This window comes from Macrosteles quadrilineatus, unplaced genomic scaffold (assembly GCF_028750875.1).
Source record: "Macrosteles quadrilineatus isolate MER2022 unplaced genomic scaffold, UCM_ALF_1.0 Scaffold_8__2_contigs__length_117827958, whole genome shotgun sequence".
Classification (NCBI taxonomy): Eukaryota; Metazoa; Arthropoda; class Insecta; order Hemiptera; family Cicadellidae; genus Macrosteles; species Macrosteles quadrilineatus.
The window spans coordinates 23981973-24126151 of NW_026542601.1; the positions used below are offsets into that span (position 1 = coordinate 23981973).

The following is a 144179-nucleotide window of genomic DNA, read 5'->3' on the forward strand; positions in this document are numbered from 1 at the left end:
GTCTTAAAAATATCTTCGTAAAATGTCTTCGGTCCATTCAGTTCTTGTTGTTAAATAACGCTCGGGAAGAAGAAATATTTTATTAACAGATCTTATTAACTGTGTAAAATGTGTATACTTTAATTCAATACTAACTTAATTATTCCAAATGTTCAGAACATTGACTTTCTTCCCAACTAATTACAAATCAAGTTGAGTAAGAAACATCAGTTTAAGGAAGGAAGTTCGATCTTGAGATGAGTGTTATAGAAGTTAATTGATGCTGTCAAAATTAATTAGTCTTGATAATGAAGCTCAGCCAATCACCTCTCGCAAGTTCATGGTGATTGCATGGTTAAAATTACTTAAACAATAGCGATATTAACAGGATGAAAAAACCATACATAGAAGGAGGGGAAAAGGTTAACGTTTGTTTTTAAAATAGGTCCTTCACTGATATCATATTTTCATCGTAATTCAGAACAATGATTATACATGTTGCACCAGCTTTTGCCTCACATTTGATTAATGTTGAATCCCACATTACATGTGCGTCATGAGTCCTTATGCATGTCTACGCAATAAATACGACTCAACTGAAATGACAGACAATCGATTGTTGTCACCATTATTGAAGCTGTTGGACGTGTAAAATCTCCGCTCAAACAAAGACTCTTTGTCTACAAACCCAGTGTGTACAAGAAAAACATCCATCTTGTTTGTTTTCTTTCAAAACACTCTTTATTTTCTTAGCACAATGTATGGATTGTTCCTTTCTCCTACAACGACCATTCTGTAGATTTTAATGATCGCCTACTAGGTTGATAAATAACGATTTTTAGGTAAAAATACCCCCGCCGCAGCAAACCTGCCGTCTAAGCGAATTTCCATTTGGCCGAATTGATTTTCAATTGATCTATTTAAATAACAGAAGGTTTAACGAGTACCTAGGTTTGCTGCTACAAGGAAACTAATAAAGTAGTGTGTTTTTAGTAAAATATTGATAGCTTACTATAAAATAAATAAATTTGCCAAGTTTGATCAAAATATATCCATAAACAAGCAAACTACAACATTTTACAATATTCTCCATAAGAATAACATGGGAATTTTAAAATTAAAATTTTTTTAGTTTTCTCCGTAACCAATAACCGTACAAAAACACTTTGATATACTGAATTGTTTGTTTTTTTAAGCTCTTTAAGAAGGTTTAGAGAAAAATTGGGAAATTTTGTGTTTTGAGGGTAAAAAGTGAGAAAAACCAATTTTTACCCCATAAAACCCTCCATAAAACCCTGTTCCCATGGACCGATCATGCTGGATCGCGAACTCATTCAAATTTATCCCGCCTTACACCTTTAAACCAAATTTCATCAAAATCGGATAAAAATTACTCAAGTTATCGTGTTCACGGACACACATATATATATATAAATCTATATATGTATATATATATATATATATATATATATATATATATATATATATATATATATATATATACATATATAAAAATTTGAACGAATGGTGTTTTTGGCCTCTGGGGACATTAAAATGAAAAAGTAAATCGGTCCCGCGCCTAAGTCTTACCATGAGACCTACGGTAATAGCTACTTCCCTATATAGGGAAATTCGCTAAAAGGTAAAACATAGCGTTTTTCTATTGCTGGATAGCTTTTACTGGACGGAATTAAGTACTGTTAGGTTTATATCCAACTGAAGTTTGCTTCTGGACGTCATCTAACATTTACGATAATAGGATAGAGGTATCGAACTCTGTGAACGATAAAAACAAAGATTCTGTGATGAATGTCGCACTTTATATTTAAGCAAAGTAAAGTTTGTTAAAAAGCACATTCTCAATAAACTCATAAATGTTACTGACAAGTTCAAGGCGACATGAATTAACAATATGATTTCATTTAAAGAGCTGATCCCAAATAATGAATTCGTTTTGTATTCAAATTATTAGTTTATTTTTGTAAGCCTACTTAAAGGACTACCATATTCCAAACCTCTTGAGTAAATGTGTGAATTATTTATACTTTATATTTGTATGTTTTATAACACAAAATATACAACCGTCTTGGAGTCTTGTATGAGATTCATACATCTGGGGGCTAGTAAAACATCTTTGTTGATTACTCTAAGGTTGAATGGCTTGTACACTGAACAAAAGTAACAATGTGGGAATCCTCTTGAAAATAATTTACTTTACTAACACATCATGGTAGTTTTTGTACACATTTTAAGTTGAAAATTAGTTCGGGGTTGTGTAGAAAGGTGTAATTGAATTACACACCTCTTTTGCAGACTAATAAGGAATCAGATGTTTCTTAAGTCAGAGGTCCTCTTTAGCTTGCTTTTATTAACCGTAGACCTTATGATTACAAGGCGAGCCCTATGTTCTCCCAGATACATATATGTTACAGTTATATGACCTGGTAACAGTTTTTCATTACAATCCTTACGAACTTTTGAAACCTCTGAGTGATTTATGAAAAAAATATTTTTCCTTAGAAGCTATCACGCATGATCAACCATGTCACCAAAACTTATTTTATGACCCAAGCAATGTCCCAGGGTGTATTTATATTATCCAGCATCAGACTCAATAATTGTATTTACCTTTGTGTGGGACCATAGACCACCTAACACGTAATTTTTACATAAAATAGCTTAAAATGGAAAGGACATTCAATAAAACTAATTTCTTTTAATGATTCTTTGTGAAAAGAAATGAATACACCTTTTTAAAGGAAAGTTTAAAGCTGTTTTGAACAGAAAATTTCAACATCTTATGCAATATCAATGGAAATCGGTGTGCAGCTGAAATCCAGGTAGTTACGTGAGAACAAGGCGATTTAAATGGAAAAGAGTTAAGAACTAATGAATATTAATTGAGATAAATATCAGCTGCATTTAAGTCTTCTGTTCAGGTAATTTAAAGAATTGGTATTCTCTCTCGAGTACGGCTAGTTTCTTTAAGCTTTATTCAAATGAAGTCAAAGCGTTTCCAAACTTTGTTAAGACAATTGGCATTCCTTGATTGCAAACAGAGTAATCTAATTTTAATTTGCACTGAGCTTTGATTTTTTTTCATTGTAGTTTTATAATTCGTCCAGAATATTGTAATTGTTTAGTTTATATGGTGATTGAGTTTATTTTAAAGATAATTGAGTCTATTCTTTAATTGTTTACCATTTTTTATTATATAGTCTTAAAAATATCTTTGTAAACAACATATCCTCCTTTGTGAACAAAATATCCTCCTTCTATTTCATTTAGTTATTTTTCTTAATTATCTCTCAGAAACAAGAAATAATTTATCAACAGTTCTCTTATTAACTGTGTAACATTTATACACTTTATTTAAATATTAACTTAATTATTCCAAATGTCCAGAACATTTACTTTCTTCCCAATTAATTACAAATCAAGTTCAGTAAGAAACTTCAGTTTAAGGAAGGAAATTCGATCTTGAGATGAGTGTTATAGAAGTTAATTGATGCTGTCAAAATTAATTAGTTTTGATAATGAAGCTCGGTTAATTACCTCTCGCAAGTTCATGGTGTTTGCATGGTTAAAGTCACTTAAACAATAGCGATATTCATAGGATGAAAAAAATAAACGCCAAACTCTCACACGTATTCCGAAAACACTTGATCCTGATATTATTTTGTTTGTCATACACATGAAAATCAATAATAATCTTTCTCAACAATTAAAATAAATAACATATGGTAAAACCTTAAGGAATCGTGTGCAATTTACTAACCAGTGTTCATTTATGGTACTAAGAATTAATATAATCAATATATTTATCTTTTAACGTCCACCAAACGAATTCATCAAGCCGAATAGCTTTTAATTTATATTCTTTAAGAAGGTTATACTATTCAATATATATTAAATCGCAAGTATAAAAAATATAACCACGTACTTATTTTGATTTTACCTTTTTCGGTCTGATGGATGAAATAGTGACGCTACACTGGGTTCAGGAGAACAACGTATTGAGCCAATATTCCCGTAGTCAGCCGCCATATTTAAGAAAAGAATACAGAATATCTTATGGTCATTATATTCAATGATACAAAAGAAAACGTCAGAACAAATGAAATTTTTTTAGAATGGATCTGGTATATTTGCTATACAGGGTGGCTGAAAAGTAACTTACACCCCCCCCCCCTTAACTTTTCAACCATTTGAGATATTTGAAATCTGTTTGCGGCAACCTTCTTAGATATGAAGGGCTACAATAATTATGGTCAGTTTTGAAAATTTTACCCTTAGGGTTTGTGGGGGTAGGGGGTATCTCAACATTTGTGGGTAGCTCAACAATGTAGCTAACTCTTTATCAATTATAATTACGTGAAATGATTTATATTCTTAGTATTTATTTATTCATTCATACAAATAAAACTAAACAACCTATTATATCCTAATATATAAAAGATTTCAAGTATAACTGAGGTGTTTTTGAAATAAACTCAAAGTTGTAAATTTTTTTTAACAAAGCTGTTGAACATATTCCCATGGAATGACCCGAGGGTTTGGGTTGAATAATCTCGTAATCCTAGGGTCAAGCGACAGACGTAATTACCCCTAGTTAGTTAAGTCTCAGACGACCTCGGCGAAACAGTTTTTCTTTCATTATTTTTTTTCAAGTAAAACTAATTCACCTCAATCTAGGGAGGTAGTTTTTCGTTTTAAAACATTGATCAATTTAAGACAGTTTGTTAAAGTGATATAAATCTAGTTCAAGCCAGTTTAAAGTTGTTATCTAACTATTTTTACTGTACAATACAAGTATAGGAGGGAATGCGAAATTTATGCATAGCTTGTGGCCGGTTCATCTTATTTTTAAGACCGAGTCGGTCCCAATAAATATGTGTTAAAAGATTTTTCTATAAAACATTTCTATTAAGAATCAGTCCTAAATTAAATTTAATTATTTGGTCAAAATTTAGGTCCAATACGGTAGCTTAAATTTCGAATTTTTGCCCAATTGAAAAATAAGGATTTCCAGACAGTCAATCGCATGAAGTGAGCAAAAGCTTGCAAACCAATTTTCCCGATGTGAGAATACTGTTTCTACCAAAAGATACACTCACTAAGTAATACAAAAGGACAAGTAATACACAATATAGGCCCAATTAGTTCAAACATTATTGAATCGTCAATACCATCTATGATACAAGATTCCTGAACACAACTATCACCCTGATGTTATACCTGTGACAATAGTGCATCTGAATAAACATGGTACTAAAATTTATGAGGATGATTCGTAGAGATTGGAAACTGGTAACGTACAAGAATTGGATAATATACTGGTCCATCTACCCCTTGATTCGTTAACTCAAAATGTGCAATCTTCTGCATATGTCTAGAACAATGTGTAATGTAGATTTAATTGAATTTATAAATGACACTTGGTTTCAAATATTCCAATAACATTCGTTATATTTCGATAAGTACAAATGAAAATGATAGTTAGTTACTCTATACGAATAAAACGTTATATCTGATCCTAACTTAATCCCCCTAGATAGCCCAGGTTTAGCATAACCATGCAATATACATTGTTATTGTGCTTCAATACTGTTGCACCTGCTAAATATTATTACCATAGTATTGGTTCTGCATAGAATGTGCCTCGATTATACAGTATCAATATTCCAAATGCTTGGATAGGACGATTCAGATGTCTGAGCAGGCCATGCAGCATCCCAAGATGTTTTTATTTGTTTTTGTGTTTTGAATTATTAAATTAAGTTTCACAGTTAAAAAAGACATTGGACTACTCTAGTCTACTCTTCTAGAATTATATTTTTTTATTTAGTATTTTTAAACATTGGAATAATTTTTTTACGAAATAATAACGATCACAGCACAGCCAAACTTTAGCGCCAACAACAGTAATGGAGAAAAAAATTAATATCCAATTACCTTTGTTAAGTGCTTTACATGCTAGGTTTTATATAGTGTTTAATTTTTAAGCCCTAGTTCTATGTAAGAACATCAAATAAATAAATTGCCATTATGAACAATAAGAGATGGCCACTGTACACATTTATATTATAAAAAATCGTTATTTAAGGAAAAATTGAAATTTAATTTATGTTTTCATCACTAATTAGTTAATCCCAAGTTTGAAGTGCAAATTACCAAAGTAATTTGCGATCAGTTTTTAATTAACTTTTTAGTGAAAGTTGTTGAGTGAGTCTAGGAATAACAAAAATGGAATCCTTCTTGCGCCAAATACCTTTAATTTGCCAAAAATGTCTTATGTGTTTTGTTTTATATGAAAATTCCTGTTTAAAAACACAATACTGGATTTCAGAGGTAAACATAAAAAGACACGCGCTACAACTAAAATAAAACCTGATAAAACTTTTAATTGGACCTGCTGAATACACGATTCCGGGGAGTAAAGTTTATATTATGATATAATTTAACACCAAGCAAAAGTTACATGTCTACTTTAGTAAAGTTCCAGTTTATAGCAGTCAAATAAAACACAATTTTTATCAAAATATACATAATTCTTTATAAGTACATTTAATTTACTATATGAAGGTAAGAGATTTAGGTACACTTGCTATCTTTATATTCAAAAGGTAACTTAGATTTAACGCTATAGCCACTCTGAAAACGTCACTACGAGGCAACATTTACATCGGTTGCTAGAACAGAATCAAGAACAAAAGGCAACAACCTAATGAAAAGGGAACTAATTGTAAGTTGTTAAAACTTCGTAACACTATAAATAGAATAAACATTTTGAATATGAACGTAGATATAAGGCAAAATGGTGTCAACGTTCCCTCAATTAAAATTTTGATGAATTCTTATGATTTCAAGAAAAGTGGTCATTGCAAATTAAACTTAGTGGTTGGCTTCAGGACGTGAACCCATCACATAACTACCACGGGTTTGTATCGTTACCTATTGATCCACTAACTTACCTTGTTAGTTTTGTTTGTAATATATTACTAGGGTTAAACAGAATTTTAATTCATAAGCTCTTTGAAGGAACATGCAGCCCCACAAAAAACTTCAACCAATCATTGAATTTAGTGACTATTTTTTTTAAGCAATGTATTTGATATCGACGATTTAGTACCATACACTTTTTTATTTCATTTCCAGACAATAAGATTCTTAAACAATTTTTTTTATACGTTATTAAAATATTTTTCACAGTTACACATGTTTTATTTTAATGGGTGACGGGAACAATGTAAAAGACCTAAGGTATAAAAAACTACAACTTTTGTCCCCGAATGATAAAGTAACCCATTTGCGACATAAACAAAGCAATCTTCTTAATGAACTCGTAAATGGTCTGTTTCCGGTTTGTACGGATGACAAACATTTTACAGCATAAAAATTAACGTTTAATGTTTGATGTTGTTGCGGTTTTTCTTAGATTTGTTTATATTTTTATAACTCGTGAATTAATTACTATCTGCTTATCACAAATTAGTTTGAGATCACACAAAGGATTTGTTAAGTCAAAATAGTCAGACTAACTTTTTTTTTTAATCTGTAGAATTAAATCAAAATTATATTCAAGCTTGAACTAAAGAAGTAGTCTCATTGTAAACTATGATGGTTTTCTAGTCTGATGGAGCATTTGCAATGTGTTATTGTCTAATGCAGAAATCTATATTTAGCACACCATAAAAATATTTTTACAAAATAATTCGAAATATTTTAGGTTTTAGGACATTGGTGCGTTGGTGGTTATTTATTGTTTTTGGAAGATTTATTGCCACCATTACGCGACGAAAAGTCAGTTTAAATCCCGTGTAGTAAATAGAGTCCATTGTTTACTCATGTCCATTATGACGTCACCGCTGGATGACGCATCGTCAACCTTTGATTGAAAGGGAGTGACGTAGCTTACAATTATTTTTTGGTTTAGACTCATAACCTAACCACATGATTATGATTACTCCCTTGATAGTCAATATTAACCATTTTATAATTTACGAGATGTTATTTTAACTGTCCAAGGGTAACGTGTGTTAACAAACGTGTATTAAAGTCAGCATTACAAAAAAACAGTTATATCAGTTAACTTGATTTACCTTTTTCGGAGTAAACTTAACAGTCTAAGCTTTTTGCTGGATATACAACAAAGGAAGGTGAATGTCAGATACAATAACCACACGGCCTTTATATTCAACCATGCAAAACCAAAACCTTTACACCAACTCTTTGTGTTACTGTTTTTTTACGAATCCCGCTTACCTACCTAAAACAAATTAAATACTACAGTATAAGATTTTTTGTATTGTTAACTCTTACCAAATAAAACTGAACTTATACATTTGGACTTATGAATTTTAATAAAAATAATGAGTTAAATATATCTATAGAAGCAGATATTTTATTGTGTATCTATTCACAGGGTTCGTTTCTTAGAAATTGTGTTTAAATCATACGATTACATATTCAAAATCTTATTCAAAAGTTTTAGTTGCAGTCAATAAGTCTAGATTATGCTTCAAGTTAAATTTTTGTTTGCTTGGTTTGTATTTAAATGGTGAAGATTTGCCGAAGATCCAATGATTTAAGGGCCATTTGATCAGAATTAATTGAGTTATTTTCATCAACCCAAAATTTTTCATAATGTATGTTGATCATTAATAAATAATGAAACCATACAACCATTTATTTACTTTATCTACGTATATACAGAAATGTAAATGTATTGTTTTCGTAAAAAGTTTGGAAACTCAGTTTTTGGTGACAAATATCAGTTTCTGGTCACACATTGAACCCAAATAAAGTAGTTTTCGAAATGATGATTATGTGTGTGTCTGTGTGTGGATTTGTACAGAGTTACAGACTAAATTGTGGTCCGATTTTGAGGAAATTTGGAATGTGGCTACTTATCCATGGAATCTTCAAACGTTTTTCAAGTTCTTGATTTTTTAAATTTTCAGTATTGGTTTTCTGTGTTCCTCAAACATTATATAATATTATATGTGTTGGTATAGTTATAGGAGTAACATAAAATGTTTCTCTATAAAATAACACTATTATGTTTTACCTCTACCTTCGCTCGGATTCAATTTTTCCACTCACTTTTGGTGGACAACTCCTCTAAACAATCACCTCTTAAATATTTACTTTATGTCACCGATCATTTTCCTCCGTCGTGGTAAAAATGTTAAAACTGACATTGCAGACCCAACAGTCACCCCTTATATTTTCTGCAGCTAGCAGAGTGCGGGTAGAAGACACTGCCAGACAGTGACACAAAGTTGAATTGTTATTACGTTTCACCACGGACATCAACACAACCCTATCTTGTCAAGGGGTTGTCGCAGCAATTTATTCTTTTCATATATTTAATTATATAACTTAGATTTCCCGAAAAATAAAGTACACGCAGCTTAGAAATCGTGTTATATCGTGTTTTAAATGTTACCTTTTACACGTCTAGAGTGGTAATAAGGGAGCTTTTCATTTGTTGATCCTGACATAACAGTGGCTAATAGGTTGGAATTTAACATGTGACAAAGTAAAAAGTTTTGACACACTAGCTAAGTTAACTACACTACGGTATTTGCTTATGTGTGTAACTAACTAATTATTAATAAGTAGTTAGTATTTCATAAAAAAACCATTTCAGTTAAGATGATGATGAATATTCGGATAACCATAATTCAAAATGAAAAATCGATACATATATTGGGGGTTGCCAATACAATGTAAACCATAAATAACTACGCTGTGTATTTTAAATAATATATTTATTTGACAATGATAACATTAGTTGAACTAAGAACTGTTTATGTAAACGATTACGTAATGAAAATGTTTTATCATCTTCAACCTGTTTAATGCAATTTACCAGGGTCACATGATAAACTGGACAATTAGTATGTAAATAGTGTGGATCCAATGCATTGACGATGAGGAGGTGAATAATGTCTTTGTATGTTACTGACACCGACACAGTTACTTCATAGAGTAACTATCATTATACATGCTGTCCTGTATAGTGTAACGTTTGAGTACAACTGACAAGTATATTATTTAATATTTTATGTACTTGACTAGGTGCCATTAACACATGCCGTGAGAATGTAGAAGTGTTTTTACATATGTATTCTGACGTAAAAGAACATACTATGATGTAATTATGATGGATAATGCGGATATCATTGATGGTATATGTTTGTTTTACCCCCTTATGTTTGCAACATTTTGGCCGTTAAAATATTTTGATCTTTTATAAAATATTTATTTGTGTAACTAGTGGTGAAAGTGGCACTTTGCTGCACACGAGAGCAATGTTTACGCACGAGCCGCAGGCGAGTGCGGAATGATCTCGAGTGCAGCAAAGGCCTTTTTCACTCGTGTTACACATTATATTTTTCCTACAGTCACTATAAATCATATAAACAATTAGTCTTTCAAACACTATACAACACGTTTTTAGATTCAGCTGGCAACACAAATGGTGCCCTTAGAGAAAGTAGTACCCGCGGTCCGTATCACTCCGCTATTTTTCCTCGGCAAGAAATGTGCTCCGCGTTTTGAGAATATAGTTCCGTATGTTTTTGTAATTTAAAGTGGTTTCCGTGCCTAAAAAAATGCTTTAAATGTATTTTTTTGTTTATTAAGATCGTAGGAATGTTTTAAAAACGTTTAAAAGAAAAGTCCAGGAAGTTCAGAAATACCGAAACTATAAACACGAAATGACAGGTTAAATCGTAGTTATAATATTCAATCGGCTGCTCATAGTATTATTATCTTTAAGTGTTGCCAACCTATTTCCGAGCATACACGGATTACGTGCATAATAGAACCACGCTGTTTTGTGTTGTTTCGTTGGAATCCTGATGTGCGGCAAAGTATAAACCGTACGGCAAAGTATAAACCGTACGGCAAAGTATAAATATGCAGCAATTAGCAGCTTTCTGTACTATAAACAGTACAAGGAAGCCAACTTTGTCGGGTGACTGTAGGAAAAGTAAATTTCTTACCTTGAACACAATACAATAATTACTAGACGTCATAAAATTCTTGAACAACAAAATTTTATCGATAAAACAACAATCCGTCTTAATGAATCTAAAGTCATCGAGAATTAGAATTCCATAGGCTTTCGGTAAATAGCTCGCGCTCTTTTGCCTGGGCAAAGGCTAAGATAAAGAAATAATTTGCATATTTTAGCGATCTAACATCTGAAGGTGCTCAGGTTATCTATCCAATACATTTCCTTTAGTTATTTTTTTTGTGGGGGGGGGTGCCAATTTCAATTATTATAGGTAAAACATCAAATGTTTTTCTTAATTAGGAGTTTGAATTGAAAATTTAATTCAAGGGATAATCTATTAACATAATAAACTTTAAATTGATACAACCAATCCAAAGAAATACTTATTTTATAGTTTACATTTATTGTTGTAACTTGTTTTGTTTAACAACCTTAGCAGCTGCAGTCCGTGTATCCCCAGCAGTGACGTCATGGAACAACAATGACATCACAACAACACATCCGGGGATAGCGGCAACATTGTCGTGCTGTGCGGTACATCTGCACTCTGCAGTTGTTACACTAACGTTTTCAACACAATATATAATTTTTTTGTACATGTATAGTAATAATAATAGTAATCCGGAATTCATTTATTAACAACTATCATTTAAATTTGTTGATCTAAGTTACATTTTTCTCAGCGTTAAAATGGGGGGACATTTTTCTCAACCATGTTTAAATGGTTAAACAAGCTACCGATTGGATACAATGGTTACAAAATGATACGACAGTTATTAAGGAAATCTGTTATTATTTCTAGGGAGACATGTTTGATCAAGATTACCTAGGTTGACTTCTAAGCAAGGTTTCAATCAATCAATCAATAAGTTATTATCAGTTATTTAAGACGGGAACTTAACTAGGTCCGTATTTTAACCCAAATATGAGTAAAGGATGAGAGTAGGATGAGTGGCACGATCTTGTAGTCTTGTTAGTGACTAAGGCCGACATGTTCCTTAGACACAGCTGTTAAATAATAGCCCAAACAGCCAATGACAACTAAGGGACCTACAGTTTATAGTGGTGTCCAAACCACATTTTTGCCTTGTAATTAACGAATTGGTCTAATGATCAGGATAGCATAGTGAGTCGTTGTACTCACTAGTGTGGACGTTAATCCACACCAGGGAGTATCGCTTCCACAGTGCACGCATATAAATATCCACAATTCATGACCTCCTAGTAGCTGGACTTCAGGACTACACCACCGTCCCAGTCATTGTGTTCTAACCTGGATTAATGCCAAGAAACGGAGTATAAATATTATTTTTTATCTTGCCACTACAAAACACATTGTTCTAAAAATATTACTTAAGAAACAATGCCCTGAATCGTCGTGCACAACCATAAAATACATGTCTAACTGCAGACTATCTAAGGAGGAGCCACTTAAGCCAAACCGTTTGTTCATCTCTAAGCCAAACACACTTCTGCCATGATTCAATGTAGGCTTTTACAACCAAGCTAAATAATGAATGGTTATGTTATTCAGTATTTTACATATTTTTTTAGTCAGTGGCTCAGTCGATAACGCGAGTTTGAATCCAAAGAATTAATTATCTATCAGTCAATTAGTTTCTTTAGATTCAAATAGGTACTACAAGTAATAAATGAAACTGCGTAGTGCGAATGACAGATCGGCTGCTAAATATTGGTCTGAACTACTGTAATGAGTCGATAGCGACTAAACCACAGGCGAATTATGAATGGAGTGATATTATTAAATCAAACCACATGATCCACCAAAGTTAATCAACAGCTCAAAATACAACGCACTACTCTAGTGCGTCATATTGGTTTCTATTACCACATCTAACATTGTCAAAGCAAATTTGATATTAAGTTACTGTTAATATGAATTTGTGTCGGTCATCAGAGTAGAAGATTCAATTAATTGTTAAAACACCGTCAGTGTTTTATGATTAAATGCTAAGTCGTGATTAAGGATTTGTTTAACGTAAACCATGTTTTGGGTTCGGTTTGTATACAATCCAACGGTAAACCCAAAATGGAAGAAGCGAGCTGGTCTAGTGGTATAACACGGGGCTTTGGTGTCCGAGGTCCCGCGTTCAAATTCCGCCAATCACTAATGGTTTTTATCCATGTGATAATGCCACAACCTTCTAGGACTAGCCTGGAGTAATGTGAAAAACAGGTCTGGGCTAGAACTAGCACCCTAGGATGAGAAGGTAGGACATTAAAAACACCTAAAAATTAAAAATAATTAATTATTGGTTATCAAAATAGGTCTAAATAAATCATTAAAAAGGATTAAATCAATCTGTATGGAGGGTCAATGATAAAGAGTGTGTATTTATTATTCAGCAGTAAAAAATTTTTAACCACTTTTTTATGATAACCTCTAATCTTTGTTATAAGTTTTTGAGAGTCAAGAACCTAGATTGCGTTGTAATACAAGTAACTAGGTCATCTTGAACTGACCATGTACAGTTTAAATAAACCGGAACATTTTGTGACAGGTATAGATAGGAATATCAGTATTACAGGCTTTGGAAATATGCATAACTGATTAAAGTTGAGATAATCACAGTTCAAAAGAAAAAATACTATAAAAAACAAAGTGAAATTGCATGAAAGAAAATTACTCAAGCATCAAGCAAGGGAACCGTTTACATTGTCGTCAGTGCGTAGCAAAGATCAGCAGAACAGTTATGTTTTGTAGTGTTGTGAACAGTCAAAAGATCGTTTGTATCAGATACATCAACAATCACACGCGGTGCGACACGCGGTTACAAGGATATCAGGGATATACAGAAACAAGCCATTGATTAGAATTGAATGTTACAAATACTTTATATAATAACTTGTGGTAATGACTGAATGTAAGTACTCAAAAGAAAATCCCAGAAAAGTGTTAATTATAAAGGACCGCTATTGTAAGTACCTGTCAGTATATAAGAAGTGGTCAGAGAGGGGAGGTAGTAATTCGAGTACATGTAATTTTTTCTTTCATCTGTGTTATACGAATCATTAAGGAGATCTTTATATATACCGTTTCAACTCAACTGTTTTAAGTCTAGTGTTAGAATCACGATCTTCTATTCTACCTTTTAACCTGGTGTTTTATTTCTAGCTTTACTTGAATCCAAGTCAAACATAGGTTTCGAAAATCTACAATATAACAGTTCTAGATCTTTTGGAAGGGTACGGAAAAAACCTGTGACGAAAACATTTTTTACTAAATACTGAACATTGTCTGCCTAGTAGTGAATAAAGTATATTGATAGTTTGACAATATATTATACTAGAATATTGAAGGATAACATGGTTTAGATGCACGGCTGCAAAATAGTTACTCCTTAATATTTGAACGATTTCAAATAAAATAATGAATACTTTGTCCAAACAGTTAGATGTGTAAAGTGGATTGTTTTTTAGCAAATTCTCTGCAATGAAGACAAGGGTAATAGGAATACGCATGCACACTTCAAACAGAAAGCGTGATTTATTATTCCGCTTGTTTACAGCATAAGTGTTGTGAAAATTTATTCTGTTAAAGTTTCATCAAGCCCCTGCCGGGTTAGGTGAACTTGGGTGTTTATTTACTTACAAAGTTGTTTAATTTCCTCAACGCACTCAACAAAGTTTGTAAAACACCATTTTCTTGATGAATAATTCTCCATTTCTCCATTTTATACACAGTAGTTGGCATCGTATTACGTTATTTTCAACTATACCATTGACAATTGTACCCTCGAAGGATTGTTACGAATATTTTTTAATAACACATATAAACAAGTATATGAATATTCTTCTGTTTTGTATGGGATATTATGTTATTTGTACTTTAGGATTTAAGCTATAAAAGCTGTTAGGTAAATGTAGATAATGTATTATTTTTTCAGGAAAACATAGTTTTAGGCATAACACTGTCGGACTAATAATCTACCATATTCAAGTTTCCACAATGCTCTATGCACGAGTTAAAATGCTAAAACACACGCGTTCCATTCTAACAACCCTGAATGTAACCACTGGTCTGTATGAAGACATTTTAAACACTATTCTAAGACGTTATGCGAAATCCCTTTATTGCTAAATAGGAAGTATAATATTGAGTGGTTGATTCACTTTAATTTAAGAATCAATGAGGTAGTATCAATTATACAAATTGAAGTTAGTTCAATACTACAGCCCCCTTTTACATTTCACAAATGTAACAATGTATTTATTATCATTTGCAGCTAGGTTAATTTATAATTAGCTTAGCATAGGTTTTGTCACTGCAGTATCAAAGTAAACAAAGCTATGGGAAGCTGGTTGAATACAAACGAATTATTCGACAAACTAATACTTATAAGCAGACCGATGTCAGTCTCACACTAGAACAATCGACTTGCGCAAAGAATTTATTTTATTTATTAATTCCCAACGGCATTATAGACAAGGAATTGTAAAAGTAACATGCAATGTTGCTATGCAGCCAACAGTGACAACATTAAATATATAATGGTTAACTTACAGAGAAGTAATGCTAAATGAATCGGAAATGCACGTAGGCCTTTGTGCATTGAATAAATTAATTTCAAACTAAACAGGTAAATAATTGTCCACCTGACGACGTTGAAATAAATGTTTTACTGGAAGGAACGAAATTAAACTGATTCAGCATTTCACAACTTAGTACGAAAAATGAACCGTTTGGTGTTAATCGGATCCTATACTCCTTTGCCATGTTATAATGTAGGTCACTCAACAGGCTTATTATCAGTCACCACATGACATCAAGCTACATTCCTTTGTGTGACATATCCTGGGCAAGGTGTTTTATTGTCAAGGTAGGGGTCATGGAGGTCAGTCTTCACAATCGATTACCAAAGTGACGTCACGACATGCTATCAAGCTACATTCCTTTGTGTGACATATCCTGGGCAAGGTGTTTTATTGTCAAGGTAGGGGTCATAGAGGTCACTCTATTTAATCAACGACCACTATGACGTCACAACATGCTATCAAGCTACATTCCTTTGCGTTACATATCCTGGGCATGGTGTTTTATTGTCATGGAAGGGGTCATAAAGGTCACGCTGTTTAATCAACGACCACTAGGACGTTACATCATTTTATCAAGCTACATTCCTTTGCGTTGCATATCTTGGGCATGGTGTTTTATTTTCAAGGTAGTGGTCATAGAGGTCACTCTGTTAAATCAACGACCACTATGACGTCACAACATGCTATCAAGCTACATTCCTTTGCGTTACATATCCTGGGCACGGTTTTTATTGTCAATGTAGGGGTCATGGAGGTCAGCCTGTATTACCGACTACCACCGTGACGTCACAACATGCTACCAAGCTACATTCCTTCGAGTTACATATCTCGGACACAGTGTTTTATTGTCAAGTTAGGGGGTCAAGAAGGTCGCTCTGTTTAATCAACGACCACTGCGACGTCACATCATTTTAACAAGCTACATTCCTTTGCGTTACATATCCTGGACATGGTGTTTTATTGTCATGGAAGGGGTCATAAAGGTCACTCTGTTTAATCAACGACCACTGCGACGTCACATCATTTTATCAAGCTACATCCCTTTGTGTTACATATCTTGGGCATAGTGTTTTATTGTCAAGGTAGGAGTCATGGAGGTCAGTCTGTTTAATCAACGACCACTGTGACGTCACAACATGCTATCAAGCTACATTCCTTTGTGTTACATATCCTGGGCACAGTGTTTTATTGTCAATGTAGGGGTCATAGAGGTCACTCTGTTTAATCAACGACCACTGTGACGTCACAACATGCCATTAAGCTACATTCCTTTGTGTTACATAACCTGGGCATGGTGTTTTATTGTCAAGGTATGGGTCATAGAGGTCACTCTGTTTAATCAACGACCACTGTGACGTCACGACATGCTATCAAGCTACATTCCTTTGTGTTACATATCCTAGGCATGGTGTTTTATTGTCAAGGTAGGGGTCAAAGAGGTCACTCTGTTTAATCAACGACCACTGTGACGTCACAACATGCTATCAAGCTACATTCCTTTGTGTTACATATCCTGGGCATGGTGTTTTATTGTCAAGGTAAAAGTCATAACGGTCACTCTGTTTAATCAACGACCACTGTGACGTCACAACATGCTATCAAGCTACATTCCTTTGTGTTACATATCCTGGGAACAGTGTTTTATTGTCAAGGTAGGGGTCATAGATGTCACTCTGTATAATCGATTACCACCATGACGTCACAACATGGTATTAAGCTACATTCCTTTGTGTGACATATCATGGGCATAGTGTTTATTGTCAAGGTAGGGGTAATAGAGGTCACTCTGTATAATCGATTACCACCGTGACGTCACAACATGCTATCAAGCTACATCCCTTTGTGTTACATATCTTAGGCATAGTGTTTTATTGTCAAGGTAGGGGTCATAGAGGTCACTCTGTATAATCAATTACCACTGTTACGTCAAGACATGAAATCAAGCTACATTCCTTTGTGTTACATTTCCTGGGCATGGTGTTTTATTGTCAAGGTAAGGGGTCATAGAGGTCAGCCTGTATAATAGATATCTACTGTGACGTCACAACATGCTATCAAGCTACATCCCTTTGTGTTACATTTCCTGGGCATGGTGTTTTATTGTCAAGGTAGGGGTCATAGAGGCCAGTCTGTATAATCGATGACCACTTTGACGTCACAACATTTTATCAAGCTACATCCCTTTGTGTGACATATCCTGGGCACGGTGTTTTATTGTCAATGTAGGGGTCATGGAGGTCAGCCTGTATTACCGACTACCACCGTGACGTCACAACATGCTACCAAGCTACATTCCTTTGAGTTACATATCTTGTACACAGTGTTTTATTGTCATGTTAGGGGGTCAAGAAGGTCGCTCTGTTTAATCAACGACCACTGCGACGTCACATCATTTTAACAAGCTACATTCCTTTGCGTTACATATCCTGGACATGGTGTTTTATTGTCATGGAAGGGGTCATAAAGGTCACTCTGTTTAATCAACGACCACTGCGACGTCACATCATTTTATCAAGCTACATCCCTTTGTGTGACATATCCTGGGCAAGGGGTTTTATTGTCAAGGTAAGGGGTCATAGAGGTCAGTCTGTATAATCGATGACCAATTTGACGTCACAACATGCTATCAAGCTACATTCCTTTGTGTTACATATCCTGGGCATGGTGTTTTATTGTCAAGGTAAAAGTAATAAAGGTCACTCTGTTTAATCAACGACCACTGTGACGTCACAACATGCTATCAAGCTACATTCCTTTGTGTTACATTTCCTGGGCATGGTGTTTTATTGTCAAGGTAGAGGTCATAGAGGTCAGTCTGTATAATCGATATCTACTGTGACGTCACAACATGCTATCAAGCTACATCCCTTTGTGTTACATTTCCTGGGCATGGTGTTTTATTGTCAAGGTAGGGGTCATAGAGGTCAGTCTGTATAATCGATGACCACTTTGACGTCACAACATTTTATCAAGCTACATCCCTTTGTGTGACATATCCTGGGCAAGGTGTTTTATTGTCAAGGTAAGGGGTCATAGAGGTCAGTCTGTATAATCGATGACCAATTTGACGTCACAACATTTTATCAAGCTACATCCCTTTGTGTGACATATCCTGGACAAGGTATTTTATTGTCAAAGTAGGGGTCATACAGGTCAGTCTGTATAATCGATGACCACTTTGATGTCACAACATTTTATCAAGCTACATCCCTTTGTGTGACATATCCTGGGCAAGGTGTTTTATTGTCAAGGTAGGGGTCATAGAGGTCAGTCTGTATAATCGATGACCACTTTGACGTCACAACATTTTATAAAACTACATCCCTTTGTGTGACATATCCTGGGCAAGGTGTTTTATTGTCAAGGTAGGGGTCATAGAGGTCAGTCTGTATAATCGATGACCACTTTGACGTCACAACATTTTATCAAACTACATCCCTTTGTGTGACATATCCTGGGCAAGGTGTTTTATTGTCAAGGTAGGGGTCATAGAGGTCAGTCTGTATAATCGATGACCACTTTGACGTCACAACATTTTATCAAGCTACATCCCTTTGTGTGACATATCCTGGACAAGGTGTTTTATTGTCAAGGTAGGGGTCATAGGGGTCAGTCTGTATTATCGATTACCTCTTTGACGTCACAACATTTTATCAAGCTACATCCCTTTGTGTGACATATCCTGGGCAAGGTGTTTTATTGTCAAGGTAGGGGTCATAGAGGTCAGTCTGTATAATCGATGACCACTTTGACGTCACAACATTTTATCAAGCTACATCCCTTTGTGTGATATATCCTGGACAGGGTGTTTTATTGTCAAGGTAGGGGTCATAGAGGTCAATCTGTATAATCGATTACCACCGTGACGTACAACATGGTACTAAGCTACATTCCTTTGTGTGGCATATCATGGGCACAGTGTTTTATTGTCAAGGTAGGGGTCATAGAGGTCACTCTGTATAATCGATTACCACCATGACGTCACAACATGGTACTAAGCTACATTCCTTTGTGTGGCATATCATAGGCACAGTGTTTTATTGTCAAGGTAGGGGTCATAGAGGTCACTCTGTATAATCGATTACCACCATGACGTCACAACATGGTACTAAGCTACATTCCTTTGTGTGGCATATCATAGGCACAGTGTTTTATTGTCAAGGTAGGGGTCATAGAGGTCACTATGTATAATCGATTACCACCGTGACGTCACAATATGCTACATTCCTTTGTGTTACATATCTTAGGCACTGTGTGTTATCTTCAAGGTAGGGGTCATAGAGGTCACTCTGTATAATCGATATCCACTGTGACGTCACCACAGTTATTCTGGTAAACTCTATATAACCACGATTGCCGTTTTTCAGTTCTTGCAAATTTAGTTATGTTTTTGTACAATGTTAACTTTGATATTGATATAATGCACAGGAATAGCCAGATTTATGCAATTGTTTGCAAAGGAATTAAGCACAACCTGAAGTTATAAATAATATCTTTGTACAAAATTTTTAATATTTGTAAAAGGTAAGCTAAAGATTAATACATCACACACGCTCTACTAAATAAAGGGATTACAGTTACAGCTGACTAGCTGTCAGTTCGTCAGATGATATTGTTAGAATCGGATGCCTTTGACGTATACTGAGTTCACGTTGCTGTTCTATAATTCTTGCTATGGTTGCAATTCATTCTCATTTAAGTATTCAAAAAAAATATTACAAACACCACAAAAATACAAACCTTTTGAGTTTTACAGCGATTTAATTAAGTGTTTTTATTAACACCATATCAATAATGCCTGAAGGTTTTGGGAAAACGTGTATGCAAATCACCAGACAACAATTTTATTATGACACGTATATAGAAATAACTCAAAAATGATGAATATGATGGTATTTATATTTACTTATCGAGAGAAGTGTCAAGGAATAATTAATAATGCGACGTTGCCATCACTGCAGAAACCTCTCTTACGAGTAAAAGCCTATTTAACTTCCCACGATAACTAAAACTACCTTATTAGCTCGTCCTAACAATATATCTTCCGTCAAAACGTATGCACGGCCATAGTGCATTCAAATTGCACGTTTATATTTTACAATTAAAAATAATACTATTCATAAGCTGCAAGTGAAAGATGAAGTTTGTGGATAAACAGCAAAGATCATAAATCACCTAAATGTCAGCCCAAACTCTTGGTAAACATTCGCCGCAAACATTCCTAGCTGATTATGTCGATGTTGATGCATCATATTCAATAATGGGTAAAATATATTATACCAAAGAGATTGCACTACCTATATTACACTACCTCACAAAATTGCGATCAAAATAAACACTTTCATATTATTTCTCTCATCATTTCCTCCAAATACCTAAGCCTTGCTGATATAGCAATTTTAAAACGGTTAATGCCTTTTTGTATAATTTTAAACAATGATAAGTCTTAATGAGATAAACATTTTTGAAAAATCTCAACACTGTATCTCAAACCATTTAGGAGTTATTATTATTATTATTTATTTTTTTTAACACATAAATACAGACAGACGGAAACCAGGCACCACAGACCCATGTTCCTATGGTGAAATGTGTTTGTCTTGACCTAAGCAATAACGCTATATATACATTTGTCCAGAGAGTAACTGGACACCCTGTAGGGATTTTTCAATCTAGTTACTCTGTTACAATACCAAACTTCAGATGTTCTTTACTTTTGTTGGCAATTATTATTGTGTTAAAGAAATATTGAGTGTTTTTGAAATGGAAATAAATTGAATTCTCTACGATTTCTGTAGCTCTTTTAAAACATTACGATTGCGTAGTTGTTAAAAGGACCTGGTCCCGAGTGATAGTAAAGTTTATTAAAAGTTTAAGTCTTAAATAACACATAAAGGCTGCAAAGCATCGCTTTAGTGGTAAATTGTATAGTCTTGAATAAGATAATTTACACCAAACGCAAACCTCAAATGGTTGTTTGGAGTTTACCCATAACATAAAGTTGTCTCCTAGCATTGCTGAGAATGCTAAATCGAAGCTCAAATCTTGTGTTATTTGTTACAGAGAAGTACTAAATGCCCACAAACTGCGTAACATGATGATAATTGAAAAAAAAAATCAAATAAAAGTTAATTAATAACAACTGGATAACAAAAGTACTCTCACACGAAAAGTAGTAAAAATCATAGTCAATGATTTTTCTTATAGTTGCTTCTGTCTTTCCAAACATTACCATAAGACACATATATTTATACCTTAATAGTAATCAAATTTTAATCTAAAGTTGTAACGACTCTTGCGATCCAACTAATATTAACTGAACCACAAGAATAATTACTGGACTTTAAACCAGGTATGAATGCCTGTGAGACGCCAGAACTTCGGGTCATAACAAAATAAAAGCATCTTATTCCAGAAAAGATTTATTACAACAATAAAATTTAAAATCAAATAAATGACAATTCTCAACCAAAACAACCTTTTCTCTCTGTCAAACCTAACCAAATAAATATCTTCCTATAAACAGTATCTACTTTAAATGTGCAGTATTATCCTTAAAAATGTTAAATTACACACAATCTTTATAAAAACCAATGTGTTCTTTGATATCTAAGTATCCAGGGGCCCCAACTAAACAATATCCACTATCCACTATGTGGTACTCATCCGAAGTGTTCCGAAGAGAGCTCGGTCCTTGAGTCTGAGGTAACGTCCAGGTTGTAGACATCAGCCACTCCAGTCGTCGATACAGGACCAGAACTGCTGGAACCAGCGACACCACGACTCCCCAGCTGGCAGACCACCTTCCAAGGTATCCTTCGCCTCGGGCTGTATCGTCTAGGTCCAAGGACAGTCTAGGCAGCGGTCGATGTTACCAAAGACAGACGAGCAAAGGTGCACTTCCGGAAGAAATCCATATTCCACAAGATTGAACCCTGTGAACACTCCCCTTGCTTAGCCTTCCGATTTTATTTAAATATTTAACTCCCTGGTCCCTAACTCCTTAGTATGTTCCCCATAAAGAAACTAAATAATACATTTTTTTATTTTCATTGGTTTACACTTATTTAAAATTGATCTTCATTGCCAATGGCGTAAATTCAAAATTATTTAACCTCAATACTGCACATAAGATATGACCATACAATTTTTCAAAATAATAACTAGCCTCAAACTGATTGACAATCACAGTTACTTCTTTCCTTTTACTGAAATAAATTATTCTTTCCAACAAGGTTGAATTTACTGTTCATGACCCTAGGTGACAATTCAATATAGCCACATAGTTACTTCAGCATGCTGCACACATTTCAATATAATTGATTTATTACTGTGGTTAATATTTCTTTACAAACTAATTGCTCAACATCTTAAACGTGTATACATCTTTAAACACAATATCCTCAATAAAATAAGCAGTTTTTTAATGAAAATAGACCTGAAAGAACAAGTTTGCAACCATGCGCTCACATATTTACAACTCAAATTACTATTATTTACACATTTTCATCTGGTCAATCTGGTTCAAACTTTTTAAATTCATTCCTGGAATAACTTTTTGTTTTAAATACCTCAACTTGAGGGTTAAACACTTGTAGATATACTTCTTAATAGGATCAAGAGCACAAGATAAAAGACTTTGCATTGGCTAGGGACCCATATATATAACCACTGTTCCCAAGGCACTCAGCAAAAAAAAACTAACATCTGCCAACCAACAAATTTAAGTCTAACACACCCTCTGTCTTAGCAAGAACTACATTGGCCCACAGTTATCATAGCAAGTTATCCCTCTCCCTCACACTCACTCTCTGTCTTTCTCACTCACTTACTATCTCCAAACCCCAATAATAACCTGTCCTGCTAGCACTGAACTAGCTTAATTGAAATTAAAACAAAACTTTACTTTAAATAATATTTTAAGCATTTTCTTAAACAGTAAAAAAAAAACTTGTAACAAACCAATTGTTACAAATCTCCCCTTTCAAAAATAAAACTTTGTTCTCCAACACATAAACAACTTTTTATTTTTCATAAAGACCCTTTTTTAATGTAAACAAGGAAATCAAACACTACTCCCTTTATTCATTGATAAGTCACCTAGTAAAGGATACCTTTCCCAAAAGATAGCCCCATACCTCAGGCTGATAACAGCTTACCACACCAACTGTCTGTCCTTATCTTTCATTCATTGCCATTATCATACCTATGTTTATTTGTTCTAAATTGAGACTTCTTTCTCATTTCATACAAAGAAAGTTAGTTTTAGAAATCATTTGACCTCCAAAATAATGTTTAAACTCCTAGTCCAAACTCTGTTGACACATTATGTTTACATAATGACCTTTCATTTCTCTCCCCTTTCATAATCATAACATTGTTACATCACAAATCCATATTATTTAAAACAACTATATACAACATCATTACATCTTCAATCATCAACTAAATAATCATCACTTTATAAATAATGAAGGTGTTATTTCTTTCCTTTGTTTAATAGAATCCTTAAGACATTTAATTTATTTTTTTATATCAGAAGTGTAGACACATTACAAGATAGTCCACTCCCTTCTTGTATCTCAGATAAGTCCCTGGCCATGAACTTATCCTTTACAAGGCAAAGTAGATAGTTGAAGACAAAATAGATGTTTAAGTATTATGCTCAAAGTCCCTGTGCACCGAACATCCAAACATACTCCTCATAACGTTCCTAACTCCTAATTACCACCTTTATTTCCAGATTAATTGTATTTTGGAATTACAGAATAAAACCTTCCTTATTTACCATTTCATCCTTATAACCTAACTTGACTATAACTACTATTTACAACCCGGGTAAAACCCTTTTACGCTTTTTTCAGCTGATCCACATGAGCTCTCTGGATAGATTTATAATCATCCACCTTCTGAAGTAACACTGTTACAGGAGTCAAGAAATGAATAATTCTAAATTTCTCAGACCACTTGTACGCTAACTTCGCTTGAAACTTGGCAGCTTTATTACTTATGTGATGGAGCTTTACATACACACAATCAAATAAGTTAAAGGGATGCTTTGCTCTCTCCTTCAACATCCTTCGCTCCTTAGTTTTTGCATGGGCTAACTTCAGATTTTTAAGCGCATTATTGAATTTACTTTTAACGCCTTCCTTATCTGATGAATTTCCCACAAGATCCTTAATACCCCACACGGTAGATAGACCACAATTAGGCTCAAAATTATACATCAATTGGAATGCTGTATGTTTAGTGACATCATTGACTGCAGTGTTCAGTGCAAGCTGAATGTAATGTAGATTAGTGTCCCACTTATCATGACAATCATGGTGCAGAGCTACCATACTTTGTTTCACTGTCTTGATGTATCTCTCACTCTTATTTGATTTAGCATTATATGCTACAATTCTATGCAATTTAATCCCATATTTAAAACAGAAGTCCTTAAACCCAATACCTCTAAAATAACTTGCATTATCAGTTATCAGCATTTCCGCTGTACCTACATGTTTAAACACCTGAGTCTCGAGCGCTTTGACAATACTGGAGGTTTTTGCATCCCTCAGGGGAACCAACCACACATATTTTGAAAAATCATCTACTGCTACCAATAACATGCTGTTTCCATTCTGGCTCCTAGGGAAACTGCCTGCTAGATCCACATATAACTTCCCCATAGGTTTATCGCACTGATAATCAACTATTTCCCCTTGATAAATCTTTTGGGCTTGTTTTGATCGAGCGCAAACCTCACACTGGCGGACATACTTTCTAACGTCCTCACTAAGTTTCTCCCACTAGTATGTGCTTCTTATTTTATTTGTAGTTTTAGACATGCCAAGATGACACCCACTGCTCACACTATCATGATTATTATATTATATTATATTATATTATTATTAAATCATTTTCTGCAAATTTGTAGGTACAACAATCCGTCCCTTTTGTTTATTTGGCGGTTTAAACATCAGAACTCCTTGCTGAATTACAAAATGAGATATGTTCTCTCCCCTTTTTATCCTAGTCACAATATCTGTAATCTGATCATCATTCTTTTGATGTTCCTGTAGATCAGTGAAAGCCAACGGGTAATCGGTCAACACATTGACGTCCTCCTTCTCGAGCACATTATTTAAGTTATTTACCAACTGAGTCATTTCCATTACTTTCTCTTCTGACACCTCCTCCTCCACTTCAATGCTAGGGTAACCTTCATACATCCTAGATAAACAGTCTGCAATCTTGTTTTCCTTCCCCTTTATATGCTTTACCTTAAAAGGGAGTCCTAATATTAGTTCAGTCCATCGCCCTAATTTTCCCAACTTATTATGATGTGATAGCACCCAGGATAAACTCTGATTATCAGTTTCTAGGTAAAAAGGCATGACTTCCAAATAACTTCTGAATTTCTGTATAGACAAGACAACACCTAGAGCCTCCTTTTCATAGACTGACAGATTTAACTCTTGCTTAGTGAACTTCTTGGAGTAATAGTGGACAGGGAACCTCACTCCGTCAATCTCCTGTAATAGGACACTTGCACAACCAACCTGACTTGCATCTGTTTGTAAGATAAAGGGTAGTTCATAATTTGGGAGCCTTAAAACTGGAGGATTACTAATACACTCCTTTAGTTTTTGGAAATTGGTTTCACACTCATCCGTCCATTTAAATTTGGCGTTTTTCTTGCGTAGTTCATTTAATGGAGCACATAACAGGGCAAAATTCTCAATAAATCTTGAATAAAAGTTTATCATTCCTATGAACCTACTTAAGCTCTTAGAGTTAGTTGGACTTTTGTACTCTTTAATTGCCTTAGTTCTGTCACTATCAATCTTCAATGAGTTGTGCGATACTCGATGACCTAAGAAACTTATTTCCCTAGCTGCAAATAACACCTTCGAGGGGTTGACTGTAAGATGAGCGTTTGACAACCGCTTGATAACTTCAGTGAGATGTTGCATATGCTCTTCTGGATTTTTGGAAAATATAACCACATCATCAACAAAGGAAATTACACTGATGAACTTCATGTCGGAGAATACTCTGTCTAAATAGCTCGATAACAATCCGGATCCTAAATGTAATCCATACGGGCACCGAGTGTATTGGTACAGGGAATATGGCGTGCTGAAAGCTGTCAAATGTCTACTCTTAGGGTCCAAAGGTACCTGGTAATAAGAATTGTTCAGGTCGAGTACTGTATAAATTGAAGCCCCACTCAAGTAATTAAAGGATCCTTGCAACTCTCCGATCGGATGTACAATAGGTTCAATCTTTGAGTTTAATTCTTTGTAGTTAGTAACCAATCGATGACCTTTGCCCTCCCCTTTACTCACTAAAAAACTTGGAGAAGAATAACTAGAAAGACTTGGCTCTATAATGCCTTGTTTTAACAGTGAATCGGTTATTTCCCGCATTATCTTCATATTTGGAGGTGACACAGGATACGGTCTTATTTTAACAGGTGTGGTATCCTTTAACTTAATTTCACATTGGAAATCAATTGCTTTCCCTATCTCATTTGTGAAGACCCCTGGATTTTCGTTAATTAATTCTACTATACGTTCCTTTAACTCCTCACAGCCTATCTTAAGTTCTTGTACCCCATCCTTAGTTGGTATTACAACTGGATCCACGCTTACATTTAACTGAAATATATGTTCTGGATCGAAGGTAAAATAACCCTTGTTTTCCCTTAAATTCAGTACTAAACCAGCTTTCTCCATAAAACCCATTCCTAATATCACATCCATATTTAATCTCTCAGCAATCACAAACCTTAGCACCCATGCCTTATCTTGGATTTTTATCTTAAGATTACAGACCCCTAATATTTCAACTGACTCATTTGTAGCAGTTAAACAACTGATCTTATCTTGAGCATAACTCTTTATCAGTTTCTGACCTACTAATTTGTCATATAACTTCCTACTTAACATATTTACAGAGCATCCTGTATCCAATAATGCACATTGTTTTACACCTTTACCGAAATCTATATCCAACATAGGCAAGTTATATACACCTCTCTTTGTCTTAAACCAATGTTTGTTCCTTTCTTTTCTAGCTTTCTTTTTTAATTTGATTTTTTCTACTTTAACGTGCTCCTTCACACCTATGTTGTTCAAATAACCTGGGGAGTTACGTAATCTGGTTTTAACCTTCTTCATATTTACATTTACTGTTTTAGGGAAGGCACTCTTCCTACAACCTAGTTTCCCTGTACCTGACTTCCAGAGGTGTCAACAGACTCTTTATTTAGGTTTTCCCCTTGACCCCCTCTATTAAAACTTTGTCTATGATTTCCAGATTGGATTTCACTCTGTCGTTTCCAACAGTTCCAAATAAAGTGACCCGGTCTAGAACAATAATGACAAACTCTATTATTTAGTTGACTACTCTGTTCCCTGCGCTCTGTGATATTATTTACACCATTTCTTATCTGAAAACCTCCCCTTGGTTGTATTCTACCCCTCCTCAACTCTTCTCTCTCTTGGTCATGATAATCAATATTTTGTACAAACATACACATCCTCTCTAGATCTTGAAAGGTTTTCGGAATTCCCTGAAAAACTAGCTTACTCCTATCATTTTGATTAATACCCATTATAATAATGTCAATCAGCTCAGATTCAGAATAGTCACACAATAAAAGCTCTACATTATTTTTTATTTCACCTACATACATTGAGAGTGGTTCATTTATCTGTTGTGGTCTGTGGACCATGTCCCTCTTTAGCTTCTCATACATTCCACGTGGTATAAAATACCTTAGTAAGGCATCTTGAGCAAGTCTGAGACTTAATCCAGATTCAATTAAATGATTAATTCTCCCAAGCAAAGGTTCACTTACATAACTAGCTACCACTTCAAGTATCTGTACATCTCTCAATTTACCGTGTCGTTTGATTTTATTAACAACATTTATTAAAATTAGGAGTTTCTTGTGATCAAGACCATTTGTGTTTGGCGGAATTTCCTTTAAATTTTTTTCTAAAGGATTAGCTAGTTTTGTAAACAACTCTTGACAATGACTGACAGTAGTTGGAGTTAGGCAACTGTTATCAGTGTTTACATTACCCACAATGTTATCTACCCTTTGACTCTCCCTTGACTCTAATGCTACAGAAACAACTTTATCCCTGGGATTCCCTGATCTAACATCTGGGTCAAAAACATCACCCCCCATTTCACTAACATCTACCTCAACCTTTTCTTCCTCCTCCTCATGACTCTGACTTAATTTCCTTAAACTTTCCTGCACTACTTCTACATCAACTTCACTTAATCTCTTACCTAGCAAAGATTCCCACTCTCCCGTTTCTGTCACCCACTGATCTACTATTTTTCTCAACTCTAAACCTAATCTCGACTCCCCATTCTCTAGCAAGTTTTGTAGCCTACGCCTAAGGTGACTTACTCTCTCTTTCAATCTGTGCAACTGCACAGCTTCCTTTACCCCCTCTACACCCTCTAACACACTCTTAAGCTCACCTATCTTCTCCTTACAATTGTCAAACTCAATAGAAACCCTTAGCACTGTAAGATTTTGCCAGTCAGTAGGCACCCCAGTCTTTAAAGCTTTCCTTAATTTCTTTCTCAAAATGGGAACTGTATTATTTACTGTTACGGGGAACCCTCGCCACTGCAATTCATATATCAGCTCATCCTTGAGCAGTAGATCTACATTGAACGACATGACTGATTGATTTGCAACTGCACTCATTAAAATTTATTTTGCTCTAACCCAAGCCTCATAGCTAACCCACATACATTCATCCTGATTAGCAGAGTGGCGCAACTTGTAACGACTCTTGCGATCCAACTAATATTAACTGAACCACAAGAATAATTACTGGACTTTAAACCAGGTATAAATGCCTGTGAGACGCCAGAACTTCGGGTCATAACAAAATAAAAGCATCTAATTCCAGAAAAGATTTATTACAACAATAAAAATTAAAATCAAATAAAATGACAATTCTCAACCAAAACAACTTTTTCTCTCTGTCAAACCCAACCAAATAAATATCTTCCTATAAACAGTATCTACTTTAAATGTGCAGTATTATCCTTAAAAATGTTAAATTACACACAATCTTTATAAAACCAATGTGTTCTTTGATATCTAAGTATCTAGGGGCCCCAACTAAACAATATCCACTATCCACTATGTGGTACTCATCCGAAGTGTTCCGAAGAGAGCTCGATCCTTGAGTCAGAGGTAACGTCCAGGTTGTAGACATCAGCCACTCCAGTCGTCGATACAGGACCAGAACTGCTGGAACCAGCGACACCACGACTCCCCAGCTGGCAGACCACCTTCCAAGGTATCCTTCGCCTCGGGCTGTATCGTCTAGGTCCAAGGACAGTCTAGGCAGCGGTCGATGTTACCAAAGACAGACGAGCAAAGGTGCACTTCCGGAAGAAATCCATATTCCACAAGATTGAACCCTGTGAACACTCCCCTTGCTTAGCCTTCCGATTTTATTTAAATATTTAACTCCCTGGTCCCTAACTCCTTAGTATGTTCCCCATAAAGAAACTAAATAATACATTTTTTTATTTTCATTGGTTTACACTTATTTAAAATTGATCTTCATTGCCAATGGCGTAAATTCAAAATTATTTAACCTCAATACTGCACATAAGATATGACCATACAATTTTTCAAAATAATAACTAGCCTCAAACTGATTGACAATCACAGTTACTTCTTTCCTTTTACTGAAATAAATTATTCTTTCCAACAAGGTTGAATTTACTGTTCATGACCCTAGGTGACAATGCAATATAGCCACATAGTTACTTCAGCATACTGCACACATTTCAATATAATTGATTTATTACTGTGGTTAATATTTCTTTACAAACTAATTGCTCAACATCTTAAACGTGTATACATCTTTAAACACAATATCCTCAATAAAATAAGCAGTTTTTTAATGAAAATGGACCTGAAAGAACAAGTTTGCAACCATGCGCTCACATATTTACAACTCAAATTACTATTATTTACACATTTTCATCTGGTCAATCTGGTTCAAACTTTTAAAATTCATTCCTGGAATAACTTTTGTTTTAAAATATTATCCTACTAAAATAACACAAAAATTCTTACCTCAACTTGAGGGTTCAATCTTGTGGAATATGGATTTCTTCCGGAAGTGCACCTTTGCTCGTCTGTCTTTGGTAACATCGACCGCTGCCTAGACTGTCCTCGGACCTAGACGATACAGCCCGAGGCGAAGGATACCTTGGAAGGTGGTCCATCAGCTGGGGAGTCGTGGTGTCACTGGTTCCAGCAGTTCTGGTCCTGTATCGACGACTGGAGTGGCTGATGTCTACAACCTGGACGTTACCTCTGACTCAAGGATCGAGCTCTCTTCGGAACACTTCGGATGAGTACCACATAGTGGATAGTGGATATTGTTTAGTTGGGGCCCCTAGATACTTAGATATCAAAGAACACATTGGTTTTATAAAGATTGTGTGTAATTTAACATTTTTAAGGATAATACTGCACATTTAAAGTAGATACTGTTTATAGGAAGATATTTATTTGGTTGGGTTTGACAGAGAGAAAAAGTTGTTTTGGTTGAAAATTGTCATTTTATTTGATTTTAATTTTTATTATTGTAATAAATCTTTTCTGGAATAAGATGCTTTTATTTTGTTATGACCCGAAGTTCTGGCGTCACACAGGCATTCATACCTGGTTTAAAGTCCAGTAATTATTCTTGTGGTTCAGTTAATATTAGTTGGATCGCAAGAGTAGTTACAACATGGAACTAGTAGTTTCGATATGGTTTTGTAAATGGTTTTTTTATGCGAAAACATTTGTCGTTCATGTTCTTTAAAACGACGAACGTGTTGAAATTTATAATGGAATGCCTTTTTAGCTTACAAAAGGCTCATATCGGAAACTTATATTACAGGGTTAAAGGGAAGTATTCAAAAGTAAAATCTGGACTTCTCTTTGTTGTCAGATCACTAAACTATGCGAATGGTTTTCTTTATCCTTGGATTCTTTTCATACAAAATATAGAGTGTTTGTAGCATTTCCAAGAATGTATTAAATTGAATAGTTTAAGGTTTATATATGACAGTTAAAATATGGGGATTTCTTAACACGTACAAAGAAGATTTGGCTTATAAAATATATTTTTCAGAGAAATAAAAAATATATTTTTCAGCAAAGTGCCATTTTTTGTACTATCCTACTGCGCCTTACCGCCTATTTATTTTTTCCTAAAACTGTCTAGTCAATAGATTGTTGATTTACTCGGCGCTGCAATCACATCTGGAGATTTAGTTTTAAGCCTTTAAATCGATGCTTTACGTATTCGATGATTTAAACGTTGTTTTTTACAAAGAAATGTTTGAATTTAAGTTTCCAGGTGTATTCTAGTACCAATTGAACCTACATTTTATAGATAAATGTGCAACAATGCATAAAATTTGATCGGCAATTCCGTCAAACAGTTTCTCACAGTGCTTCTAATTTGGTTGCGTAACAAAGCAAAACATTAAATTAATGAAACACCCGAATAGAGGAAATACAATAAAGATGTACAGAGAGAAACTTGAAAATAACATTTGAGGAATCTCTCGGACAAGTCTTTTCTCATCAAGTTCCATCAAGGATGGCAAACTTAGTTTAAAGCACAGAATGAACTTTTAAACACAATTTGCCCGTAAAACTGCTTCTAAACTTGTTTACATTGAATATGTTGAAGTTAGTTAGATTCCGTCATCTGTATACAATGAAGTGTATAAAGTGAAGTGAAGTAGAAGCAATTGAACTTTTGCTAAAACCGTAAGCTGCACACCTAGCAACCACATAATTGAATGATAGGTCTTTATGTGAAACTTCCCCGAAAATCTGTTTTTCGATAAACCCACTCCTACGGACAGGACCTATATTAAAGGGCTGCATTTAGTCACATTTAAAATATTGAAGATATTTCAGATGTTAGGTTTTTTGTTTCAGTTTGTTTGTTTACTTTACCTTGAGTTAACCTTTTGATTCTACCATGGATTTCTATTATGCATCAAGTGAAGTGATGGTATGTTTTTCTTATAATGTGCGATAGTGTTCAAATCTTTAAATTATGTTTCAATTGTTTACTTATTATTTCAATATTATATATTTTTAAAATACGGCAGTTGATATCGCAGACAAATATTGTATATATAATTAAGTAACACAGAGCCATAGAGTTTGGAAGAAGCCGTATGTGTTCCAAATGGGAAAAACCCCGTTTTCTCTTGATACATGGACATTGATCAAATTGATTTGAATTGAACAAGCGACCAATCATCCAGAGCTTGCATTGAACGAGGCAGTGAAGAATCAACATATCCTCTCTTCTTTCTATCCCCGTGGCTCAGGCAAGAGCAGAACAACTAGTTTCTTGTAGTTGTTGTTTAGTTGAGTGAGTGTGTCCGTGAACTTAATAAATATAGTCATTTTTGTCCAATTTGATTAAACTTGACATGAACGATTAGAGTTGGATACACTTAAATTTTGAAACCAGATGACCAGTGTATTGTTAAATTAGCCTCCATTCACAGCCATAATGTTGTACCGCTGGCAGCCTGTACGATTGCTTTGTACAGGCTATGGTGGTCTGGCGTCGTTACCTCTAACTAACTTTGAATCCTGGGTAAGGTTGATTTGTTTGGGAATAGCAATAATTATAGTTTTTTTTCAAAAGGAGGAAACAGTTTATACGCATAGCCGGCGAACATTCTCCCTCAAATTGTCACACAATCACTTCCCTATGACATTAATTTAATTTTTGTATATATTTTGAGTTTAAATTGAACGTAAAGTAAGCGTATTATGTCTGTGAAGCTTTGTTATCGACCAAAATCCGATTATTACCTAACCAGGAACACTTAATGACTGGTATGAAGGATTTCAGGGTCGTGTTTCTAACCATGAAAAAACCACTAAACATTTCTCAGGGAAACAGTCTGAATGTTATGTGAGCAGAATAACCACTATGCTATCTCTACTAATATGTGCTACAGTCTTATGATTCCGAATTACCCGTCACAATCTCTAACAACACCTGATCAGTTTAGATCAGTTTATAAACAAGCCTTCTAGTGTTTGTGTTCACACAAATATAGTTCGTGACAAGAGGTGACTGATTCAGGTAATGTTTCGGGATGCATTGACAATCTTTGTAATAATTATTTTAGAATCAAAATTATGTATAATGGTGTGCAATAGTACTACTATAGGTTAAGACTATGACATTTAAAGTTGGTAGCCTACAGATATTATTAAATAATGAAAAGATATACCCGAGTATGAGAAATGTATAGTATATATAACGTATTACGTATTTGACACAATCAATCAATATCTGATAAAATAAATTAAATTAAATTTTGTAAGAAATAAGGGTTTAAGTGATTTCACAAAGAACATTGCACGTCGTATAAAATAAGGACAGTGAGAAGCTGTATGCAATTCAAAACTCATGTCGTTACGGGAAATTAAAGTGATTTAAAATAAAAAAGATAAAATATTGAATAATAATTTAGATTAATACCGAATGCTTTTGGTCTTCTGATCAGGTAATAATAGAATTGGCATTTCATCTCGAGTCCCGCTAGTTGTCATGAGAACAAGGCGATTTAAGTGGAAATGAGTTAATAAGTAATGAATATTAATTGAGTTTAATGCTGCATTTGAGTTTTTTGTTCAGGTAATTTAAAGAATGGGTATTCTCTCTAGTCCGGCTAGTGTCTCTAAGCTTTAATCAAATGAAATCAAGGCATATCAAAACCTTTTTAAGACAATTGGCATTCCTTGATTGCAATCATGGTCAATTATTTTTGTTTGAACTTAACTTTTAATCTTTTCATCGGGCCTTTTTATAATTTTTTCACCATAATGATACTTCCTAATTTACATTTGAATCAGTTGGGATTTAATTCAGTTTTAAAGGTGAATTGAGTACATCCAACAGTTTTTTTCATGGGTCATTTTGAAGTTTAAAAAACATATCATCTTAATTTAACCGTTAAACTTTACATAATTTAACGCATTAACAAATACTGGTTGGAAAAATACGTGCAAAAACTATGTACAATCAGGGGAATACGTTTCCTTATTATTTAAGATGATCCAAAAATTCTCCTTATTCTTCTCTAAAATACAAATCTTACTAAATTTAACAATAATAATTATTTTAACTTTTTTTTTATGAACAATACCAACCACATTGGCTGCTATCCATTGGTTGGATAGCAGACCTTCACTCCTCAAGTCACACATAACGATGTAAAGAACTACATAAACTGAGTTGTTTATATAGTTAGTCACATCATGTACGTGTTCGATTCTCAGACTAGGCTTGGTGACTATCCTCAGTTAAATAAAACCATAGATAAAAAGAATTAAATATAAGCTGACGGTCTATATTTAATTCTTTTTGTCTATGATAAAACCTACGAGAACCTAGTGCTCGCTAGAAAGGTCAAATAATATAAAATTCTAGCTTTCCTTTCTAAAAAAGTGTTTTCAACTTTTATTGCTGTTGGCTAGTTCTTCATCAATTATATCATATATCACGTCAAATAATTTATATCCTTAAGAGTTTATGACATAAAAAAGGAAACACATTGATGTTTTATATGAAGGGTTTTTGTATAAAAAAATATATAAATATAAATAAACTCAAATCGCCCCGAGGGTCTGGGTTGAATAATTTCGTAATCCAAGGGTCAAGCGTCAGAGGTAATTACCCCCAGTTAGTTAAGTCTCCGACGGCCTCTTCCAAACTGTTTTTCTCCCTTCCAAATTGTTTTGAAGTAAAATTACTTCAACTTAACAACAGCGAGTAATAATGCTTCATTATAAAACTTTGATGAGTTTTTCACAGTTTTTTAAGGTGAGACTAGTTTAGTATGATAAATAATTTTGGGCATCACTCACCTTATTGAAACATGAGAACGCAGTCCTTGTCATATCAAAGTTCATATGTCATATCAACAATATGTCATTTCCATTTTTCATAAAAATTAGTTGTCAACTCCTACGTCTGTGATTTTATATTCAGTTTTATTTTTATTTTTGTATTTTTATCAGTGTGTACGTGTAATGAACTTTGATATGACAAGGACTGCGTTCTCCTGATTTCAATAAAGTGAGAGATGCTCAAACATATTTATCATACTGAAGTATTGACCTCACCTAAAACACCATGACGTTTAGAAATAGAGACTAGTTTATCCAGAACAACACCATTGACTGTACAATTGTCACACATTCAACCTTTTAAGATTGTATTTTCTTAGAAAAGTTATTATCTGAATAGCACTATATACTTGCAATTAATCTGTTGATTTTAGATCTAAACTTTAAAGAGTTATTTGCCTACCTCAATCATGTAACAGTTGTCAAAAAGTAGTGTATAAAAAATACTTATACATAAACTGTTTTTTTAGACTCTCATATAAAATCTTGTTGTGGTTAAACATTTTAACTGAAGGAACAACTGGTAAATTACAATTTACATTTAAACCGTTACAAAGAAAAATAACCTCCATAACTGAATCTTTAAAAAGGAGTCTAGATATAAATTAAACGTGAGGGGTTAAAGGCCTAAGAGAAGTTACCTTTTTGATTACCATTCGCAGGTTAACTGGATTATAAGCCTTAAAATGGCACCTCAATCAGGACGGCTGGACAAGAGATGTAATAGGGGATGTAAATTGTATTAAGTAAATCAATTTCATAACAAAAGTCAAATGATTTGCAGGCTCTAGTTTATTTTAAAAGATCAAGGAGCTTGGTAAATACTTTCAATTGATTACTTTCACCCCACCATAATAAAAGCTAAGTCATAAAAGAAAAAAATTAAAAAACACAATCTATAAAGTAAACATGGTCATCAAAAACATATCTTTGACAAGATAATCACCCCGACTTTAGATAAAAGTGTATGTTAATGAGCTGTCCCCACTTATAGAATGGTTTTGTTTTCACGTTGATTTTTAATACGACTTGGCTGTATTACACACACCAAAGAATTGTAAACTGTTTTTCTATTTCCTGGACCTAACACGAATGGAAAGTGTATGAGAAAACTCATATGTTAATTGAGGCGAGTCATTCAAATAATGTAATAAATTTGGTGCGGGTTTTTGGTAAAGCTGTGTCCTGGTACTTTTTAAGTACATTAATAATATATTTTACCGATTTAGGATCGCAAAATAATTATATCCACTCTTCAACCCCCATATCTCAAAAATTGTAAATTAAAGGCTTGAATACAACATTACTTGTACAATTTATGTAATTTCAAAAGATACTTGATTATAAATATTTTCAATAACTTTATTTGATCGAATTATTTCAAGCAATACAAAAGGACAAAGTTAATCCAACTAAATATTATGTTGAAGCTGTCTTCAACTGCAACCCTCTAGATAGCCCAGGTTTAGCATAACCATGCAATATACATTGCCATTATGATTCGATGCTGTTGTACCTGCGAAACATTACCATAGTATTGGTCTTGCATTGAATGTTACTCGTTTATACAATATCAAAGGTCAATTCAGTTGTCTAAGCAGACCATTTACCAGGACAAATTACCTGTTTTTATGTAACCTTTCAGCATTTTTTTATTTATTTTTTATTTTCTATGTTACAATCATGTTATATAGCCTTTACCATCAAACATGATAGATTGTGGATGTTTTGGTTTATATTTTCGTTCTTTGTTGAGTATAATTAAAACAAATATTGAAAATATTTGTTGTCATTGCCCTTCTCGTAACCAAATTTTTTTTCGAACGACATACTAAAATTGTTAGCGTTGATGTGAATATGTACTAAACGATATCTACATAATAATTAATTGTATAAATCCGCACTTAAAATTATTTCTTGCATCCATTTCAGTGGCATATTTAGTCAATGAATACATATTTTGGAAAAAAAATTTAAATTTAACATTAAGTGTTTAGCTAATTGCTAAAATCTGCAAAGTGTAAACCAATAAAAATATCATACTTTTTTGAGATAATAATCCTTGACCACAAAGGACATATGAAAATATCTCGTTTAATTTGGTAATTCCTCACCAATGTACAAGACCAAGTACAACATGGCAGTGACTACCACAACGGAGCGAAAGTTGGATCGTCAACAACAGTAATGGAGAAAAACAATGTCCGAGAGTGAGTTTGGCAAATTGTAATGTACGTTCCGCCGCCGCTCATAATTGGAATGGCTCTGTTTTCGGTTTGTGTGAAATACGACTCTGCTGTGTGGGTCAGTGTTATACACTCGAGGGATTTCAATATTTACCTTAAACTCTCTCTGAATTGAGGACTCAGAATTTAAAAAAAAAATCTAGAGAAGAATCACTAAACATTGAAGATCACTCTAAAACGTCTTAAATATTTTCTTGAGGACGCCCTCTTTTGCACTAGTAATGATCTAGGATTAAAAACGTATTCGTTAATATGAATAACTGCATTTTTAATAATTGCTTGATATTAATTTTTCAAATCTTGTTTAGTGAATCTAGAAATAATCAAGGAAAAACTAAACTGTTGTGCACCAAAAAATATAATTTGGTGAAACATTTCGGTTATATTATTTAGCAAAACCTATCTTTGTAAATACATCTATGTATAGATTGTTTTGTCAAAGTTGTTTGTTTAACTCATAGTTTAGCAGTTTTAACTACTTAGGAGAGCTTTTACAAAAATAAGAAATAAGACCAGATTAATTATTTACATTTTACCACTGTACAAATAATTTAAAATTGTTGTCTGTATTTAATTTTGAAATCTACTTTGAATTCGGAGGTAAGTAAATAAAATACACATGCTTTGGTCAACATAAAATCGGATAAAAGTTTTAATTGGATCTGCTGAATACTCGGTTCTGCTGAGTAAAGTTAATACCATTAAATAAGGAAATGTCACCCAAACGTTACGTGACCTTCTTGTTGAATACGCCTCATTTTTATGACGGAAAATCCTTATAGAAACGCTGAATATAAACAGAATATTTAATTATAATAACTTAGTACAATCTGATGGGTAGAATAAAACACATCTAGAAAGATTTTCAAGATTATAGATGGTTGTATATAGTTATATATATAACTATGTATATCTAGTTATAATTATCTATATATAGTTATATATGTATAACAATGTATATCTAGTTATAATTATCTATATATAGTTATAAACAATTATATACAGATAAGTATATTACTGTTAATATTGTTTCTGTATTATGGGTATTTTTGATAAAGGGGCCGCCACCATCTTTTTATAGTGCACAGTGCTGTTGAGGTTGGGATTGGTCATCTTATTTTAATTATTTAGTATGTATAATTATGGAAATGACAATCTGGGTGAATACCATTCATAAGATTTACAGATTACTAAACTCATAATAAATACACGATTTGTAATTTTTTCTCCTTAGACATTTTATACAAGTTATACACTCTGGTGTTACCATAATTGTCAATAACTAAACTAAGCTCAACGGAACTGAAATTGCCTAGTTTTACCACTAGAGTGTGAACGAATTCTTGAAAATAGTCTTTGGCTTAAAATATGCATTCTCTGCAGAAATGTTTACTTATATCTTGTAAAAATTACATCCAATATGCTTTATTTAACAAAACTTATAGTTTCTCCAAAAATACAGGTACTCTTCAGAACTGTACCCTTATCGTGTAATGTGAGAAAAAAATATGTTTTATAAACAATATTATTAAATGACCCAAATTAATACCAACATAATCACAAAGTGGTTTTAAAATTGTATTCAATTCTGCAGATTGTAAGTTTTGAGAGCACGTTTCTGAAGACATCTTCAATCAACATGATATTTGATCTTTGATTTGATTTGATTCAACGTTAACCCTGTTAGAGAGGGAAGGGTCTTCACCAGGGACTTTCCTGTCTTTTCATTTCCTTTTTCCCTGTACATCCATCCCTTCACATTCTACTGCAATGTATGACGAATTTCCAGTATGAAGTACACAACATTTAAACAACCATATAAAAATATAAAGTTATAGGCTCTAACTTTTGTTCTGAAAAGATTACAAATCTAACGTATGTCACAGCTGATACCGTGCATATCAATTTTTAATTAGATGTATAATGTAATATAACCCTAATATTTGTATTTGCTGGACACAAGGGGAACAGGCTTCAGGAACAGAAGGTTAAACCATGAATATATGTGATAAAATAGAGCAAACATATGAGTCTTTCAGTTTTGACAAAGTCAATATTAACTTTAAAATATCTAAAGGATATACACACAGTTTGTAATTGTCTTAGAGTATTGTACGATTTTGTTAATTCTCGTCCATTTAAATTAATTTATGAAACTACAAGTTTTCAAAAAATAATTGCAAATTGATATCCTGATTTTAAAAACACTGCAATACTGTAGAAAAATGTATGAAAACATATACCTTCATATGCCTAAATACTTATTACAATAAGTTTTTTTTTAAATATACACCCCTTTTCTTACGGCCTTACTTAAACAGATTTTTACGATTGCTATTTTAAAGCATATGGGCTACTTAAAGAAATAGCCAATATATTGGCTTCGCCACCTCAGTTTTGGTGTATTTATCGCCCGCATTTATTTATTCCAATGCTTCAGAATAACTACCTTTAACATTTTCAATGTTAACCGTAATCCAATGGTTGCTTACATTCAAGTTTAAATTTAACCACAGCCAGATTGTACACACTAGACGAAAGGGTTTAAGATGAAAATGGATAAGATGAAAGTTTAGTGTAGAAGAAAATGGATTTTATGGCTTCTGCTTTTATCGATAATCGTCACATGATTGAGGTAGGTTATTGCAGATTCATGTAATTAATATCTTTAAAAAATCATTATATTTATAAGACGTTGCTTTTCAATGTTAAATTTGTTCAAGTACGAAGTGGTCTTTAAAAGATAGAAAGGTATTGCATGATTGGTTATGGATTGGAGACGAGTCTTGCACCCTTCGAAAATGCGTATTTTGTGCACGAGTTTAACTCGAAGTCAAGATGTTTTTATTTTACTTTTTATTTTAGAAGTCAGACTCATTCAAATCCAATTAAAGTATTGTAAACATGGTATTTGGTTATAAAAATTATTCTTTTCGATAATAAATTGAAATTTAATACAATTAACAAACACACCAAAGAACAAAACCAATCCCTGATTTTGTTTCACGGACAAGCGAAATGCAATTTGTATGTTGATGAATCGTTGTTGCTTTTCCTCGGTTTGTATTTCTGCATGCAGGGTGTCTGTTTCATAAAATGTTAAATCAAATTATCTGTGAAACTATATTTCACGCTAACTCGTTTAATCCTCTTAAGTAATTTAAGAATCATAAATCCACGAGAACATCTACTCATACTTTTGAAAAACCCAACGTTGACAAGGTAAATTGAGAAGAATCACGTACAAATGTCAGGAAGGGTCAGAATTATATTTGGCCCTAACTGAATGTAACGTAAATAGATTTACAAGCCGATATCGTGCTCTGCTTCCACTTGTGAGCGAGTTTTTGTGTCAGATTGTCGCAAGGTTGTTGGATTGTTTTATTTCATATTTTATTTTATCTATAAATTCGATCAGATCAATTTATCTCGCGTATGTAGAAGGTGTAAAAATATATGAATAGTGATTGTCCATACACTAATGATTTTGAAAACGTTTATAAAAACAATTAGTACCAACAGATCGGAATTAAATATTTGTTTGGGAAATTTAACACCTTGGGTTTCAGTAAATCAACATTTTTTTCTAAGCATTGTTGTTAAATAATGTAAAATGCACTGTTAAAACATACTTCATATGTATATTTTAGTATTTTAAAATTTTAAGTGAGCGAAATCACACGATTAATTGATTGTAACTACAAGTACATATTGTCTATACAAATGTTTAGATATTTGTAAGGAAAGAACAATGAAAAGTGCTGAGGTAAAAAAATACCACTTTTGTCCCAGTAATGATAAATTAAGCCATTTGTGACGTAAAACACAGCAAATCTTCTTAATAAACTCCAAAATGGTTCGTTCCGGCTAGGGTGGATGACAAACATATTTTTAAAGAATAAGATATAAACGTTGCATATGTGTTTTATTATTTATATTTACAAAATGAATTAACCATAAACAGTTTAACATAGATGAATTGGAAATTACTCAAATTATATTGGTCTTAAAAACAAATTTACAAACAACAAGTATAGTGTTTGTTTTTAAATTGTTTTAAATTTGATATTGTGTTTCCGATCACAGTAAACGTGATTTATCCAAGGTTTATAATCCCTCGCGGCCGTGTAGACCTCGTAATCGTCTCCCGCGATTGCGGCAAGACTTTCACTTTGATTTAGTGGCTGGTTATCATGAATTTTTACTTTAATTAAATAGTCACTGTTTTGAAATTTGGATAGCTAAAAATCACTGTAACGTTTTTGTTTCTTGACTAATTCTAACACGCAAAAACTGTGAATGAAAACTATATCTGACCGTAAAAAAACTTTGAAATACTTTTAATACACGTTAAATGGGACAGCGCGAAGGACGGCCGCGAACGGTGGCGCAAACATACAGTATAATGTCCTGTGTGGACAAGTGCGCGAAAACGTTTACATTTACTGTAGTTTCATCCAAATGAGAGGCATATACTGCGTGGACGTAGTTTTACACGAACCCAACAGATAACAGCACTAAAAAATACTGCTAGCCGGTCCTCATGTTATATGACTACGATACGTTTTAATCAATTTTATTATCTACAAGTTTTATCAAAATGAACTCTTTTTTTCCAAAAACAATCTATGATGTAAACAAGACGAATAATATGCTAATAGTTTTTGCAGTGTTGTGTAAATTACAAGCAAATGTGCATACTTGGCCTGTGGGAAAAACAAACACTAATATCCCAACTAATGAAAATTATGTTTATACTATCACTGCTAACAAAGGAATTCTTCATTACATTCCTAACCAAACTGAGTAAATTTAGAAGGCCATAAAGAAGATAGCAAATATGAAGCCAGCAAATGGACGTATTTGTCATCGCTTTGAACAAAGGCGGAGTTAAACTTGCTTTCTTTTACTGGCTTTATTTGTGTTCAGAGAAAAACTTATTTTTCACACTTAACGTGAATGGTGTGTGTTATACTCATAACTTGACTTGGAAAACTAATTAATAAACATTTGTCATCATATCATAATCATATTTAGGAATAAAAGACTAAGGAAACATCTTAAGATGTATAGCGATTAAAAGTAGATTTCGTGTTTTTCGCATTTTTTAACAGGAAAATTTAATAAAAAAAGTCGCTCGCTGCAATGAATACAGAAGCAAGCCTTAGGGGATAAACAGGCGTATAAGGTTAAGTTCTGCTTGGACCAACGATTCTAATTAGTTTAACCAAGTCTTAAACATGAATAGATATTATAACGCATTATTCAATCATTTAAGCAACACTTTACTCTTTTACCATCAAATATCCAAACTGTTCGGCAAATTCATAAATAATTGGTGTTCTATGGTAAAAATATGTTGTTAAATATAATTTGAACCATGGTTTTAAAATTAATGAGATCGGACTATGAGTATATTTTTCTTTTCTGTTTTATGTAAAATACTAAATAAAAGTTATTTCACAGACTAACGACTTAAATATCAATATTTCTAGATCCAAAAGTAGTCAAAACCGAACTCGGAACCAAATAATAAGTGATTTGAAACGTCTCTGGTCAAATAGTCGGTTCAAAGCAAAACATGGTATAAAATAAAAATTATACCAAACCCCAATCTTTCTTTCTCTTTTCTATAATACAAACTTTATGCTTTAAAGAGCTAGGTGCTCGGCACGCGTTTCGCATTGGGCTAACATCGTTTGAACTTTGGCTATGAAACTCGTAAAATAACGTTAAAAGCATAATATGTAAATAATGTAATTATGAATTTATGTAAATAAGTATGTAATATGCAAATATTATTTGCAATATTTTTTCTACATTGCTCCCCTTCTTTTTAAAAACCTCCCGTTTAAAGTATTAAATACAGAGGATGGCGTATGGCCGCCTACATGCTAAAATTTTAGGAGTAGCTGCTCGGTTAAGAAGCCGTGAATGCCGTAATCCCCATACATTTGACCATAGATTAAACAAGTCTCTTCAAATACTAGTTAACGCACACACAAGCATTCACGAACGTGATTTATAGGCTCCACTAACACGTACACCACTCACTTAACTATCCAAAATCATATTTATATTCTGATGTAGGCCTACTTTCTTTGTTGCAGTCAGATGTATTTAGGACCTTGAAGTTTACGAACAGATAGATAGAGATTTCGTTCAGACTTTTAGCGCCTGAGGACTCTTCCTTACGTTCAGACTTCCGTCTTTTAGGAAAGAGGTCCACAATATTATTCTTTATTCAGTGTATGCAAAAACTAACTTCAGTGTATGTTAAACAAATGTGTAGTAAAAATATTAAATTGAATTGAATTTGCCTTCAAATACCTTAAACTGCCGCACTATATCGTTTCAACCGGTAAAAACCCATAATTATGAAAGTAATTTTATGTCAATATTGGTTATTTATAAACAAACACTTTAAAGTTTTTTGTTTGCATTTTAGTTTCATCAGTCTCAAACTCGTAAAATATTTTACAAAATTAAGTGTTTAATTGCTCAATCCTTCTATTAGGTGACTTAAAATCAGTTTACTTCTACTTAAAACTTATCACGAACTATGTACACAAACTTTCTATCACCAAACGTATCACTTGATTTCCAAAACTAAATATTTTTATTTAAGAACTTTATATATGCGGTGTTAAATCCAAATCATATCTTATAGTTAGGGGAATCATTGTTATAACAATTGATACAAGAGGATGCCTCGTTATCATATCATTGTCCTATTCTCGGACGGAAAATCTAATTAAAACTTATAATAAGCCGCTTTTCGTGTTACCAACATTACAACGAGTGTAAACACTTCAAAGAACTTGCAGATAAAAACCTCAGCAACTTTAGCTGATAATTGTTACAAAAAATATTTAGACGTGTTTGAAAATTTATTCAAGACCACCCAACATAGACCACAACACAAGGCCACCCAACATTATGTAATCTTAAATAGAGATTTTTTGGTATAATAGGCCAAATACAAGGTTTATTTATGTTTAAAATAACATTTTATTTACATTATCTTAATCGCAAATGAAAAAAAAAAACATAAAGTAGTCATAAGCAGTGCAAAAATGTATTTTCAGAACTAACTATTACTGACTTAACATGTTCATCAAAAAAAATAAAAAAATGTAATATAATAATGATATATATGAATTCAAGTAGACTGGTATTTCTCTACACCATAGAACCTCCCTCCAACTAGATATCTAATACAAATTAGCTGTTCCAAATACACATTTATAACATTATCAATCACTGCACGTTTTTAATCCAGTAGGCAGACTTTTCTTGTACTCTATTTAAAGTGTATTTTTCTTAGATACAAAACTAATGCTACTATATAGTTGCGATACAAACTCGATCTTATATTTTGTACATTAATCTTTAGACACGCAAATCTTGTTAGGTTGTGTTGTTTACAATATACAATATATAAAACTTTGTGTAGCCCAGGATGAAGAATATTTAATTATCTTTACTGCTATTATTATAAATGTAAACATTTATTTTTTAGCGCCTTTGCACCCACAGACCATGCTTTTTGCTCGACATACAACAAAGAAAGGTAAAACGTCAGATACAATAATCACACGGCCTTTAGACCTTACCATACAAACCCACCCTTGCACCAACTATTTTTTTTACTGATTTATTTATTTAAAATCCAGTTATCTACTACAAATAATTGAAATAGCATAAGAAATATTGCGATTGATTTTTTTATATGAAAAAAGCCAGTCCTACAGTCGGAGACCTCTTGTCAGTTAAAACCTTATTTATTTTAGAACAGCAGAGATTACGCTGTTAAAAAGGTATATGCACTAAGAATAGTTTGAAAAAACTAGGTCATACATAAAATGGTCCTAAAAAACTCATAACTTAATGCAGTCTACAACAAGTAGAATCAAGACGAACTTTTAACATGCAAACAACATTAAACAATTTAGTGATGGTTTGCTCCCACAAATATGTCGTCGAAATGTCTTTTAATTTGCATTGGATGAATATTACATTCAACGAAGTTGTAAATAGTGATGTTTAAGTACCTTACACCGGTTTTCGGTACCACCGTTCTTGGGAAAAGTATTGATGCTGAGAACGAACGTCGTATACCGTTATGGGTAATTCGGTACCAATTGGGGATAGGTGTGTTTAGTTCTTTCACCTAATAGTTTTCTTTAGCCTTTACTTAGAACAGCTGATGATTTAAAAAATGATTCATCATACTGTACAAATAAATACCATTGATTTCTGTTCTTCTTGAAAACATGACTTATTTTTTTTTATCTCTTAATATTTCATTTTTATTCACAAACACTCCACATTATTTAATGGTCCTTCGATCCAAGATATTACTTAAGCGATTTGGAAATACTTTCCTCCACTAAAACTCTTCATACATCAATATTTCTTCATTTTACCCATTGTTTTCTGTGCTTTTGAACTCTTACCTAACTGATCTCTTATTTCCATATTGAAACTGTTAACTCTCTCATTTACACTTTGTGATTTTTTTACATTTATCTCATCATCTTTGTACAATTGCATCTCCAAATAGTGATTTTAAAATTGATACCTATACACGACTCACATCTTTTATTAAAACTCGTCTCAACGAAATAAGAAACATCGTAGATCAACATGTTGAACAAGAAGAAATATTAACAGTTGTGCAACACGAAGCCTTAAAGACTCTCATGCGAGAAACCCAGAAGAAGAAAGAAGACTTTGATTCTTATTTTTATCGAATTGTAAGTACATCAAGTGAAGATGATTTGAACATTGAAACTTTAGCTGCAGATGAAGACCAAATCAGTGAACTATTCATCCACATCACCAGCTATAATAAAGTGTTGCTTTCAAAAATTGGTTCTAACCCTTATTTGGCCAAGGTTAATTGCAGTTCAGCTCAACCTCATAAAACTACTGCAGTGCATGTAATCAACCCGAACTCATCAAGTCCAGCTCAACCTCAGAGAACAACTGCAATGAATGAAACCAACTCAAACTCATCAAGTCCAGCTCAACCTCCGAGAACAACTGCAATGAATGTAACCAACCCGAACTCATCAAGTCCAGCTCAACCTCCGAGAACTACTGCAATGAATGTAACCAAACCGAACCATCAAGTGAGTTTCAAATCAAAGGCACCCAGCTTAAACAACCTGAAACAAAACTCAACACAATAAAGAGGTTGGTGGCAAACACTATGCCTAAGTTCGCAAATTCGAAAATTAGAAATACCACAGTGACAGTAACAAAACCTCAACCGACAGATACAACAGTGAGCTCAACTACCTTGAAAAGTGACAGTGCTGATCAACCAACAAATACAGATACAACAGTGTGAGCTCAACTACCTTGACAAGTGATAGTGCTGCCATCCAACCTACCAACATTTCTGTCATCCCAAGAGACAGTACTGTTATCCATCCTACCGATAATGATATCACCCATCCTACTGGTCGTGTTGCTGTTAAACCAACAGACAGTGCCGCCGCTAACACAACCGAGAGTGAAACCACTACAGTAAAGACAGTCAAGCAATCCAGTCAAGTGGTTGTATCTTCCGATGAAGCTCTAGACAAAGGCTACTCTTCATCACAAACTACAGAGGAAGCGGTCATCCTCCAATCTCAGCTTGGTGAATTATTGAAACAAGAGTGCTTTGAATTGAAGAAATGTGTTATGAACTGTCAAGACTTGTTCACTTCTGTTATTCAATCTCATCATAAAACACCAAAGTTCCTTCAAAATTCTGATGCTCAACATTTCAAAGAGCTAGGACTTCGGTGGTCTCCAGCAACAGTTTTTAAGGTATTTCACAGCAAAGATGGTGTAGGTTGAAAAGGAGAAGTAGAAAAATGCAAACAGCTGCAATGGCCGGCCTACAACAAACTTTTGTGTTAGGTAATGTGTTTTGTTCCAAACTAACTGTTGAAGTGAGGACACTTCAAGGCCGGGAGTATGTTCAGTTCTTTCACCTAATAATTTTCTTTAGCCTTTACTTAGAACAGCTGATGACTTAAAAAATGATTCATCATACTGTACAAATAAATATCATTGATTTCTGTTCTTCTTGAAAACATGACTTATTTTTTTTATCTCTTAATATTAAATTTTTATTCACAAACACTTCACAAGGTGTATTGGCAGCATGTTCTACTATGACTGTGCATTAGTTGTGAGAATAAAATGAAAATCGAATAATATGAAAAGTTAAACAAAAGAATTAACGGGTTCAGCAGCACCCGTAAATATATTTTGCAATCATAACATCTTAAAATCTCCTACGATTGCAGCAACATCAGTTATCACCTACCACAATCGTGATTTTTACTAAAGGTGACGAAGTGAAAACAGCAAAGAAATTACATCATGAATGGACTCTCAATTGTAGGTTAATGGTGGTAATTTTTAAAATCTAAATTTCTCAGACTCGCACAAAACTGATGTTCTAAATCACAACTTTATTTATCTCGCTTTGGTGGTATATGCTTTACGACGGGATCGACAAAAATTCACCATTTGTAAATAACTCACATAAGCATATCCGTGGCAGAGATAAAGATCATAAAGATCATAAAGAATCTTCGTCGTTACAGCTTATATCTATTTTGTCGATGATGTAGTAGAGAACAAAAATGTGTCCAATTTTGCCCAAAATAAAAATTTGAAACGGTCTTTATTTTATTTTTAGGCTTTTTAGTCCATGTACATTCTCTTCTAATTTAGTGAATACAGGATAATGTATGAATCCTTATCAATACTCTATCTTTTTTTAGTAGGCCAAGTTCATTTGTATTAGTGATACAGACCTCAATGCCAGACACAAATATAAACGGACAAAGAGAGTCTCGACTTTCAGGGTATGATCCATAAAAATTACAAAAGTTTGGAATTCTACATAATTTGCAAACAAAACTGTAATTTTATTTAGATATATGTGTCCAATATGCTTTTTATATTTGTAATGTTTTTCTTTCGCCGTATATTCCTTAGAGATTGCCATGTTTTAATATACGCACCATCATAATAATCTAATAATTACCTATACTAATTATACGAGTCAAACTCTTAGTTACTAATTGAAACCTAAGTCTAAATTACTTGCAGAGGTAACAGTTTGTTTGCTTAATTGGTAATTAAAAGACGAAGCTTGATCTAACAATGAGAAGATGATCACTTGCATTATATTGATTAAAGGTTCTTCACCAAACTTAAAAACAACTTTTTCCTACAGTCACTCGACAAAGTTGGCTTCCTTGTACTGTTTATAGTACAGAAAGCTGCTAATTTCTGCATATTTATACTTTGCCGTACGGTTTATACTTTGTCGTACGGTTTATACTTTGCCGCACATCAGGATTCCAACGAAACAACACAAAACAGCGTGGTTCTATTATGCACGTAATCCGTGTACGCTTGGAAATAGGTTGGCAACAATTAAAGATTATAATACTATGAGCAGCTGATTGACTATTATAACTACGATTTAACCTGTCATTTCGTGTTTATAGTTTCGGTATTTCTGAACTTTCTGGACTTTTCTTTTTAACGTTTTTAAAACATTCCTACGATCTTAATAAACAAGAAAATACCTTTAAAGCATTTTTTTAGGCGCGGAAACCCCTTCAAATTACAAAAACATACGGAACTATATTCTCAAAACGCGGAGCACATTTCTTGCCGAGGAAGAATAGCGGAGTGATACGGACCGCGGGTACTACTTTCTCTAGGGCACCATTTTTTTTGCCAGCTGAACCTAAACACGTGTTGTATAGTGTTTGAAAGACTAATTATTTATGCTTTATAGTGATTGTAGGGAAAATATAATGTGTAACACGAGTGAAAAAGGCCTTTGCTGCACTCGAGATCCTGCACTCGTAAACATTGCTCTCGTGTGCAGCAAAGTGCCACTTTCACCACTAGTTACACAAATAACTATACGCATACTTAAAATTAGTCACTAAACATAAGTAGTTAACTACAAGTCTAGCATTTACAACTACTGAAAAAAGAAATTACTAAACCCGTATACGTTCAACAATCAGACATTCAATTTGCAGTTATTTTTTTGTAATTTCCTAACTAATGACCACGATTACTAGAAAAATACCGGTATGGATCATAAACATCAACAAATGACGTTTTTGGCCCGAAAATAAACATTATTTAACATTGGTTAAATGGAACTGCTAAAACATATGTTCGATGCTATTAGTATAGGATTCGGGCCAACAACGTCATTTTGTTTATGTTTATGATCCATACCGGGTATTTTTCTAGTAATCGTGCTAATGACCTATAACATTAAAACTTCATAGTCTACTTTATATCTTAGGTGACGAAAAACGTTTCTAAAACAATACAATGTACTATGATCGCGAATTAAGAATTTAAGTAGTAATTTATGGACCAAAGAATAGCATTGGACAACTCAACTTTCGGTCAATTTCTTTTTGTGGAGTGTTACTTCGGACCACAGTTACACAAGTATGTTGGTTATTGCCATCAGATATTATTCGTGTGTTGTAGCGTTTACCTTCATCACGGTTAAACATTTAAAAAGTAGTTGGAAACCACTTTTCAAATGCAAAGAGCACTGATAAGGTAACTTATATTTTACCATAACCTTTAGATGATATTTAGGAAACATTGACGGGAAGTGGCTTAGTAAAAAATATGCTACAATAACTTAGTCGCCAAATAGCTGTGAGTACCTAATTGTGAATAATAGTTTCAGAGCAAATTATATTCAACAAAATTAACAATGGATATGATATAAAATATAGTGTTTTCTATAATCATTTAACCACTGATGACTATTAACCAATGATGACTTTTACTACGTGTTAAAAAAAATGATCATGATACCATTAGTTGGTAACAGAAGAAGGATTTCGCTAACGAAATGAAAATTTTTTGTTCAACCAGTTTGAAGCGATTTACCAGGACCACATGATAAACTGGACAATTAGTATGTAAATAGTGTAGCTTCAATGCATTCACGATGAGGAGGTGAATAATTAGTCTTTGTATGTTACAGACATCGACACAATGTTACTTCACAGAGTAACTATCATTATTATTATTTATTTTATTTTATTTTTACCTTCCAACGGTCAAGAACCAATTTACAATAATATGTTGTATAAGATGACTTATTCTAACTTAAACATATACATACAAAAGTATTTTTGACAAAATGACATGCAGTAAGTTTAGTAAATAATACAATTTCAGCAGTATCAAAATGGACGTACACAAAGCAAAACTTTAAACAACAACCAATGAACAAGAACAAAAAACAAGAATAGTAAGTGAAAATATAAATGAACAACAAACAATAAATATATGAGTTTTGACAATAACAATAAATATATGAATTTCAACAATAACAGTAAATATAATTTCAACAATAACAAAGAAAACAAGATTTGTAAAAAGAGAGAAAACATTCATTGGTTTGAAACAAATATAATAACCGTGATTTTGGGTGGTACTATGATGAGCGGTGGAAGTCAGCCAGTACCCTCTTCCGGATTGTCTTTTGGCTGTCTGTGAAGATGTCGAAAGTGGCACAGAAGACATTCCCATTTCGAAGCATCCTTGCAAGGGGTCCATGGTACTGGTATCCACGTGCATAGTGCCTCCTTCCGAATAGATCCTGGGATCTTGTACCAGATGGAACACGAATGTCTACTTCAGACAGCAAGGCAGGACAAATAATCAACCCGGTTACGAGCTTGGAGAGGAAGACCATATCAGATGCACAGCGCCTCGCCCGAAGATCATGGAGATTTAGGTTTTCCTGCATTTGAGCCACAGGCACATCCCGATACTGTAGACCCTGGCGAACTCCAACCAGTCTCAAAAATTTCCTCTGGATGCTCTCAAGCTGGCTTATCTGGCCGATTAAATGAGGAGACCAAACTGGGCAGGCATACTCGAGCAGCTGGCGAACAAGAGAGCAGAACAGAGTCCTAAGCGCCCAAGTGTTGCTCAGTCCACGGGTCGATCGAAAGAGAAATCCCAGAAGCCGGTTTGCTCTGCTACATATATCGTCAATGTGGTTGTCGAAGGTAAGATCCGCCACAAAAGTAACACCCAAATCTTTGACCACTGAGACTCGTTTCAACAACTAACCATCTATCGCATACTGAAAGTGGTACGGTTCTCGTAATCTGCCGAATGTCATGATTGAGCACTTGGCAATATTCAGGGACATGTTGTTGGAAATGCACCACTCATTAATGGATGTAAGGCCAGTCTGCAAGCGCATAGCATCCTCATAGCTTGACACCTCTGTAAAGATCTTAACGTCATCGGCAAAGTACATCCCCCAGTACATCGACAAGGTCATTGATGAACGCAATGAATAAGTATGGACCAAGTAGAGAGCCTTGTGGGACCCCTGAAGTCTGGACAAATTCTAGCGACTTGGAGTGAGGCAGTTTAACACACAGGCGGCGTCCTGTAAGGTAGTCCCTCATCCAGTTAAGGAGTGGCCCAACAACTCCATAGGCTTCGAGTTTAGCAATGAGTATACCATGGTCCACTTTATCAAATGCTTTCGCAAAATCAACGAAGGCGACATCCATTTGTCTACCATTTTTCATGGCTGATAGGATATAATTTTCAAAAAGTAGGAGGTTGGTAACTGTAGACTTTAAAGTAGTGAACCCATGCTGACTGTGGCTAATAAGCGGCCTTAGAAATGGCTTGAATCTTGACAAAACCAGCATCTCAAACAACTTTCCAATTGACGGCAGTATACTGATTGGCCTGTAGTTGATCACTTCTGAGGGGTTTCCACTCTTAAGGATCGGGACTATATGACCAACTTTTAGTACGTGTGGGAAAATTCCTTTTTGGATAGAGGAGTTGAAGAGATAGGTCAATGGATTCGCAAGAGTAGTTCGACAGTACTTTAGAAATGAAGGGGGGATGTTATCAGGGCCTGCTCCTTTATCAATATTCAAGTTTTTGAGGGCTTCCATGACTTCAGGTGGTGTGAAGTTCACACCATTATGCTCCATTATGCATGCTGTCCTGTACAGTGTAACTTTAAGTACAACTGACAAGTCTCAAATTTTTTTATTTGACTAGTTAATACTGGCCCTTTGAGGTATATAGAGTATTTGAACACAATAAACTTTATATTTTATTACATCATTCTTGTAAGGAATTTGGGTCTTTTTGGTGGTGCAAGATAAATTTACTCCATAGTGTGCAGTATTTTCCTAAGTGTTCCCTTTATTATTAGCTAGAGAAAATATAATTTATATATTTAGAAAAGAAATTTTAACAAAAAACTACACAGCTCATTATGAGAATAAAGTTACCTTTTTTATATACAATAAAGTAAGCCTTTTTTATCCAGCCCATCTCAAAAACGTGAAATCTCACTTAAAGTCCTTAACTATGTACCAAAAAGATTTTTGAGGTCCTCAACTGACCGTGGGCCAATTTTAGGCAATTACGGAAAAGGTGAAAGATTTTTCACCCCGATTTCTTTACCACAACACAAATTTACCATTACCCGATACCTTTAGGGCATGTGATTGCTGTAAACTATCATAATGCTAAATAAAAAATTAATTTAAATTATAAACTTTGGAATGCTGTTTGACTATCGTTTCTCGACTGTATGTCTGGTGTTATAGAAAAAAACTTTGATATCCTTCGTCTGTTGTCGATATCCTTTCGGCAATCTTGGGTGGTGCTTCCAACCATATGTGTTTATGAACATATTAACACTATAATTTCTGTTACATTCTCTCGTGAAGCCTTCTCAGCCTTTCCGTTTCTTCCACCACGACGTCATCAAACTCGTCCAGACGTTTTCTCGGAGGCGGATTCTTGTTTTTCTTTGGCTGTTTCCTTCTCACCATCTTTGGTTTTCTCGGTAAGTTGCTTATCTCTCCGGTTCTTTTTCTTTGGATCTCCAATATTTCTGGCAGCGTGAATCTTCTGACTGGAAATGTTTGAAATAGATTTAGAGACAGCTTATAGAAATATTCAAGTGGTTAAGGTTAATATCTAAATGTATAAGTTTATTCTCTGCTTTGTAATGAAGTTCGACTATGACTTTACTACATTGCAAGCTACGTACCTCCACCATCTGCATTCTTCGGCAGTCCACGTTTGTCGTACAACAAAATAGGTTTACCGTCCGCACCTATGCCACTGAACTCTGAAATCAAAAACACTCTAATCAACGATTAGTTTTCAAACTATACGTGGATGGATGAACAGTGTTTCAATTCGTTAAACGTCATTCGTGGATATGGTTGGGCATTTTCCTTCATGAAAAACAAAATGTATAGTTTAGTATACAATTATTATTAGATGTTAGAGTGTTACAATTCTAAGTCCTACGATTCAGGCAATATATAAACGCAATCTAGATTAGACAACAACTAAGTATGCTTTTCCTTGGAGTAACGGAAAACAAATGTTTAACTAGTACAGTACAACATGTAAGGCATGTACAACAACAGTTTAAATGGAAACAGTACTACACTTTCAATGAATGTCAACCAAAGTTATCACAGTAACCTAGTTCTATTGTGAATTTCTCTACGAAACATTAATTCTTGGTTAAACGATCCTAAGCACAGTTTGTACAAAGTTTTACTTATTACTTACCCCCTTGCCCCACGACATGCATAAGCACGCCATCTTTGTTGTACAACTCTTTGGTAATGTAACACGGCCCCTCTGGCATCTTCACTGAAACACAATGTATAAATTAGTATCTATTTTATTATAGCGTGAAATACTAAGGAAGGTATTCATTTGAAAATGGCTATTTTAAAGTAATCCAATATTTCATCAGTCTATACCAGGAATAAATTAATGAGAGTCACATTTTTTCTGGAACAGAGTTTTAAATTGATTTGTATTACGGGTGTAAACTACAGTGCCATAGAATGTTAAATTTATTTTTTCTGGAAAAGTGTTTTAAATTTATTTGTAGTTAAATAACTAAGCTAACTTGGCGTAATCTATAGTGCAATGTTTGTATCTTAACCAAGCCCAACTCGGTGTGTGTTATTTCCCTTTCCTGTGTGTCATTGTTAAGGATTGCTGTAAACTAAAAACCTAAAAAAATACAACTTATAATAGAAACTAGAAGAAAAACTTGTAAGTGCTTTAGTATGTATTGTCTTGTAGGGTTACCTTTATCAAAACTACATTTATGAGAGTCCTTCCCATTGACCCTATAACGCATGAATAATCAATAATCAATAACGCATGAATTGATTATACACGATGCTTTTTTTATTTGTCTCAATCAGCCTTGTGGTAGCTCAGAATGAAACACATAAGCAAACACTAAGTAGGCACATTTATTTGGTCACCCCTATTCAAAAAGGTATACATTTTTCATAAACATTCATAAGATACTTAGATCTTAACGTGGTAGCTTAGGAGTCCGAAAGGCATTACCATTAGAACCATTAGAGATTTTATGATCGGGAATGCGACAAGACTTTACATGCATGTAGCCTTAAGGCGAGACGATTTGTAATAAATCAAGAACATACATTATGTTTTAAATTTACCCTCCCTCAACTCCCACGTTCCTAAAATTTACATAAACATATTCAGCGATATAAATACATACCTAAAGTGTTTGGTTACATTGGCAGTTTATGTTATTGTTTAGCAAACTCTTAATAGCACTCCAGACCTTAATTTGAAAGTGGATGTATTTGTCGCCAAAGGTTTTATGCAGGTTCTTACTGTTTAATGATTATTGGTAATATGGTTAAAAGTTAATACTCACATTCCTCTTCCATTTTCTTTCTCATCCGTAAGTAGTCATCATTGTACTGGCTATAATCCTTGACATATCTGTCCAATTCCTGTATGATTTCATGTTCTTTTAAAGGTGGTTTCTTTAAAATTACTGAAATTATTCCAATTTCAATTAGAAAATGCACACTAAAATTGATATATGAAAAGGTCTTGTTTCAGGGCTAAGAAAATTCGGTAACTTTATATCAACTATGATACTTTTTCATATTAAAGGTTGGCATTAGATGTTGGCTACTTAAAAAAATTTGTTTTTATACATAGCGAAGGTTAATTAATATCTCTGAATATATGATGATCCACCACTGGCCCTTTAAACTATTCAGTTTTGTTCTTAATGAAAATATATTGCTCTTGTTTACAAAATTAACCACCCTTTATCATAACTAAGATCGTTGTTTTCTGATATACTGTAAGCCAAGAACACAAAGAATCGATTTAAGGCTTGGTATTTTTTAGCTTTTAATGAAATTTGCAAAATAGCTTGAAATGTAATTTGATGTAAAAATACTCAATGCATCAAAATATTTACACAAGAAGTATGTTATTTAGGTGTTTAATTTACTAGCTTAGTTTATGGATGGAAATATTTTGTTACGTTACATACAATGCTTTACAAAGCTTTATGTTGCATGTCTTTCTTTATCTATTTACGTTAGCAGCTTACAACTGCTGATGTCAGCTAACATCTGCTAACGGAAATCAATAACTTTTAAGCTCCTTTGTTAGGAATGTTTGTTGAAAGGTAACCTTCCATCGAATATGCATTGTTTTTCATCTTCGTTAGTTATATTCTAACTTCAAATGTCTTCAGTATCAGGACATCCTCGATAATAAGTGCTCAATTATATAAAAATATAAATTTATTTATTTATATATATATATATATAAATATATATATATACATTTAGTAATGCTTACATGAGTCCTCCAATGTGACAGGCAGTGTATTAGTGGTTGAGCCTGACTCCATATTTTCACTTTTACTTCATAACATAAAGACCAAAGTATTAAATATTTAATAAATTGATCGAAAACGAGAAGACATTTTAAAGGGTTAACATGACTTTACAAACATTCACAAAATTATATTTTCTTAAATGAAACTTGGATGTCGATATCTTACAATATCAGCTGATAACTACCATCACTAGTCGTATCTGTTATTTTACAATGATTGAACATTCATTCCAGATAACAGTTGTAAATTGGTAACCCACATAAGGTTACTTTGTATTGTTATTATTACTGTTCTTGTATTCATAGGACAATAAGTATAAGTAATTATAGTTTATTCAGTGCTATTTGTCAGTATTTTGGTACAAAGCATAAATTCATTCATAAAATTGCCAATATTATAAACATATGTAGTGATAAATATGATACTTCTACAGCAAAAAAACTATCAATTTTGTAAGGACGTTAGTATTAAAAGTACTTTTAAAAATAGGGTGATGGGTACCAAGTGTGACAAAAATCTGTTGAAGTAAGTACAAAGTAGACATAAAGCTCAACATGGCAAATGGTTAGAAAGCTTATAAAATGGCGCAGTTTTTAACATATTTGGCCACCTTCTTGTATACAGGCTGTAGAAAAATGCAATAAACCAATGTTTTTTATTATTTTTTTTATCAATCCCCTTATTTTTTATCTTTGAATGTATTTACAATGGAGTTTTTATAATTGATCCTCCGTCATTTTCTATTATTCTTATTTTTAAATTTAATGCAGAACACGAAAATGACATTATCTACTCAAATCAATTTACAGGTAAGTGACAAATTGCTGTATTATGTTTAAAAACATGGTTATTTTTTAAGCCTTTAAATAATTCTTTGGGAAGCTAATTTATAGACTTGGGTACTTTTTACTTACACCAAAAGAAATTTTGTCACACTGAGTACCAATCACCCTGTAGAGATTAAGGGCAGTAGTATAAAGAAGCGAAAATAATTTTAACAACTGATTTAATCAACGATTGTTTCATACTGTTCTAAACTATGTTTAACCTTTATTTAACTGGACGCACTGCTAATGTAGAAGCCCATAAAGTTTTGGTGAATTTGGAATCATCACGAAATCGTTTGAAATGTTTTTACGTACCATGTCCAAATGGTATTTACATAATATACGATTGGCAAAAAAAATTTTCAAAGTACTTTTTTATGTTTATAGTCTTAATATTGTTTGTTAAATGATCTTTTCACCCTTTCACCCAAATGTCCAACCGCTCGTTAAGAAAGTCGGTGTATCCAACTAAAACAGTCATAAAGTCTCGTTAACTAGATGGGGAATGGGGAAATGGACCATAAATGTTTGAAACGTGGAACTCGGGAAATTAAACCGTTAATAATAAATAACAGTGGAACGTGAAGATTGGAACGCCGTAGTTTCTGATGGTTGTTGTTTTATGTCCTCATAGTTTGTTGTGGTGTTGTCTAAAATACGCGGAACTTGGGCCATATATATTTGATACTTTTCCTGCTGTGCTCACCATCATAAAGGTGTTTTCGTTATCAATTATTTGTATAAACTATATTTTAGGACTATATTATTTCATGTACACTATTGTTAGAATTGTGAGAGTAACTAAACTGTTGTATGCTTGTGCATTAGCATGATGTGACCATATTTGGCAAATGCAATTGCTTTATACCAAGCGATAAATAGTTTAACGACAAATACACTGTATTACCTTTCTGTGGCATTTAATTTAATTTTATGTAAATTATAAATCAATCTGATGATGTAAAAATATATTGAGATAAAATCAAATTGCGCAAATTGGATCTTTCAAACTCAAAGCCTCACGCTGCTTTGGGGGTTTTTTAATTTACAATATACAAACAATGAATTTCGATCTAATTAAAAATTATAGAAGTTCATTTTGTTAATTTGTTACATCAAGGAATAAAATGGCTGAGAATTACACAAGGGATCAGAGGTTAAAGTAGATTTTAGCAGGACATTATACAAATTTTACTAAATGTGACACAGATTTAAAGTTGGCGATCATCCAGACTGGAGAGGTTCCAAAAATGGAAATATTGAGTTGAGCACTCGGCTTGATTTATGTTAATTTTTGCTTGAGAAAACTCGGCATTAGGAACCGTATTATGTTACAATATTCTATATTATATACTTTGTTGATTGAAGATTATTTAATATGAGTGACCCAATATGTAAGCTTTAAACAATAAAAGGTAATGAACGTTATGCGCAGTGATTATCGCTATAGTTTTATTAATTTAAGTATGATTGGCTTGGTTAATATTGCTAATCTATAACCGATCATTTTACTACATCAATTATTAGCCAAAATATTTTATGAATTAGAGGTTGAGGTATTAGTGTTAATTAGAGTGCATTAAAAAAATGCAACTAAACAATAGTAATCATAATAAATTATCCAGAAAAAGGCCTACATGCTGTTGGCTAGGTTGCTGTATCTACATATCCTATATATAAAGTATAATAAATATTTTTTCTAATAAATCCTGTTAGGAAGGAAGAAAATCTGTTCATGTTTCTCGCTCTCTAACGATCCATTACGAGTAAACTACACATGTTGTCACGATTCGTTCATTATTTTTCTTTAACAACATCCGTAACAAACGTGTGTGACATAAAGTACAATTGGTTCATTTGATCTATTTTAGTTTTATTAAACAAACGGGCTGGTGAAAATACAGCGTGTCCCACGAAGAGGTTGCTATGTTTTATTATTATACCAGACGTATCTAGCTCCCTGCTATAATAAATAAATATGCGAAACAATTCCAATGAGTCTCATTTTATTCATAATCAGAACGAAATAGCAGGACAACCAAATAACAAATTGGTAAAAAAATCTTGAGGATAAAACCTCAGTACTTTATATAGCGATTGTCGTACATAAGTGTTATTGAAGGGTTATTATGAATCAAATGTTTTCAATTTATGATGATCAATAGTTCATTTCTTTCTAAAAGGTATTCACTGAAGGGAACATCACAACGAAATAAGTATTGTTTCCATTTAATTTGCGAGAGAAAATAATTTGTATTTTGTTAGGCTTTTTGTGTTTAATCAAGACTAAAGATATTTGTTCAGACTAACAAGTAGCGAATAACCGAGGAACAAGACCGAAGGGTACATTATCTTCTAACTTTTTGTGATAGACAAGTAAACTAACTACTGTACCACCATTGTTTAAAAATGCTAATTCGATTTCAATTAATTAAGTGTCATTGCTGAAGAATGTAATTGCTGTTCGTGAAATAGTAAGCTTTGTCCCACCCTCCACCATTATCCACTGTGTATACATTGGCAAAATCATCATTTAAGATTTTTTATAATACTGATACCTAAAATGGAAATAACTAAACTGACCGCAAAGTTTTGTTGGATAAATTAATAGAAACAATCATGAACTTTTCCCACATCAATAAAATATAAGTATATTAAAATACTATTTCTTGGATTCTTAACTATTATCATTGTGCAAGTTTTTATTTTTACATGGATAACTAAGTAATACGATCATTTAATTCAGCAGATATTTATAAAATACATAAAATGAGATTTGGAAGTATTTTGAAATATGTATTTTCAGCTGATATTGATTGTTGTTTATAAAAGAAATAAAGAAATCATAAATTCGATAAACGCATATCTTACGCCTTTCACTTATTACATGCCTGCCCTTGTTCCATTTTATTCCATTGTGTATTTATATTATGAGCCAATATAAAGGAATATTTTATCATCTAAATGAAATTCTTTTTGGACTAAAAAATTATCAATGAATAATAATTGTTTTTTTTTAAGTAAACAATTAAAGAACAGTCACTTTACACTAACAAAAATAAGTTTCATAAAATATATCAAGGAAAAAATAATCTTATACGATAACGTCGCAAATAGTGTACTTCGTAACATTATCAATAGTCTGATGTGTGTTGTTTTATTGTTAAGGCCTGACGAACTGTAATCTTAGGTAGCATTCAGTAGTAAATGTATTTTATAACGACTATAAATCAGTTACTTGAATATTTATTAGAACTTACACTAAGCAATTGGTGTTTGTGGTAAATTTATTGAGACACATGTTATCTTCAAGACTAAATAAATGTATTACGATTAAACAAGACATATGTTGGAATGAGTGAAAAATATGATATTGGGAATAGCAAAATAAAAAAGAAAAAACCCAAGAATACAGAACCTTGGTTTGATGATCCTGACGACAACGAACTACCATGGGGAGGTAAGAAGCTTAAAAGTAAAAAAATATATGTAAATATATTTACGAGAAATATAAAATCTATAAACTTTCTCTAGTAAATTAAAAATTCTTCAAAAGGAACAGTCTAATCTCTATAACATTTTAATGGTTTCCAATGGAAATGAAAATCATTCATTCCCTGTCAGTGAAAGTTGTTTTCCCTATTGCTTTTTAGACTACTATATCATTCTAGCATTTAAAAAATTATTAGTACAGTTTAAAGAGATTAGACATCTATATCTAAATTTGTATCCAAACGTCAGTAAAATCAATGATATTCTCGTATTAATGGTATGTTTCTCAAATTGAATCTTGCTTCTGTTCCTGCCTAGTTTAAATTAAAATTCATTGATATCTGGCCATCCTTCGTGTTTCCATTAAGTGATTATATTGACTTCCATAGTGTATTTTTAAGTAAAAAAAAAACGTGTACGTACCTAAATACAGGTAATTAAAGCTTATTTAAAGCTGCACTACTCTGTAATAAAAACATTGCAGATTATTAATTATATATTTTTCTAGACTACACTTTTGCTTTCAGCTCCGAGTGTAAGTGCGAGGGAAATCGCTGAAGCGCTTGACAAAGCTCCACCGTTGAGTTATTTTAAAGAGAATCGTAAGGATTTGCCAAAACCTAAGAGGAAAAGGAGGGAAAAGGATGAATGGGATGATTTATTAAAGGATCCCTTAGTTCCTTTAAGAAAAGGTTTAACCTTATTGAAACAAGGTGAAAAAACTACCCCAGAACCAAATAGAGTAAATATGGAAGAGGAGCTTGAAAAGTGTATTGAAGAGGAAACAGGGAAGCCTTATAAAACAGATAGGAACATAGGTTCTGAAAATTCCACGATGGTTGGCCAAAACGAGTCTCCCCCAAATGAAGAAGTTAAAAAAGACGAAGCTGAAACACCCCAAAATAAAGTTGGTTCGTCTTCTTCGGCAACAAATAATACAAATAATAAAAAAATTAAGAAGAAATCAAAAGATAAGTACATATCACGTATTACGGATTTAAGTAAAGAGCTTGAGGAATTGAAACTTCAGATACAAACTTTAACTGACGCCATAACAGCTTCTTCAGCACCAAAGAAAGAAGATAAAGACAATACTGGTATTTCAAATACCAGAGAAACAACCAATTGTTTGGAAATGGAGAATTCACAAGCCAATTCAGCAAGCCCTTCAGAAACAACACCACCCATGTCGACACAAGACGGCTTCTCAAAACAATTCTCTGGAATGACTGATGATAAAGCAATAAAAATACTGACTAATCAACCAAAACCCAAGAATTCACAAACTAAGAAAGATGTGTCACCGTCTTCGCCTAGAACCGAAAGGAGAAATAAAATCAAAGCCATGAAGAAGAAAAAGCGCAGAGCCAAAGAAAGGAAGGACATGAAAGAGTTCTTTGATGATCCGTATTTAAAAAGTAAAATAGATCCCGATCTGAGACATATACCTCACTATCATACAGACCATAAATTCGGTGCGAGTTCTGGAATGTATTCCATGAGTGATACCAACAACATGTATGGAATTAGTCCCGTGCCCTTGGACGACGAGCCAATGATGTATGATTCTGACCATTCGTTAAAACAGTTACACAGTAAAAACGTAGAAAAGTTCGTCAACTCAACGCTTAGACCGTGATCTAGACTTTTTTAATGAACCCACTGTAATGCCCAATACAGTTATACAACATAACGTGTAATAATGACTATAAATTAGTTTCTCAAGCATTCATACGACTTACTGTTAAAGGTGATTACTGTTTGTGGCGAACTGACTGATACACATGTCACCTTGAATTCTAAATAAATGTGCTACGATAAAACAAAATTATAGTTTGGAATAAGTGAGAAACAAGATATTCGAATAGCGAAATAAAATAAAAACCAGGAACACTCAACCTCCGTTTGAAGATCCCGACAAAAACTAACTACAAATGAGTGTAAAACAGGTCATATCAGGTTATAGCTTAAGCTTATAAAGGCATCAACAAACAAAACAAAAGAGATCAGAGAAAATTATACCGTTTCATCTTCTCATAAACATTCCTTGTCAAAGGAGAGCTTAAAATAGAATGGTAAGTATAATAACTAAATTTGAATTTTTTTAAAGTTTTTTTGGGGATTTGATATGATTTCAAAAAAGTAATAAATCAGCTATGATTTTTCTATGCTTCTATCCACGCCAGGAAACCGTCCAAATCCTGGTCTTGTTACTATCTAACGTTGATCTAATGTCAGAAATCATTATCAATTGATAACACAGTGAAAAATCGTAGTTGGGTCGTAGTTTATCGATATGATTCATTAAATTATGATTACCCTGTTGAAAACCAAAAACAGAACACCAAAAAACGGAATAGGCTACATAATATTTTCTTTCTTAAAGTTTTAAAATAATTATTGGCCATTTAAAGTAAAAACCTAAATGACAAGTTAAGTACAAGTATTATTATATTACCATGCAAAGTATAGGTCCTAAATTACGACACTGATAACTAAAAGTCTACTTAGCTGTATTTCAAGATAACACTTCAAATAGTGGGTACCAAGATAGAATTATAAAATCAAATAACTTTTTATGTTGTGAAAATGCATTGGGAGGAGTTTAAACGTTGTTGAAGCAGGCTAGTTTAACGTACACATTATCAAACCGTAAATACATAGTTCCAACTATTATTCTAATGTCTCTCTTAGAAACCGGCAATTCGATGGACTATTCGGGTCAGTTGGGCTTAGAAATTAAGAATCCAAAACCTCAGGAGAAAGGTCCAATGTTTTATTATAAATTTGAAGGAAGTGGGAAAGCAAGAAACAGACAACCTTTTTTACCTAGCCATATGTTCGAAGATGAACACGCAGGGCTCGAAGATCTCCCTTCGGACTACATGAGTGACACTTGTGAGGACGTGCGACTAAGACAAGACGCAAGAGGAAAACAGATTGTGAATTGGAAACCGAAGAAACCCAAAACAGGAATGCGAATGACAAAAATAAACGAATTGAAGCAGAGAGGAATACGGTACGGCAGGAATGGTAAACAAAGAAGAACCTTCAAAACCAGAGTGTCTTTGAAAAATGTTTATGCTGGAGGTTTTGATGACACTTCAGATTTTGTCGATGACGCTCAAGAAGAACACTATGATGAGCATTCGCACGAGAAGACAGTGGAGGACTATGTCCCGGAGCATCTGTTTGGGAGGTTCACGTCATCTGAATGGATGAAATAATATTGTAAGGCTTTAACCTTACAACTAGAACTGTATACTTTACCATGAACCTTGTACTATTTGTACTGCATTCCCTTCTTAAGGGTTGCTCAACCAGTTGTTCAGTGTAATCTGACTTTTGTGTTGAAATGAGTAGAAACAGTTTCTGGCCCTCACGTGTTTCATGTATTTAGAAGCTTTGAGAAAAGGGGAAAGTACAGCACTGTGTTGTCAACTTTTTTAAGCAAGTACAAAGTCTGTTATTTTACTTTGATATTTTCGTAGCTATATGCAAACATTTAGATAGTATTGTAAAAGCTATTTTAAGTTAACTAACATCATGAAAGTACGTAAAAAATGTTTAGAAAAAAGAAAAATACCGGAGGGTGTACGGGGGGGACAGGCCCGGCTAGAAAGGGTGGATAGAGGCAAAAAGGTCTGCTTAAAAGGTAAAAATTAGCGACTACGGACATCACGTCGGACAGATCACGCTGGCATGATCTTGGAAACCCTAGCTTAATGTGGTAACCCATCACACATACTTGCGTTTGTTTGTTCAATAATGCAATAATTTTATAAAACAACAATAACATGATACGACAAAACCTTTAGCAATGGTAATCACAACGTGTATAGGGTAAAGAGAACAATAAACAATAACAACAACTTTTGACACAATACATTTTGGGTAAGAAGAAGAAAATAAATGTATATAATTGCTTTAAAAGAAAAGATGTGTAAAAAACCTGAACTTTTGAGAATAGCTTGTTACGTATTAGGTGTATAGATTTTAAATAATCCATTTAAGTATGCCTATTTGTATGTCATGATTAAAGTAATGTACAACATTTTACTTTAGATCGGCTTTCATTTCGTAAAAGACACCATTATGTAGTAAGTTAGGGAATTGTGAAATCAACTATTAGTTCCTAAATTCACTTAACAGAGGAAATCATTGTTGTTAAATACATTAAATAAATTATAAAAAAACTCACACATTATTTGAAATTATTGTGTTCCTTGCTGCTCCTTAACTAGAATAATTATTTTGATGTGATTACAAAGACCTTTGAACTTGTTCTGTACTTAGTTGATAGTATAAATTATTCATATTTTTTAAACACTTTTCAAATACTTTTATAGTTGTTTATTCAATCCAAATTCAGACTAGAGAACAATTGAAAGAAGGAAAAATAAATCACCATACAAAGAAAATAATATCCACATACCAAGCATTTCATATTTATGTAGAATTAAAATCATTAGTATTTAAAAATAGTTCAACAAAACAAATAATGATCGTATTATCACACTTAAATTTGTAAAACATTACATTTATCCACTTGTGTAGTAATAAATATTTCTTCAACAAGCCAAAATGGAAACATTCAACTTTACTTGTGTTTTTTTTTTCAAAGAAGGCATTAAAGAAAAAATCTATAGAAAAAGGTTTCTAAGATATAAATGTTTCATGACCTTAATTTTCAAACCTGGTTTAAATGCGGTTGTATTTAAACTTCACTTTTTAGACTGCATGATTTTTACTGACATTTTACCTTATCGTGCAGGAAAAACGGGTCATCATTGTTATAGTTTTAAATACATTTAACTGGAGTGTGTGGATAAACGGGCATCTACGCTTCTGAGTACCTTTGTCCGGTCTCTGCAGCTCCAATGTTGGCAATTATTCCTCGTCCAGGTTGGTCTTGGAGTAGAACTCCGAAAAAATGGAGCAGAAGGAGTGATAAAAATGGTTCAGTTTTTTGCCACCCCTCATATTTTAAGCTTACAGTCTTCCTTATCCTCGTATTTCATCCTTCGGGTCCAACATTTCAGAAGACCGTTATCTGACAGTACCCAAGGTGAAAGAATTTATGTTTTCTGATATACGTACGTTTAAATCTAAGAAATATACCCTAAACGTCTGCTTGGCTGCTAAAATTCTTTTCTCAGCCTCGGCTATTGGATATATTGATCTTGCTTTACCTGTAGGTCTCAAGAGGATTCCAGTAGGCCGAATGGCGTTGTGTATTACATGTTCAATACAACCTTATTTTGCTTTCGACAAAAATTATCATCTGTATGACATTGTGTTTTTGATGTTCATAATTTCGAAGTATAACTATTTAAATTTTAGGTTAGGGAATGATTGACGTGGTTTGGACTCACGCGTTCCTTTTAATTCATCTCCAGCGACTTTGCTTCTTTCGACCTCAACAACACGCTCTTGGTGGTCAGTTGGTGGTGAGTCGGTGGCTCAGTCGGTAGCGTCGCGGACTTTGGGACCAAGGCAGTAGTGTAGTGGGTTTGGATCCTGGTCACTGCCACTAACTTTTATCAGTACAGTTCACCTTTGTATTGTTTCGGCTCACACCTTGCTTTGCTGGATCTGTAGTCTATGTGGACGGGCAAATGAAAGGTTAAAAGAAGCCGCCAACCTCTTTTAAAAAAAGTTATGTAATACATCAGAACTGGCTCTTGTTAACGTGTGGGAATTAAATGTTTTCAATCATCCGGCTCCATAATATTTGTATAATTCACGTATTTGTATATTGTTGTAAAGGGTCTTCATCGCCAGACTTCAAGTCCGCAACAGTAATGACTTGTTTCGGGGGCAAGGACCCCTGCGGCCGTAGTGGTCTACTACACAAAAACATTGGTATAATGTGGAGAGCTGTCTATTTGTTTTGAATATATTCCTACGTATAAATACGATAACAAATTAGTTTAATAGATAAGAAAATATCAACGGATGTTTACAAACATTATAGCCAGTAATCAAATTCCAATTTTACGCTTTGCAGGCGTTCTGTTAGTCTCCCATTTTGAATTATCCACTGAGTAAAAATGTCAACCTACGAGGAAATTATGAAATATTACGGGAAAAAAGACGCACTTGGAAATCCCATGGTTCCTCCAGCTAAATTAAAAAGACCTCCCGATGAATTCCCTGATAGCGGATCCAACATACCGTGGGAGCTGCCGGATTGGCCTTACAGCCGTGAGAGATATGAAGAACAGTGGAAGAGGTACCAGATGTGTTTGGAGTTTGAGAAAAAGAGCAACTTTGATTCACAGTCTATGATGTTCCTCTCGGACTATCCTGAAATTGTGCATAATTATTATAAAAATACAAGTGACAATGAGGACGAACCTGAGCCTGAGCCTGAGAAAAAAGAAGAGGAGGAAAAAGAGGATGACTCAGGAGGGATTATTCAACTGAGTAAGTATAACTTATTCTAGGTCACTCCTCGCGTAGGCAATTCACCTTTACATCTTTGGCTGTTCCTGTCTACATCCTCTTCTTATCACATGAGACATAATAGTTTAATGTTTAGGATTATTCAGTAGTTAGAATCAGAGAACACAGCAAATTGTAATTATAATTAACAGTACTGTTCTCTGCATTATAAAAAGCTAACACTAATAGTCCCACTAAAGTCGGCACTATCATATTCTTAGGATCCTGAAGATATGCATAACAGATGGTACAGCAGAAGGCAATCTCTGTTTGACGTTGTAACGCTGCAACAGATCGGATGTAACTGTACCAGCATAATCACATTGCTTCTCTGATCTTATATTATGTTTTATATTTCAGCTCGCCCTCCTGACTTTGATGACCTGATGTACGTTATAAACAACTATGATTATGATCCTGACGATGATGTTGTCAACAACTACAATGACGATCAGGCGGAAAACTTCATCAGAAGTAAGATCATCGAGTACAGGAAATCTATTGGGAAACAAATATAAGATTCAATAGATATTTGTAAATGGAACGACTGATTCAGTACAGTGTCCGTTGAAACTGTTAGTTTCATTAGTTCACATTATGTTTAGTTACATCAATATGGTATTATTAATACTAAGTTAAGGTAGTTTTTAAAACTACAGCCGGCGTTTTGGTACCGTTACATAACCCAGAAGTTTTTGGAAAATACTGTACATATCAGAGCTGCGTAAGAAGTAATTTACCAAAAAAATGTAGCCTACATATTAAAAAAAATTTTTGTTGCTATAAATTGTAAATATATATTATATTTGTTTTTTGCTTAAATAATGGAGCAATATGACGAAAAATATTGTTCATTACACGAGTAAAAAGTGTCTTTTTAATCCTCGCTCATCGACAAAATTGTAAAACTTGAACTCGGGTGGGAAAGAGTCACTTTACGATGAAATATACTAATTATTTTTAAAAATATATTCTCATTTGTTTTTGTCATCTCCATTTTCAATCCATCCAGGCGGTAAATTCCATTTTTAGGTTGTCCAGTGTAGTAATCTGCAGAGTAACCCTGTACCCACGGTGCGCAGACTCTCTATTCACATTACACTTATTGGTGTGAACAGAATGGACCAGTAGCCTGAACCAGGACTACTAACATAGATAGCCAAGACTACTAACATAGATAGCCAGGACTACTAACACAGATCTACAGTATGTTAGTAGTCCTGAACGTGAGCACCAATTTAAAAACTCTTTTCCCAGCTGACATGATCTAGGCGATAACAGGTAGGGCTGACATCCGAGAAATGGCTATCCTGCTACTATTATAAGTGAGGAAGTTTGGATGTATGGATGGATGGATGGATGAATGGATAGGATGTTTGTGACAAGTAAACGCAAAAAATACTAAACCAACAGGGTTGAAATTTGGTATGATGATAGCTCATATTCCCGATTAACATATATGCATATTCTTATTAAAAATAATCTTTCGGGCTCCACCCTAGTGGCTCTTGAGTTTGCCAAGTTAACCTCATGAGTTCATATTGAAAAGGAATTAAAGAATTTTGACACCTGCTGTAACTGCACAAGTTGGCTCTATGATTTTAAATAGCAATTAAACGTTATAGTTATAAGGTTTACCAACAGGGTGCAGCACTATTATTTTTTATTTTTTTATGTATGACAACATCTAATTTGAACCAACTAGCAACAGAAAGCTGAGTGATACACAACGAGAACTTTACTTTTTTCTATGGTTAAGGTGCAGTGGTAGAACATTATGGATATGGTAGATGTGCTATAGCATACCGTATAAATTAAAAGAATCACAGTTTCTTAAACCTTGTCCTCTCCCATAACTGTTATGTGTTTTTTTTTATGTGTCTGATGATGCTAGATAACAGGCAAAAAGCCTCATAAAATTAAATGTTCATTATTATCGGTGGTGTTTTTATTTTAAATTGTATTCATTTCATATTGCCAGTTCTTCTTAAAGATTGAATATTGAAAATGGTTCAGGAAGAAATAGAAGAACAATACTTCATGGATCGACATTGAGAAAAAACACTTTCACCCCGTAAAACTTCGGTCCCATAATCCGATTAAACTGAATCGTGAACTCGTTCAAATAAACATAGGCTTACACGTTTGTACCAAGTTTCAATAAAATTGGATGATTTACTAGAGATATCGTGATAACAGACACAAACACACACGCATGTGGCCGCCAGCACTCCCATATGAGTGTACGTACATGAAGTACATAAATGACTATCCATGAGTGTATATGAATTTAAACGTATGGGGTTTTTTAACGCTGGGGACATCAAAAAGTAAATCAGTCCCGGGTAAAGGTCTTACCATGAGGCCTGCAGTAATAGCTTATAACTTATATGGGAAATCCCTAAAATAATCTATACAAATAAAGATGAACTGCTGCATTGCTTCAAACAATTAAGCTTACTCTCTAACAATACTGTGATTTATTGTAAAAAACTAAGACATTGATAATTAATTATCAAGCCTCCTCTTGTTCAAGAATGAATGAAACATGTACACTGAATGTGTTACTAACTGAACCAGCACTTCAGGAAAGCAAGCAAATAAATGAGCAAACTAAATAAAAAAAAAACACAACAACTAATCTCCTCTAAACACCGTAGTTGTTATAGCGGCCAGGATTACTATAGTAATCCGCTTCCATCTCGGCTGGAGTGCGAAAGTCATTGAACAGTATTCTTTTCTTCTTCCTCATTTTCCTTCTCTCCAACCATTCTCGGAGGTCTTCGTCAGGTGGGTCAACTGGCAGCTCCTCCTCTGTCGAGAACTCGTCTTCATCCTTGCCTTCTCCAGTTGTCTTAATCTTATTCTTCTTGTAGAATTTACTCCTGTACTTTTGTGGTGGGGGGTGTATCTCCCACTTATTTGGTGGAAACCTCTTTAGTAGGTCTTGTGACTCTTTGGTGTATTTCCTCTTACCACAGACAATCTTCAGGTGGTTCCTTGATGAATCTGAAATCATTTGTCTATTTTCAAACGATAAACTGACAGATATATTAAGTCAATCTAAACATAAAGGTTTTGCTAGGTGAAACGAAATATGTATTTAGAATTTTTAAAGATGAATTTGTAACAGATATTACTGAATATGTTTATACTTCAAATAACTTGCAACAAAATAGATTGCTGAGTCACAACATACTCAGTATAAGTTACATGTCTTGTATGTATTCCGTTTCTAGGCATCAGTTTCTAGACACGGTGATTAAAATGACATTTTTAATTTCCATACGAATGGTTTAAATAATATTTCACTATATGTAAGAAAGTTTTTTATACATGATTAAAAGTACATACGAGGTATCATATAAACTATGGTAACCAAGTTTTTCGTTTCTAGTTGCAAGTAATTCGTCAAAAAAATCAATATTTGTATGTAGAAATTATTATTTATAATGTATGAGGGCCACTTAATTTATAAATATCTATTCAACTTTTGTTTTATATGGTAATCGTAAGTTAGAAAATCAGATTAACGTTGTTAAAGATTTTTTTACTTAACACTTTTTCCAATTCAGTTCCTTAAAAGTATTTTAATTTTTAGCATACCTTGTTTATATTGCTGAAGAAATGCTGGGTCAAATTGAATAGAGTTTATAAGATTATCTGAAAAATAAAAATAAAAGTTTCTGGTTATAACACCTTAAAATATACTGATGTACAATAATTACAAGAAGGTATAAACATATATACAAAATTATAAAAAAATTATATATACAAAAATAAAATTATTAGTTATTTATTTGTTAAAGAATCAAGATGATAAACACTCTTTAACTATTATGTTTCATTTATATTTTATACTACATTTTGGTTATACCATCTGTTAAGCATAATTGATTAAAAATAAATAGTAGAATAGCAACATTCAAGCAAATAATTGAAATGTAAAAAAATATCCCTTAACATATCTACCCCCTATTTCTGAAGCCTCATGCTGCTTGGTATTGATCATTGATAGCATTTAGATGTAGCTAATAGATCAGCTGTTCAATTCACGTTTACAAATAGTACTACAGAACTGTCAGTATGAGTCACGTCAGTGATTAGGCTACACGATTAATAATGCATTACGTGTGTTACATACTACATACACTTTTTAACCATTTATAGTTTTCTGTTGATAGATTAACCAGTCAAGATTGATGATGGTTGAGTAATTAATCAAATAATACAGTATTTACAAAATATATTTTTGAACTTATCAAATCTGCTCTACTGTTTATCAGATAAATTTGTAAATGAAATTAAATTGTAAAACCAACAAAGGTTTGTCTCGGTTAGTGTTTTCGTGTTAAATTGTATATTCGAAATATAAATTCAAGGATATTATAGCTGAATTAAACCTTAAGCTATCAAAAAACTAGACTTTTGTGAAATTACTACCTAAGGTGTGTGTCATTATTGAGTTGGGTTTGTGAACTAGCCTAATGTATATTCTAACAATATCATGTTTGATTTTAGTAAAATCGAGCAATCTTTGAGTTTAAAAATTATAATTGTTCACATTCAGCTCTACTTAAAAAGCTAATTGTTTAATAATTTAATTCGTAATATCCTCCGCATATAAGTTAAAAAGTATAATAAAGACTCAAAAGAGTTTACCATAAATAGAACATACACGTTGTCTCCCAATTTATCCTAATGGATAAAAATGGATTTCCCTATGTTGCTTGACTGTGTATATAACCTTACTGCTTTGAAAGTTTTCTTTTATTTTTCACTGTTCGATTTTACATTTTTTTTATAAGTGACTTTATAACCTTACATTCGAAGTATCAACAATCAATTATTTAAGATAGGGATACCACTATGTGCGTATTTCAACCCAAATATCAGTGAAGGAGTTTAGAATGATCTAGGATGAAGTACCTTCTGAGCCAATGTTATTTATGGCAAAGTTAATGACTTTTTCTTGAATATATATATAAACATACAAACCTTCCACCAGCTTATCAGTTTATGCTTGTGTTGTAGATAATAATCCAGCGTATAGGACAGAGGAGGTGAAATATATTTGTAGTTTATTATTAATTTTCTAAATTTATTCTTCGTTCCTTCCCGTACTCATGTGATATTCATGTACTCCAAACACATAGATATAATTAATTTGCACACGCGTAGACTTACAAAAAACACTTTAATCAAACAGAAATGAGACCTAAAGGGAGGAACAATTAAGGTCCCTGTATAATAAAAATAACAACTGTGAAAGAATAAATATTTATTTAAACACCTAAACACCAAAGAACATAAATATCGGCAAAACCTGTGTGACAATGGTCACTCTCTAGACAAACATGACGACATACTCGAGCAAGTTCTTGACGGTTCCTACCATGATGTAGATTAGCCTGAAGGTTAGGACTACTGCCATGACTAATCCTCCGGAGAGAAGAGCGGAAAGGGCCAGATTCACCGGTGTCATCATCGATTCCTGCTCGGAGTCGCTTTCTTCCTCCCTATGTGGAGGGGTCTGGCGGTCGACCTCTGTTCAAGGGTAGTACAAATAACATCAACGGTTACACTCTTAGACTACTGATACAAGCAAACATCTCATTCCCATGTTAAGTTTTTACTAGTATATAAATTAAAAGTAATAAAATCGAGTTGAACCACTGACATCAGATTGAGTTGGTGTCAATAACTAACTCTTGTCAAAATCACCGACTTTGTAACCAGCCCAAACTGAAATGACAACTAATTATTAGGGATAGTATTTGTTATGTCACATCGAAAATCAAGGGTGAAGTGAAACTTTGACACACTCTGTAAGTAGTACATTTCGCAATGGTCTGTTTGAAAAAAAATATTGCTACATTTTGGATATATATTAGAATATTTACTTTAGCAAACAAAATGATTCAATGCTTAAAATGTGCCCTTTTCTGTCGCTAGCTAATCTAAAAATGATAACGTCTGTTTAATGTCTTAGCCATAATTAATTATAGTTAGCAGTATAAGCATTTAGCAGTTGACTGTTTTAAACATTTGATGATACATTTTCCATAACTCTAAATTTTTAGAGCACCATGTAAAAGCCATGTCAAAATCTGAGAATAGCTTGATATTTATTCGGGTTAAGGGCCTTTACGAGCAGGAGATTTTTATTTAGCAGTAATGCTTTCACCTAATGCACATCACACATCAGATTATTGATATAGCTCAACACGTATCAGATGTAAGCTCAATGGGTACCATTACATCCTAAAGCATAATTGAACTCTGTATCTTAAATGCTTTATAATGTAAACTAACAAGCTAATAACATAAGCCTACATAAAGCATTATTTTTTTATAAATTTTGTATTATAAAAATAATCAAAAATATATCTTGAGTTACAGTTTACTAGTAAAGCTGTTAAATGCATAGAAAATGGCCTAGCACCTAGTGTCTCAGAAAATTACCTTCTTCTTTCTCGTATTTGTTCCTGATGTCAGTTTCTTCAGCAATCCTCTTGTCGTTTGACAATGACTCGTCTTCTTCACTCCCCGATAAGTTTAGTTCAATAGGTTCCAACTCATCGCTTGATCCGAATGCTTCAATGTCTTCAAATGTTTTCAACATTTTTGTTACATCAAACTCTACTTTTCCATTTTGAGTTTCTTCGGTTGATCTTTTATTGGCATTCATGTCGATGGTTTTATTGAAGTCGTTGTCGAAGGACCTGGTCGTTCGCTCATCTTTTACCGAATTGCTTGTATAACTCTGCTGATCATTTTTGTTTTTAGGGCTTTCTCCATTTAAGTAAGACCAAAATTTGTCGATCTCATCTAGACAAATTGACAAAGGATAAAATTTTAAATATGATTTTGATGTTTGACTAATACATCAATTTCGTACACAAACTAGTTTAGGTTAAAAAATAATCAGTGCACAAATATATTGCTTCTAGCTTACTCTAAATGTATGCAACACATTTACAACAAACCAACCTAACTTACTTACACCATAATAAAAAAAAAAACTATTGTGGCTCTAGTTTTATGCAAACTGTCTAGCTTAGGTAAACTTACCTTCTTTATTTATGTCTGATGACATTGCAGACTTATGAATGCGTCCAACCTTTAACTTCGAGTGTTTAGCTCTACAATACTTGATAACAATACTGCGCAGTGTGAACAAATTTTTATCTGTAAGACTAACGGTCACCCCAATTATTTCTCTTAATATTTAAACTGAATTTATGTGTCTGATAAGGTGTACGTTGATCAACAATATATTTATAACACAAATATCAGTACAAACAATGCTTGGTCATGTAGATAGAGTTTTTACTGGAATACCAAAAATGAAGCAGTTACGTTTTTTACTTTGTTAGGTTATTTTGGCTGTAAGCTGTCAGCAAACAATGCATTGGTGATGGTTTTTAAATTTAACAAATCTACATTTGTTTTTGCTGATTTATAAAATCCAACATTGTTTTAAAAGGTTTTATTTTAGAGTATGATGCCTAGGAATGATTAAAAAATATCGTTGATTAATGCACACAACATTTTACACCTTGAGCTACATTAGCTGATGACCATGTCGCATATACATTTAGTTTAAACTAAACGTTTTTTTGTTTCGCTTAATCTGCATAAATCCCCAAAGTAATATTTTCAAAACTACACTTTTCAAGCTGAAAAACTGTTTCTCCTCTCTACAAAACCACTAAGCAACAACCATTTCAAGTTAGATTAAATGGGCTTTTAATAATGCACACTGCGAAAATTTAATGGCGAATGTTCCACTTTGCAACTTGTTTTTATGAAATCACGCCCTTAATTTGGTTGAGCATCCATTTACAAAATGAGCTCTTCAACATGAAACTGTCTTTCGACGAAAGAGGATCACATCACGCAAATTATTATTACTTCTAAGTTAATGATTCTTGTAATTTTATACATACAGTTTTCCCCGCAAGCTATGAAATGGTTGTTATAGTTAAGTACATCTTCAGTAAATACTTTGTTTGTCATAAAGAGGAGTCCTCGTAGTCTAAACATAATCAAATAGGATTCCCACAATATGTTACTCTATTCTGATTGCATTTTTGAAATATAAGTATGAATATTTATACCCTAACAATGCACGTAACTGGTGAGTCGGTGGCTCAGTCGGTGGCTTAGTCGGTAGCGTCACGGACTTCGGGCCCAAGGCAGCGATGTCGTGGGTGGTTCCTGGTCACTGCCACTACAAACATATTGTTACCATATCAGTACAAATATCAGTACAGTTCACTTTTGGACTGAACCGGCTCACCCATTGATTCGTTCCACGCACGGGCCCATAGTCTATGTGGACGGACAAATGAAAAGAGGCCTCTTAAAAAAAATTCTCAATATAAAGAAGCATTGCCTATATCTTGTTCCCAGTATTACAATCTCTTGCATACATGATCCTTACTTAAAACGTTTTAGACGGTTAAGATTTCGTTTATGGCAAACGAATAAAATTCAAACTCGTATAACAGTCTTTGATAAGAATGTCGTTTCTTTGGTTTTGGTTGGTGGTTTAAACCTCAACCACTCCTTCGAACCTAATTAGTAGATATAGATGCTACAGAATTAAACTCCTTGAAAACATACCTATAAATAAAGTTTATTCATAAATATTATGTTACAATTAGGTATTTACTCATCTTATTTTATATGAGGAATAACCATAAAATAACATGCATTATAATAACCAATAACCGTACAACACGGCACAAAGCATTACCATCTATGTTTATTCAAACGTAATCCTTTGTGTATAATTATGACACATATTTAGCTCGAAAAAACATCGGAAGTTGCTTATGCTTATATTAAACCTGGTTGGATTCAGAATGTTACCAAAACCCTCAACGTTAGATAATTATATTGGCATGTACTTGTAGCATTGCCGATCAGTAATTATGGAGAAGAAAAGTCACCAAAGCCCAGAGGCATCTAAGTAAATAATAAAATATTTAATTGGAAACAAGAAAAATGTGCAAAATGTGCGAATAAAAGTATGTTTTATAAAAAGTGTATAACAAAATAAAATTATTCGGATGAGGAATAACAGAAAATTTGGATTGCAAAAGCACTTTAACCACCGATGATAATTTATCCATACTTATTTCCATAATCAGCCGGTTAATAGTCAATAATGATAAAAAACGCCCACTGTTACCGACCATACCATTTATTTACTGCGTGGAATAACAATCGTTAATAAATTGTGTTAAATAAATGTTCTAAATTTGTTGAATTAATTCATAATTAATAGAATAAACCAGGAAACACTTAACGGTCAATTACATTTGCACGAACTCATAATATATTGGCATAGAATACACATGGTAAACTTTAATTTATTATTTAAACTAAATGGATATAATTTTTACTAAACAGCTTTAACAATCACTCAACTTATAGCAATTGTGTAACCACTCTTTACGTTGTATTTACATGGTAAAGGCTTGAGTGTGGTTCTGGTCTTTGCAGTGTTAACATTGTCAACAGTTCTACAGTGGTGACTAGTGAGTGGTTTACGTTCGTTTGTTCGTACTTTAAATACATTTTGAAAGATTTTTCGGTCGTTTTTAAGCTTTAAGTGCAATTTGTTTTGATCAATTTTTCACGATTAAATAAAATATGCCTAAGATCAGTTATTTTAGAATTGGTAATTTAATGCGTTTCGATTTAGTTTAATATTAATTGAGCATATAGATGCAGAGTGAAGTGTATGCATTAAGTAATTTTTCAATGAGTTATACAGTATGAATCAAGTAATTTTAATCTTGTGATATGAATCATAAAGATGTCCAAAGCTCCTAAATATTTCACAGCTCCTAAATATGGTCAAAGTTCCAAAATATTTAATTTCCGATTTTTATCATGTAAACGAGTTGGTGTTAGTAGTAGAGCACCAGAGCTTGGGCTTTCGGCTCCATAGTCCCGGGTTCAAATCCCGCTAATAACCATTACGATAATGTCTTCAATGTGATAATGCAGTGACTCTAGTCTAGCCTTAATTATACGTATGAAAAATGAAAAGTACGTCCGGGATAGCGTCCAAGGATGTGAAAAAACTGTTGTTATGTTGCTCTAGATGGCTGCCATTCCGTCATTTGTGGCTTATATGTACACAGGTTTTGTTTTACTAACTCATAAAACTGCTTGTAATGCAACTGTCAATATTAATTTACGTAAACATAATTTGAAAAAAATGTAACTAAACTATTTTTTAATATGAAAAATACACCTGTAAATACAATTCAAAGGCGTATAGATTATTCAAAAGTATTAGATTCAACCTACTAGTGGCAATTTCATCCATGATGCAAATTGTTTTAAAAAATTTATAAAAAAACTCGTTATAAAATGCTAAACAGAGATTTCATCAAGCTTTCAACGTTGCATCACACGTGCAATGCTATTGAAATCCACGGTATGAATTTCTGAATAAAGTTTAAATGAAAAACGTGTCCATATTAAGCCTACAGGGTGAGTGCTGGCGGCTGCCTGTTTCGTTATATGTTCTGCACATAATTCCACATTCTAAAATGTATGTGTGTTATTTGAAGATTAGTTATGAGTTTATTTAATTTTTATATTTCCACATTATTATAGAGTGATCAGTATTCCAGTGTAAGGTTAGTGTATAAATAAATAAATAAGTAAATAAAATGTCTATTTAAAAACTAACAATGCAACTTTAAGGTTATTTTATTGGTGAGTGATGAAATTTTCCATTACGATTTGTTAAAATCTAATAATATCTTAACTTTCAAATTGTCTTTAGATGATAAATGCCCTAGACATTACAATATTACTACAAAAACACGGGAAAAGGTGGACAATTACTTGTGGAAATGCAAAATTAATCAGAAAAAGACTTCCTTAATAGTATGATTTCATAACAAGAGTAGAAAGTGAGTCATTACATATTTGAGACCGTGTTTGAAGTGCGAGATTTATCAAGCACTTTTAATGGTCGAGGATATGACGTATAGACCCACTTTCACTCGTGTTTTGAACGCTTCTCTTCGCTACACTACCAAGAATAATTATTTTCTTCATAACAAAACTCGTAGAAATGTTTTTAGGTTATGCCCTCAATTTGCAGGTCATATTTACTTTAGTAGTTGGAAATTGAAACAGTTGATAAAACAATAACAAATATTTGTTTGTTTACGTCGGTAAAATCGAAAAAATAGTAAACACTACTTTCACATAGCATATATTCTTTTGCCGTAGGAGTACATGTTTAATGCCTCAAATGAGTTTTCGCAGGTGATAAACTTGTAACAAAAACAGGTTATCTTATAGCAGTGTAGCGAAAATAATATTAACTGGCCACCACCAAAGAATAATTTCATGAATAGAGAAATCACGAATCACGAATCATGAATCATGAACTATTATTGATTGGTATTTATACAAGATGGGTTCTCAAAATTTAGTAGAATTTTTCAAAGTAACACTAGACACTACAAAAGTTAGGGTTCTGTTTACTCTTTTAAATCTGGTAAATACTGCCCTAATCCCTGAAAAAAAATCAGCAGTGTTAACAGTTAAACTGGCTAAAAATTTGCCTGTGAAACAATAGCGATATCTCATTGGGTAAACCACCCTGATAATCAACGTGTACAGGTCCCTTGTGCCTACTTGTGGTTGGGCACGCGTATAGTGTCTGGTGGTACAGCATTTGACAACTCATAATCAACAAAAAAATTGTTACTTTTTAATTGCTTACCCCTTTTTAATCATTATCCCATCAAAATCATTGTTCGTTCTTTTTTTAGTTAGTTTTATAATCACCTTTGACGCCTTTAATATTCTTACAATAGGTAAGATCTTACTTACTTTTTCCTGAAGGTGTCAATGTAGTTAATGCTGTACATGTTTGGAGCTACTTACTTTGATATTTTAATTCTTCTAAGCTTGTTTTAGTGATTTAAACCCTTATAGCATCATGAGCCGTGATTCAATTACGATTGGTAATACAGAATAAATTATAAGAATCAGTTTTCAATACCCCACTGCCTTCAAGACTAATTGCCTTGTTATAGTTGGTGTTTTATCCATAGCACTGACATGGTTGTTTTCTCCCTTTCCCATTGAGTAAAAAAGTAGTATTTGAGCATAAACGTACTGCACGACACGTCAATGCACATCTATGGCATATGTTTTGCCGTCTGTGTTTCAATCATACAAACGAGTTTTATGTTACAAATAGGTAAGAAATAGTTTTAAATACTTTAAGTAGACAGCGCGCCTAAAGATCGTTTCGAGCTCGTTCTTTGACGTTTTTAGAGGTAGGTTTTAAAAGGTATAGTATTTCTAAAAAATGTATTCAATTGATTTATACTAATCAAGCTAGTATACAGTATTAAATGAACAAGTCCTCGTTGTCTTGCCTATTCACTTGGGCTAGTATGTGAAATATTTTACAGTAGCTAGGGAGGAATTTTAAAATCCCAATCCCAAAATAAATAGCAGCATTTCTATAACTGGAGGTGTTGTTAAATAAAAATTAGTCATTTGGCAACAGTCTTTAATTTGCTGCGGTAAAATGATAAGGTTTCGGACATTTGAAAACTTTTTTTGTAACAGAAGTTTTTATAAATGTTTTATTTTTTGTAAAAATAACCTAAAAATTTTAATTATAAATTTGTATTTTTCCAAACTAATTTATCGAAAAACAACATGGGAAGCAATTAATGTTGCGACGCATTAGTAGTTTATAAAGCTATGACAAATTATGTAAATTAAATTTCACAGCTAGCTATGCATTTACATTAACAGAACACCTATTTTGTTATTCCCATGACAGATTTTAATGATTGTTTTGCTAAGCAGTTTAAATTTTTTTTATAGTTTGATTATTGATAAATTAGTGTCATACATCCTTATAATAATAATTATTATTATTATTATACTAAACTTGATTAATGCGGGGACAACACGTCTCAACACAATTACACCTCAAGCACGCATATATATTTGGCAGGAAATTGAATTACAAGTTGGGTCTTCGGGGACTAAGTTGGGCTTATCCAATAATCCAATTACACAAAGTTTGGATTTACTTGGCCACGATTAGATCTGAGTCAATGCTCAATGCTGAGTAACGTGCATACATGTTATACAAAGTAAATCATATATTCAGATCAACAATACCCTATGCATAATACAGTGATTAATTCTATGTAGATGTATTGCTTTAGTTATTCGGTAATCGAACACTGCTAAAGCTCTCGTCTCTTTTGCTATACCAAATTCTTCTAGGGGTAAAATGTACAGTTTTTTTTTCATGTTTCATGGTTTTGATTCAGATTATAAACTTTTTTCACAATATGTGTGGTTAAATTAAATATATAATTGAACACAAATAAAATGAGTTATTAACTTACCTTGAAACTTGGAAGAACTACTTGATTTATAGCACGCAGTTGTATAACCAATCCTAACGTTGTATTTACATGGTTAAAGCAAGAGTGTGGTTCTGGTCTTTGCATTGTTAACATTGTCAACAGTCCTTTAGTGGTGACTAGTGAGTGGCTCACATTCGTGTATTTATTTTTATTTAATGCACTTTTCACTACTTTGAATTTGTCTGTTTAAGTTTTAATCAAGGGCAGTTATAAATGATAAATGATCTACGATTTTAAGAACTGCTTAAAAATACTTTGGAACACATATTTTTTTCTTTTTGTAGTTTAAGTGGAACCCAGTTTCCCTATGGATCGAGTTAACTTTGATTTCGGTGCAAATTCGAACAGAATATACTGTAAATATTGAGAGCCTTTTTTCTTACTTTTTTAAATAAGGATATAAATCAGGGTATATTTGGATTTTTTCGTTTCCTCTTATGTGAAAAAATATAGTTAATAGTACATTTCGAACCTAGGGCCGAAAAGAAGTTTTGCCTTTGTATCAATTAATTTCAGCACAAAACATAACAGTTAGCTATGTAGTTAGTTATATAGTTTTAGGTGAGTTGACATCTGGACATCTTTGATAGTTGCATGAAAGGCTTATATATGCTGCTCAAGATGGTTGAAATTACCTCATTTTCAACTAAAATCTTGAGGGCTATGTTATGTTAAATTATTCAGCATAAAAAAATATTATTGTTATTCACATGCTTTGTAACGTAAAATTTAAAAAGAGAAGATTACAATTTTAAAGATTTCCATGATTTCATTAAACAAACTTTGTTAATCCTACTTAGATTGATTTAATTTACCACATTTTTATGAAAAGTATTTAATTGAAAATACGAGTAACAGTTTTATCCATTATATACATAGTTTCAATCACAGTTAAAACATTTAGTGTAGTAAATAGAGATTCTCATTAAGCTTTGAACAGTTCATGACTCGTAGAATACTATTGAAATCCCGGTCTGAATTTCCGAATAAAGTTTAAATGAAAATCACATGTATATTAAACCTACAGGGATCGTGTTGCTGGCTTCATGTCTGGATATATTATCCTCCAAATAATACTTCATACTTAACAAATCAATTATCAATTATCAATCAAAGGGGAGTCATCTCATTTTTTTAATTCGATTTATCTTTTATATTAATAATAACTGACTTTAAGGTGAGTGAAAGTATTATAAGTAGAATAAAAGGGTGAATAAATTATACGTGTACTAACTAACAATTGTTACTAACCTCATGCTATCTTCAAGCATAGAGGATTTATGTTTACTTGTATACTCATTGAAATATTAAAACTTGACAATAGGGGGGTTTTTAAACATCAGTCCTAGATGATTGGATGTATTGAAAAAAAAACAGTAGCTAGACACATTAGAAGTAAGTAGTTTTTGTTGATATAGAACAGACTAATTCACGGATAAAAAACAGTAAATCAGCGGTGTTAACTGTTAAACTGGCTTAAAATTTGCCTGTGCAACAATAGCGATATTTCATTGGGTAAACCGCCCTGATAATCAACGTGTATAGGTCCCTTGTGCCTACTTGTGGTTGGGCACGCGTGTAGTATCTGGTGGTACAGCATTTTACAACTCAAAATCAACAAAATGTTCTTTTTTCACACCTTTTTTATTTATTTTCATACATCAATATTTTCTGAGGACTCTAAAATATTGCTACGAATAAGTGATTACTCCAAATAGAAAGCAATTGTAGAAAAACTATTTAGTTAAGTGTTTCTGAGACCTTCAAGTCGAACTGTTGACTTTACATTTAGTCCAAAAGTGTAAGGGAAGATGACTAAGATTTAGTGGAAATACATAGAAAATATGTGAAAAGAAGTTTTTTTTGTCAATCGCCGTGATTGAAACACCAATTTTTCCTATACTTAAATTGGAAATAAAGGCACTTTTCAGTAATTAAATCTATTCAACCTTCAAAAGAAGTCAAAATAAATTAAATTATCACTTTAATGCTTTGTACAGTGAAAAACCTTCGGTATGAAAGCCTGAAACTAGCCTAGTCGGGTGTGAAAGAGTGAAAGGCAGCATTAGTTGCAGCTTAGAAGGTATCGGTATCTCTAATGGTTTCCTTCTATGAAAGGGTTGATTTACTTTATTGAAGGCTGAGAAATTACGAGCAGTGAAGCTGTTTCAGCGGCTAAACCAAGGCTCTCAAAAGCGAGTTGTACCTCTCACACTTTACAACCGACAGCTTTACGTTCCTAGATAAAAAATATAGAAGTACTTCCTACCAATAAAGTGTTTGGATCTAGTCGTTTTAAAAGCCATTAAAACACTTAACTTAGGTTAATTAATTATTTTGGCAGTGTCAAAAGATTTTATATTGGTGCCATTAATCACTCACAAACAAATGTTTTAAGGAATGATGAAAGTTTTACTAGCTCCCTTCTAATAAATTTATTAACTATTATGTTTTAATTTTTTACTATTTTACCTTTGACCTACCTATGTTAAATGTTTTAATGTGGGTAAAAAATCTCCGTAAAGGCCCGATATTAAAATAAATAAACAAAGTTGTTTAGAACGGAGGGATTGTAATATAAATGATTGACTTGTTTATACTTGACTGTTTTTTACCTGCATGGTTTATTTCACTAGGTTTTGTATTTGATGAAAATAATCATTACGATGAAATTAATATTTCCAAACTTCTAAAATGCGATTTTTTACAGTAAAAATTTTTAAAGATAAAACGGATCAAACGTTTGAATTTGGTTAGAGAAATAGATAAAAATGCGATTAATTTCAAAACACAAGTGTATTCTGATATTAGTTTTGACAATTAATGTAAATTAGATTTTTTAGCTGGCTATGCTTTTACATTGACAAAACCCTTTTTTCTGTCACAGATTTAATTAGGCGTTAGTTGTCCAAAGCAGTATACAAATTATGATTAGTCGTCCTAATAATAATAGTAATACTGTCAATTCTTTCATTACCAAGTAATTTCTTGATAATATATGAACATCTCAAAACAATTACACCTCCTACATAAGCCCACAGATACTTGAGAGGAAATTGAATTACAAGTTGGGTCTTCGGGGACTAAGTTGGGCTTATCCAATAATCCAACTACACCAAGTTTGGATTTACTTGGCTGCGATTAGATCTGAGACCATGCTCAACGCGGAGTAACAACCATATCCTCCAAAGTAGGAGGATTCACATAAATCAATAACATGGAATATATTATGTTTATCATTGCTATAGAGTTAGTTGTTTAGGTTATTGGGAAACAACAATAATTGCTTAAGTTCTCCTCCTCCGTAGTATATACAATTTTTCATTAACTAAACATCCCAGGTTAAGTATTTTATGGTCTTATTATGATAATAAAAAATATATATGGAAACTTAATAATCTAAAACAAACCAAAATATTTAAAAATCTCTGTATGTAAGACAACTTATTATTTAAACACGCCAAAACACTAATGAACAAAAAACCTATTTTCTTTCCCTGTTGTCTATCTAATCCACCTAAACTTCATAATACTAGACAATCATAGACAATTCTATAAAAAAAACATTAATCATTTCACAATTTAATGTGTGTCTATTATGTGAACACTGAATATAAAATAAACAAGCGTACTCTAAAAAAAAAATTATATTGGCCTTCCAATTTTACGAAACAAACTGGCACTACAAAAATACTATTAAACTCCAACTGGCACTCCGATAAATACTATCATAATCCAACTGCTACTCCAACAAATACCTTTATATCCCAAGTGACACCCCAACTTATATCAAATATTTAATCAGATATATTTGAATTTAAACAGTATAATGATTGATGCAGTTATCACACACGGTTTGTGTATCACATGATAAAATAGTATTTGCCTTAGATAACGACGCCTTCAGACCAGCTTAATATGGTGCATAACCAGTAAGAAATAAGTACTTTACTGGTACATTGTTTTGCAGATGTTGGTAGTTTTACAAAAACCATGGACAACAAGATTCCGCCACATTTAAACCCTAAGGAGCTACATTTGGACCCTGAAGTCGCGGCCTGGTTTTCAAAATGGTATGGAAAGGTAAGAGAAATTAAATACGTTTAATTATCTTTCTAATATTAAATTACTCAATAATTTTGTAAAATCTTCTACCATAAGGTTCTCGTAGTTAGCGAACGTCAAAATTGTCGTTTGAAATATCAAATATTTATATTAGTAGCTATCAAAATAGTAAAAAAATATTTCAGGTAAAATAAGCTACTACAAATTCCTTTCAAATTTCCGACACCAATGGACAAAATACTGCAACTCTAGAAATACTAAATGGTGACAGTAAAAGGCCTCAAATATAAGTACAATATTTAATATTTACAAGAAACTTAGTTTTCAGCCAACGGACTTTAAGAATGCGTAGGTAAAATTATAATATAAGTCGCATTATTAACAGTTGTAGACAATGCTATATTGTGATTTTAAAAACGAAAGTCTATAATTTATTATATTTCAACAGTGAGTCTTCATATTGTGTTTAGGCCTACAAATTATGAACATCAAATGATTAATGGTCTCTTTCTATTAGTGTTTAAGAGTGATTTTGGTCTGAAGGTTTGTGCGATAGAGACGGTATTGACCAAAATGCAATGTACCTCAAACTGTTTACGTCAAAAATAACTAAAAGACTCTTCTGTTACAGCCCTTTGTTAGTTTAATAATGAAAATTGTCTGTTGTGGGATATACGCCGCATGTCTTGTATTTGTATACCGTAAAACCAAAAGAAGAATAGACACTTCAATAAGCAAAACTCTGATAGGAAGGGAAAGAGAAAAGGATGCTATAAAGAAATATGAAGAAACAGGAAAGAAATATGATATTCAAATAAATATAAAACGTTGGTTTTAATAGGTAAAGGCTATATCAAATTATATACTTATCGTTTAGTATTTCTCTGTGTTTTATTTCAAATTAAAATTCTGGTTTCCTTTATATCATTTTAATTATTGGTTTTTAAACTATTGTTACAAACCTAACTTTAACTTTAACCTTACGATTTACTCAAAACTGTTATATACCTAAATTTCGTGCAAAACAAAATATGAATAGAAATATGTAAAACATTGGTACCACACAATTATACATTATCAACATTCAATATTACCACAACATCTTTTAACATATCAGTAACAATTTAATTACAATTTAACAACAAGTCTTTCCAGCTTAGAGTGTCTGTTTCAAAACGAATTAACTTAAAACATATACGTTATGGCCTAACATTGAGTGTGGTTGTTAATTGATTTACAGACGAAGTAGGCTACTTCTGGAGAGCCTAACACTCATTTTGGTTGTTAATTATTACAGACAAAGTACGTGTGGTGAACATAACACTAATTTTTGTTGTTGATTGTTACAGACAAATTATGTGTGGTGAATATAACACTCATTTTGGTTGTTGATTGTTTCAGACAAAGTATGTGTGGTGAACATTACACTCATTATGATTGTTGATTGTTTCAGACAAAGTATGTGTGGTGAATATAACACTCATTTTGGTTGTTGATTGTTTCAGACAAAGTACGTGTGGTGAACATAACACTAATTTTTGTTGTTGATTGTTACAGACAAATTACGCGTGGTGAACATAACACTCATTATGGTTGTTGATTGTTTTAGACAAAGTACGTGTGGTGAACATTACACTCATTATGGTTGTTATTGTTACAGATAAATTACGCGTGGTGAACATAACACTCATTATGGTTGTTGATTGTTTTAGACAAAGTACGTGTGGTGAGCATAACACTCATTATGGTCGTTGATTGTTACAGACAAAGTACGTGTGGTGAGCATAACACTCATTATGGTTGTTGATTGTTACAGACAAAGTACGTGTGGTGAACATAACACTCATTATGGTTGTTGATTGTTACAGACAAAGTACGTGTGGTGAACATAACACTCATTATGGTCGTTGATTGTTACAGACAAAGTACGTGTGGTGAACATAACACTCATTATGGTTGTTGATTGTTACAGACAAAGTACGTGTGGTGAACATAACACTCATTATGGTTGTTGATTGTTTCAGACAAAGTACGTGTGGTGAACATAACACTCATTATGGTTGTTGATTGTTACAGACAAAGTACGTGTGGTGAACATAACACTCATTATGGTTGTTGATTGTTTCAGACAAAGTATGTGTGGTGAACATAACACTCATTATGGTTGTTGATTGTTTCAGACAAAGTACGTGTGGTGGGTTCTCATACCAATCGTTGTGTTCAAGTGTGTGAAGGCGTTTATAGAGGTGGAGCTGTACTTATTGAACATGGCGTCAGAGTCATGGGATGAAGGTATTATCATGGGACAAAAGTACTTCGAGAGAAAGGCTCTTGCTGAAAAAATGGAAAAGGAAGCTCAAATGGATGAGGAAAATAAGAAAAATGAGGAGGAGGACAGGAAAGTCGAATAACAAGAAATAACGATTCAGGCGAAGTTAAATTTGAACTATTTAAACTGCAGACTAACGAGTGTGGTATTATTTAAATTCATATTTTGTTTCTATTTAGATAATGTGGCAGTGGACAAAAACTTGTGTGCGGTAGAGTGGTTACTGGTTATGTTGAAAACACCCTACATTTAATTAGGAAATATATTATAAATATATACATTTTTTTGTAATATGATTATTGATTATTGCAATTTGATGAGGATTGTGTAAAGAAATTATATTGTAAATATTGTATCAAAGTTTCGCAAAAATATAGATAGGGTTAGTATAATTTGGTTTGGCATCAATAATCTGTAGTGTTTATTTCTGATGACTGAAACTAACTAAGACCATTGCGCTTAATATATTTATTTAATGTATAACTTCATTTATACAATTTCTTATAGATAGAAAAGGAAAAACTATAAATAGTTCGTCAACTCTTCTTCAATTTTATATAAATTGGACAAATGTTTTATAATCGGGCGAAAACTATTCACAATGTTAGATAAACGACTAGTAAATAATATTTTATCAAATCCCAATAAAATGTGTGTTACTGTTAACATTAAATTACAACAGAGCTCCGTATACTATATTCCCAAAAGGTTCGTACAATTGTACAACAGTAGCAGTCAGACCGAATGCTGAATGAATATACATATTAAGTTGAGACTTGAGTTAATAATGCCAGGTCAATTTATCATTGTTTACTTTACCTTACTCAAACATATCTAAAAAACATTCAAGTATATTAAATGTTTTAATTTGATCTAATCTACTACATGACGTATCATTTCAACTGTTATCTCAATAACTTTGTTCTGCGGCGTGGAAAGACCTTAAACAAATGTTCATTGAATTGACAGTCAATCACTGAACGACACAGTGAAATGAACACGTTCGTCTCTTCAGTTTGCAGTGTTTTCGCTCATGTAATACAAAATACTTCAAACATTTGACGTGAAGAATCTCTGCTGCTTAGTATCAGTTAATTATTAAACTCAAATCATTTTTCCTCAAAACTAAAATGAATGATATCGAAATATGTACATTATTCATCCAGTGATGTGAAACTAACCAAACGAATCATCGAAATGGGACTGTTAAATTGGTTTGAATCGGTAAGTTTGCTTTAGCCACAACAACAATAAAACTGTGTAAATATATACATGATAGCTTATTATATAAAGAACTGATTTGGATTATGATTTTAGCAAATCACCATTCAAGAAAGTTAAAATATAATGTCTCAATCATTAGTTAAAACTCGTGACCATTTTTTGTAAATCCATGTTGGTTTGAGTTAAAGTATAGTTCGAACAAACACATTCCTTTTATAAAACCTACCTGCGTTATATCCACGTAAGGCATTTTATTCTGTTTTCTAACATTTCATTAGCTGTTTTCTAACATTCCACAATGTTTTCCTTCCATTTTTTTATGAAAAGGTTAGTTTTCCAACACAAACCTTTATATGAACCATAGCTCAAAAAGTGTGTGGAAAGTTAAGATTTGGATAAGTAAAATTAACAATCCTCAATCATTGTAGTTGTAAAACAAACCTTTCCTACAGGAGAATTGGTTTTCTTTTTGGTCTAGCTACTTTGGAATTGGTCTAGCTAGATCGGACAGTACACATTTGCCAGATAATACCTATTTTACAAGAATCTCATATTTTGCAGCTAAGTCCAGACGAAACCCTGTTTTACGGTGGCGCTTACACTTTATTTATGTGCCTTGGATATAGATGGATGAAAAAAGCTATGAGGAATGCTGTAGAAACCCAAAAGGGAAAAATTGAAGCAAGAAAGAGAGACGAAGAAAACAGAAGTAAACTATCATAAACAGTAATTGTTTAAGCAATGGAAAAGTAAGCCAAAAGCTTTATCGTTATAATTTGATTTCATTGGATCTTATGTGTAAAAATACAAAGATTTTCGTTTTGGATAAACGATGAAATCGTTCTTGTCGTTAGTGTAGGATTCTGCTTAAGCTATAATGAGATTACAGACCTTAAAATCACAATACTATTTAATGCAATAGCTTATAGTAGGGGCAGATTCGTGGCAACCATTTTTGAGTCATAATGTAAAATGAATAAGAGGTATAAACTCTCTTGTATAAAAGACTTAAAAGTCTTCCGCAACAGGGTACAAAAATAAACCACAGAATTCAAGTTTTCAAGGTACTTAAGAAAACCGTTTCTGATATGTTCACACTGATTTATTTTTGAACTTAAGACGTCAACGCAATTTATATTTCTTAATTTTTGTATCATCTGTTTTAAATTTTAAAATGGTCTTTGAGAAAAGGAATTAAAGTGCTGTAAATTATAGATTTTCTTTTAGTAGTAATTGACACCAATGTATATTTACTTCCAAAAGTTCCATGCACATCAGTGAATGATCCTGTAAACTTAAAGTTCAGGTGGCAAGGTAGTGCAGCCTCATAGACGAGTCAATTTAGCCCAAAAAAGCCTCTAAGATAGAACAAATTCCAACAAATGGTTTTTCGATGGTTTTTGGTAGTAACAGGTGTAGAAAGTACCAGGAAAAAAGTCTACCAAAATCGGACAACCGGAAGTCGGGTTTTTCCAAGATGGCCGCCGTGAGGCCCTCAAATCGACAAGATGACTGCAAATTCGTCGATTCATAGTTCCAGGATTGGCCGATTTCCACGAAAATCGGTAAACACATGTAGAACTATATTTCCAACCTCAAATATGAAAACTAGGCAGACAAAGTAACCCAAAGATGAATTTTCAGGGTAATATGTGCTTAAAAAATAAGATTTTGTACCTCAAATATATGTTTTTCTAATATTTTGTACAAAGTTTGTTATAATTTCAAATTAATTTTTTTACCATTAGATTCAACACAAAAAACCTAACAATTTAGTATATTGAATCTTTGTTCTGCTTCAATTCGTTACAGAGATATTGAAAGTAATAACTTTAGTATGTTTTCTTGCCGAGATAGCTCAATGTTAATCTTATGGAGAATAATCATAAATATTAATATTATTTTTCTTTAAACCTATATAGATAAGACTTTTTTTCTGCTTCATATTATCTGTTTTAATATTTATTTTACTAAAAATTCCTTTTTTGGCAGTTATCATTGCAGCAAACCTACGTATTCGGTTCCTCAGTTTTGATCATAAAGAGAATAAGCAAAAATCAATTTCTTATTAGTCCGAGAAGTATAGAATATAACCTAAAAACAATACAAGAAAACGTTTTATGGTTTTATGTTGTAGTGTTGGGTATGCAGAGTAACATAGTAAAAATTTCCAAAAATCGGTCTACTGGAAAACCCCTAGAATCAAGATTTAATATGACGGATTTTCTCAACATTGGAAAAATTATAAAAAAATCCTCATGCATTTTCATTGATATTGACTTCAGACCACCACCGATAATTATTGGGTGGTAATTTCTTAATTTCGATAGGGAACGTGTTTTCGGCCGTCATTTTGGATCCCCCTATTGGATATAATTTTTTTTTTTTTATGTAATGACAGTGTCATTTCAATAGGGGACGTGTTTTTGGCCGTCATCTTGGATCGGCCATATTGGATATAAATAATTTGTTTAATGTAATGGCAATGTTGTGACACATTATTTTAAACTAGATTTTCACGCCCATTCCATTGCCAAAATGAGTTTTTAAATATCTTTTTTTTCGTTTTAAAGATATATTCAAACTAAAATTCTCCTGCATACATTTCTTAAGGACGTTTCGTATTTTAAACATTTTTTAAGATTATTTTTTCTTATATCTCCAGTACATATTAACGCTTGCAGTTCGTTCTAGCCTTAAACATTTAGTGATGTAAGGGCTTTCATTTGAGCTATTGATCATTAAAATCTGACGAGTTAGAGACTAGTTACCAACCCCAACAAAATATTAAACTTCCCTTTTTAGAAATAAATTTTTATTAAAATATTTATATCTCGGGTTCTTAATACGCCACCAAGTTCTTTCTGGTTTCATATTACTCAGTAAATGTTTGGGTTATTTTTTTAATCACTAAATAAAATGTGACAAATTTAATATGGGTACTTAAGTTATGTACTTAACTAAAGACAAATTTCAAACGCCAATAATTTAATATTAAATTAAGGTGCATGACTCATTTTTTATTAGTTAGTCAGATATTATTTAGTGACTAATAAAATAAAAAAACCTAATTCTCTACTGAGTAATTTGAGACCAGAAAGAACTTGGTGACGTATTAAAAACCCGAGATATAAATCATTTAATATAAACTGGTTTATAAAAAGTTAAATTTAATATTTTGTTGGGATTGGTAGCTCGTCTCTAACTCGTCCAATTTTAATGATCAATAGCTAACTGAAGATAAGGAAAATAATCGTTACAAAATTTCAAAGAACAAAACGTTTAAAAGAAAAAAATGTATTTCAAAACGGATTTTGGCAATGGAATATGCGAGAAAATCTAGTTTATATAGTAATAATTTGTCACAACGCTGTCGTTACAACAACAAAAAATTATATCCAATAAGGTGGATCCAAAATGGCGGCCAAAATACGTTTCCCGTCGAAATGAAGTACTGACCACCCAATAAATATCGATGTTGGTCCCAAGTCAATATTTGGAAAATTGTGCATAGAAAATGCTTATGGTATCTTTTTTTTAAAATTTCCAATGTTGGGAAAATCCGACTCTGTACACCCAAAACTACAACATAAAACCATAAAACGTTTTCTTGTATTGTTTTTAAGGTTATATTCTATACTTCTCGGACTAATAAGAAATTGATTTTTGCTTATTCTCTTTATGATTAAACTGAGGAACCGAATACGTAGGTTTGCTGCAATGGTAACTGCCAAAAAAAGAATGTTTAGTAAAAAAAATATTAAAACAGATAATATGAAGCAGAAAAAAAGTCTTATCTATATAGGTTTAAAGAAAAATAATATTAATATTTATGCTTATTCTCCATAAGATTAACATTGAGCTATCTCGGCAAGAAAACATACTAAAGTTATTACTTTCAATATCTCTGTAACAAATTGAAGCAGAACAAAGATTCAATATACTAAATTGTTAGGTTTTTTGTGTTGAATCTAATGGTGAAAAAATTAATTTGAAATTATAACAAACTTTGTACAAAATATTAGAAAAATATATATTTGAGGTACAAAATCTTATTTTTTAATCACATATTACCCTGAAAATTCATCTTTGGGTTACTTTGTCTGCCTAGTTTTCATATTTGAGGTTGGAAATATAGTTCTACATGTGTTTGCCAATTTTCATGGAAATCTGCTAATCCTGGAACCATGAATCGACGAATTTGCAGTCATCTTGTCGATTTGAGGGCCTCACGGCGGCCATCTTTTGGAAAAACCCGACTTCCGGTTGTCCGATTTTGGTAGACTTTTTTCCTGGCACTTTCTACACCTATTACTACCAAAAACCGTCGAAAAACCATTTGTTGGAATTTGTTCTATCTCAAGTGCCTATATTGACTCGACTATCAGGTTGATATTAAAAGAATATTATACCTATAGTAACCCTTAGTGCAGCAGCTTTCTTTAAGTGGTGTTTGACCTTAGCTTGTACAGTTTGGTTGAAAATACAGGCAGTTAGAAAAAAGCCACATTTGAATACAATAGTACAGCATGCACAGATAACGATTTCAAAGGCAATCAACAAAACGGTAAAACGGAACACTGTAATCTGAGTAGATTGCAGTACATTTTAATCTACTCGGTGATTTAAAAAACATTTTTCACTTTATCAAGGTCTCAACTTACAGTAATTTGTGTTCAATGTGATAAAGTCCTGTAGAAAATGGTAATTCTATATATTTTGTAAGTAGAGGTTAAGGAATTATAAAGTGGTTTTAAATTTTGTGAAGTAATTGTATGTTATGCGTTTACCTAACGTATTATAGTTTACCTATTGTACTTATAGAGGATATTGTACTGTACATACATATTTATAAGTGTGCTATTTATTGGAGTTTTTGTTTATCTCGAGTAAGTATTGTAGTATGTACAGTATGGTTCATTACAGATATCCTACCAGACGATCGTACTAGCTAGTCTATCGTATGTGGTGTGTTGTGGCCTTCTGTTCAGATGGTTGTATCTCGGCTTTAAAAAAGATCTGGTGATAAGAAGACATCAGATGTGGAAAGAGGAGGGTATTCACAGTATACGGAACAATCAAACATATGATGAGCAATGACTCAATGATTAACGACAACTCGGAGTAAACATACATAGGTAATGTTGTAGGTAATAGCATAGATAATAGGTAACGTTTATACATATACGATTTTATATACTGCTTTGTCAGTATCTAAACAATCATTAATGTGTGGATCAGGGGTTAACAAGTCATTTAAACATCCTTGGATCAAAGTTTCAACGTTTTGACACTATCTGTTTATTTTTATCAATTATTGTAGCATATTGACAAATAAACGTATTAAAATAAACAAAATTTGTTAATTTGTTAACAGAAAACAAAATTCGTTATCAAGAAAAATGTATTATTGTGTTTATAGTAATAACAAAAGCTAATAATATTAAACATATATTGTTTTTCCAATATAGTTCCAGGTATCTAACTTGAGCATGCTGTACTAGAAATCTGTCGGGAACCCCTATAAATAGTGCTGATATATGAATACAAGATGGTTGACGGTTTCTTACAATCACAGAGTATCTGAGAAAACCTTTATAAATAACAGCTTCAAAACTGTAAGACAGTAAATAATACTATAAAAAACAATATGACTCGAATCCACTTAGGAATATATAAGGATTTAAAGTATTATTCCTTTTCAGCAGAAAAAATTTGAAAATATGGTCGTTCTAGAGTTTCTCAAGTCGGTAAGTAGACCGATGTATAGCTTTCTAGAAAATAGGATTTACTCGTAATGATAACCTGCATTTCTAAAACCCATGTTTAAATATTTATCGTTTAATATATTATATAAAAATATCAACTTTTTAGCTTGTTTATTAATAGTTTGAAAATTAATGTTTTTATTTTGTAATTACGTATTGTTTGGTTTATCATATACACCTAGGTTTAACTTTCAAAGCACGAATAATTTAGACATTGAATGCTATGAGTATTGAAATTATCAATAATATATAACTCATTGTAAAATCAGTCAAAATAGACAAATTAAAAGTCACCAACCTGTTGTAAATTATGTATCAAGTAGACTTAATAATTTAATAAAAATTACGTGTAAACATTGATAGTGTTGCAAGACCCACTGCTGTTTGCTATTACGTTTGAATCGGTCTAGATATTCAGCTGATCCTCAGTTATACTAAATAGTCTAATACTGTTTGTAATTTTAGCGAATTTCCCATATAGGGAATAAGCTATTACCGTAGTACTCATGGTAAGACCTGGACGCGGGACCGATTTACTTTTTCATTTTGAGGTCCCTAGAGGCCAAAAACACCATCCGTTCAAAATGGGGGGTTTTATGGGGTAAAAATGTGTTTTCCCCATTTTTTACCCGATTTTACCCCGCAATTTTTTTGTAAACCGTTTTGTAGAGCTTAAAAAAAGAAATAATTTAGTATATTGAAGCGCTGTTGTATGCCTAACGGTCACGGAGAAAATTCAAAAATAGTTTAATTTTAAATTCCCATGTTATTCTTATGGAGAAAATAAAAATTGTTGTAGTTTACTTGTTTATGGATATATATTGATAAAATTTGGCAAATTTATTTATTTCATCCCATAGTATTCACGTATGGTCAAAAAACACTTTTTACCTTCCCCGTAGCAGCAAACCTAAGCACTTGTTAAATTTAATGTTATTTAAATAGGGAATAAATAATATGTCTTATTTATGGAAATATTTGAGTAAAAATGTAATCAGAAAAGTTGAAATTCGCTTAGTCTGCAGGTTTGCTGCGGCGGGGGTATTTTGTTATATAATCATATTTACGTTATGGAGTTGCTAAGTATCCTTTTTGAGATCAAACTCATCAACTACGTGATGTCCAGTTTTTACTCTCTAAATGATTTATGTAACAAATCCTCCACAGGTATTCTAGGATATTCGTCTCTCTAAAATGAGTCTAACCATAAACGTTTGTTTTTTTCAATATTTTATCATTTCAGTGCAACCCAGTCGTGGCATCTGTTGTAATCACAACGTATCTGTTCTTACTTTACAAATGGTACTTGATGGTCAAGGAGTATATTTGGAACTTGAGAAGAATGTATAAAAAAACTAAGAGGAATGAGCGGAATAGAGATCTTCGGGACCAAAGGATGCAGAGAGAGTTCGACGAAGCTTTTCGACACGTTACCTTTGAACCTGAAGAAGACTAGAAGATAAAAGTGAGACAACGTCGGGTGAAACATATCATCTAATCTGTGCCCTCACAGTTCGTTTAGGAGCTATTGACTCAATCTGAACTATGCTTTGTCGATTTAAGTTTTGAAGAAATTCTTTCATGGAACAGCTTTGATTTAGAATAGCTAGATAGTGAACATGAGTTCTAATGTCACCATAATTTAGTCAGTATACTGTACTAGTATGTGTAATACTTAAATTAAAGTATTTTTTTGTAGAAAACAGTACTGTATAAGCGAATTTGTTTTTTATCGAGCGTATTTTGAAAATAATTACTTCTTAAACTATGAACCTAGTCTGAATTCCGTTGACGTAAGCCACGAGAGAACTTTTTGTTTGCTTAAAATTCAGTAATCCACTAAATGCTTGGAAGTAGTATCCATAAACAAACTTTAACCATATAGCTGATCTCTAGTAACTATTCCATCAAGACAGGTTGGAGATAATGTACTGTGTTCATCCCTTTAGGATTTTGTCTTACCAACCAAAATGTAATAACCATATTGAGTTTAAATTATATGTGTTTGAAAAAAATTAAATAAAACTGGGTAAATTGTCAAAACTTCGTAAGTCTTTCACAGAAAATCCCACTTATAATGACTAGGTTAAGTTGAGCGTGAAGTTTAATCAGATATGTACAATTATTTTAAATCACTGTGCTGTTTGATTTCCTGTGACTATATAACATGGAATCTCAGATCATGGTAAATTAGACCAAGGTGATAAAGATTAAGACAGAGGAATAGCTCCTTCCTTGTAGTAAAATCCGTAAGGAATGAAGATCTTATGAAGACTTCCAAACAATTTAAAAATGTGTATTTTATTTAAATATTTTAATTCAAACATGTAGGACAAACACATTTAGTGCATGTTTTACTATTTTGTAGCATTCATGTATTTTATTATTCAATTATAGATGCTCGAGTTTACTCGTATTTTTCTAATTCGGCACATAACCTCTCCGTATCCTTTTTCGATCCTCTGTACATAAACGTAGTGATCAACATGAAGAAGATGAAAGCTCCAGCCACGTGCCAGACTCCAAACCCTACTAGCCGCTTGGGTGACGAGAGTTCCTGAAAAAGGTATAGTTTATATTAATTGTTTTTGGCCATTTTGGTATTTTACACAAAACATTGTTTCATACATTCTACAGTTTATGACAATTGGTTTACATCGGATTCAAGTGTAAATCAATCACAGGATTGTCCTTTCTAAAATTTAAGTTTAAGCCAAGTATCTTATACCCCTTAGTTTTATAACCACCACTGTTGTAAACTCTATGTCACAAGAAAGTGTAATTTTAGCTTACAGAAAAAATTAGCTTAAGATCTAACGAAACTCTATTTTCAAATATAAACAACAACAAAGAGTGAGAGCAGTTTTTTTTCTTGGAGTACAAAGTCTCTTAACATGGTATGATTTTAATGGTTTAAATATATTATGATTTACAGATATTATCCCTGGAAATATCGGCTTATGGACAAACTTATGTAGTCTGAACAAACATTTGTTTGGTTTATTTACGTTTAAGTAACCTTTGTAATCTGTATAGCAGTAACTTGTTACTTAAATCCCATTACTAAAGTCCTTACTTTAAAAAGTCAAGTTCAGTATTTGACGTATTATGATTATAAAAACAATCGGTAAACTAATACTGCCAATTGTTATAAGCATTAAATACAAGTAAATCAACAGACTATGACATTAACCATGACATTTAAAGGTCTGTTATCCTTAAGTTTTATATGAACCTTATAAGGCTAAAATCCATTACTAGTAATTGAAAACAAACATCTTCATACGGGATTTTGCTTGAATTGGCCATTTATTTAAGTTTAACAGGAAGATTTTTATGGACGGACACTTTAATTATTGTGCCAAAAATAGGTCCGTTACGTGTTTTATCTAGTTTATTCATGAGTTAAGAATTTTATATTCAAATATTGAACTAAATCTACACGTATCTTTTGTTTACACTTTTACCAAGATTATTTTTTTAATACAAGCTAAAAATCATAAAGAAGTCTATCTCATCTTACAGTACATTTATTAACTAAACATTGTATGGACAGTTTAACGTGTTTCACTGACTATAAGGTCAACTTCACTGCTCTTAGAATAGCTTTACGACAAGTGAAATGTTTTTATTATATTATCAGAATCTTCTAAAGGTGTAACGTAGTACTACTTTTTAGTTTTTCTGTTAATTCTCTAAATTACAAATAATTGATGCGTAATGTACCATAAAACTATACTGTTAATAAACACTCTATGTGCACTGGTGTACTTGGTGCGTTGTTTGTGTATCAGGGTTTCTATTGTCCGCCTATTGTTTCTACTGTTCCTACAGTTCATCTGTTACATTTCACTGTTCCAACCGTTCATATGTTACATGTCACTGTTCCTACAGTTCATCTGTTACATTTCACTGTTCCTACAGTTCATCTGTTACCTTTCACTGTTACATTTCACTGTTCCTACAGTTCATCTGTTACATGTCACTGTTCCTACAGTTCTTCTGTTACATGTCACTGTTCCTACAGTTCATCTGTTACATGTCACTGTTCCTACAGTTCTTCTGTTACATGTCTCTGTTCCTACAGTTCATCTGTTACATTTCACTGTTCCTACAGTTCATCTGTTACATTTAACTGTTCCTACAATTAATTCACTTGTTCCATCCAGTTCGTACAGTTAATCAGTTTCACTTCACTGTTGCATTCTATTAAAACATTCTACTCGTCATTAGACTGGCTCCTTCAGCCTCCGTAGTTAACGTGTTCTTCAACTGCCTCTTGTGGTACCATTCCGCTACATACTTGTGGATATCCGCAAACATACCATTCAGCCCCACAAGGCCTATCACATATCCTACAGCCATACAGGCTGTCCACAGTATAGGGTGCATTGGGGGTGTTGTCACTTCCTTTCCTTAATTATCTTGTGTTAAATGTTGATTTTGTTTGAGTTCTTCGAATTGGCCTTGGTGTTGGGAATGAATCACTTTCTTCAGGTACCTTTAATCACGCCATTACTCAACTCAAGAATGATTATCAACCTCTAGAACGGTTAATAATGATTCCTTATACAGGGTGGCAATTAAGTCTTAGGACGACTTCATAACTTTACAACGAAAAGAGATATCACAACCAAATTTGGCACGTCATTACTGGTAATAGTAAGCTACTTTTCTGTGTACGGTGATCAGATGTCACGTATAGGGGACGGCTCACAGGGAGTAAGTTAAATATTTTAATGGTAAGCATATATTGATATGTGCATCAAATTTAAGGTTTTAATGAACTAAAGAATGCCGCAAACCAGATCTCAAATAGACAACAGAGTCAAAAATGGCATCCGTTCAAAGATTTCTAGAATCTGCCATTTTGAATCTTTAAATGGCTGCAATTTTTTTACTCAGTTGTTCTTTTAAGCTCAAATTTGTGGCATTGTATTCTACAAATAAAGCCTTTAATTTTATATGAATATCGACTTATGCTTACGTTTATGATTTTCTGTCGTCTTCTGGCAAGCGCCCCCTGACGAGGTAGCGTAAAATATATTTGCAAATTCAATGCATCTTTGAGCAGCTGTAATTTTTGGCTTGATTGTACATTTGAGGTCCGGTTTGCACCATTGTTTTCAGTTTAACAGGTTCTTTAATTTTATGAACATATCAACCTATGCTTACCTTTAAGATTGTCAACTTACTCCCTATGGGCAATCCCCTATAGATGACATCCGATCACCATGTACAAATAAGTAGCTTACTACTACCAGTAATTTATTACAAATTTGGTTGTGATATATTTTTTTGTGTTAAGGTTATAAAATTGTCCTAAGACTTAATTGTCACAATGTACATCAAAATAATTAGTATACTATTACTTTTTACTTAAGTATTTCGATACGCATAAAAATATAGGACAATTTATATTCTATCAAGTAGTGAGAAAGAAACCATAGAGATTATGATAGCCCGACATGTTTTGCCGGACTACCACTACATCCTTTAGCACTTTCATCAAATATTTGTTGGTTACATTAATAGGTTATTTTCATTGTTAAATAAACAATTATAAAACATTAAACACCCCCTCTCTCCCTATGATTTTTAGAATTGGTCATCAAAGTAAAATAATGAAATTTCAAATTTTTTTATGTTTTAGATTTAGATGACTTCTGTTTTAACTTTTCTTTGACTTTAGAGAAAGCCATAAAAACAAACTCCAAACGTATTGCCAAATTTGAACTTAAACTGCTGTTCCTAATCATCATCATGATCATGATTATTTGCTCATTTTTGTCATTTTAGTATTTGGATCTCTTTTTTGTCATTTTAAGTCTTTCTAGGGGAATCCCGAACTGTGTATTAAGGTGTTATTGTTTCAAAAAATGCATTATGGTTTTGATCTTCATTTTTTAATAGTTTTTTTCTTGTTATTGCTATTGTTATTTTTATTTTTTTAGTCATATCCTTTATTTGTTGGTAATTGTTTTAGTTTGATATAGCTTATTTACTGTAACTTTTTGTAAAATGGACCATGGAAATAATTGAATTGAATTCAATTGTTCTAGGTTGAATTTTAAACTAAATAATCTCAATTTGATAGTTAAGAATAATATCAAATTTAAATCTTACCATTTTCTCCTACTCGACAACCACCGGACCTATAGGTGTAGGGTCCCAGTATTTAGCTTTCACTTTCTTCACCAAGTACAAGCCCAGCAGATGGGCGCATATAAGACATGCGATGTACTTCACCCTGTCGATCCAGACCTGTAAAGCGGTTCAGTTGAGAATTCCGATATATTGTGCATACAATTATTTACTTAAGCATATGTACGTATGAATTATAATGGACTACAAGGAGTTCATGTGCTTTACAGTTGATTCTAACAGTCTATAAAATGTTAACACTCTATTGAATGGTTATAGAAGTAATTAACAATATTTTGCTCAACCTAGCGTACTATACTAGAAATAGTATACTAGAGTTATTTATCGGTTCAATATTATTCCACTTACACTGCTATCCACAGCGAAGAACTCAGACACGCCCATTGGTCTCGATTTTAAGTTCAACTGTTGTTGATGTTGTTATCGCTAGCGGATGTAACTTTGGAATTGATAACTTAAGTTCATCCATAAATCTTTAATACCTTCTCGGCAAGTTTCATTTTATATAGGCCTATTGAAATCTACATTTTTATTTCATTTTGGGTCTACTCTTTTAACATTTTGAATGGGAACGGTCCAAACCCTCAGACTTGAAGGCCAGCTCGGTTACTTATTTAGTTCAGATTTGTTGTTGGCTATTATTTCCTATGAATATTTATATAAAATAAGTTACAAAAACTGTATCAAGTTGTCATCGTTGTTCCCTTGTGTGAAATTTAATATCATAAATTCTTCATCTTGCAAATTAAATTTTAAATAGTTCCTCCTACATTCTCACCATTCTAAAATATCTTGGTTCAAACTAAAGTGGTGCTTCCAAAAATTACCTGTCTGAAAACCTATGTCCATTTAAACTAAATTCAGAAAAAACAAATTGTTAACAAATTAATTATTTTTACACGAACAAGTCCTTTACTTAGGGAAACCTATATTCATTTATCAAGCATAACAACTATGAAACGAGTCGATATCTCAAGGGGAAGTTCACACAAATGTTCATATTCTGTAAATATACCTATAACACAGTTTAAGGGAGCTGTTATGGAGAAGTTGTACCGTATTTCACCCTGAACGGTTGAACAAAATAAAAGCCAGTAACGGCCAGACTGCTCCACAATATGGTCGCTTTGTTGCAGTATTTCAACTTTATTGGCTGCGATTTTTATGGAAACTGTAAACTATTTTACCTGTTGCCTTTGTGGCGGCGCTTAAACTGGAATAAAAGTCATCCGAGGCCGTTCTTTATAACTGCTTGCACTTTATTTAACGTTGACTTTTATCGTAATTACATCTATTTGTCTAGTTTTTAATAAGCTTTTAGGTCAAAATTATGTCTATGTGTATGCTGGGAAACGTGGTTAAAATCCATACAGTAGTAGTACAAAAGTTAAAAGGGACTTAATAAAAAAAAAAAACAATTTCATCTCTTTACTCGAGAAAAGATTGAGATTCGATTTTAAACTGAGCCTCAATCAGGAACTTAGACTTATCATTTTTTTGTTAGTATTTAGTCAAAGTATTTCAAAGACGTCATGTTCTTATTATAATGAGTGAAAATATAAATTTAAATAAATAAAGTGATAATTCTTTTCTTAGTCCAAAAGTGTAAGAAATATTAAGAGCTTGGGATACGCTATTAGAAACGGTAATTTTCTTAAACAGCTCAACCAATTTTTATATATTTGAGCAAAGTAGAGTCAACTCGTAATAAATACATTAATTCTTTCAATCAAGGAGCCTAACAATAAATCTGTATTGCTAAAATGGAGGAGTCTGTGATTAAGTAGCAGTGCCTGACACCTGCTCTGAGAGGCAGAATAGTGAGCTCTCAGTTCTAAGTTTATATCTTTGACGCGATAGAACCTTAAAGACGAACTGACCAAGTGTATAGTGTTAGTTAATGACTCAATATATGTTTTACCATTTAGACCAATTTGATATTGTAAATAAGAAAACAATTCTATGGAAACTATGTAAAATATTATTACCCTTACATTTTACAAGGACGCTAAAAACTATACTCGATAGAAGGACATATAATATAGACACTAAAGTGGCAATGTTAGTAGACTATCATAAAAAAATATGTTTGTGTCATCAACAAGAGTCGTAAATATCCCATTGTGGATCCAACTATGTTTAAACTTTTATCAGTTTCCAAAAATATAACCAGATAGTGAAAAATAAATTGTATTGTTCACATAATTAGTCCATTTTGTAATTGGAGATATTACAAGTTCCGTTAAAGATATTCAAACTAGTTTACCAAAATTAAATATAGGTAGAGTCTGACATTAGCACGACTGTATTTTCAACAGCTCATCGACGATGACGTTCGATATTTGACATTTTATAATATTTGACAGCACTCGCGGGAGATGTAAACATCTGGACACGTCCCAGGGGCTTAATAAATATGCATTTTCATCCAACATTCATACAAATATTTGGTTGAACGAGTTCAATCCTTTCTGTGCTATGCAAATGTTCGCTTGGATCTGCATCAGTATGTTTATGTTATATCCAAAATATAAAAAATAAGTTAAATACTAGTTTTAATGGTATTTATTATGCTTAGTCTATTTTAATTAATTTCTATTTTGTTCCCTGGTGAAAAATGGAATAGTAGATAACAGGTCAATGTAATGCACTCGTAAGGAATTTTGAGTGTACACGTGAATTCGAAATCTCTTTTGACGTGTTAGCTATAGCATTTTTTCATTATGAAATGCTATATCATGCATTTCTAACACAATATAATTGGTTGTATTATCATTTAAAATTAATGCCAGGGAAAAACGTTTCGGGTATTTTCACAGCTTCACAAATTAGGTATACGTTGAGCTGTGCTTGTTGAAAGTACATGTTTATGTATGTTGAATGCTTGGAAAATTCAAACCCTCCACCGAACAGACTCGTCGCTGTAGTCTTAGTCTTGTATAGCTGTTTTTATAGTTATAAATATAATAATTAGGCCTAAGTGGTACAGTATGATATTTTTATTGTTATTGAGCTAAAAAGAACAAATTAAGAGTATCTTTTTTGAAGTATGTTAGCCTAACTTCTGAGACAGCAATGATGAGGTGATTTATTTCGGTTACTGTATACTGTGTAATGAGGCCCCTAATAGTTACGCACAATAATAAAGTCTCCCTACTGCCACAGAAAACATACTGGTATGTTTTCTGTGCTGCTGCATATTAAAGCCGCTACTCTCACAATTTGGTCGCTCTGATACAATGAAGTTTCTTTCCTTCACAACTTGTTGTTCTGTTTTACAATGCAGATATTATTCTACACTATCTACTTGCTATAATGAAATATGTAGCTGCCTTACTGCACAATGTATATTCTCTCATAATTAATAAGTAAGTGTGGTTTAATTTTGTCAATATATTTAATTGATTTGGGCAGTTTAAGTAACTTTTGGTATGACCTGTATTGCCTGTAACTTTTACATCTTAGTACTACAATAATCAAATAAAATCAAATCAATCAATCTTTATTCCAAGACAACAATGTACAAAAATCATACAATGCTGTATCAATGTAGGCTGTGTCAATATGTAAACAGTGAATTAATAAAACATTTCAAAGGTCAAAGCAATTGTCAAAATATTCTTCTAAGTCATAAAAACAGTATTTCAATAACAAATTCTTAACAGCTATTTTAAATTTATTTAATGGTAACTCATGAATATAATGTGGTAGGTGATTGAATAACTTAATCGAGGAATATTTAAAGCTTTTTTGAGTAATACTATAAGTACAGTAATAATTTCTCAGTTTAGCACAGTTTCTGGTCTTATAACTATGGATATCACAGTGGGAAGACAAAGTGTTTAAGTTCTTTTTACAATACATAAGACAGTGAAAAATATATATATATACAAATAAAAGGCATGACAGATAAACAACTAAAAAATGGGCTTACAATGAGTTTTCGGTAGAACACCAGCAATTAATCTAAGAGCTCTCTTCTGCAACACAAATAAAGATTTTACATAACCACAATTAGCCCAAAGAATGGTACCATACAAAGCACAATTATTACTGTGAAAGGTACCCTTGTGGTAGCTTAAACTGTAAAAATATTTGATCATCAAGAATTGGGAACAACATTTGGCATAACGCGTAGTGATTTGAAATAGTAAATTTAAATGTATAATGCTGTATTGTTCACTACAATCTCCACTGCCTCTTTTTACACCAATCACTGATCTTTCGTTTTGTTTCTTCCTTCTGTTTCTTGTTTTCTTTGAACTCTTTCCAATACGCATGCGATCGCCATAAATACCTCCACCACCACGAATAAAACACAGCGTACAATAATGCAAAGCTAACGAACACAAAACCTTCGAAATTCTTCACAAACTCCATCAATTATGTCTTGGCTCAATTGTCGTTACCAAAACAGTCGGTTGGTTTTGTAGGTAAAATAGGTAAAAATGTATGAGGTACCTTTGAAATCAAAATGTACATAGTTGGGCTACGCGTTAAGTCAATTTCAGGTTTAATGGTTGACTATTGTCATTCCTTATAAATGAGTGTTCCTGCATTGATTTCTTCCTATTATTTTAATATTGCATTGCTTCAAATGAATCTGATAGTTGCTCAATTTGCTTGATTTGGTAAAGGAAATAGATTTTATATACAATTATTCTAAAATTGAATATGTATTTTTCTCTAAAATTGTACAACACAAAGCAATATGGCTTGTTTAATTTTGTAATAAACAGTTTAACAACTACATTAACACAAACGCGTAACTAAACACTGGTCAATTCACTTTACATTGTTCATGTAGTAGTTTAAACTAACTTTAACTCGTTGAATTATCAAAAAATCTATTTAAACTATTTTATTCTTGACAGTACTATCTTCTCGGAGACTAGATAAGACTGACATTTATTTTATTACATCAATCACATGAATGAATATCTTTGTCAGCTTTTAGGTTGTATTCGTCTCTCGCTAAAGTAAATACAATTGTCGTATTCACCGATCAGGTTCGTTTATTAAAATCATGACTAACTGTGGTGCGTGTAAAAAATTGATCGTTGGAGAGAACGAAACGATTAAATGTGGGAAATGTATCAAAACGTTTCACTTGGGCTGTACTCCAATACAGTCTGAGGCCAACATAGCCCAGCTGGGAGTGAGAACGGAAACGTGGGAATGTCCAAAATGTACCTCGCAGTCAGAAGAAACCGTAGAGAGTTTCGTGGACGAAGTGGTCACAAGAAGTGTTATTGAAGATATTTTGGGAGAGATGAAGACGAGTTCCACACAGAAAATAGAAGCTGTGACGAAAGAGTTGGACGTGATGAAAAAGTCTGTTATGTACTTGTCAAGGCAAGTGGATGAGTACAAGAATACCGTACAACTGGTAGAGGAGGAAATGGGTCGCCTACAGACGGAAAACTCCAGGTTGCAGACCAAGAACGGGAACATGTGGAGAACCGTGATACGTCTGGGAGATGACGTCACTGAGCTGCAGCAGCTGAGGTGGAGAGAGGCAAGTGGAGGAGTTCAGGCAGCTAGAGAGGTGGTAGACGTAAGTAAAACTACTTACCACTTCTAAAATTTCCGTGAATGTCCATCCGTAAATTGAGGCTCCAACGATCCTCCGGCATCAAGCTCAAATCTGATAGCAATGTTACTACTATTCTAGCTGACTCTTACTCCTTTGGGATGGGGGAGTGAGCTGGCCTAATGGTTAGAGTGTGGGACTTTTGTCCAAGAGGTCCCGGGTTCAAATCCCACCAAATCACCGATAGATTTTATCTAAGTGATAATGCTGCAACCAGGGCTGGGGATAGTAGCTAGTAGATAGTAGATAGTAGCTGTACGTATGTATGTACTAGCTACTATCCCCGGCCCTGGTTGCAACCCCTAGGTCTAGCATGAAGTTATGTGAAACACAATCCCAGGCTCGTTCCTAGCGAGCTAGGACAAAAAACCTTTTGGATGACAAGTGTCGTCTTAACAGTAGTCGACAACGATTGGTGAGAAAATCTCTGCTCCCGCCCAGTGATTTTAAGTAGCTCGCTTGGCCACTATACGAGGTCTATAGCAACCGCTCTATATCTATAGGTATGCTCTATAGATTGTAGGGTATTTATAACCTTATCGGACAGTCTTAACTGTTTGTGGTATTTGTATTTGCCATATTTGTATCAACTTTTCACTTGTTATCCTCGTGTTTCAGGAGGTTGGTTCACCTAAAGCGGCTTTGGCACTGTGTCTCAGCTTTCTCTCAGTAGCTGGTATTTTGGGCTTCATCGCTTCAAGAGTGTTTAAAAGAGCAATGAAAATCATCACGAATGAGCAAGAGAAGCAGAACTCAACTTTCCTCTTTTGAAAATACAATTATCTTTTTTAGAAAATTTATAAAAAATTTAAAATAATATTTGAATTAGATCTAGCCGAAAAGTTAAGGAGCTCGTCAATCGTAGTGACGGCTAAAATTATGCGTTTCAAACTAATAACTTAAAGTAACCGCCGTTTATTGTGTTTCTAGTACAGTACATTAGCTTTTCATTGTTATTAATGGTCTACAGTCTATATTTTCTTCATAATCACGAACTAAAACTCACATAAGCCCCATACAACAGTGTTTTACCTGTCTTTCTGTTTATGTGTTAGCAATGCAACTTAGTCTGGTTAACGATATTCAAATTCATATGTTTAGACATTTTAAAGATGTGAATCGATGTTAGTAAAGGTTTAAATCACTAATATCATCCTGTTTGAAATTAGTTGAACAGCTTGGATATAATATGTAAGTATACAAAGTACCTTTTAGTGATTATATTTGCACTTTAAAAGCCGGATTTGAAGCAGTAAATCTTCCCCGACATAAGGGTAAATCCTACGTAACGAGATCGTTAAAAGTTGTTTAAAAGCCGAGAGAAAACGTGCAAACATCGCTTGTTATGAAAAGGTAGGCCAACTCAGAACTGCAGGTTTTACATAGGCATAAGCTCATACAATAAAAAATATCTCACTAGCTTATGCATACGACTAGTTTCCAAAAACAATTTTTCCTATCCCTTCTAAAAGTTAGGTGTAAAAATTGTGGTCAGCACTTAAAATATTTTGTTGACAACATTTAATCCAATAACAGTTACTAAAATCTACGCATTCCTGATTTGCACTTGATAACCATTGTTATACGTAAAAACTATTTTTAAAGTAAAAATGTTAAATAATTATTTTAAGAACATGTTAACGTACCTAAACTAACGACAACTTAGGACAACACGTATACGAGGCAAAGTTAAGACCGTATTTGTCTTAAAGAAAGTTTCCCGACTGAAGACGCTCAACTCATAAATAATCAGTTGTCTAATAGTCTGTAACCTCAAATGATTTTAAATTTTAGTTTATGGACGTTTCCTACGCTAAGTATTTTAACTACATTACATTAAGGAAGGTAATGAAGCTGTTCCACTTTTAAAGTTATTAACTATAAAACTTCGTTTACCTAACTACTCTATCTAACCTCATTGACATAACTTTTTTCTCCTCTTTGATAACATTTATTACATTACATAACCTATTAACGTAAAAAAAGAAGGAAATGTAGGCATGTTAGGTTAGATAGCGTACTTAGGTAAATGTTTATTTATAGCTAGTAACTTTAAAACGGAAGGAATTTCATTACCTCCCGAATCTTTGTGTAGTTAAAACACTTTGCGTAGGAAACCTCAAATAACTAAATAGGTAGTTTACCTTCTCAAATATGAACTTTTCAACACTTAAAAATATATATATTTCGGAGCCGAGTGTCCCCTAGTGGCTGGTTTACCTCTGCACAACACACGACAATGACGTCATGAATCTAGCAAACAACGCCACAGGGTCCAATAACAGATTATTTTCTTGCCTGATTTACAACGGGTATTCTGTCTCCATTTTGTCTATAATTTACTCCAAGTATGTTGAATTTTATGTTTCAAGAAATCTCTTCCCGAGAGACACAAAAACAAGAAAACCTAAAGTAATGATTGTACCAATGAGTAAAATTCAGCAAGATAATGAACAACAACAGATATAATGTTTGAAACCTCTTATTCATTTAACTACACAGTGTAGGTAATGCAATTAAGAGAAGGGTGTAGTAGGAGTAATAATTATTAGTGGGGTGGTTGTTTACACTGTGTATAACTCGACATTGTCGCAATATTACCTGAATACTTGTGGTAAGGAAATTATTCAAACATTAATCACTGGCGCTTAGAACCAACAGAGTAGAGTTTAGGACTTTATTTAAATATTACAGTGCTTTAGACCATTCCCACATAACGGTAGTAGTTTTTCCCCCAAACTACTTTATTAAATAAATCCACCGATAAAGAGTGCTGTAAAAAGAAAGTGTAATGTTCATTCTTTTTCAACAACTTCGTAACCATGCAAAATTTAAAATCGTTTATTGTAAGCAGTTTATTGTCTGCATTAACTATTATTGTATAAAAGTAAAAGGTAATATAAGTTGATGGTAACATCCACTTAGCGTGGTCCATCAAATAGCGTATGTTTTCTTCGAGGAAAAAAATAGCTCATCCTGTTTTATGTGGATTTTAAACTTGAATGTACATCTGTAAGTAGAGTATATTTTTAACTTTATGTTATACATTTATTTTATATACATTGATTAAACAAACAAATTCATAAATTTATGATTGAAAAATACTCTGCCTTAGCCTAAGTTTTTTGTCTTAGGACATTAGGCACGAGACCAGGATTGTTTTTCACATTACTGTAGGCTAGACCTAAGTGAGGCATTATCAATTGGATGGAATCCATTTGAAATCCATTGGAAGGATTTGAACCCGGGGATTCGGGGAACCGAAGTCCCGTGCACTGACCACTAGACCAGCTTTCTCCCCCATTAGCCTACGTATTAAATACTGTAAAATTTCAAATGATCGTATGACCACTAGACCAGCTTTCTCCCCCATTAGCCTACGTATTAAATACTGTAAAATTTCAAATGATCGTATGATTCATTTTCCAAACCAACCCTTATAACCCCAACCTAAATAAAATAAAAATAATATTAATATAAACATGTATAATATCTACTTAATAAAGTAACAGTAAGGACCCGGCCTCTCTATAGTTAACATAAAATACTATACTACACCAAGCCAAACCAATAAGCAGGTATTTGCCCAAAATCTGTTTCCAATAATCGAAAACAGCCTCAACCAAATACCAGTTCATGTTTATATATTGCTTTGGAAATAAAAGCGAAGGTTGTAAATGAAACCCAGCGCAAGGGCACAATAGTGGGACCGAAATTGTTTTTGAAATCGCGATTGGTTTTATAGGTTTGAGGTACGTGTTTTTGACGTTTGATTTTAGATTTTAAGAGATAAAGTGCATTTCAACATACCAAACTAAAAACTGAATCTCTTGTTTTTTCTTGAAAATTAAAAAATAACATTAAGTGATCATGTATAAGATATTTTCAACACGTTCTTATTTTTAGGAATGAACTTTAAGACTTAAAATGTAGTCAGCGGAATATCTTTTTTTAGAAGTGGAGGAAATACATTTCTTTACCCATGACTATAGTTTATATTTGTATTGCCACTATTATTAATCAACAAGCCTTATTACAAACCAACAACGTTCTGAAATTACAGGATAATTACAATTAATTATGAACTGATCTACTTCAGTTACAGTTACACCCTACACGATTATTTATTAATATTTCTCGTAAAAGAATCTCCTATTGAAAAAAAAAAAAAAACTAGAATAATCCACATTGAATCTAACCGATAGTTGATATTTTACACTCTACATTTAACAAACAAATAAACCTCCACGTCACTTACTTTCAAATATGTGTATCTTCTCCTGTCAACTTGTTACCTTTATTCGCTAAATCCTTGCAACCCTCGCCTTGTACAGCCTTAAATGTCTTCCTTTTAAGACTGGAATCCAAGTAGGTTATGTTATACAGCTAAATCCTACTCATATTTCGTCCATCATGGTTCACCACAATCAATACAAAACCATAGCCTCATTTAACACCAGCCACATGCCTTACGCACACCACTCATAGTTGTACATCCTTCCCTATAAACCAAACTCACTGTACACAACTCCTGCTTTTCAATCACTCATCACGCTCGGGCCTCTACTCTCTAACCACCACGTCCCTACTTCTTGTTCTTCTTTCTCTCGCTTCTAGTGTCTCCCAGCATCCTCCGCGCATCCTCCATGCTGTAGTTGAACTTGTTGAACCTAGGGTCGTCCTCGTCGTCAATGTCGCCGACCTGGGGGATGTCCTCTGTGGCCCAGCGATAGAGAGTCGGAGCCATCAGAGACACTAGCGTAATGTAGATACCGATGCCGATTTTCTGCGACCATCAGAATGTATATTTTAATATTGTAATTTTAATAGAATAGAGGTAATATGTTTTGTATTGGATTAAATGATATTTTTAAAATTATAGTTGTGGAATTGTGCCTAATTTTGAACAAGAGTAAGACCTAAGATATTTGATCTTTAGCACATAAATTATATTTATATAAAGGAGTCCCTACCACACTTATGCTAAATAGTTCCATTTTTTCTCGATGGGTGTAGGTACGCCTAATAGGTTTCCTAATAAAGTGTTGAATCCTGGACTCTATGAGATTAGTTTTGTCCTCTATTTAGTAGTACAATTTATTTGTTTCGTTATTGTTAAAGAATATGACAGTGAACATCTTAATACTCAGTTACAATCTTATTAAAACAAATTTACTTTTTAATGGAAAGAGTTATATTTACAGCAAACTGATCAACTACTAAAACCATAGAAAATATATTTTGAAATGAATATATATTTTAAATTCAAATTATATATGATAGCGAGCACTAAACTATTTAGTAAGTAAAACATTAAATTTCCCTATCATTTATCAATTTTGCAGGACAACCCAAAAAAGAGGAACACTAACATTTCCATCATTTTCCTAGAGCTTATCATTTAATACTGGCTTCCCTCATCTTAAAAAGACCCCTTTTGTTCTCGTTAATAATCAAGAAGGTACATTACACTCTCATTACAAAATAAATAAGTATATTTACCACGTCGTGGGGCGCGAGTTTCTTAAGCAGCTTCCAGATCCAGTGCCACTCCGGATCAATGTAGGTACCTCTGTTGACTCCCGGAGGGACCGCCTCTTCCTCGGTAATCTCCAGGAAGTACCTCTCACCATGGGGAGGGTACCACTGGCCGTTGTCGAGCTGGGACGGGTCTGGAGGCTCGTCTCCCCACACCATTGCCAGAGGAGGCTAAGTCCTAATTTGGTGGTGTGCGAATGAAGCTTATCAACTATGAGTCTCGATGAGTCATGAAAGGTTTTCGATAACAATTTAAATCATATATCGTAGGTTATCAAATGTTTGCATGGACGTTGATGTCTATAGTTATTTGTCATATTAATTTAGATATTAACAAGTTGAATTCATGCATATTTTGGATTGTAATTATTCATAATACAACTAGCAGTTACCCAGCACGCAAACACCCCTAGATTACTTATCACACACTTTTAAAACAAACATTTGTTTAGGAATTAACAAATGATATTCACCTTAACAACCTTCATTGAATTCCCATGTATCATATATTCCTAACCCAAATATCTAACGTAATGAAATATTAAGTTTATCGATTAAATTATATATTTACACAAATATTTACAATAACATAAATACGGTACAACCATTCACCATTCTTCTTTACAGGGATCTCAATCATTTTGTATTTTCCATAACTAAAGTGGTCTTAATTATCACAGTTTTAGTAAAATCCTTCAATAAGTTAATATATTTTTCTCTCTTCGCTCTTTACTTTTAAAACTCTTCATTTTCTCGGTTTGCCCTTCATCACGTTCCTTTTAACATCTCTACCTATTGACAGATCTTCTCTCTCCTCATCTTTTTCTCGTGCTTTGATTTCTTCTCTTTTAGTTCTTAAGTACGAACCAATCCCCGAAGCAATCACAAGATACACGTAGGCCCCAATTACGTCGAGGATCTAAAAAAGATTATAGCCATTAAACGTAAAAATGTGATAAATTAGAAGTGTGTTTTTTTTTTTGTTTTTTACGTATAAAAATTTAATTCTTAGGTCTACTAGTATTTTTAAGGATTATTAAGGTATATGGACGGATTTAATAGGACATGGTTGTCTTTTTTTTTCTTTGCTCAACACAATGGCCTAGTAAAACTAGAAGACTATTAACGGGTAAGCTAAAATCTGGTATTTTCGTTGATGACAAAGGTACTTCACATATCTGCACCGAAAATAATCCATTGGAGTGTGATGCATGCTAGTCATTTGTTCCTAATCGTGAAATTATGCAATCATTGAATGTTCCAAATCAATAAAACTGAAAACTGGCAGCTGCATGGTGCTGTGGTGCGTTTTAAGATAGCATTGATTACCCAAAAGTCAAAATCCCGTAGTGATGCGTGTTTCCTTCAAATTACGCTTTATTCGAGCCACCCACGGTACCTATTTCAAAAGCAACTGGATTGTATCACGCAACATATACTCAAACAAGGTATATTCTATGGTTTTCAACTAACATGTGTTTATATGTATTTTTTTAATCCCATTACTAAAACAACATTGATAATTTTTTACCGAGTGTATGAGAACAACCAAGTCAATGGAACAACACACTACACGGGTTGTACGAGTTGTTGACTGTAAATTGACAGCAATGGTTCTTATGGTAGATTAGAAAAGAATAATCCTTATAACTGAACCTATATGGTTTTTAAAGAAACTATCTATTTTAAGCCTTTGAAATACAATGGTGTTTATAGAACTCCCCTATTAATAGTAGAAAAATTAAAAATAGGTAACTCGCATCTACAAAAAATCGAATTTTGTTGTATAAGATACATAAAATATTCTTGAGCTCGGAGATGAGATTTCTTTTTGAAACTTACGTTGAAATCTTCTCCGATAACGTTCCACCATTGAATTTGGCTCATCACTGTACATTCAGCGGCAAACACCACAACTTCTGTAGAGTCAATCAACTGTATTATTACGTAACGTTTATCTGTAACTTGATTTAATAATGAATGTTGAGATAGTTATCAGATAGTAGCGTAAGTTATGCTCCCTTACATTCAAGTGCTATCATAACACCGCCCCTCATATCCGCAATGTTTTTGGTTCGATTCACGATTAACACTAATACATTATCGCTCTGATAGTTACCACTTTTAGTGTTGCATTTTTAACTCCATTTTAGAGTACAAGTAAATTAGATTAAAAATAAATACATCATTGGGAGCGAGCTGTCTAGTGGTAGAGCACTGGGTTTATCCTAGTATGTAAAGAGATTGATAACAATTGCAAAAACTTAATAATTCTATGACGTAAACATTTTTCCTCCGAAAGGGAGACTATCGTTACAAAGATGATGTATTAAAGTGCATATATTACCATGATGTTTTACAATTGTTGTTTTATGTATTTGGGTACGTAATCTAATAAAATGGGTGCACTCTGTTAAACACAGCATTAATAAAAACACCGTTTACAACATTTTCCTTAATAATTATTTTGTAGATTTTACCGAAAATGAAACATCGAGAGAGTAACGTAAATTGTTTTCTAATTATTAAGTAACAGAGGCACAAGTTGTTACTTGTAACAATCCATTAAGGCTCGGTGTACATTACAGCGTAATGGAGCCTTGCAGTAAATGATCAAAGCTTGGGTTGAACGTTAATTGGTTCATTTTTTTATTTAGAAACCCTTTAGACTAGTGATAAAAGGTTAAGGCTAGTGATAAAATGGTTGGTATCATAAGTTAAGACCTAGAAACTCATACAATTACATTAAAATTGTATATACAAGAAAACGAAATGTATAGGCCTCTCCGAAAAAAACGTTCTTGTTGATAATTTTGTATTTAATAATTGGCAATATAGCCTATCTGGTTTATAAATATTTAATCACAGGTGTTATACAAATAATCAAAGTTATACTAGACTGGAGGAGTCGTCTGTTTAAATGATTAAACATAGCTATAGTTCGGCCGCTTAGAAAACGACCTGCGCGCTAATGCTAAACCAATGCTTGAGGAGGTCGCTTTCTAAGCGGCCGAACTATAGTTGAAGCATTTCACATGACGAGATCTTAATAACCATTGTTTAACTTGTGTTTAGGGGTTTGTTCATTCATCCTTCCTTACTTTTAACAGTCACTTATTTGTTCGTGTGCTTTCACATCCCAGGGAGATAGGAAATACCACCGGAAATACCACGCGGCCAAGATCAGTCATTAGCACACAGCTAAGTCATTTACTGGTCATTGGCGGGTTTTGAACCCTGTAACTTTTGGAACTGATGCACCGCTCTCTACAACTTGACCAGATCACTCCCAAACATACCGTTACGAAAATGTTTATGCTTTATGCAATGGCTGTGCATTGAGGTTTGAATGAGTAGCTCTTTATTTAGTTATAGAAATCATTTTTAACATAAACGTAGGCCTCATATGAAAAAAACTCTGACATTTAAAAAGTCTGAAAGTGTTTAGTAAAAAATCACAAATTCGCAACATTAGTTTGTAATTAAAAAGCCACAACAACGACACACACATGTTCACTACCTTACTTGTTCTACTCCTATCGTAAAGCTAAAACTTATTATAAATATAATGAATGTATTAAATAAAATATAAAATCATAATCTGGAATGCCGTTATAAGGTGGAATCCAATGTTTAATCGTCCGCAGTTTCAAGATCGCCGCAAGGTATTTATTGTAGCAGACAGTTGTGTAACAAGTTTAGAATACAGTTTTGCTAAGTGGCTAATCATGTTTCCACTCGGGTTGTTTTCAAACTTTGATTTTGTTATTGCGAAGATTGCGCATTTGTGCTTAAACAATTAGAAGAACTGTAAAACTTGTTGCAACACTTTGTATAACACTTTCTGAGTAGCTATTCACAGTTACTTTGTTTGTTTTATACCTTATTTCTTTACAATAAGTGTTTTATTAACGCTAGTGAATTTTATGGGTTTATTCGACCTGTTATAAATTATAGATTTCTTTCAAAAGAGTTAGTTTTTAAACTCAGTTTTTAAACACACAAAATTATTTTGGCCACGTTTTACTTCTTTCACATTAAAGAAATTAATATATACTTGACGCTTTGTTAGCTAATATAAAACTCCTTATTCATTGCAAGTTTTATTTTTTAATATCGGTTTTTATTAGCGAATTTCCCATATAGTGCATAATCATTTTTTTTTCTTTTTGCATGGTTATTTTACTATGTGGGCTCATGTGTTGAGTTACGTAGTATACCCTTTGTAAAAAGGAGAGTTGCACGTAATAATACTACTGCCTGTTAACGAAATCAAAACTAAATCACAACACAAAACTATCACACGGTCTTCCAGTTTGTTGCCTATAAAACATAACTTTAACAATAAAAAAATATTTGAAATAAATTTTTTTTTGTTAAAAACTCATCAACAACTTATCTTCTTATTAGTACACAAGATCATCGTGAGCGTGTTAAATAAATAATATTAAATAATACCTCTATTGTAGGAAAAGTTTATTAAATGCTCTTACTGGAAAACTCTACGAGGTGGTAAGTATTCTGTCTTACAGGGATTAACGTTACTGGGGTGTGGTTGGTATGTATTCTGATAATACACCGTTCAGATATCTCTGAATGTATTAGTATTCAGCTGCAATCGACAGTGCAGTTAAGCGTCATTGAAGTAAGAAAACGACTAGTTTGTGATCAAAGAGTATCTGTTAATTTATCAAATCGAAAACATCAAGTTTACTACTTACCAGTAGATGCAATATTTGAATATAGTAACCAGACAAAATGTAATACTAACAAATATATAAAGTAACTAACACAAACTCATTGCATATCTAGTGCTCTTTTGATTATACAGTAGGTTTGTTACAATGCATTACCGAGTTGGACTGGTAGTGCCGGGTTTGAATCCCGTTAATCATCGATGGACTTAAGTTATGTAACAATCACCAATGACACAATCCCCAAGCTAACAGACCTAAGAATTGTTCCGGCCTAGATACTAGTGCCATATTATGAAAAGTTAATAACATGAAACAAATAATAGTTTAGCTAAAGATATCTTTAAGTTAAAGTTCTAGCTTTGTAGTTGTTCTAGTTGTGTACCTCAGAGTAGTTCTGGTTCTGTCAGTTGGTTAACTAGCTGAAGGATTTACGTTTGTCCGTCTGTCAAGAAGCAGTTCCGTCTGACTTGTAACTGTTACAATTCTAGAACATATTACAAGGTAAAAGCGACTCTTCAGACACAATATTTATTGTTCACTTTAGTCGAGTCAAGATTACATAGGAATCAACTGCTTGTAAGTTGATTTTTACTTTTTCATCCAAATATTTATTATAAATATAAATACGTATACAATATAAAACAAAACACCACGAAGTGAGGGAAATATTTTACTACAATTTCTTAACACGTTGGGTGCTGATGACGGGAATTCCCGCAATTGCTTAACATTGAAATAAATGCAACTTTTATGTTCAAACATGTCGACAGCACGAATAGTGTTAATATAATTGTTATCTTGTAAATCTCAGTGTTATCAAACAACCAAAACCTTGACTTCTACATGGAATTAAATTACCTTAAACCTGAACTAGACATGACTTTTATATAGTCTAAAAGTTTTTGGTACACAACAGCTAAATCTAAAGCTGAAAAACTCTTAAACTAAAGCTTAAGTTACAAAAGCGTTAAGTTACAAAAAGTTAAGTTATAAATGCGTTCAAAAGGACTTATTTCTTAGGATGTGGACAATAATGACACTAAAGGCTTCTACAAACCATCATACGTTATAAGGTTTTGTATTAGGAAATAGTTATTTGTGCAACTAGTGAGCAAAGTGAGCAGTTGCCTCACTCGAGAGAAATCTTCACTCATGAGCCGTATGCGAGTGATGAATGGTTTCTCGAGTGAGGCAATTGCACTTTGCACTCGAGTTGCACATTATATTTTTCCTACAGTTACCATGAAACAAATAAATTGGTAAAGAAACGTAACATATTTTTACACAGAAGTGAACTTTTAATATAACATTTAATGAGAAGTGACAAATTAATACAACATATATTACATATTACAAATACAACAGCTGACCAGCTGATTTACAGCCAGTGCTGCCAATGTATTTCGCGCGCATACGACCTGTCTGCATGTTTCGCGCTCACTATTTCGTGACTTCACGTTGCAAATCTGGAGTGAGACAAAGTAATTAGAGTGAGAGAATGTTAACATTGTCTCACTGATGAGCGATTTGTCCACTTTGCTTTCTGAAACCAGTGAGAGAACATGTACATTGTTAGGTAACTGTAGGGAAAAATATCATATTGTTTTGATTGGCAATTGGAGTACGCTTCTATTGTTTATACCATAACCAATTCATAAGGGCGACGCGAATGGGTGTATTTTAACCCAATAATGAGTAATATATTAGTGTGAAATGGAGTGAGAATCCTCCATGGATATATTTGGCCAAGTATGATCAAAATTTATCCATAAACAAGCAAACTACAAAAGTTTACTTATTCTCCAAAAGAATAAATTGGGAATTGTAAAATTACAGTTTCTTGGAATTCTTTCATAACCATTAAGCGCATGAAACTACTTCAATATAATTAGTCATTTGATAATAATATGGGATAGCTTGAACTTCGATCAAGCAGGTTAGCCTAGAGACTTTACTGAGATCTGCTTGTCTCGACTTGATGTATTACCTTGGCTTTGACAGTTTGATCGACTTGGACTGTGGATAACCTTATACTATATCAACTAAAGAAAAACTAATACACACACACACCTGTCTAGCACACTGACTAAATCACTATCTTGACGGGCGTAGGTAAGCTGCTCCCCCGTGCCTGGGACGCCAGCGAGTGTGTCGTGCAAAATGCTTGTCTTGACTGTACTCTTCCATTCCTGACCTAATCTCTTAATCCCTTCCTTGCGGGTGTGAGTAAACTGTTCTCCCTTAAGCTGTTGCATACATTCGATTTATGTTCACTAAACTATTGAGTTACAGACTATATAGTTAGAGTTTAATTGTGTAATATAATGTAAGTAATAAGTTGAAGTAACAAATAAATTACAGCTACCCATTCTAGCTTCCAAACACTATGGCCCAATTATAGTCTTTAAAAAGAAAAAAAATGAACACTGCTTAAAATTTTATAACTACTGAAATAACAAATATTGGGTTATCAAATCTGTGTTGCTCTTGAATAATGCACAAATTAGCATTCCACTTATAATACTTACGTTCAAAAGTTTACGAGTTTTAGGGATAAATTAAATAATTGAAATGAAATGAAATGAAATGAAATGAAATGAAATGAAAATGAAATGAAAAATTCTTTATTTTACCAGGCAAAGTTAGGGCCACATGGCCCTCTCTTACACTTAACCTGACAAACTTAAATATAAATAAATAAAAATACAATGACATTTCTTAATCTAATATAAAAACACATATTTAACACATCAAGTACAAGTTAACAAAAATTCAATCTATTTAACTAATTAACTAATTAAAAAAAATAGTAATTATTATAAATTAATAGAATATACAACAGAAAAAACTTTCACACTCTCACACGCATACGCACCAGTAATCGCGCAAAGACGCAGAAGCCCTAGGACACGCCAGCCGAGACCATTTGCTCAAAGTAGAGATTTTTTAGTGCCGCCACAAACTGGGAACGTTTATCAAGGGATTTAATGTGTAGGGGTAGGTTGTTCCAAAGACGGCAAGCGGTAACAACAAAAGCCCTGTCATAAGCGGTGGTCACATGATGAGGTATACGCAATGTGATCGAAGAAGAACGAGAAATTCGTGAACTACCCTGAGACACAAATTTAAAATCTGATGTAAAATATTTCGGGGAGCCTGATTTCAAAATTAAAAAGACTAATGACAAAATTTTGATGGATCTTTGATAATTTAGTTTCAAGATGTTTGCCTCAAGGTAGTATGGCGTGATATGCTCCATACGTCGCAGACCATAGACAAATCTCAAAGCGTAATTCTGAGACCGCTGGAGCATATCCGCCTGAATCACAGTCATGTCATTGATCAATGAGTTGCAGTAACTGAAGTGGGGCAGTACAAGTGATTTGATCAAATGAAGTTTTGTGTGTTGTGGCAAAAAGTTCTGCAATCTTTTCAGTGAATGTATGGAGGCAAAAACCTTTTTTCGTGTGTCCGCAACTGCTGTGTCCCAAGTAAGTGAAGAGTTGAAAGATATGCCAAGATTCTTTACATTGTCAAAGTAGGGCAGTGCTTTGCCACCGACTGTGATTGGGTTTATTGAGTCTAAGTCAATTGAAGGGCGAAGTCGAGGGTGGCAGATTACAATCGGTTTTGTCTTTTCGTGATTTAGTCTCAGTCCATGATTCTCAGTCCAAGTAACTATTCGGTTAACGTCTTCATTGATCCTTCTGACACAGTCATTTTCGTTGTTTGCAGTAAAATAGTCATAGATTTGTAAGTCGTCAGCGTACATGTGGTGTTTACAGTTGGTCAAGGTCGAGTTTATGTCGTTGACGTACAGTACAAAGAGCAGTGGTCCAAGGATTGATCCTTGGGGCACACCGCATGTAACAGTCATCCAGTCTGATCTTGTGTCACCAACCTCCACACATTGCTGCCTATCTGACAGATAAGATCTCAGCCATTTAAGAGAATTCTGGGAAAACCCTATTGCCCTTAATTTCTGCACCAGCAAGTCATGATTAACACAGTCAAATGCTTTGGAAAAATCAAACAGAGTTAGAATCGTTCCCTGTCGACGCTCCATAGCAAGTCTAATGTCTTCAGTCACTCGAAGGAGTGCTGTTTCTGTACTGTGCGCTGATCTGAAACCAGATTGATAGTCAGATAGAATGTTATTTTCAGTGATGAATTCAGTGATTTGACAGTGAACGATCCTTTCTAGGCCTTTAGATAGAGCGGGCAAAATACTTATCGGCCTGAAATCCCCAACCAGAGTTGGTGCTGAGATCTTTTTTAGGGGACGGACAATGGCAGACTTCCAAAATGAAGGGAAAGAACAGTGCCTCAAAGATGCATTAAAAATGAACGTGATAGTAGGAAGGATTGCGTAGAGGATGTCTTTGATAAAGCGGATAGGTATCCCATCAGAACCGACAGCATTGCTTCGGATTCTGCGAATAGCCATCAAAACATCAGACTGAATAACTGGTTTGAAATTAAACTCGGGATATCCCAGGTGCGGGGTTGGAGAGATGACTAATTCATTCAAGTAACTATTGACTTTGTGCTGATTGGTATTTTGACTGCTAGAAGAAAAGTAAACGTTTAACTCATTTAGAGGGATGTGTACTGGTTGAGAATCAAATTGTTTCCCAAGCCCAAGACTTTTAACTTTACGCCATAAAACTCTCGATGGCTGTTTTTGATTTTCAAAAAGTGCATGAATGTATCTGAGTTTGGAATTTCGCAAAAGCTGTTTAACTCGATTACGAAGATTACAATATTGTTGTTTTAGTTCGATATTGTTGGAGTGCCTAGCTCTTCTACCTAAGCTATCACGTTTAGCCATCAAACCTTTGATTTCAGGGGTCATCCATGGAACAGGCCTTCTTTTTGTCACGCGCTTTGTTAAGATGGGAGCATGTTTGTCAAAGAGATTTAATATGGAAGAATTTAACTCATGAACCATTTCATCGACGGAATTTAAATTTTGAATGAAGTGCCACGGAGTTTGTTGAACGTCTAACATGAATTGTGCAACATTCATATTTTTAAAATCCCGATATTTAATAAGCTTTGCTTTGGGCTTAGGAGATTTGATTGAGTACACACAGAAAATAAGGTCATGTTTGGATATTGAAGGGACTGGAAGCTGCCCATGGTGAATGATATCTTGATGATTGGACACTACGATTAGATCCAAGAGGGTATCAGAATTGGCAACATGATGTGTGGGATCGAGTGGAAGTACAGTTAGGTTACATGATTCAAACAAAGTAGTCAGCTGTCTGTGTTCAAAGTTATGAGTCGATGATAGTAAGTCAGTGTTGAAATCACCCATGATCAAAACATGACTGTATCTGAACATTTCATTAAGCAAGGCATTTTCAAAATTGAGCAGATGCCCTGATCTTGGTGGGCGGTAGCACACTCCTAGTAACAGCGCATCTGCTCCAGATAAACTAATCTCAATTAATAGGAATTCTGGCCCAGCCGAGTACTCCGATGGTGAAGAAAAAATAGTTTTGAACTTTAAATCCTCCCTGATATACACCGCAACGCCACCGCCCTGTTTACCAATCCTATCATTTCGCTGCAGCACATATCCAGGGAGAGACACCTCATTTGAATGAATACTCGGCTTAAGCCAGGATTCAGAAATGCTAATCAAGTCAAAGTTTCCAGGATAAAAGATTTCTCTAACCTCATCAATGTGAGCACGCAAAGACTGGGCATTGATGTGCGCCGCTTTCAGGTGTTTAGGATATGGAGATAAGGAGCGAGAGAGACAATCAGCGGTGGACAATGTAGGGTGTAGGATGGAGGAGGGGGGAGAGATAAGCGGGTCGCTGTGGCGAGCACTATGCGGCTGTGGACTCGCTATCCCGGGTCCACAGGTCGCGACGTCACGACAGGCGCCCCCAAAACCACTGCACAAGGCGCGATCACTGATACACACTCACACACACACACACACATACATACATACTGAAATTAAAGAAAATCCCTGTACAAAACAAAACAACACGCTTGTGTGGCTCCGCTAAAAAATAAACAGAAAAATATGACTTTGTGCAAAAAATAATAGAATATACAGACTCAAAACTAAATAACAGATAATTCAACAATGAAATTTAACTATACTTTGAATTCAATTTCCATATAAATCTAATATTCTCCAGTATAAGCACTAAATATGTATATAGTGTATATATTTTTAATTACTATTAAATGCATTTCCGTTTTCTATAAGTTTATGGGAAAACAATACATTATTGATGGATAATTTAACCGTGCAAAATAATATCCTCATCACTAAAATAATAAATATAAATAAATTAGCAATAAATTACGAATATAAACCAAACATTGACTTTTAACTTTAGTTCATTTAACATAACAAATAAACTACATAGTACTAAATATTGTCGGACTCAGAATATTAAAAAAAGGAATAAAATATATATATATATATACATTCATACCCATGTTTCAGTTAAACAAAAATCATGCAATTTCTACGGTGTAAGGTATCCAATAATTAATTGTGTAAAATATTCTTGCATTTGAACATTGAGATAAAATGATTGTACCTATACATTTAAAAATTACGGGAAAAATAATAATGATAAAAATATATTAATGATTAAATATAAATAGCTGTGGGAAAAAATAGGCATGACAAAAAATAAATGGTTTAAAAGAAAAATACTGGCAAATAAATCAAAATAAAACCTTAACTGTCACTTGAAGTAGAGTTTTGGACCACAGCTGGTAGATCGGCCAGACGCGTCGCCACCTTCTTCTCCCCGCTCTTGTCGACCCAGAGCACTCTGCCATCCTGGGTCCAGACGTTTCCCACGCCGAACCGTGCCACCGCCTGCTTATACACCTGCTGACGAAGGTGTGTCAGGTCTTCCTTTATTGTGACGCCGGTCCCCTTTAGCCGCTTCTTCACGTCGAAGACAGTCCGCCGGGCCCTGTAGGTGCTGAACCGGACGATGATAGGCCGGTGCCGCTCCCTGCCGTCAGTTCCCGGCTCCTGTAGCTTGCCGACTCTGTGGGAACGGGAGATGGCGTCTTTTGAAAGCTCTACTCCAAGCTTGTCACGGCAAATCTGAACCACTAGGTTGTCAGTGCTCTCATCCTTCGTCTCCTTGACGCCAAATATTCGAATATTTTCCCTCCGCTGATACTGTTCCAGCTCATCTGTTCTTTCTGCTAGTCTGTTGTTTACTTATAATTGAATTGTTGTTTTAATAATTGAAAACATTTTTAAATGGTAAAATGTTATATTTCCTTGTCTTGTGAAATATTAATGAATAGTCTATACATTCACACCAATCATAAATGTAATCAAACGATCTTTATGATCAATAAAGATCCAAACTATAGAAAAGCTCAAACTTAAAAAAACATTGATTTCTTATCAATAAAAACATCATATTTTATTTATTTATAGGCTATTAATTTATTTATATTTATTTATTTATTTTACTTTTTCTCTTAATTCTTGACCCTCATTGGTCAAGTAATGTTCCCGTGTAGTTAACTAAAACTATGATGTTATGTAAGTAAACAATGCTGTTTTGTGAAACTTTTCAATTTTAAGAACTGAACTGTAACGGCATTAAAAAAAAAACTGTCGTAGGTAAAATATCAAAATAAACTCTTGAAAATGATTAAGGTTTGTCACATGAACGAAGCATGAACGAAGTCCGTCATTTTTTTGCGAATCGCTTACTAGCGATTTGAACGAAGTATTTCCGCGAAATCGCACCACTCAAATAACGTTCTCTTGCAAGGTTTACTTAGTTTTTTTCTCTTCCTGTACTGTTTCCCTCCATTCTCCCGTGGCTTGTCTTGCACACTATTGATCTTTACATACTTGGAATGACACCAGCTCACTCACAAAGGGTAAACACATATAAATATTCTATAACAAAATACCGAGTATATCATAATAGTATGCTCATTATCTTGTAGGTATAAAAATCAATAGTGTTTATCAATGTTATTAAAAATTTTGCATTTAAGGATACCGAAATTAAAGGTTATACACGCGTACTTACAGTAACTGTTAACACAGCATCTACGGTCCTACTACCGTTGGTACGGTCATGATTTTCTCAAACAACTGTTCTGATGCTTTTCTTTTGCAGCTATTTGATATCGCTTGGACTGAATATTTGCTTTCGTCGGGGTCATGATTATGCTGTAGATTGTGCTCTAATATGTCAGTTGTTTCCGCGGGAGTACCGCGCACGGACGTTTTACCTCAAGACATACCACACAAAATCAATTGTTTTCGTATTATGTTATCACCAGAAATATGCATGATTGTTTTCAATGCGAAAATAATGTTAACGGTGCAAATTTAATGTTTCCTATCATATTTTTTATGTTGTCGACGTAAACAAACAAACATTATTTGTAATTGTTTGATAAACAGTTTCAATTTGCAACAACCAAAACTGTACAATCAATGTAAATTTAGACTTGTTATATAAGGCCTAGGTAAAAAATGTCTTTAGTTTTGAAGCTTTCGTAACTGGATTAAAGAAATTCAGTATTCCAATGAATGTTTTTATTTAACAAGTAATTAGTCTTTGTAGTGTACCGAAAAATAACGTTGAAAACAAAAGTGAAAGTGGATAGTTTATTCTCAACCCTATAAAAAAAAATTAAATTACTTCGAAAAACAGTTTGCTACAGAAACTTAACTGGCCTAGGTAAGATGTAATTATTATTTCAAACAAATTGTGATGAAAATCACTCCAAAACTCCCGCCGCGGGCATGGTACTTTCGGTGTGGCATGGCTCAAAAACCAAATTTGATAACGCACTATATTTGCGTAGTGGTACGACAATCATTGTAGCATAGTGTTTGGAAGCTAGAATGAGTTGCTGTAATTTATTTGTTACCTCAACTTATTACTTACATTCTATTACACAATTGAACTCTAACTAGTCTGTAACTCAATAGTTTAGTGAACATAAATCAAATGTATGCAACAGCTTAAGGGAGAACAGTTTACTCACACCCGCAAGGAAGGGATTAAGAGATTAGGTCAGGAATGGAAGAGTACAGTCAAGACAAGCATTTTGCACGACGCACTCGCTGGCGTCCCAGGCACGGGGGAGCAGCTTACCACCTCCCATCTTGACAATGAAAAATATCATCAGATAGTAATGATTGGTTTTATTTTTATGTATGCAATTTAGTAAAACCCCTTGAACATAATCGTGTTATGATCTTAAAATTGTCAGTTTTCTTCCATTGTAGATTTGCTGATACAAATTAAATCATATTTTAGCATAGTCGATTCAGATCATTTGGACAGAAATATTATATATATAGAGATGCAAAGAATATGTTGTCATGTTCAGAATAATTTAGTGTGCATTTAATAAATTATGTTATGGAAAAAAATAACCTAGTTCTATATGAACGTACTTTAAGTTATTTTTAATTAATAACGGTTTATACTTGATAATACCATTTTCAATCTCCATCACTGTGCTTAAATAATGTGTACCTACACATGGATTTAAAGAGACCTCAACATTAAAAGACAAGCTTAACACCTTACTCATTGTATTGTAGAAGTTTATTTAAGTAGTCTCTAAATTTGTATTAATTTAATAACTTTCCTAATGCATATTATTTTAGCCTACTTTTACTTATACATATTATAAGCACGTTGGTAATAGCATTTTCATATAAAAAAGCATAAAATTAAAACCATTATTTTAAAACTAATAATTTACCATAAAGCCCGAAACCAGATCATTTCCAACCAGGTTTGCAGCATTTAAGTATTTTGTTATAAATCAGAAATCAGAAAATCTTTACTGTTTCATATATGTATTGATTTACAAAGCTTAGACACAGAGTAAACTAAGAATAACATTACTATAAAAGCTTAAATATACTACATACTACATACTATAGTAGCTTCCATTATTTATAAGAAATTCTAAGATGTATATTTACATTTCTAACACAGCCAACACAATTCCCAATACAGTAGATTACTAATACAGTCACGTAGCCCAAGATTTGGTCCTTTTCTTAGAAATCATTCCAAGCTTTTCTTATCATCATACTAAATTTGTATTTCCTTTTCCAAATACTATACTATTTTCCTTTTCCAAATACCTTTTCCAAACTACGCATGATCAAATACAGATCATACATACGTATGACTGAACGTTGACAAATAGTCTGGCACGTTGAACATCGGTTTCGTGTATATTTTAACTAACGTGCTGAAATATGCTGTATACAACTAGATTGAACTGGAGATTACTTTTTGATTCATTAAACCATTGACTGTAAATCCTTATTAAACTTTGGTTGTTTGGGATCATTGATAGTTTGGGTGTATTTCTAGCCTAATTTTAGCAAATCGGATTTTGGGATCAGAGGACTGGTTTGAGCTGTCTGCGGTATACAAAAATAAAGGACAGTGTCCCCTTAAAACCTTCGTTTTGAAGTCAGATCAGTGTTTAACTATCATTTTAACACTGCCACACAGCTTTTCATGGGTAAATTAAGTAACGCTTTTAAGGCATTTTGAAAACTATAGTAATACATTTTTTGTCATTAGATAAACTGAATACTGTAATTTTAGCTGTTTTACATCGGCAAATATACAGCTAGGTATATTTTAAAGCACTGTGAAATCAATTATTGTCTAGACTACATAATTTAACTTAAAAGTTTATTTTAAAACAATTAATTCCAAAAGTTAGCTATTTAATATCATAAGTCCTATTTCTTTAGGCTCATTTGTTATAGTGATGTTGTTGAAATTGACTAAATGCATTACCAACAATATGCATTGAATATTATGTGAGCGACGTAATGTCAACCACAACACCGTAGTTTACTTCGCAATCAGCTTCAGAGTATTACTTGGTTCGTAAATACATCCAATAGTCGTCTGATCTCATGTACAAATTCTACCTTCAGGTAGGCTACATAGTCTCACAACCTTTAAGGTTATTAACACATAAATGGCCCTTGTCAGGAGAAAACCAGCCGGTCATGGTTTTAAAGTTTTATATTTTCTTATGTAGGCCTATGGTTTTTTTTTTTTTTTTTTTTTACTTTTTAGTTTGGGATTCATTATAATACTGTATTTACGTTGGTGCATGCAAGAAGTATGGTGGTTTTTAAGGAGAGGGTTTTTGTTATGTCGCTAGTATAGCGACTGGATGGAAATATTTATTTACTTTTAATCCTAATAAAACGTCGTTTAAACAGATTTACTTTGATACCTACAGTAAAACAGTACCAATCGTCCTTTATTGTAGATGAATGTTTAAAGTAGTAATATGAAAAAACAACAGAAACCGCCCCACGTATTTACTTAAATGGTTATACAAAACGTTGTATTGACACATCTATTGGCATCAACAAATTTTTAAGACCATTTAATAGTTTTCAACTATATTTTATTAATGAATAATTTTAATTAATTTAATTTTAATTAATGAATTAATTTATAAATGCATGGTTTGTATCATCTTATCTATTGTATTATTAAAGTGATACAATCAAATTTTATGTAAGCGGTTAAGGCCATTTACCAAATAAAAATAAAGGCATATGGCATATCAAAATGAAGCTGGGAGTGTGTAGATTTCCCGAAAAGCATTGATATGGCCGAACTACCAAAGGGCCCTGTCCCACAGGCTGATTTCCAAAGGGCTACACTTTGCATTTTTTGGAAGTTAACGTTATTTGATTAATTTAGTGAACAACTGCAGGCCAATGCAATTGACAATATAGTTTGTTTATTTATATTATTGTTTACTTATTTTATTATTTACTTTTATGTACTTAAAAGAGGTTTGGTGAATGGAAAGTGAAGCTATTTCTACCTGTTTGATACAAGTGAGTGATTAAAGGTGTCCGATACACGATGAATATGCGATTAAGAAACCATATATAATGTTCGTTCTAAGAGGTTGTCACCGATCTTTAACAGGTTGCCATTTCATTGAAAAAGTCGTGGAAGAGAGCGGCAAGTTCAGGTACCGTAAGGTATGAAGGTTCCACTCCCTTTAACATCATTTAAGATGACAATTTCTTGAACTTGAGCCCATTAAATTAAATATAAAGTCAAAGTTGATTAAATTAATGTAATGGTGGATTCTGTACACCCGTGTACACCCGTGTCATACATTAAATTGTATTAATGAATATTTTTTATCCTTATCAGATAAAAAATGTAAACGTATAATGCTTAACATCACCAACACTTTACTGTAGACTTGAGTTAAAATTTTAAAGTGGTTTTAAATGCAGTGTATTTGTATGTTGCTTTTATAAATGTTTCCATGGAAACATTAAATCACTTCATTGAAAACTCTCAAACAATCAACAGCACCAACAATTATCTTAGTAAGTCTTTTGTCAATTAGTATACCATGAGTCGCGTTCGTAAGGTGGTGGTAGGTGTGGGCGTAGGGATCGCTGTAGGCTGGGTAGTGAGGAAAGTATTCGGGGGGCCGCCTCCGCCACCTCTTGGAGGTGTCGGAGTGTTGGTTCCTCGAGTACTTGAACCACTACCTTCCGACAGTTTCCCTACTCCTGCACCTCCACCATCTTGGGGGTGGGGCTCCTGGTAGGAAGTGAAGAAGGTGCTAGACGGGGACAAACCAAAGAGCAAAGAATAATAAGGACAAACACAAATGAAAAACATAAGGAGGCTGCAAACATCCAAAGCCATGCCTAGGATACGACCCTGAACCCATCACAAGCTCTAAAAGATGGGGGTAAATTTTGAAACACCGTCTAGGAGTTGAAACAAAAAGGATAGCTAGCGGCAAACCAGATAGTCTAGCAGATTGGCTACCGACAAACCAGATGGGCTAGCAGCAAATCAGATAGTCTAGCATCAAACCAGATAGGCTAGCAGCAAACCAGATGGTCTAGCAGCAGCAAACCAGATAGTCTAGCATCAAACCAGATAGGCTAGCTACAAACCAGATAGGCTAGCATCAAACCAGATTGTCTAGCAGCATCAGACCAAGATAGGCTAGCAGCAAACCAGATAGGCTAGCAGCACACTATACCATTGGAAAACCTTTATGAAGGACTGGTCAAGACCAACTCGATGAGGGAAATCAAGTGCGGGATGTTGAACAAACAGAGGAAATCAAAGACTTCGAGGTTGGAATTTAAATACCTGTTATAAATCGGAAGATTATTATTTATTTTATATTACACCTCAAGATATTTAGTTAATGTTATAAAGTCAAGAAGTGGACATTTGGTTTCAAACATGTAGCCTACATAATACAATAGCAAGAGGAAGCGCTCGGTAGAGACAATGAGACGACCTTTGTACTTTGCCCCTACGCTTCTGGAAAGCCCTAGAGAAACGATCGGAGCTTCAGTCGAGTACGAGACACAGGTACGCATAGATATACACGCGTTTCTGCCTGTAGTTGTAACCGTAATTTTTAACCTAAAGTTATATTCTGATTACGTTTATGAGTATCGTTATAATAACTGGCGACGAGGAAGTAAGTGCGTATTCACGCGAGTTACGGTGAAAAGTATAGTACTGTTTAACTTAATTGAGTGGTTAATCAAATTATTTCGTAGGCTAGGCCTGGATCGGGTTTTCGTGTTCAGACAAAGTGCTTCATTTCATGTTTCTTCGTGATGATTTTATGTTGCAACATCGTGGGCACATGTTTTATGGATGATTTTATGTAAGTTTTCTACAGTCTGTAACCATGGCAAAACAACTCATCGGCAAGGTTAGTGAGTTTAATGAGGATTTAGAAAGTTTTGAAAACTATGTGGAGAGACTTGAACATTTCTTTGCTATCAATACCATTGAGGATAAAACCAAGGTTTCATTCTTTGTGTCTGTTATGGGGCCATCCTTGTATTCAACCTTAAAGGATTTACTACATCCTAAATTAGTAAAAGATGAGAAATATGAAGAAATTATCAAAGTTTTAAGGAAATATTTCACTCCTAAATGTAACATAACCTATGAAAGGTTTATCTTCAACAGACGTATTCAAAGGGAAGGGGAGAGTATTAGTGATTATTCTATTCAGCTAAAGAAACTTGCTGCCACTTGCAATTTTAGCTCATTCCTTGATGAGGCCTTAAGAGATAAGTTTTTATGTGGTTTGAAATCCTCACAGATTCAAAGTAAGCTCCTAGCAGAAGGGGATTCTCTTACTTTTTCAAAGGCTCTTGAAATCGCCTTAGTCCTAGAAAATGCTGATAGTAATGTTCGATCCTTGCATCCAGAAAAACAAATGACATATGAAGTTAATTATGTTAAGAATAGTAGGCCTAGTCATAAGGTACCTACTGCACCATCTGCAGTTAGGCCTAAAAGTTTTGAGGTACGAAGGGGTAACCAACAAAAATGTTACCGTTGTGGGAAACAGCATGATGTTAAAACTTGTCCATTCGTAGATTTTACCTGTTTCCAATGTAAAAGGAAAGGTCACTTAGCCAGTGTGTGTCGGGCTAGAAATAGTTTTAATAAGTTTAAGCCTAGCGGCAATAGGCCTAGGCCTAATGGAAATATCAATTTCTGTGATTCTCATGAGGACAATGATGACGGTCCCAGTCAAGATATTGGGGACTCGTCATTCGAACTTTATACCATAGCATATGCTAATGATAACAAACCAAATAGTTTTGTAGTCAATTTGGTTGTTAACCAGGTTCCAATTGAAATGGTTATAGATACCGGTGCTGTTGTCACCTGCATGCCAGACAGTATTTATTGTAAAAATTTTAAAAGGGCTGGCTCGGAGTTGGAAGATTGCAACATTAAGCTTAAAACATATACTGGAGAAAATATTCCTGTTCTCGGAAAGTTTCAGGCACATGTAACCACATCGAAGGGGGAATACTACAAGTTACCTGTCGTCGTCGTCAAGAGCTCCCGAGACAATCAACCTACATTGATGGGACGGAACTGGCTGGAACAGCTCCAGTTGGATTGGAGGGCGGTCACCCCAGGTCGATTGGAATGTGCTACCAAGGAATGTGCCAGTAAGGATGTGCATCTCGTGAACGGTAAGTCCGTTCCAGATGACCTAGTCGCTAAGTTAAAAGGGAAATTTGCTCCTGTTTTTGAGGAAGGACCCGGTGAAATCAAAGGCAGTTCTGTAAATATTATTTTGAAAGAAAATTCCAAACCGGTCTTTTGTAAGGCCAGAAGTGTACCATTTGCCCTTAGAGGGGCGGTTGAAGACGAGCTGGAGAAATTGCAGAAAAATGGGACCATTTACCCTGTAACAAAGTCCTCATGGGCTACTCCCATTGTTGTTGTACCCAAGAATAATAATGAAGTTCGAATATGCGGGGACTTCAAGGTCACTATTAATCCTTGCTTGCGGACGGATCACTATCCGTTACCGAATCCTGAGATATCCTTACTCGGATATCAGGGGCAAAATTTTATTCAAAGTTAGATCTCTCTGCGGCTTATAGCCAATTAAGGGTTAATGAGTCCTCACAAGAGTTGCTCACAATCAACACTCATAAGGGATTGTTTCGTTACAAAAAGTTAGCCTATGGTATCACTAGTGCAGGGTCTTTGTTTCAAGCGACTATGGATCAGATTTTGAGTGGAATAAGTAACACAGTGTGTTATATTGATGATATTTTAGTGTTTTCAAAGAGCCTATCTGAAATGGAAGGTTTAGTTGAATTAGTTCTTAGTAGGCTAATGGAATATGGAGTAAGAATCAATATTAGTAAAAGTGAGTTTTTCAAGTCTAGCCTTGTGTTCTTAGGCTACCGCCTAGATGAATTGGGAATTCATCAGAGTGAGGAATTAACCAGGGACATATTAAATGCACCCAAGCCAGAAAATGTTTCTCAGTTGCGGTCATTTTTAGGGCTCATCAATTTTTATGGAAAATTTATTCCTAATTTGGCAACCTTGCTACACCCGCTCTACAGGCTTTTGAATAATGATACAAAATGGTTCTGGTGTAGTAAATGTGAGTTTGCTTATGAAGAAAGCAAAAGACTGCTAGTTAGGGACAATATCTTAATGCCCTATGACCCAAATCTAGATGTAGTAGTCACATGTGACAGTTCAAGCTATGGTATCGGTTGCGTCATCGCACATGCCTTACCTGACAAGACAGAGCGGCCGATTGCATTCGCTTCGCGTACGCTAACGAAATGTGAAATAAAGTATAGCCAAATAGAAAAGGAGGCTCTTGCGTTAGTTTACGCTGTAAAAAAATTCCACAAATTCCTATACGGAAGGAAATTTACGTTGGTCACAGACCACCGTCCTTTGATATTTTTGTTAGGGCCTACTAAAGGTATCCCGACACTTGCAGCAGCCCGCATCCAAAGGTGGGCACTGACCTTGGCCGCTTACCAGTACGACATTCGGTACCAGAAGGGTACGGATATTTCTAACGCCGATGCGTTATCACGACTGCCCTGTGACAAGGGAGAACTCGAAGGTGAGATTTCTTTCTTCTCTTACGCTCACCAGCTACCGATTACTTCAAGGGAGATATCTACAGCTACAAGGTTCGATCCAGTTTTGTCAAAGGTAATTGACTATGTTACGAACGGATGGCCAGGACATGTTGAACGAGAAGATATGAAACCTTACTTCAATAAAAGCACTCAACTTTCAGTGGAACAGGGTTGCATTTTGTGGGGTAATAGGGTCGTAATACCTCCCACACATCAGAAAGAAATTATTTTGTTGCTCCACTCAGAACATCCGGGTGAGAGCAGAATGAAAGCTTTGGCCCGTAGTTTCGTCTGGTGGCCTGGATTGGACAGACAAATTGAAGACATGGCGAGAACGTGCTCAATCTGTCAGAAAACACGCAAGTCTGCCCCATTAGCTCCACTCCAAACTTGGACTTGGCCAAAACACTGTTGGCAAAGGCTACACTTGGATTTTGCCTATTTTGAAGGGAAAGATTTCCTTATACTAGTGGATAGCTGCTCTAAGTGGATTGAGGTATTTTATATGTCCACAACTACATCTCAGCACACCATTGAAAAGCTCCGTCATTGCTTTGCGGCATTTGGGCTACCTTCAACAGTAGATGGAGGACCGCAGTTCAAGTCATCTGAATTCAAGGAATTTATAAAAAAAATGGTATACATCATATCCTGACACCTCCATTTCATCCTGCTTCCAACGGCTTAGCCGAAAGAGCAGTACAAACAGTGAAGGAATCATTTCTCAAACAGATGCTTCATGATGCCAAATGTAATAGCAAACGCTCAACGCAACACCACATTGACGCTTTTCTGTTCACGTACAGGAACATACCCCATTCAATGACAGGATTGACCCCATCTGAATTAATGTTTAAATTCAAGCCCAAAACACATCTGAGTCTTTTGAAACCTCACTTGACCAGTCAGATGGAGATTAAACAAGAAGGCATTACAAGTACGGCCAACAATCACCGTGGTAAGCCTCGGAGTTTTGTAATTGATGACAACGTTTACGTCCGAACAGTTCGGCAGGAAAAGATCAAGTGGCAGCCGGGAGTTATAACAAAGGTTGTCAGTCCTGTGACGTATTTGGTCAGGGTTGATGGTAGGGTTAGGTTTGTCCACGCAGATCATCTCAGAGCAAGGGCCGGTGAGGAGGAAGAAGAAGATTTTATTCGTTTCCCAAGAGAAGCCTTTCGATCAAGTCCCAAACAAACTGAAACAACTGAAAGGAGCCCTCAGAACTCGCCTTTGAAGAAGGCTATCACTCCCGCTTCCCCTCCTTCACTGCAAAGGTCACCAGAACCAGTCGTCACATATGATGCAGACCAACGCCACGACCAACATCAAGAACAGGCTATCCTTCGACGCTCGCAAAGGCCCCGGAGGGTACCTAAGAAACTGGACATGTAAATAGAGAAAGAAAATCCTCCCAAGTTTTGTTTTGTTTATTTTATTTGATGGAAGCACATTCTCTTTTTGGTTGGGAGGAATTGTTATAAATCGGAAGATTATTATTTATTTTATATTACACCTCAAGATATTTAGTTAATGTTATAAAGTCAAGAAGTGGACATTTGGTTTTAAACATGTAGCCTACATAATACAATAGCAAGAGGAAGCGCTCGGTAGAGACAATGAGACGACCCTTGTACTTTGCCCCTACGCTTCTGGAAAGCCCTAGAGAAACGATCGGAGCTTCAGTCGAGTACGAGACACAGGTACGCATAGATATACACGCGTTTCTGCCTGTAGTTGTAACCGTAATTTTTAACCTAAAGTTATATTCTGATTACGTTTATGAGTATCGTTATAATAATACCCAAAGGAATGTCTAGTAAAAATATATTTTTGCAAATAAACCGTAGTAATTACGATTTTTATTACAGTAAATTTTGATGAGCTACTTATCATTTTGTATTTGAACAAACGTCCACTAAATAATTTTTCTAATATGCCAATGATGAATTTTTAACATTAGGAACGCAAAACCTTTAGCCAATTGTTCAATCCATTTTCACTCAAAAGAACGCAAAACGTAAATATGTTCCTTTAAAATAATTTTTTGGACTAAAATTAGAGAATGGAAAATAACATTGCTGTGGATTTTACGGGCGAAATTTAGGGTGGGATATAAAACTGTAATAGACTTAGAGAAGCTTCTTACATTGAGACTGGTTCCTCCCAGCTCTGAAGTATCCTTTTATTGTAGATTTTATTTTACGTTGAATCATTTTTACAAGTAAACAAAATGAACACTTCTACAAACACGTCATCCCATAGTCTTAGAAAAACATGGTGCAATGTTTCATAGTCGCAAAAAAATACCTTTATTCTCAGGAATAATACTAATCAACCTGATCAGCTTACCAAAAATCTATTCTTAACTTATTCCTCTTATTTAGTTCCAATCGAATACGTGAAACTGCTTTGCGAGACTATAATTTCTAGCCAAAGCGCTATAAAATATGTGAAGACGGTTTCTATTTCCAGCTTCACAGTTTTATGACTTGGGGTAGGTTTACTACTCCATGCTATGACCTACGGGTAGTTTATTGCAGAAATGCACGGCACGAAATCATGTTTAGTAGTAATGCTAAGCTTAATGTATAGTTTTACTACGGGAATATTTATTAATACAATATTTCATAATGTAAATTGCAATATCCAAGCAGTCTAGCTCATGTGTTTCAAATTACCTTAAGCATGTAAAAAAATGAATAATGTTTTTAACTTTCATTACAAACAATTGCTGTTGATTTTTTTAATACTGTTTTTCGTGATAATGTTTAATCCCGAGGTATGGCATCACCAAAAAAGTATGTCATACAGATGGAAGTTTTATTTATTTACTAAATTACAGTGAAAATTTGTCATGCCTAGTTTCCGGAAATACCATTCCGTGTTAAATTTATTCCTAGGGACTCTTACATTAGAAATATGCATCTGGAAAAGCTGAAAGTTGTACAGATTCTATTATACATCATATTCACAATCGTGTAAATTACCAAAACATATTTTTTACCATGCATAGTTAGTTTTTTGAACCAATTTATATCAGCAAAATTAAAAATGAATGAAATTGTCATTTTGAATCATCCGACAAGGAATTTAACATGGTTTGTGGGAAACTCATTAAATTCAGTCAATGAAGCCAGTTTAACTGTTCTATATCTCGCATTTACAGAAGATCTAAGCTAACGTACATTGTGCATTTTTTCGTTAAAGTCGAGAAAACGTATCTATGCTGATATAAGCTTCCAAAAAACTCAGCCCTTAAGAAACTTTTTCGCCATTTGACGTAAGGAAGGCCAACAGGAAGTAGCAACACAAACAGCTGATTCACTTCCTCCGATCGGAATTCCTGGCTCACTTCCTCAATCTTTTATGATCTGTTTTACAAATGACTGTTTTAGTTTGGTAGCATATTTACTATACTATTAGACCTTACATTGTACTTCATAGTTATAAGCTGTAATGTACATACATACATTATCTTTCCTTCCCCTTAATTAAACATACATAATACATACGTAAAGGGACATACAGTATAAAAATCTTAAAATATCAATGCAAATCACTCTACCCATATTTAATAAAGAATCCTTTACTGTAATCAAATTTAATTCACCAATAAAAGTAACAACATTGATTTTTTTATGTTATATATGTTTCAGTTCATATAGGTTAATCGAATAAATAGCAAATAAAAGGAAAGTGTGCTTTTACTAAATACAACTCCGTATTAAAAACAAAACAAAAAATGTTTTCGTGCAAAGTTGTACTTTTAATCATATTATTACTAATTGACATAACATTTTGTTTATTTTCCCGTAGAACAATCATTTCATATATGGTAGTAAATAAGATGTACTCAATTATTAACAAACATATTTTCCAATAAAAAGATGGCTGTTAGTTTCTGAAAGTATTATGATATCTGATTTATTTATAGACACGACAACGACAATTTCGTGACTGTGGGGGTTCCCCCACTTCTTAGGGAGCTTCAACCTCTTTTGATGTTATGGTTCCTGTAGTATAGACTTCCTATAGACCGAAGCCGCTAGATGTTGGTAGCGACATTGTCCTACCGCTGAAATTCATAGAGGCTATATAGGCTTTCAATATAAAGTAGAACCGTAACCGTCCAGTTGTACAATAGTATTGAACACTTCCACGATTGGTCTGGCCTACGTGATCCAATCTTATAAGAGAATAGTTCAGCTTTCAACATTCGTTGTCATTTACTCAATATTAGGAGACCAAGTTAGACATTTGTTAAATACTTGAGAAGCATTCTATGATACTTTATTTTGAAACCAAGATAATCCAACCACCAACTATACATTCCTTATTATTTCATTTAGGAGAGAATAAAAATCGTGTTTGTACACTAAACTCTTTTATTAAAGTCTGATAGAGCTTAAAGTAAGCGATCACATTCTGGATATAGTGCTACAAACTGTATTTATTTTAACATTAAATTATACATTTTAACTCGATAAAGATTTTTAAAGAGATTCCACAAAAAAAATCAAGTTGGCATCGAAATAACGTAAACGTCGATGAAGTTTATTAAGTGGAATGGTAAACTAACTCCAATTAATGGGAATTTGTAAACGTTGTGGGCTTTCAGGACAGAAGAGTCTGTACATTAATAACAGTAAATTTCAGTAAAAATGTAATTTATTTATTGATGGCTTTTTTATTATTTGCAATATGAATATAATAAACCCTGTGTATTGGAAGTTTTAAAGTTTTTAATTTATATAGTCATGCTAAGCTTACGGAATCTGATACCACAATCAGTGCAAATACAATAATTATTAATAATTGTTTCTCCGTTTACATTTTTGGCATCATAGATCTGTAAATTACCACAACCATTTGGTCACAACAGTACAGTCAACTATTTAATTCAGTGTTCAGTGAGCTGCGGATAATAAGACGTGTGGACAAATCAACAAATGACTGAGAAATTCTTGACAAATATTTCTTTTGTCACAAAGGACAGTTGTGGATTCATTCTAGCCTCAAGTTTCCACACAACCATCACGTCTTCTCTGCTGATTTGGCTTTTCTTCTCAAATATTTGTATTGCAATCGTTAGGGGCGTTTTCGAAGTTTGCAAAAAATTTAAAAACTCATTCAATCCTTGAAAATGAATGTACAATAATTAATTGTAATGAATTGTATGCGTAATAGGATGGCCGGTTTTGTATGATAGTGTAGGCCTATGGCGCTAGCCGATATAATGTCTCAATCGATTTCAAACTTACATCATAATCATTATACCACCAAAACTAAGCATGTATCGCATAAATATGTAGAATTAACTTATTAATTAATATTTGTAGATTAATTTTACAATTATGATTGTAAACACTAGTGTAAATTTATAATGCTTCGATGCAAGATGTGAAAAGTAACATGAAGCAATAAACTCACTTTTGGTCAAGTACATCCAAGAAAATATAAACATAATTTATACCCCCAGTACAATAGTTTATCGACTGGCTGTAAAGGTGAATTAAGTTAAACAGGCTTTGTGGTTGGTAGCAATGCTTTGCATTGTTTATAAGTTATCTTTATTTTTTTTGGTTGTACAGTCTTGCAATATTGGTATGGTTGCAGTTCAAACTAGTTTGTGAGATAAAAATCGAACTTGAAAAAGATATGATAATTCCTTAAACCTTATTCGATGAACACTCACCATGAATGTGCCAAGTAAGCAAGCACCATCAAAACTAATCAATTCAGCACATGTCTTGATTGTAATTTAAACGGCAAATAATAAAAATTAATCTACTGAATCAGTTTAAACGTAAACTTTATAATATAAAGCTATGATACCAACCTGCTGATTACACTTAAACAGCAGACTTTCATGTAAAAAATGCAATCAAAGTAACCCACATGGTTTAACAGATATCCTATTACTTAAATAAATTATAAATATGAAATTTAAAATTAAATACTTTCTCTAAGTAAACAACACTGAAAGCTTAGCTAGTATGGGTTTATTATATTGTGAATTATACATAAAAAAGAGTTAATTATCTAATTGTAATTTTACAGTGAAATAACAAATGATGAAATCATAATTTTGCATATCAGCTAAAGATATAGATGATTACCCCAATAATCGTTGATTTCTTTTACGTTCCTTGGAAAGAAATTATATTCCTTGTTAAGGTAAGTAATATTATTTTGATTACAAAAAAGTTTACTCTAAATTAGAAATAGAATATTTGTAACAAGTAACTATTTCTATAAGACCCCAGGTATGAAAGACAGATCGACTATTGTTCAGCACTTGCGAACTCGCAGACTAAACTATTTCAATTTCCTTTGTTTTCTTTGGCGGAAATCCACCACAATAACATTCAGGTCGCAAAGTCTTCAAAACTTCTATGTTCCGTACCATTGCAGTTGCACTCTCTTTCTTCTACTTAAATTATAATACCATTCACGAGTTTTGCTCCTCCGTTTATAAAGCTCTTTATGTAGTCAAGTTAGTTTCTTGGGATCGATCATGAGCTTTGTTTTAGTAAGTTTTGAATTTTAATTCCTATACGAGTGGCATTCCTATTTGACTATTCAGTTAATTTTATCACGTACATCTATTATAATGGATATATATTAAAATCGATACCTATTAAAATATGTATCTATTAAGTACATCTATTATATTGGATATCTGTTATAATAGATATCTATTATAATGGATATCTGTTGCTATAGATATCAATTATAATGGATATATATTTATAATAGATATCTAATAATGGATATTCCATTCCGCACAATGGATATCTATTACATACATCTATTATAATGGATATCTGTTATAATAGATATCTATTATAATGGATATCTGTTATTATAGATATCAATTATAATGGATATATATTTATAATAGATATCTTACAATGAATATCCATTATTTAATATCTATTATAATGGATATCTATTACGTACATCTATTATAATAGGTATCTATTACGTACATCTATTATAATAGATATCTATTACGTAGAGTTCATCTATTATAATGGATACCTATAACGTACAGTTTATCTATTATAATGGACATCTATTACGTACATCTATTATGATAGATATCTTTTACGTACATCTATTATAATAGATATCTATTACGTACATCTATTATAATAGATATCTATTACGTACATCTATTATAATAGATATCTATTACGTAGAGTTCATCTATTATAATGGATACCTATTACGTACAGTTTATCTATTATAATGGACATCTATTACGTACATCTATTATGATAGATATCTATTACGTACATATCATCTATTATAATGGATATCTATTACGTACATGTATTATACTAGATATCTATTACGTACAGTTCATCTATTATAATGGATATCTATTACGTACATATATTATAATAAATATCTATTACGTACAGTTCATCCATTATAATGGATATCTATTACGTACAGCTCATCTATTATAATAGATATCTATTACGTACATCTATTATAATAGATATCTATTACGTATATCTATTACAATAGATATCCATTACGTACAACAATTATAATGGATATTTTAACGTACATCTATTATAATGGATATCTATTACGTACATCTATTTTAATAGATATCTATTACGTACAGTTCATATATTATAATGGATATCTATTACGTACAGTAATTATAATAGATATCTATTACGTACATCTATTATAATGGACATCTATTACGTACATCTATTATAATAGATGTCTATTACGTACATCTATTATAATAGATATCTATTACGTACATATCATCTATTATAATGGATATCTATTACGTGCATTTCTAATATAATGAATATCTATTACGTAAATCTATTATAATGGATATCTATTATAATGAATATCTATTACGTACATCTATTATAATAGATATTATAATAGATATCTATTACGTACAGTTCATCTATTATAATGGATATATATTACGTGCATCTATTATAATAGATATCCATTACGTACATCTATTATAATGGATATCTATTACGTACATCTATTTTAATGGACATCTATTACGTATATCTATTATAATAGATATCCATTACGTACATCAATTATAATGGATATTTTTACGTACATCTATTATAATGGATATCTATTACGTACATCTATTTTAATAGATATCTATTACGTACAGTTCATATATTATAATGGATATCTATTACGTACAGTAATTATAATGGATATCTATTACGTACAGTAATTGTAATAGATATCTATTACGTACATATCATCTATTATAATGGACATCTATTACGTACATCTATTATAATGGACATCTATTACGTACATCTATTATAATAGATATCTATTACTTGCATCTATTAAAATAGATATCTATTACGTACAGTTCGTCTATTATAATGGATATCTATTACGTACAGTTTATCTATTATAATAGATATCTATTACGTACATTTATTATAATAGATATCTATTACGTACATCTATTATAATAGATATTTATTACGTACATCTATTATAATAGATATCTATTCCGTACATATCATCTATTATAATGGACATCTATTACGTACATCTATTATAATAGGTATCTATTACTTGCATCTATTAAAATAGATATCTATTACGTACAGTTCGTCTATTATAATGGATATCTATTACGTACAGTTTATCTATTATAATAGATATCTATTACGTACATTTATTATAATAGATATCTATTACGTACATCTATTATAATAGATATTTATTACGTACATCTATTATAATAGATATCTATTCCGTACATATCATCTATTATAATAGATATCCTTTACGTACATCTATTATAATGGATATTTTTACGTACATCTATAATAATGAATATCTATTTCGTACAGTTCATCTATTATAATGGATATCTATTACGTACAGTAATTATAATAGATATCTATTACGTACATCTATTTAAATAGATATCTATTACGTACAGTTCATCTATTAAAATGGATGTCTATTACGTACATCTATTATAATATAGAAATCTATTACGTACTTATAATTACATGTATTACGTAATAGATATCTATTACGTACATCTATTATAATGGATATTTTTACGTACATCTATTATAATGGATATCCATTACGTACAGTAATTATAATAGATATCTTTTACGTACATCTATTTAAATAGATATCTATTACGTACAGTTCATCTATTAAAATGGATGTCTATTACGTACATCTATTATAATATAGAAATCTATTACGTACTTATAATTACATGTATTACGTAATAGATATCTATTACGTACATCTATTATAATGGATATTTTTACGTACATCTATTATAATGGATATTTTTACGTACATCTATTATAATGGATATCCATTACGTACATCTATTTTAATAGATATCTATTACGTACAGTTCATATGTTATAATGGATATCTATTACGTACAGTAATTATAATAGATATCTATTACGTACATCTATTATAATGTATATCTATTACGTACATCTATCATAATAGATATCTATTACGTACAGTTCATCTATTATAATGGATATCTATTACGTACAGTTTATCTATTATAATGGATATCTATTACGTACAGTTTATCTATTATAATGGATATCTATTACGTACAGTTTATCTATTATAATGGATATCTATTACGTACAGTTTATCTATTATAATGGACATCTATTACGTACATCTATTATAATAGATATTTATTACGTACATCTATTATAATATATATCTATTCCTTACATACCATCTATTATAATAGATATCTATTACGCACATCTATTTTAATAGATATCTATTACGTACATCTATTATAATAAATATCTATTACGTACATCTATTATAATAGATATCTATTACGTACAGTTCACCTATTATTATGGATATCTATTACGTACAATTCATCTATTATAATAGATATCTATTACGTACATTACTTATAATAGATATCTATTATGTACATCTATTATAATGGATATCTTTTACGCACATTTATTATAATAAATATCTATTACGTACATCTATTATAATAGATATTTATTACGTACATCTATTATAATATAGAAATCTATTACGTACTTATAATTACATGTATTACGTACATCTATTATAATGGATATCCATTACGTACAGTAATTATAATAGATATCTTTTACGTACATCTATTTAAATAGATATCTATTACGTACAGTTCATCTATTAAAATGGATGTCTATTACGTACATAGTCTATTACGTATATCCAAGTATCCACAGTTTGATTTACGTACATCTATTATAATGGATATCTATTACGTGCATCTATTATAATAGATATCTATTACGTACAGTTCATATATTATAATGGATATCTATTACGTGCATCTATTATAATATATATCTATTACGTACAGTTCATCTATTATAATGGAGATCTATTACGTACAGTTTATCTATTATAATGGGCATCTATTACGTACATCTATTATAATAGATATTTATTACGTACATCTATTATAATAGATAGTTATTACGTACATCTATTATAATAGATACCTATTCCGTACATATCATCTATTATAATGGATATTTATTACGTACATCTATTATAATAGATATCTATTACGTACATACCATCTATTATAATGGATATATATTACGTACATCTATTATAACAGATATCTATTACGTACAGTTTATCTATTATAATGGACATCTATTACGTACATCTATTATAATAGATATTTATTACGTACATCTATTATAATAGATATCTATTCCTTACATGCCATCTATTACAATAGATATCCATTACGTACATCTATTATAATGGATATCTTTACTTACATCTATTATAATGGATATCTTTTTCGTACAGTTCATATATTATAATGGATATCTATTACGTACAGTGATTATAATAGATATCTTTTACGTACATCTATTATAATGGATATCTTTTACGTACATCTATTATAATAGATATCTATTACGTACAGTTCATCTATTATAATGGATATCTTTTACATACAGTTCATCTATTATAATGGATATCTATTACGTACAGTTTATCTATTTTAATGGACATCTATTAAGTAAATCTATTATAATAAATATTTTTTACGTACATCTATTATAATAGATATCTATTCCGTACATATCATCTATTAAAATAGATATCCATTACGTACATCTATTATAATGGATATCTTTTACGTACATCTATTATAATAAATATTTATTACGTACATCTATTATAATAGATATCTATTCCGTACATATCATCTATTATAATAGATATCCATTACGTACATCTATTATAATGGATATCTATTACGTACATCTATTATAATAAATATTTATTACGTACATCTATTATAATAGATATCTATTCCGTACATATCATCTATTATAATAGATATCCATTACGTACATCTATTATAATGGATATCTTTTACGTACATCTATTATAATAAATATTTATT

General features: G+C 33.1%; 5 protein-coding genes and 2 long non-coding RNA genes across 8 annotated transcripts; 4 read left to right on the forward strand and 3 right to left on the reverse strand.

The window, feature by feature from the left end:
- Nucleotides 1-66935: 66935 nt before the first annotated feature.
- On the forward strand, nucleotides 66936-68059 carry LOC129001847 (uncharacterized). The gene is made up of 2 exons (XM_054429301.1): nucleotides 66936-67357; nucleotides 67736-68059. The coding sequence occupies exons 1-2, from the start codon at nucleotides 66982-66984 to the stop codon at nucleotides 67891-67893; spliced, it is 534 nt and encodes a 177-aa protein (XP_054285276.1). The 5' UTR covers nucleotides 66936-66981; the 3' UTR covers nucleotides 67894-68059.
- A 1736-nt stretch (nucleotides 68060-69795) lies between these two features.
- LOC128999244 (uncharacterized) lies at nucleotides 69796-71477 on the reverse strand. The gene is made up of 3 exons (XM_054425644.1): nucleotides 71348-71477; nucleotides 70982-71038; nucleotides 69796-70384 (listed from the first exon to the last, which is right to left on the reverse strand). Exons 1-3 carry the CDS (start codon nucleotides 71394-71396, stop codon nucleotides 70023-70025), a joined length of 468 nt encoding a protein of 155 aa, XP_054281619.1. The 5' UTR covers nucleotides 71397-71477; the 3' UTR covers nucleotides 69796-70022.
- Nucleotides 71478-72722: 1245 nt separating this feature from the next.
- Nucleotides 72723-74532, reverse strand: LOC129000268 (uncharacterized). The gene is made up of 3 exons (XM_054427229.1): nucleotides 74450-74532; nucleotides 73841-74206; nucleotides 72723-72922 (listed from the first exon to the last, which is right to left on the reverse strand). The coding sequence occupies exons 1-3, from the start codon at nucleotides 74472-74474 to the stop codon at nucleotides 72723-72725; spliced, it is 591 nt and encodes a 196-aa protein (XP_054283204.1). The 5' UTR covers nucleotides 74475-74532.
- Nucleotides 74533-84764: 10232 nt separating this feature from the next.
- Nucleotides 84765-87310, forward strand: LOC129001886 (uncharacterized). Of its 2 annotated transcripts, XR_008491510.1 has the most exons (3): nucleotides 84765-84909; nucleotides 85523-85732; nucleotides 87072-87310. XR_008491510.1 is itself a non-coding variant. In XM_054429346.1 (2 exons), the coding sequence occupies exons 1-2, from the start codon at nucleotides 84820-84822 to the stop codon at nucleotides 87300-87302; spliced, it is 321 nt and encodes a 106-aa protein (XP_054285321.1). In that variant the 5' UTR covers nucleotides 84765-84819; the 3' UTR covers nucleotides 87303-87310. The 2 variants fall into 2 exon arrangements, 1 of the variants encoding a protein (XP_054285321.1); XM_054429346.1 differs by lacking the exon at nucleotides 85523-85732.
- Nucleotides 87311-88353: 1043 nt separating this feature from the next.
- Nucleotides 88354-93575, forward strand: LOC128999261 (uncharacterized). Its single transcript, XR_008491265.1, has 3 exons — nucleotides 88354-88444; nucleotides 89006-89153; nucleotides 93371-93575. It is a non-coding gene; the product is annotated as an uncharacterized LOC128999261 (long non-coding RNA).
- Nucleotides 93576-96556: 2981 nt separating this feature from the next.
- LOC129001812 (uncharacterized) lies at nucleotides 96557-100771 on the reverse strand. Its single transcript, XR_008491497.1, has 3 exons — nucleotides 100726-100771; nucleotides 100339-100476; nucleotides 96557-96769 (listed from the first exon to the last, which is right to left on the reverse strand). It is a non-coding gene; the product is annotated as an uncharacterized LOC129001812 (long non-coding RNA).
- Nucleotides 100772-105403: 4632 nt separating this feature from the next.
- Nucleotides 105404-106741, forward strand: LOC129000269 (uncharacterized). Its single transcript, XM_054427230.1, has 2 exons — nucleotides 105404-105934; nucleotides 106589-106741. Exons 1-2 carry the CDS (start codon nucleotides 105404-105406, stop codon nucleotides 106739-106741), a joined length of 684 nt encoding a protein of 227 aa, XP_054283205.1.
- The last annotated feature ends 37438 nt before the right edge of the window (nucleotides 106742-144179 follow it).

Coding starts and splice junctions, on each gene's coding strand:
- LOC129001847 (XM_054429301.1), top strand. CDS start 66,982: ATGTCAACCTACGAGGAAATTATGAAATATTACGGGAAAAAAGACGCA. Junction 67,358..67,735: donor AGGAGGGATTATTCAACTGA/GTAAGTATAACT, acceptor TTTATATTTCAG/CTCGCCCTCCTGACTTTGAT.
- LOC128999244 (XM_054425644.1), bottom strand. CDS start 71,396: ATGCTATCAATGATCAATACCAAGCAGCATGAGGCTTCAGAAATAGGG. Junction 71,039..71,347: donor TGAGGCTTCAGAAATAGGGG/GTAGATATGTTA, acceptor TTTATTTTTCAG/ATAATCTTATAAACTCTATT. Junction 70,385..70,981: donor TCTTCAGCAATATAAACAAG/GTATGCTAAAAA, acceptor AAATGATTTCAG/ATTCATCAAGGAACCACCTG.
- LOC129000268 (XM_054427229.1), bottom strand. CDS start 74,474: ATGTCATCAGACATAAATAAAGAAG. Junction 74,207..74,449: donor ATCAGACATAAATAAAGAAG/GTAAGTTTACCT, acceptor CAATTTGTCTAG/ATGAGATCGACAAATTTTGG. Junction 72,923..73,840: donor CAAATACGAGAAAGAAGAAG/GTAATTTTCTGA, acceptor ACCCTTGAACAG/AGGTCGACCGCCAGACCCCT.
- LOC129001886 (XM_054429346.1), top strand. CDS start 84,820: ATGGACAACAAGATTCCGCCACATTTAAACCCTAAGGAGCTACATTTG. Junction 84,910..87,071: donor TTTCAAAATGGTATGGAAAG/GTAAGAGAAATT, acceptor TGATTGTTTCAG/ACAAAGTACGTGTGGTGGGT.
- LOC129000269 (XM_054427230.1), top strand. CDS start 105,404: ATGACTAACTGTGGTGCGTGTAAAAAATTGATCGTTGGAGAGAACGAA. Junction 105,935..106,588: donor CAGCTAGAGAGGTGGTAGAC/GTAAGTAAAACT, acceptor CTCGTGTTTCAG/GAGGTTGGTTCACCTAAAGC.